The 144,179-nt window shown below is 40.9% G+C and overlaps 2 protein-coding genes across 4 annotated transcripts; both read left to right on the forward strand.

The window, feature by feature from the left end:
* The first annotated feature begins 25,048 nt into the window (after window positions 1-25,048).
* Window positions 25,049-82,486, forward strand: HBS1L (HBS1 like translational GTPase). 3 transcript variants are annotated; one of them, XM_089530328.1, is made up of 18 exons: window positions 25,059-25,247; window positions 31,111-31,176; window positions 31,861-31,995; window positions 40,697-40,888; window positions 62,183-62,291; window positions 68,357-68,613; window positions 68,729-68,894; window positions 69,848-69,965; window positions 70,606-70,752; window positions 71,655-71,729; window positions 72,758-72,875; window positions 72,992-73,060; window positions 74,122-74,226; window positions 75,100-75,190; window positions 77,208-77,316; window positions 77,892-77,992; window positions 79,847-79,991; window positions 81,843-82,486. In XM_089530328.1, the coding sequence occupies exons 1-18, from the start codon at window positions 25,205-25,207 to the stop codon at window positions 81,852-81,854; spliced, it is 2,058 nt and encodes a 685-aa protein (XP_089386454.1). In that variant the 5' UTR covers window positions 25,059-25,204; the 3' UTR covers window positions 81,855-82,486. The 3 variants fall into 3 exon arrangements, with proteins under 3 accessions (XP_089386455.1, XP_089386454.1, XP_089386456.1); XM_089530330.1 differs by lacking the exons at window positions 25,059-25,247; window positions 31,111-31,176 and having other exon boundaries at window positions 31,906-31,995; window positions 40,702-40,888; window positions 81,843-82,485; XM_089530329.1 differs by lacking the exons at window positions 62,183-62,291; window positions 68,357-68,613; window positions 68,729-68,894; ... (9 more) ...; window positions 79,847-79,991; window positions 81,843-82,486 and adding an exon at window positions 41,529-43,252 and having other exon boundaries at window positions 25,049-25,247.
* A 2,501-nt stretch (window positions 82,487-84,987) lies between these two features.
* ALDH8A1 (aldehyde dehydrogenase 8 family member A1) lies at window positions 84,988-118,662 on the forward strand. The gene is made up of 7 exons (XM_089528466.1): window positions 84,988-85,125; window positions 95,452-95,599; window positions 97,469-97,624; window positions 107,284-107,433; window positions 108,605-108,861; window positions 112,051-112,212; window positions 117,542-118,662. The coding sequence occupies exons 1-7, from the start codon at window positions 84,988-84,990 to the stop codon at window positions 117,995-117,997; spliced, it is 1,467 nt and encodes a 488-aa protein (XP_089384592.1). The 3' UTR covers window positions 117,998-118,662.
* The last annotated feature ends 25,517 nt before the right edge of the window (window positions 118,663-144,179 follow it).

Below are 144,179 nucleotides of genomic sequence, written 5' to 3' on the forward strand. Positions count from 1 at the left end.
TTTTAACTGCCCTGCCTCAGTGCTAGGGAATCCTGGGAATTGTAGTTTTGTGGGACATTTAGCCTTTTCTGTTAAAGAGCTCTGGTGCCACAATAAACTACAATTCCTATGATTCCCTAGCACTGAGCCAGGGCAGTTAAAACATTCTCAAACTGACTATTTCTCCAGTGTGTTTTGGACCTCTCTTTTCAGTTCCACTTTAGATCTCTCTTTGCTCTTGGTTGCAGCATTGCTGCTCATGCATACATCTATTACCTTATTATAAGCTTCACACTTACCCTGAGTTCTGCTGACAGTGGGTCTTTGTGTTCTCGTATCATGTTTTTTAAGTTCACATCAACTAAATTCTACACTAGACTGTTCTTTTGGAATGATACTTTGCTTAAATGTAACTTTCCAATTTCTGGTTTCCCTGCACCTAGTGACATTTGAGTATTCAAAATATGTATTGGGAGGAGTGCAGCAAAATTAAATATTTTAAATTGCATTTTATTCTTTTATGTTTAAAAATGTTTTTAACTGCATTACTTTTTAAAACTATCTACCATCTTGAATCCCAATTTTGGGAAGAAAATGGAAAAGAAAGAAATATACTACTATTACTCCCCTATCCAAAATGCTTGGAACCAGAAGTGTTTTAGATTTTGGATTTTTTTGGGTTTTGAAATGTTTGCCTATTACATAATGAGATATCCTGGAGATGGGGCCCAGTCTAAACATGAAATTAATTTATGTTTCATATACACCTTATAATGATGCAGTGATAATAATAATAATAATATAATATAATTAATTATGATTATAATGATGAAGTGGCTCAAGTGATTAAGATGCTAACTCTGTTGATTGGAAAATCTGCAGGTTGGCAGTTTGAGGCCCGGGTGCTGCATAATGGGATGAGCTCTTGTCACTAGTCCCAGCTTCTGCCAACCTAGCAATTTGAAAGCATGCAATTGCAAGTAGATAGATAGGTACCATTTCTCAGTGGGAAGGTAACAGTGTTCAGTACAGTCATGCTGGCCACATGACCACCAGAGCAGTCTTCGGACAACGCTGGCTCTTTGGCTTAGAAACAGAGATGAGCACTGCCCCCTACAGTCAATTATGACTAGGCATTCATACGACTAGACCTTTACCTTTATACACCTTATAAAGAAAGCCTTACAATAATTTTATATATAATATTTAAAATACTTTTGTGCATGAAACAAAGTTTGTGTATACCGAATCATCAGAAAGCAAAGGTGTCACTATCTTAGCTACCCATGTGGATGATTTTGGAGTATTTCAGATTTTGAAATCCCAGATAAGGCATACTCAACCTGGACTAATGTTTATTGTATATTACTCAAAAATCTGGATAGCACTCCTAGTGTTTTTCTACATCTCTATAAGTAAAATGGCCATAAGCCTCTTAAAAGCCTGCCTCCTACGTCTGTAGCCTCTAACCATCTGACAGAAGCTTAAATATAGTATAACCTAACTCAAAGTGGGTGTATGCATACTTGAGTTTCTCTGGAATGCATGACATCAAAACAATGCAACCATAGAACCATCCAGATTGATCTTTATAATCTCATATTAAAAAAAACAGGGAACAACTTGACAATCTTTAAAGGTGTGGCGTACATTTTTTCCTTGCCATATCTGCTTTATACAGTGGGGGGAAGGGGAGAAAGTACCTTGCTTACCATCTGTTCAAGATTTTTAATCTGAGAATTTAATGATGTCTTAAAAGCCATCCCCTAGAAAGGAAATTAATGTAATTCTTTAAATTGGGCTTTAATTATTATTTTTACTCATAATCAACCAGTGAATTATTAACTATGGCATGCCAAAAGGAACAACTAGAACATGCCTCAAGCAGTGAACAGAATTCTAATGTCTTGTATTTTAATTTCTTTCTGTCAATGTCTGACAGTGATGTACAATGTAATAGGGAAAACTCTCGTAGTAATATGATAATAAAGCAGTCAGTCATGGCGAAATGACTTCAATGAGAATTTTCAAAGAGTGAATTTATATGCCTCTGTAGTACTGTAGGCACAGCAACAACAAAGTACTTTGTAGCATATGTACAGATATCCTTTTGAATGTTTCTGTGCATCATTAATGTAATACCCTTATAGGAACAGGAGAGTACCCTGTTTAATATTCTGCTTTTCATGGTGACCATCTGTCTCTGAAGTAAAACAACATAAATACAAATGATTATCTATAATTATTATTAATCATATATACTAAAGTTCCATATAGTTTTCATGACCAATTGCTACTTGATATATGTCCTCTATGAATTTGTGTAATTCCCCTTTAGTGACCTCAGAGTAAGCAGGCATGAGCAAATCTTATGACAGCAAATGTCATAAATTAACTGTGCTCTGTCAAAAATACTTTCTTTTGGCTCTCCTGAATCTCAAGTCAATCAATTTAATTGGATGACCCCAAGATCTTGTATTAGATGAGAGTGGGATAAATTATAAAAGATGCCAGGGAGAAACAGCAGTTTTAATGTTGAAAGTGTTTCTGTTTTTAATTACCAGTGTATCATATTGAGGATCCTGTCATTTTGTTAAGATGAGTGACAACATTTTATTGACTGAAGTCAATCTAGAGCATTGGAAGTAGCTTGGTGACAAATCAGTGCTTAATTTCTAAAATAATAGGAGCTGTGTCTCAGTTGCCCATGTCCTGATAATCTATGTCCCAAATGTCTTAGTTTTGATCCCAGACATAATGTGGCTCATTGTTGTAGTGCAGAGAAAAAGATGAGTACTGGCAAATGCCTAAAGGAATTTTCTGTCACTACTACACATGTTCTTCTCAGAGTCCTGGGAAGTTTTGGCAGCAAAGAAAGGAATATGATATATTTTTCTGTAGTAGTTCCCCTCACCTCCAGAGTCAAAGTGTATTTCTGAATGGCAATATTAAATGGCCAAATAAGTTAATATAGGATACAACCCAGTCAAAGCTAAGCCCATCTATGTTCTATTTGTTTCAGTGGGACAAATTTAAATACTGTATATGTTTAACTCTGATGTGAAACATCAATAGGATTTTAAGCACTCGACTTTGACAGGATTGTGCTCTTGTCTGTAGACAGAACATTATAGATATATTCTGAAAACGTCACTTTCCTCCTTTTTCTCTTTTATCTGCTAAAAGGGCACTTGCTTCTGATGGAACAATGATCATAATCTCATCACCATTCATTTCAACTCCCACAGCTTTTGAAACTGTATCTCTGCAAGTGAGTTCCACTGTAGAAAGTTTATATTTAAGTATTCTTGCTTCCTGTCAACTAAATTAGGCCCTAGGTATGAGATCCAGCATTTTTGAATGGTATACTACTATATGGATATTAATTTCATTGCTGAGTAGTAGAAGATTTGCTTTGCAGAGGAAAAAAGTCTGAAATTTACTTACTGGAACTCCAAAGGTTATTAGTGGATCATAGAGGTGGGAAAACCACTGCCAGAAAACCCAGGGACCAGTTTCATATATGTAAGGTGTATGTGTTCTTCCCCTCTTTCTTCAGAAATATGTATGTTGGCAGTTTCTGCAAGAAAGTATGGAAAAGAAAATGAAACCAAACAAAAAACAAAACAAAACATTTTTATCTGTTTACATAGAATCTTTTTGTTTACTGAAAAATCTATGAATTTGAATGCACATTATATGTTACTGGTTTTATATTCCACAGTAAATTGTACAGGGATATATTTGATTACAGTCAGACAATATTATCAAATAATAGTAGAAAAAAAGATACCCCAAAGATTTTATGTTCTTTCCAGCATTGCCTATATTGTCAGTTTTCCAAGCAAGTGAGTTTGATTGGAATTGTCCTTTCTTTTTTGTATTGTGTTGTCAGTGACCACATGAAAATCATTTATTCAAGTCATTTTTGACTTATGGCACCCCTAAGGTGAACCTATCATGGGTTTTTCTTGGTAAAAATTTGTTCAGAGTGAGTTTGCCATTGCCTTTTTTGTGGCTGAGAGAGTATGACCTGCCCAAAGTCACCCAATGGGTTTTCATGGCTGAGCAGGGATTTGAACCCTGGTCTCCCAGAGTCTTTCCCCAACGCTCAAATCACAAAGTTACTCTAGATCTTTTTAAAGATGGACAGACTATGGTGACCCTAAGGCAATCCTATCTCAGGGTTTTCTGAGGCTAAATGTGTGTGTGAACCCATGGCCAAGGAGGGATTCAACCCTGGTCTCCCCGAGTCGTTATCCAATGCTCACACCATTACACTATGCTGGCTCTCATACACAAAAACTACAGCAATATTATTAACAAACAACACCATCTTGTGTAACAGGCAAGCCACAATCATCTATTGCAGACATATGTCCACAGACAGCTGCCTAGTGTCGCTATAGAGTGCAAAAGAATTGGGGGAACTCTGGGGTAGCTCTGGGGCTAAAATACTCTGAGGGCAGTCTGGAGTATTCTGGCCAGTGTAGATGAGCCCTTCATTACATACAGGATTGTATGGCAGAAATACAAAAAACCTACATACAGTAGTTCTTTACAACACCAGACAAATGTTTAAAAAGTTCTGAAGTACCCTTTTCTTGCACCTCCAGCAGCAGTTGCAGTAAAATAATTGCATCATCTGAAAGATTAAACACTCTGCTGTCCAATCCAGGTAAAGAAGGATGTGGAATTTGATATTATTGACAAACTAGATAAATATTAAGAATTCAGGCAGCCCATAGCAGTTTTTACTCTAGGTAGGCCTATCAATTTCTAACAGCACATAAAAGATCAATTACATTGTCCACCACATATATTACCACATAACATTATGGTCTGGTTCTCCAGTAGAAATGTGGAATAAATTCTGCTGGCTCCCATGTGCTTGAGAGCCAAAACACAGCATGCAAAGCTCTTTCTTTCCTCCCCTGCAAAGCTAGAGGGAAGAAGTGTGGTAGAAACCATCATGATTTATTTTGCTGGGATTCAAATTTCTTCTGAAGTACTTTACCTAAAAAGCCTGCAAAATTGGCATTTTTAAAATTTCATTTTTTTAAAAAAGAAAAAGAAAGAGTAATTTAATTATTTGCACAGTAACAAAGAAGGTGGGAAGGAGAGGAAGTGGGCAGCCAGCTTTCCAAGTTTGTACATGTGGGACATCAGGATGGATAGATATGATCCGTGTTAAACCTCTTTTCTAGCTTGGGGTAACAAAGAGCAGAAGGATTTTGTATATACCAATGGCCTAAAGGTTTAAAAAAAACAACCCAAAAGAACAGGTTATTTTCTGGAATCATCCTTTTGTTACTAAAAATTAAAAATTCATCAGGAAATCTCCCATTTTGAATGGTCAGTAATGATTTTAGTTGAAGATGCTTGACAAAGGAAAATATAATCTTTTTGCTCAAATATAGGAGATGTCTCATCCACTGGGCTGCCATGAGTGGAGGCCAAAGCAAGGGCAGTTAACAACAACAACTATCATATGTTTTGTACTATAAGACTATGTAGCAAAGGCCATTGTGTGATACATGTGATCCATCTTTGTCAAAAAAAATTGGGGGAAAGGGAAAAAATGGTTGAAAGGAGGAGTAGTATGGTGGTTCACAGTAAAATGTTCAAACTGTCAAATTCTTTCTGAACAAATTACCTGATTATAATCTTGTTGACATTTGGACACCATCCAGGATTTCTTTTATCCCCACTCCCCATAAAGAATGACATTTTCTTGGAGCAAACACAACTATATTTCCTAAGATCAGTGATATATTCCTGCCCTGCAGGGGTATTTATTAGATACGAAAGCCCAGTGCAAAACCCCATTCTGAGTCATGCCTTGTGCACCCAACGTGTCAAAAGTCTTATTTTTCTTGCATTTCCATATAAACATTATCCCCCATGCACCCCAAGTGTAACCTTTCTGTTCTTCCTACTGGATAGATGTCATTTTATTAAAGGTTACTCCACATCAGGAAACATCTTGACTATCTCATTAACATATGAAAACTGTGAGGACAAACCTATGGGAGGACAGGAAGAGAGCAGAGAACCATCATCTTCTGAGCCAATATTGGCAGATCCCAAAAGCAGTTTTCTGTCCCTTCTGACCTTTCTCTTCATTGATGTTCCTTTACATTTCCCCCTCCTATTGGTTTCAATGGGAGAGGAAATCAATACTTTTTCTATAGGACTGGCATATAGGACTTTCTAATCTTTTAGAGGTCATGTTGGCGGAATAAGAAAGCATTGGACCTGGTGGATCAAAGCTATCTCTGCTGTGCTCCTTTCTTCCTCATCCTCCATCATGGAGTAATGATGGAATTGGAATGATCTCTTATTTTCACAAGAAGGCCTCTGTAGAAATGAGAGAAGTCTACTCCTTCACTTGACAACAGGAATGACCAGTGACAAATAAAGAGATCTGCATTGCCCAGCTACCCTTCATCTGGCCTCTCTCTGGGCAGTCATCATTGCTTCATAGTGGACATTGCTCAGCAGGCATAAAGAAGAATTATCCAGGAAAAAAAAGATACATTCGTGGTTGCTGTGTACCTCAAAGTTGTTTCTGACTCATAGTAACACTAAGGCAAAGCTATCACAGAGTATTCTTGTCAGGATTTGTTCAAAGGGGAAAGTGTACTTTCCCAAGATCACTCAGTGTTTTTTCATGGAGAAGCAGGGATTTGAACCCTGGTGTCCAGGGTCATAATCCAACACTCAATCCACTACACAATACTGCCTCTAAATGATGTAGGAGCTTTATTGTTGTTGTGTGCCCTCAGGTTGTTTCTGAGTTATTTTATGGTGATCCTAAAGAGAACTTATCATGGGATTTTCATAGTAAGATTTGTTGAGAAGGATTTTTGCCTTTGCCTTCCTCTGAGACTGACAGAGTACGACTTGGCCAAAGTCACCTAGTGGGTTTCCATGGCCAAGCTGGATATGAACCCTGGTCTCCAGAGTCATAGTCCAACACTCAAACCACTACACTATGCTGGTTCTACCAATCAAAAGATGATTGTGTTCATGTGTATGTTTATATATATAGCTTGATCACAAAATGTCACAGCTGAGCCTAAAGGTAAATTATTTTTGTTCTGGTAATTTATGACCTACAGAATGGAAGCTCAGACCTACGTCTAACTACAAGTCCCAATTAGTATAGGCCCATTAAATCAATAGGATTTACATAAATGCTGATTGATCATCAAATGATATATTTATGATCTTCTAGTTAACCATTTGTCTGCTCTAGCAAAGATTATTTGGGTGCAAACCAGAGTAACTGGCCTGGATTCACCCCATTAGTACCATATGTACTGGTAATAAAGTGATCTAAACCTAAACTGATGTCCACACATGTCTCTGGTGTAAATGCAGATTGTCACTGCTTTGTTCTTCCCTTGTCCTCAGGGCTGCTGCCACCTTCCCACACAAGCACCTCCCTGGCAGAACCCTGATGGAAATATCACTTAGTCTGAGGTCATAAGGAGGTGTCCATCAATGTGTTCAGCAGTGAGGGGAGGGGGTATCCCAATCATTCCCTCATTATTGATCATATGGCTGGGCACATCTTTATGACCTCAAAACAAGCAATATCACCAGCGGGGTTCTGCTGGGGAAGTGTTTGCTCAAGAAGGTGGTGTCGGCATCCCCAATGAGAAAGCAACATTTTTCCTACTTTGCAAGTGACTGGGCTCAGTGGAACAGGGGATGGCAAGTAGCGTGGAATTTTTGGACAAAATGGTGAAGCTTTCCACCCACTGATCAGTCCCATCCCACCTCTCCCCAAATCCAGCCTGATACAGATGTCCACACATCAAAAACTCTAGATTTCCTAGGAAACTCTGGAGCAACCTGCGACTTCTTTGTAATGTGGAAGTGCTTTCCAGATTCAATAGAGATCAAGTGTGGAAAAGAGAAATACTAGCAATTAAAGAAATTACCCTAATGCTTAACTAGTATAATATTGCTAAAATGATTAAGCACTTTTGACTATAACTCTTTCATAATAATTAGAAAGGGCTCAGTAGAAATTGGTGACAGCCAATTTCTGAAACATTTCCTATCTCTAGATGTGGCTGACATCTAATCAGCGGAAAAGGGAGGAAGAAGAACACAAGGGAGGAGATGTGAGATACTGGGATACAGTATCTCAAGCAAGAGTTTGATGCAAAACCATGAATACTGAGGTAAAAAAACCATCAAAACAAAAAGAATTGGAAAATCTTGATACTTCCAGGGACATTTTTCTTTTCTGGATAGGCCCTAATATGCATTAATTGGAGTTATTTTTTCATTACATATGAAAACTTTCCCTCACAAAAATGTCTTGAATAGGGACCAATGCCCGAAGCCTTTTTTAGCCCCACAATTTTTGTTTCTGCCTCCTCAGTGAAAATTGTTCCATTACACCCCTGCATACTGATCACAGAAGGAATGGTTTACAATGATGCAAAGATCGCATTTATACAAAAATCAAGCTGGAAGAATAAGAAAATAGTGGAAAATAAAATCTTAAACTTTACAATGTAACATTATTAATTGTCTGGGTACCCTGAGAAATTTTATTTCCCTATGAGAACTTAATTTGTTCTTGGCAAACGGTAAAATGCTTAATTAAACTTAACAAAAATATTTGGGGGGGGGGTGAAAAGAGAGAGCAAGACAGACAGAGGGAGGAACAAGAATGACAGAATCTTGGCAGATAAACAAAAGGAAATAACACAAAAAGAAAAGGATTAGTGAAAATAAAGATCAAGAGAGGATCAAAAACTTATATTGGCTAAATTCCAGAAAGCATTTCCTACATTTTATAAGCAACTCTATTCTTAACTGTTTAGAACAGAGGAACTAGTTGATCTTCACCTAAAGGAATACTGACCACCCTCCGTGTTGACGAACAGAGGCCCTTATAGATACCGAGGGAATACAAAATGTAGTTCTAATGTCAACTGACTAAATGTCATGTCCTGATGTATTATATATGGAACAAAAGTCCCATACAGAATATGTTGGTTTGTTTGATGAACATGGTGGTTACAGTGGCTTTCAAGATTTGTACCCTTCATGAACTTCCTCTTCATCAATTTGTCTACTGAGAAAGCAACAGAGGATTCTAAGGCCTGATCTGTGATAACACTATCACTTTACTCTAGTAATTCCCTCCCACTGGGCTTTGTCGTTGCATATATAGCCAGAGAACAAAACAAATGCATGGAATATATGTTGAGTCTCTCTTATCTGAAATGCTTGGGACCATAAATATTTTGGGTTTTGATGTTTTCCAGACTTTGGAATATTTGCATATACATAATGAGATATCTTGGAGATGTGACCCAAGTCTAAATATGAAATTAATACATGTAGCCTTATTTTATACATCATAATTTTAATAATTTTGTGCATGAAACAAAGTTTGTGTATACTGAATCAGTGACACTTTTGCTTTGTCATGACACCCATGTGGATAATGTTGGTTCTGGAATATTTTGGGATTCTGGATAAGGGATACTCAACCTGTACTGCATAGTAAAAATTTGTAATGGTGAGCAAAACCCTTAGACATCATGGATTCTTGGATGTATAGGGTTTCATATATACAATGAAGCTCTGCATTACTAAAGGTTCAACTGTACCATAGATAATTCTTTAATAATCTGTTTTAAATAGTCATTGCCATCTCACAGTACAATCCTGTACAATGCATACCCCAGTCAGAGAACTGTAGGATATCATGTCTGATCCAAGTCTTTTTGGGCAAGTAAATCATTAATATGTTCTAGGTTCAGTGATAGAAACCATCATAGGATTAAATTGGTAAATGCAATTTCACCAGAGCATGGATTAAAAATGGGGAGCGTATGAGCCATAGCAGGAGAGGATTAAGACTTAGTTGGCATTCTATATACTTTGGCTCCTACCACCTGCTTGATATAACATAAGAAGATGGTACAAGACAACACAATTTAATTTAATAGAAAGTTAAACATAATGTCCTTCATTGTTTTAAAATAGGCATAGGCAACTGCTATAGGTCCAGGGGCTAATTTTCTGTTCCTGAGGCCCTCTGGGTGCTACACATATTGCTAAAATAGAACCTTGTACCAAAAAGGGGGGCAGGGAGGAAGAAAACAATCTGAGAATGGCGAGAAATACACTTTTAAAATCTTAAACAGGACAGACCTGTGACCTATTTCAAAGGCTTGCAGAAGTGGCTGTTCAATTTTTTTTTAATTTTAATTAATTGTTTTGGCCAGACTGTAGGGGCCAAGGGCCTTAAGTGCAGAATTTTATCTACCCTGCTTTAAAATATGTTCAACAGTCAATAGCTACTGGAAAGTTCTCCCACTCAGTTTAACTGAAATAGTCAAAATGCTTTCCCCCTAGCTGCTTCTTCCAACAAATTAATGTTTTACTGTTCCTGATTCTTTTCTTAGTAGTTGTCACAACTTTCATAATGATTCATTTTATTCTGAAGTTAGGCTGAATCATATGTACTTTGGGTACATATCATCTGTTCACAGTAGCATGGAGGACTATACTTGTCCTAAAGTCTCACAATTATAGTTTTGACTATAGTTTAATCTGTATGCTGTGGTTCAGTAGTCTTCTAGTTATGACTTAGGTGACTTCAATGACTTCATCACTGAAACTGTAGAAATCATTAAGCTGCAATTTATCATGGTAAATGCCACCATTTCCAATGCTCAAATAGGTACAGAGATGGCCACTTCAGGATGTAGGTCCCAGCTGAAAACAGCAGAGGTTGGGAAACTGTCCTTAGCTCATATGTCAGGCATTAGCCGAATAAATGTGGCTTGGAGTGTTTCTAGTTTTTTAAAGACCTTGAGTCTCTGCTAACTCATAAGAAAAGCATTGGTAGGGACAATGAGATGGTGCAGGATAAGCTCGTGCACAAGATATGATAGCAATAAAAACAAAACAGAAATGTGTGGGGCTAAAATTCTTCTGTAGGTTTTTTTAAAATAGACTTTCTTCCTTATCAGAAAAATTATGCAAAAAACATGTTGCTTTTAATGTAAATGTTGGGCAGGCACTCAAACATTACTATATTCCTAGGTGGGAGTGGTGGGGACAAACTTCTTTCAAATTTTCAAAGAGTCAAACACCTTAATTTTCTTGATTGTAGACACGTATGGTAGATATTTAAAGCACAATAGTTAAAACGTCTCCAAAATAATTTCATTGGATTCTGTAGGTGAGCTTCCATCAAAGATCATAATAACCTGTTATTATTGTTGTTGATGTTGTTGTGTGCCTCCAAGTCGAACCCATCACAAAGTTTTCTTGGCAAGATTTCTTTGGGGGGTTTTTTGTAGCATTTCTAAAACTTAGAAGAGATAAGGTTGTCAAGTCGTGCCCGACCATAGGAGGCGGTGCTCATCTCCGTTACTAAACCAAAGAGCTAACATTGTCAGAGACTACTCTGTGATCATGTGGCCAGCATGATTGCACAGAATGCTGTTTACCTTGCCACTAAAGTGGTATCTATTTGTCTACTTGCATTTGTATGTTTTCGAACTGCCAGGTTGGCAGAGGCTGGGACTAATGATGGGAGCTCACCCCATCATATGGCACTCGGGCCTCAAACTGCCAACGTGCTGATCTTGCAATCAACAGAGTCAGCGTCTTAACTACTTGAGCCACCGCATCCCTTATATATATGTATATAAAACCTTCATACAGGGAATATTAACAGTGTCTTCAGAAAGCCAAATTGCTGGGCCTAAAAAATTAATATATGCAAACAAAATAGCAGAACTGTCACATTAATGTCACCAACACAGTGTTCCAGAAAATCTTCCAAATTCTCCCCCCCCCCCAAGATTTTTAAGAGGGTGAGATATGGAATAAGGCTAACTACTGTATATATTCGTCTATAAGTCTAAAAATTTATGCCCAAAAATTCATGCCCAAATCCCAGATCAACTTATTTACAGGTCACCATGGAAATGTGATAGTAGCTCTTTCAGATTTCCCCATGTGATGTGGTGAGGAGTTTATTTTTTCTGAAGCCAAGTAGAAAGAGCCCTGGGTGATTGATAGATATTGCTGTTTGTTTAAGAGCCCCTCTCCCGCCTGCGCGACTGGCTGAAATGATGAAGCAAAAAGCCTCAGTGAGAGTCTCTCTTGCCATACGCACCCATACACACACTGAAGGAGCTTTCAAGTTTTACCCTCGACCTATCCATGAGTCATGGCAAAATCCATAATTTTGGCCCCTAAACCTGACCTTGACTTATACATGAGGTCGGCTTATAGTTGAGTCTATATGGTAAACAGGCAGTCAATTCTTTCTCACTACTGTTATTATTATAAATAATAATTTTTAACTTTCATATCAATTAAAGAAACTTACAAATGCAAAGTACTTGAGATTTTAACACTAGTGCTTTTGTGTTTTTAGTGTCTATTCTCTCATGGAAGAAGCATTCATCTATTTATTTGGTACCATCTATTGTACATGGTGGTCTACATAGTAACAGCATCAAAAAAATTCTCTGTCCCAGAAACTTTATACACTCTAAATTTAAATGAGAAAGAAGCTTATCAGAATTGAGAAGCTTAACCAGTAATGGCAACAGGAAATCCCTAAGCTGAGCAAGCCACTGATCAGAGTTCTGTTTTTAAAATCAAAGCAACCAGTAACCAATTCATATAATGATTCTCAAACATTTTGCTAAGGAAATACAATTCAACATGGAGTCACCAATTCTGCTTTCATTCCGAATCATGATATATAATCAAAAGCCACAAACTACAGCATTATCTCATTGCTCCTAAAATCCACATTCTGTCTACATGGCATCTCACCTGTTCAGAATTGGATTAATATGTTCAGCTATGAATGCAAGCATGAACTAATTTACTATTTTGCAGACCCTGCTATAAAATATGGAAACCATCACAAAAGAATCAAGGATTTGCTGTAAAATACATACACACAACCAGACAATAACTATAGGCCTTCATTTTTAGTAGGTCACAAGCTTTTGCTCTTTATTCCTCTCAGCAGGTACTACCTGCCATGTGACAACACTTACATACTTTTCTAACCCAGGAAAACTATTTGTTCACAGAATTAAGTGTGTGAGAGCTGCATTCAGTGACAGACTAAAAATAATCACATATGCATATCCCCTGCGTCCTCATGTGTAGAAAATGTGTTACTCTGAAGTAACACTTCCATCCATTCACTACTCCACACAGTGTAATTTTTCTCCCTGTGTTGCTGATTTAAAGAGCTCGTATGTAAATAGCATTTACAAGTGCTTAACCTTGTCAACCTCTGTCAGTCTGTCGAGACTTAATGAGCAAAAAAGTTCACATTGAGAAACACAGAAGTTAAGTAGCTAACAGCACAGTCCTGAACATATCAATGCAGGAGTCTCATGCAGGTCACTTGGAATATGCCTCACAATTTCACTGTTGCAAGAGGATTCATTTACTTATATTTAAATTATTTCTGCTCTGATTTTTAACAAAGAAATTAACATGTCTTACATACAATTTAAAAAGCTATAAAATACAAAGAACAAGAATATAAAGTTGTACCGAATTAAATGAACCATATTACTGTAATGAAGTGTGACACCAGAGTACTACCATCAGGTCTTGGGAATAACAATAAAATGCACACCAGCATGAAGTTTAAAAGATTAGGCAAATAAAATAGTTTTGAGCTGGCACTAGGTACACATGTTTGGAGAAGGTATTCCAAAATGGGCATCATCACAGAAGAATGGTGATGCAGAGGTAATGACAAAAAAGACCCCGAAGGAGGTCTTAATGAGGAGAATCGTATACATAGGACTTTAGATATCTGGTCTCAACCTGTATCAAAGGCCATGGGTTTTCAGAGTTCTGTTCCTGTTATCAGTGCTATAGCCCAATTTAGACTTAATCTGGTGACCGTAATTATTAATTACTATTGGCAGCTGCTCTGTATGTTTTAGGCTGCCAAGGCTATATATGGTGTGATTTTAAGCTATCCTGTAAGCTAAAAATGGCAGAAGGGAAATTATAAAGATTTAAAATAAAAATATGTAAGATTTTAAATAAATATATGACTTACCAAGACAAATGGCAGTGCATGCCTTTTTGATGAGATACAAGTATATACTCATGGGGGAGGTAGAAAGGACAAACATTAGCTGTAGCCATTGTTTTTTATGTGACAAGTTACCAGATATTTTTGGTTATAAGTCATTGTTAATAGTAGGTATGCAAAATATGTGTGGATTGAGCTACTGTACTTGGGATTCTGCAGTTTAGAGCCTTGTCATACAAGATTGGTAAATTGCAGCTGGAGCACAATAATAGCACCTTCAGTGGGGCTTACTGCATGACACAGTTCCTCTCCTGTTGTTCTCCATTTTGAAAGCAAATCTTTTAATGACCTAGTTTCCCACTACTGGTCTGCTAGGATTTTTGGTGTGAATGTTAAACTCCACTTTAATGCTGATTTTGGGTGGCCAGTGGGCAAGCTATAGATGTGGCTTCTTGTTGGGAAGAATGATCAAGAAGCATGAATTTACATTTGTATTAGTGTTTTTAGCTTTTATTTTGTAATATCCCACATTTTTCTTGAATGTCCTACATTTTGTGGAGCCTTGTCATCCTTTGTGGTTATGACAGATGGACACCCTGGCCAAAGCACATCTGGAGGGCAGTATGATTCCTAGTCCTGCACTAAAGAAAAACACCTGGGACTAAGGTTTTATGTAATTCTGCAGGTCTTGATCTGTAATCCAAGGGAGTAAGTTCCACTGAACTCCTATGGACATATTTCTGACACAACATGCAATAAATTGATTAAAAGTCATTCAGTCAACAAGCTTCTTCCATTTCCTTCCTTTGTATTATACACTTAGGGGCTAAACAGACCAGCATAAAACGCTGGCATCAAGTTGGGGTGAAGGTATGGTGACTGCATGCCACATGCCCTGATTCATTGTAATTTTATTTACAGTCGTTGACCAAAATATCTCAAAGTTTAATGCCCTGACTCCTCTCCGATGCTAGGGTCACGCTGCCCGCCTGACCACATGGTGGGCAGTGCCACACCATTTCTTTGGCACAGTGTTTAGATGTGCTGTGCCAAAGATACTCAGAAACTCAGCAGTGGCAAGAGCAACTTTTTGCTGCTCTAAAAAGGACTGGCATTTTGCTGGTCTTTTTAGAGCTGGTAAAGAGCTGGATCAGGTCCATGGCATGTGGTTGCTGCGGGCCCGATCCAGTGCTAAAAGGGCAGCATCAAGCTTCCGCTTCACAGGGACGTAGCCAGGGGGGGGGGGGTTCTTGGGGTCCGGACCCCCCCTTCCATTAGAAAAATGAATGGTGTGTGCTGCTGCGCCACTGCGCCCAAGCCCCATCATAATGGTGGCACTTAGTCTGGACCCCCCCCCCCCCCCGATTCCTAAAATCCTGGCTACGTCTCTGTGCTTCAGGACTATCTGTTTTGCCCCCTAGTTTGTGATATCTCTTTTCATTATCACGATAAAAACATTGGAGGAAAAGCCTGCTTAATTGTATTAATTATTATTTAATTTTGAATAGTAGTGGAGACATTGGAAAAGGCAACAAATATTATCCTGTCTTGGCAGAAAGGCAGGAATTAAATAAAAAATATAAGTAAAAATAAAATTATGTTTTAGACCACAATGCAATTGTGTTGTAGCTATATACCTCATCAATGAGCAAAGAACCAAATAATTCATGAGTATTATCTGCTGTATTAGATCTCACCTTAACTGCAATTGACCAGCTGAAGCATTACTTTGCCCAGTATATATATCCTTTGTGAAAAATCACTGAAACTACTCCCAATATTAATTGTTCTTGTATTACGTTTATCTATAGTTGACAACTTAATGCTAGATATTTCCTTTTTAAAGTTATGTCCCAGGTGCATCAATTATATATTTAAACAAAGGTGCTCTATTGTCTATTTACTTTCCAGTTGCCAGCTTAAGACATGGTGGGTTATGTGTGACTGATTAAATACAATACTTCCAACTTTTGAGTTTAGTATATAGCAATAAAAATGAAAAGAGATTAAACAGGTACTTGCCTAGGCAATTGTTTGTAGCGGGAAGGTTAATTTAATATTTGTTGTATCCTTGAATTGTCCCAAATTATTTGACACTTGTTACAATGTACAGTGCTCCTGCTTCATATGTGGGCACAACATACACAGCTTTCAGCATACGCTGAAAGCTGTGCTGGAACAAGTGGTGCCACACGCCAGAAAGAGTAATGGCGTGCACACCCATGCCTCGCGCTACTGCGGTCATGAGCCCCATTAGTTTTAATGGGGCTTGAGCATACGCGTAATTTCCCTTATGTGGGGAGGAGGGCAGAACAGATCCCCCACATAAGGGAAGGGACCACTGTACTTTAATGCAAAATAATGTTTGAATATTATGCTGGGTGACATAAAGAAAACATAATTGGATTTTTCATTTTTTCAAAAGTAAAATATGCTATTACTTAACCAACCATCAATTTATACTAGTTGTTCTTCCCTGTCTCTTCAGGTAAAAGTGTTTCAAAAGTTGTATATAAAGTTTGGAAAGAAGCTTAAAAAGACACATCAGAAAAAGAAAGGAAATTGGGATGGAAGAGGAAGACTGCAAATTCATGCACTATTAATATCTACTTATTATTATGTGCTATCAATTTGCTACAGATATTTTAGCATTCAAAGTGCTTCACCAGCTCACAGATTTGCGGTTTGGGCCCTTTTATTTCTATATAGAGAGCCGACGTTGTGTAGTGGATTGAGCATTGGACTACAATTCTGGAGATCAGGGCTCAGTTCTCTGCTCAGCCATGGAAACCCACTGGGTGACTTTTGGCAAGTCACATACTCTCAGTCTCAGAAAACTCCATAATAGGGCAGCCTTAGGTCAGAAATGACTTGAAGGTGCACAACATTTCTGAGCTGGCAATTAAAGAGAATGCATATAACTAAATTCTTCTTCATAGTAGTGCACAAGGGAAGATGCACAGAGAAAGGATGCCTTAAAAGTGGGCTGGGCCACTGTCAAGAGAGTAGCAGGCCACATTAGACCCCCAGGAATTCTTGGATGGCAGCCCCACTGGCCCCATAAAAACAATGACCCCCCCCCCCCCAATACTCCCAAAGACCCTGTAGGAAGCATGGGAGTAATTTTCACCAGGAGGTGCCTTTTTTCGAAACAGAACATCACAGGGAAGTTACTGTCACTTCCTTTTTTCTTTAGAAAAATAAATAAATAAAGTCCTCTCCTGGGCTTAAAATGGCTCAGGGGGGCAAAAAATGGGCAAAATACCCCTCAAAGGCTGTTGCAGAGGGACCTGGGGGAAAATACTGTGGAGGAAAAATGTCCCCAGGTGGCCATAACTCACATAACCCTGCTTTAGAGTGTATAGATGTGGAGTGTTTAGCATCTCCTTGACTGCAGCAGTTGTAAAAGGGGCAGCATGGTTTAACAAGCTCTTTTCAGAATAACTTGTAGCTATGGATGTTTACATTTGCAGCATGAATGAATGGTCTTCTAATGATCTCCAATGTAACTTTATATCAGGCTATTGTAACATAAAGTAACTAAATAAAACATAGTACTTTCATATACCTGATTTTTTTATTTTTTTTTTGCCAAAACCTTTCCATGTACTAAGTTGCTAGGAAATGGTTGAAACTGTAGTGGGGACAACAAACGATCCCCAGTGAAGAAGCACAAGAGGAAGGGTGGGAAAACGACATGAGAGAACATGCACAGAGGGAAAGATGGAATGACAACTAAACAGAATTACAGAACATTGTGGGAGCCGTGTGGCTGCATCTTATCTGGAACACCGAACCCATTACCATCCTCTTCACTACTGTTAGATCATTATATTTCTAATTCCTGCAGATAGAGAAATGAAGGTGGGACATAATAACTTCTACAAGGCTACACCGAATGATCTACTTCATAATGACATTACATGAAATTAAAGCATTTAAATAAAATATATGTATGCTGTCACTTGTATTATGCAGATGGTGATTAGATATCCTCCTTTTCCAGGACATGTCCTCCATTTCAATCTTCTCTCCAGAAGGAACTCCAAAATGTCCTCCATTTTGGGCATGACTAAGAAGCATGAATTTACATTTATATGAGTGTTTTAGCTTTTATTTTTGAATGTCCTCCATATTTCTTGAATGCCCTACATTTTGTGGTGCCTTGTCTTCTTTTGCAGCTAAGACATCTAGTGACCCTGATTAGGCAACACTGTAAGTTTTCATTTTATCACAGTTATAGATACTAAAACCTTTAGGCACCCTGCTAGAAAGTATAAAACTACAATAACACAATTGTCTCAAGTCTCTTTTTTTCTGGAAAATGTTTGTCTTAAAACATGTGGGTAAGTGTCATTATCAAGACCTTGCATATTTTCAATATCCACCCAACTCTGTGGTATTAGTGTTGTTTTTTTAAAGTTCAGAGTGACAAGCACATTGATATAAAGGAATCATCGTACTGCAGACATTAACTTTTATCAGATAGGTTTTCAAGTAGATTTATAAAATGGAGACTACATCTGCCATACAAGATTAGCCTGTAAAAGATAGTGTATTTGTTCTCGCATGTGAACTTTACACATCAGATTTGTGAAAAAAGTCAAACATACTAATACAAGTAGGCTTATAATTTCCCTTGTGTTTCAGCTTCACAAACTGAAATGGAGCATAATTATTAAAAATTATTGACACTATGGTTCTAATATTTTAACATTTGTTTCATATGAAAACTTGTATTTTCCTTTCAACCAATGATAAAGTACTTTTAAGCTCATTTAGCAGACAGGGAACTTATGCAAAGTAACACATCTACTTTATTTACGCACTTTACTTATGTAAAGTGATATAACCAGTGCCACACAATGGGATAGTTACTAAACTGAGAGTTGACACCATAGGAAAAATACTACCACCATCTATTCTTTTAATTTTAGGAAGTTAGAAAAACAGGCCTCCCAGCAAGGGTAGGAATGAGATAGCCACCAGAATTTGCTGGATTGAAACTCTCTTCATCCTTCACCAGTGACCATGCATCTTGGGCTGATGGGAATTGCAGCCCAACATATTCTAAAGGTTACTTCTCATCCATCTCTGACCCGTCTCATCTCCCAGCTGTCGCAGTAGAGTTATGGACAAACTCAGCTGCAAACAGCTGGTCTTTTAAGACTGGATTAAGGACGTTTTGGGCTAGGATCAGAATAGATTCAATGGCTCTGTGGAGTTTATCACACTGGGGCTAATTTTGGCATTAAAGAGAGATTAAAGCGTGTTTAAAGCATCCCACAAATAAAGCATAAATGGCACAAATGATTATCACATGCAATTGCACAAATAAAGTGATATTTATTTCATTGTCACTAAAATCCCAAAAGTGAAAAGATGCTCATTAATGCTTCTTTGTGAATGCTTTTGTGTGACATCATGTGAAATCATTTTGCATAATTATGTGCTTTTTCTGGGATATTCACAGGATAAACTCCCAGGCTCCTTCGTGTGATAAACTCCTGTGTCCAGCCTGCCTGATCCCAGCCCAGGGTAAATGGCCTGCATTGTCCAGACATAACAGTGTGAGGCTGTGGGAAGCATGGGACTTTTAGCTCATGGGTACAGGCCCTTTGACTAGCTTACACATTGTAAACTGGTTAGGGAGTGCTTAAGTGCACTGATAAGAGGCAAAGAAATGTACTTGCTATTGCTATTGCTATTAGACTAAAGGGTGAAAGGGGATTGATGGTGATTTTTGTTGCAGGCCTTGGTCCTTCTATCGTCCCATTCAGACTACACTTTACCCCGGATCAGGAATCGATTCTTCCACGTGAAGTTCATATTCGCTCCGAATCTGTCACAATCCATTTCAAGGCATGCACCAGAGCTCCACAGCAAATGTCCCTTAGGCCAGGACATTCAGAATCGGGTTAAAAGCTATTCTTTTTGGGGAAAAACCCAGGTTCTGCTGAATATGAACTTGCCCCCGATCATGATCGGGTCAAGTTCAGGGGAGGGATTTAGGTCAGAGGGCGGGCAGAGGGCAGAGCATTCCCTCCCCTTCATTGGAGAAGGAGGAGGAGGAGGAAAGAGCCTGGATGCAAAAAGGGGAATCTGACAGGAGGCAGGGTGACAGGAGGCAAAAAGGGGAAATCAGGGTGACAGGAGCTGCAGAGGGCAGTAAGAGGGAGGGCGGGGGGGACTGGAGAAAGTGACAGAGGAGGAGGAAGAGGAGGATGAAGGAGCCACGGGAAGAAGGGAGCCATGGAGGCCATTCTATAACGGAGCAGGAGGAGGAGGATGAAGGAGCCAGGGCAGGTCAGAGGGAGGGGAGGGTCGGAAGGAAGGAGGAGGAGGAGGATTGCCAAGGGAAATTGGGCTGCGGAGCCAAGCCGGAGGAGGGATGTCGGGAAATCAGGCTGAGGAAAGAGCACCTCTCTCTTTTGATTTTTGATAGTCTATGCGCATGATTTTTTGGGTGACATGGAATGTGTGTGTGCTTGCTTGTGCTACTTTCATTTCCTCTTGCTCCTGGAACTTAAGAGCCATTATTATTATTATTATTATTATTATTATTAGTGTTATATGTGGATGCTACAGTCAGAATGCCTGCACTGCATTTCCCTTTCATTTCCAATTGATTCAATGGGTCTACTTTACTTGGAACTGACAGGTCACTCTCTCTCAGCCTCAGTGGAAGGCAATGGCAAACCTCCTCTGAAGAGAATGTAAGCAGGAGGAAAAGGGGCAGTTCAGTTCAGGTCAGAGGCAGGGCATAAACGGAGCTCGCACCAGGCACTCCCCCCCCCCTTTTTTATATTGGCAAAAAATGTGCATGTTTTTCGCTTGAGGTAGATATATAGATAGATAGAATGTGGATAACTGCTTGTTCACTTTCCCTTTCATTTCCTCGCTTCCAGCAAAGAGGAAATGTTGCAAAGAGTACTTTGCAAAAAAATTTTTTTCCTTTGTGAATGAATGCTACAATTTGAATGTTACAATGTTTCTCCTTCCAGTTTGGCAAATTGGTAAATTGATACATGCTTTTGCTACTTCTCTAAGCAATTCAGGGGTAGCCAAAAGAATGCATGGCGTCGCATCCTTTTCTGACATTCCGAGGTGAGGAATATTATTATTATTATTATTATTATTAGTGTATGAGGCATTCTGGGGTGGCAAGAAGGGGGAATACAGGATGCAGAGATGGCATGAGCTTGCATTTTGGGGTTGAAAATGGGGCCAAGGGCAGATCATAACCTGCACTGACCCAAATGCCCACAACACACACACACACACACACACACACACACACACACACAGAGGAGGTTTTTAATTTGACAGAATCTGTGCATTCTGGCACCTGGCTCTTTAAAATAAAGGAGGGGGGAAGCACATTTCCGATGCCCCAATGAGTGCTGCAAACTTCACCTATGATGATCGCGGAACTAAATTTGATTGACAGCCAGGCACCTTCATGTTAAAACCAATTTCTGCAAGAGGGAATTCGGGTTAAAATGCCCCTGATTTGTAGTGGTCACTTGCTTACGGAGAGATTTGAGAGCCCCCCCCCCCCCCCGAATATGCCCAGTTCTCTCAAGGGCAAAAGTCCCAGTGGGAATGGGGTAGGACTAGAAATCCAGCTCCAACATTCCAGCATGCAATACACCTTTAATTATTCATTCCTGGTATAAAATCCTTCCATTCCTGTGCTGTCTTGCTCAAAATGTTGTGCAAAATGAAACAGTTCTGGCTGAAGGAAGACCTAAAACTGTGCAGCTTTTGCCCAGAAAGTTATACCAGTGGTTCTCAAAGGGTGGGCCACAACACCTGGGGAGCATGAGAGCTGTATTATTATTATTATTATTATTATATTATATCATGCCTTTCTCCCAATATAGGGATTCAAGGTGGCAAACAAAGTATAAAACAATACAATTTAAAAACAATCTTTCCAAAAATTTTATGTGTAAAATTTACATGTATGTTGAGTTAAATATTGAATTTACTTAAATAAAACTGCTATAATTTGAGCAATATTTCCTTATAAAACATTAAAATATGATTGTATGTGACTGTGCAAATGAAAATATGCACACTAAATAAACAAAATAGTTTTATTAATATAATATGTTGAGTGGGGGTAGGCAAAACATCCACATGTAGATGTAAAGGGTGCTCTCAAGGGTAAAAAGTCTGAGTACCACTGTTATGCCATTCCAAGTAAAACAGCATTTCCTGAAATTGCATTTTTTAAATGTAGTGGTGAATTTTCCATCCTTTGTGAGTAAAAAAGAATCCCAAATATTTTGACACAACAGAACGAAATACTGATGCCTTTTCCTTGGCATCTGTCCTGAAGTGGGAGAAATCAAGAATTTCCATCCCTACATGGCAGTGACTATTGTAACTATAGCAGGGAAGCCAGGTTGCATTTGTTATGCATAATACAATTCTGTACAGATGATTTAGATAGAAGCCTGCTTAAATGAGATTTCCAGGTAATCTTCACATTACCACATTCAGTATACAGTCTTGGGACCTTAGCCTGAGCTACCTCAGAATTGTTGCCTCACACTTTTGGGAGTAATTGTAAAATAAAAACATGAAGGAAGAACAGTATTATCTACTCCAAGCACTTAGATAAGAGAAGCACTTTTTTGTTTTGACATACTGCTTGGCCACAGAACTTAAAACGGCCAAGTCTACTGGCCACATATTAAGTATGGGGAAAAAACTCACACACAATAACTGGTACAGAATGAAATGAGAGTGACTGTGACTATAGTAGATAACTTCTTTTTTTCTAAAAACGAAATACATAAGCATTCCTGAAGCCTAGAGCATGGTGCAATTTATGGTGCAACCCTAGACATGGCTACTCGCAAATAAGCCCCACTGGAGGTGCATCTACACTGTAGAAATACAGTGGACCCTTGTTATACACTGGGGTTTGGTTCCAAGATCTCCCGTGTATAACAAAATCCATGGATGCTCAAGTCCCAATAAATATAATGGCATAGCAAAATGGTGTCCCTTATAAAAATGGAAAATCAAGGCCTGATATTTGAAAATTATACTTTTTTTTGAATGTTTTCAAACTGTGGATGCTTGAATCCATGTATTAAAAATCCATGTATAAGAAGGGCTGACTGTAATGTAATGTAATGTAGTTTAAAGAAAACTCGGCCACAGAACTTAAAATGGCTAAGTCCATTATATCACATATTAAGTCTGGGGAAAAAATGCCACCTAATAGCTGGTGCAGAATGAAATGTGTGTGTCTAGGCCTATACTTGGCCCCATACATACAGGTCAAAATAAAGCTGCTTTGGGTCACTTTTGAGTTATGTTGTTTAAATGACACACACGTCCTAAGAGTCCAGAAGCTGCGCTAAAGCTGTGGTTTAGTCCTTAGGACTGGAGCGTGGCTTTGGCATGGCTTCTGGACTCTTAGGACGCATGCATCATTTAAACAGCCTACCTCCAAAGTGACCCGAAGCAGCTTTATTTTGGTCTGTCTGTATGATAACTTTTAACTGCCATGGCTCCATCCTACAGAATCCTGGGAGCAGTACACTTTGGAAGTGGTGGCTCAAGACCTTGCAAAACTACAGATCCCAAGATTTCAGAGGGTGGCGCGACGAGAGCACTTAAAGCGGCGTCAAACTGCATTATTTCTAAAGTGCAGAGGTGCTCTTGGTTGAGTGAGAATTTCTCTCAGGGCAAAGGTGTGTAGGTCTGCAGAAACACTTAACAATATTAAAGACGTAGCAGGTGCCTCTCTCCTTTCCCCTGTGACTCTGAGGTGTTGAGAAAATGTCTCTGGGTCATATTGAAAACTGGATACAGTCACACTTTTCGTGGCTGTATACAAGAGGGAATTTCAGCAGTTGCTGCTTCCCTGACCAGCGACACCTGAGGAGATTCACAACCGATAATGGTAGAGCAGGGTGACCGGAGGTCCTCCTTTTGCAGGACACATCCTCCATTCCAACCTTCTGAAGAATGCCAAAATGTCCTCCATTTGAAGCAAGACGACAGAACATGAATTTTTAAATGAGCGGTTTTAGCTCAGGGCGACCAGAGGTCCTCTTTTTTCCAAGACACGTCCTCCATTTCAGCCTTTGGCCCAGGAGGAATCCTAGAAGGTGCATTTGAGCATGAGTAAGAAGCACGAATTCATGTTTTTAGGTTTTATTTGGTCACGTCCCACATTTTGAGGTGCCTTGTCCTCCTTTGCGGTTATGACAGCCGGTCACCCTGTGGCAGAGGTAACAATGGTAATGTGGGGGTCAGTGTGATGAGTGGACTAAGACATTGGGAGACCTGGCTCAGCCATGAAAAGCCACTGGGTGGCCCTGGGCAAGTCACACTCTCTCAGCCTCAGGGGAAGGCAATGGCAAAAAAACCAAACTCCCTTGAAAAAACCTTGCCCAGAAAACCCTAGGATAGCTTCGCCTCAGGGTCGCCATGAGTCGTTAATGACTTGAAGGCACACAAAAACGGCTGAGAAGCCACCTCCATTTTCCACTATGGCGACCCTAGGCACCTATTTGGACACTGCAGACTGCAGAAATAATCCAGTTTGGAACCATTCTAACTGCCCTGGCTGAGTGTCAGGGAATTCTGGGAACTGTAGTTTGTTGTGGCACCAGAGCTCTCTAACAGAAGGCTCAATGCCTCACAAAACTACAGTTCCCACAATTCCCTAGCATTGAGACAGAGCAGTTTAAGTGGTCTCAAGCTGAATTGTCTCTGCAGTGTGTTCTTTGGCCCTGAGAAGACGAACCAAAGAAGAAGGGCCTTTTGAGCACAAGGCGGCCGTCCTGGATGCTGATTGGTCGCCAATCCGTGACGTCACCCAGGGCCAGCACCAACAAACGAAGACCACGCCGGATTGGACCGGGGCGACACGCGCCGCGGCTCCGAGCTGCCGTTAAAAACACACTGAAAGGGGGAAGGGGAGGAGTCGCGCATGCGCGCTCGCGGCCGAACGAGGAAGAGCCGAACGGCGCATGCGCGCTTTGCCTCGCAGTGGGAGGAGAATGAGGTGTCACTAGGTAGGCCGAAAAACATGGCGTCTCGGGGACGCTCTGAGAGGCAACTCTTCGGGGCGTAAGAAGGCCCGGCCTCGTGCATCGACCTCGGATCGTCATCATGGCCCGGCATAGGAACGTGCGTGGCTATAACTACGACGAAGGTATATATATAGAGAGAGGGGAGAGAGAGAGAAGGGCTGCGTCCCTCTGCCCAGGCCCCTCTCCTCTCCCCTTCTGAGGGAGGAGGTCTCGGCAACAGCCTGGCAGCAGGGCCTCTTGGTGGGAGGGGAGGGTCAGTGACGTCACTGGCACGCCTGGTGACGCCAGCAGTGCGGGGGAAGAACGAGATTGGGTTGAGGGGAGGTGGGCGGGGCTCTCGAGGAAGTGAGCCCCCTCAGAGCCCCTCCCCCCGGCCTTTGAGTGGCTCTCCTCAGAGGAGAGGAGAGGAGAGGAGAGGAGGGCCAGGCCAAGGGCATCCCAGGCCCTCCTTTCCCCAGGGCTCTCCTCCCTTTCAGCCTTCTGCCCAGGAGGAAGCCCCCAAAGTCCTCCATTTTGAACCAGGGCTAAGGAGCCTGGATTGATTTTTCTCTGAGGGGGTGACCAGAGGTCCTCCTTTTATTAGGACCTGTCCTCCATTTCAGGCTTCTGTCCAGGAGGAATAACAAAATGTCCTCCATTTGGAGCATGGCTGTGTGTGGTGTATCTTCAAGTTTCAGACTTAGAGCAACCCTACAGTGACCCTATCATGGAGTTTTCTTGGCAAGATTTGTTGAGAGGAGGTTTGCCATCTCCGTTTCCCCTGAGGCTGAGAGTGTGTGACTCACCCAAGGATATCCAGTGGGTTTTCATGGCTGAGCAGGGAACCGAAGCCTAGTCTCCAGAGTCCTAGTCCAACACTCAACACACTACACCATGCTGGCTCTCTTGAGCATGACTAGGAAGCATGAATGTCTAGCTTTTATTTGGTCATGTTCTCCATTTTTGCTTGAATGCCCTACGTTTTGTGTGCCTTGTCCTTTGCAGGTTAAGACATCTGGTCACCCTGGTCCAGGTGGCTTTGGGATTTTGAACCCTACAGCTGGCTCTTGGCAGGGGTTGCAGCCCTTTTGAAACTGAAGTGTTCTGGCAGATCAGGGGTACATCCACCCACACTTTGGTCTTCCAGAGGTTTCTGACCTCAGCTCCCAGAATTCCTGACCATTGGCCAAGCTGGCTAGGGCTTCTGGAAGCTGAAGTTTAAAATGTCTGGAAGACCAACATTTGAGAACTACTGAACTACGCTGTAGAAATAATGCAGGCAGCATTGTGGAGTGGTTTGAGTGTTGGACTATAGCTCTGGAGACCAGGCCCAGCCTTAGAGGAAGGCTATGGCAAACCCGCTTTGAAGAAAACCCCATGAACTTAGGGTTGCCATAAGTCAGAAATGACTTGAAGGCACACAACAACTATACTAAAAAAATGCCGTTTGATACTTTAAATACCATGGCTTTATCCTACAGAATCCTGGGATTTGTAGTTTGCTGAGGCACCTGCACTCTTTGGCCGATAAAGCCAAAGACCTTGTGAAACTACAAATTCCAGGATTCCATAGGATGGAGCTACACTACTCAAAGGGCATTATGTCTATAGTGTAGATGCCATATGAAGATTGCAAAGGTGACCTTAGGCAAGGCATAGTCTCTCAGCCTCAGAGGATGGCATTCCCCCCCCCCCCCCGCCGAAGAAACTTGCCAGGAAAACCCAATACTGTAATAGGTTCACATTAGGGATGTCATAAGTTTAAAAAGACTTGAAGACCCACAACAACAGCAGAGATGCACCTTGGGGTGCTGAACTGTCTGATGATGGCTACTAAGACAAATAAAAACAACAACAACACAGCTCTGCTGTTGCTGCCACAAGGCAAAACTCTGGAAAAGAGGACAAGCAGAGGCTCTTAGCCAAACTAATGTGCCTCCATGACTAGAGAATGGCATGCCTTTTTGTTGTTAGTGCTAGAATCAAAAAGGGTGTGGATGTTACGTCAAGCCTGGCATCCTTGTAAACAGAGGCAGCTGGCTGAGTCATGTTGAAAGGAAGAGGAGGTATTAAAAGCCTGTCTGTGACTGGAGTGTATAAACCTAACAGCTCCAGATAATGTTTTAGGATTGCACATCAAGAGGTGATGTAAAAGCTTATTTTATTGGTGAGTGATGATTTGGTTCAAAGCTTATGAATTAAATGTTTCTGATAAAAGATATGTTTTTTAATAATGCTTACAAATATAGTTATGTTGCGCTTCCAGATCTGCGTTTAAAATATGGTATTCACATATCAGCTGGCCCGCCCCTTCCACGGGCTTGCCTTCCGTGGACCTGAGCTCACGTGGAAGGCAAGCCCCAATCGAAACAATGGGGTGCCACGGGAGCACACCTTATTGTACTGAATGGGATTTGAGCATATGCGAAATTCCCCTTAAATGGGCGACTCCAGAATGAATCCCCTGTGTAAAGGGCGGGATGACTGTAGTTAGTTATCTGTTGTGCCTGCAGATGTTCTGCTTTAAAATACTGGAAGTAATTATTAAAAGTACTGTACTATAATTTCTCATTAACATGCTACTATATAAAAAGGTAGCATCATCTGATTGCAATGAGCAATGTTATCATTGGAAAACACTAAAAGCCAACAAGGATTTCTCAGAAAGAAGTCATGCCAGATTAATCCCTCTTTTGGGGGGGTGGGGGGATAATTACAAGCTTGGTAGATGAAGGGAAAGCTGTGAACGTAGCATATCTTGATTTCAGTAAGGCCTTTGACAAGGTCCGTCATGATATCTTTGCAAAAAAGATAGTAAAATGTGAGTTAGACAATGTAACTCTTAGATGGATTTGTAATTGGTTGACCAGCTGAACTCAAAGGGTGCTTAGCAATGGCTTCTCTTCATCTTGGACAGAAGTGACCAGTGGGATATTACAGAGCTCTGTCCTGGGCCCAGCGCTATTCAACATCTTTATCAATGACTTGGATGATGGAATAGAGGGCATGCTTATCGAATTTGCCGGTGATACCAAATTAGGAGGGTTTGCTAATAGGGTTAGGCATTGATACCTAAATCATATTTTTCAAGCTACCATATAAGTAATAGTGAATGGAAGTTGCTAGTTATTCTTAGGCCTGAAACACTTTGAGAGAATGGCGTGCAAATGACGCAAGCCCCCGGAGTGGCCAGGAGCCTCTCTGAGACTGCCGAAGGCGATCTGCATCCACCGGCAAAAGGAGCAGGTAAAAACTGCTGCTACCAGCAGCTCATTCGCTATTGCAGCAGTTGCCAACTTTGAGAGTGGGCCATCGCTGTGGTCCTGGGCCCGATCGTGGCTGGCGTGGCCAGAGGTTGCTCCTAGCCGCAGGTCTGCTTCACTCCTTAGACTCCAATTCTATACTTACTTAGAAATGTTCCCTTGACTTAGGATTCCTGTAGAGAATTGCACTTAGATTATATGAAACAAGTTATGACATCACAATCATTCCAAAAACTACTATAATGAAAGTTTATTTGATCCCTTGCATTTATAACTATTATTTTAAAAATGTATGATTTTAAACAGAAGCACAACTTGGTGAAGATGGCATGAAAGACTTGAGTAATAGCAAGTAAATAAATAAGCAAGTCGTCCCCCCTTATCTGTAGGGGGGTATGTTCTAAGTCCCCCAGTGGATGCCTGAAACTATGGATAGTACTCAAATATCAATAATATTTTCAGACCACAGTTGAAACCATGGGGAGCACAACTGCAGATGATGGTAGACTGCTGTATCTCCCCTAAAGAAAAAGAGTCATGTGAGGACTGGCTTCTTAAAGAGTTGAAATTAGCAAATTGATATCCTTAAAACTCTCTATGGTTCTATTTCAAAAAATTCTACAGCCAGTAAAAGAAGTAAAGTTGAGAGTAAGGCTGCAGAACTGTGAATCCTCAGAGAATGTCCCAGGAGAAGTAGGATTCTTCACAGTTGTCCCTTAGAAGGCAGAGACATAGATACGTTGGTCCATGGAAAGGGAGATCTTGCCTATAATTCTTCTCTCCATGCCAAAACTTACATAGCAGTTCCTTTCTGGCAGGCTAAAAGGAGGCATGCTGGGAGAAGTTGTGTATTTGCAGGAGCTACCACTCTCCTGGTGGTGAGGTATGTCTTCAGATTGGCTGATGAGTCCTGGAGGTAAATCAGTTCCTCCCAATTGGTTTCAGTGGCCCCTTTCTTGCTTCTCTCCTCATACAGGTAGGACTTTGCATTTGTCAAAAGCTCCAGTGTTGGTACACTGCAGAGGCAGATAGAATTGCCTTATTCATTATTTAAATATGAGCATCATTTTAATACTGGAGCTTTAGCTCAGATTGTCTTCTTGAATTAGAATATGGTCTACTGTAAAGAATGGCCAGTACAGCATTATGAAGACAAAAATCTACACAAAATCAAATTTATATAGGAAGATTTTTCCAAGCCATGATCAAATAGTATACTTTGGTATCTAATGCTAGATAAATGGAAATACAGTACTTCTTCCTGTCCTCCTCATGCAGCCTTCTATGGTATAGCTCTCTTGAGTAACTATCTTAAGGTGCAGGTGGGGTATGATGAATTTGGCCCCATACAGACTGCCAAAATAAAGCTGCTTCAGGACACTTTCGAGGTATGCTGTTTAAATGTTGCATGCGTTCTAAGAATCCAGAAGGCACACGAAAGCCACGATCTAGTCCTAAGGACTGGAACGTGGCTTTGGTGCAGCTTCCAGACTCTTAGGACGCATGCAACATTTAAACAGCATACCTCCAAAGTGTCCCGAAGCAGCTTTATTTTGGCAGTCTGTATGGGGCCTTGTGATTTTGCAGCCCTAACCTCCATGAATGTGCAGGGCCAAGTGTATTCCTTTAATCCTCTAAACCTAATGCTTACCACTCACACATAGATTTCCTTGCAAAAACACATTACTTCCAAATGTGTAGAAGCCATAGGATCCAGCAGTTGTGCATCATCAATATCTGGCCTTATTTTGTAGAAACATTTGACCTTTGCTTGCCTTTGTCTAAAGTTGTGTTGAATTTTTGTATAATTTGGAAGTAATGTGTTTTTGCAAGGAAATCTGTGTGTGAGTGGTGAGCATTAGGTTTAGAGGATTAAAGGAATACACTTGGCCCTGCACATTCACGGAAGTTAGGGGTGCAAAATCACGAATAACTCCCCTTTCCCCACCCCCCTGGAAGCCAGTTAAAGGGAAGGGTGGGAGGGAGAAGAGAAACAGGTGTGCATGCTCCTCTTCTTCCCCCACCCTTCCACCCTTTTAAGTGGCTCCCCACCCCTTTCCTGGAACGATGTCTGCCTGCCTTCCCAGGCACCCAGCTGCCCAGGAAAAGGGCTGGGAAAGGGGATGGATTCATCCCTCCAAGTTCCTTTCCTGGGCAGATGGCTGCCTGCCTTGCCGAGGTACCCATCCGTCCAGGAAAGGGGAGGGGGTGGATGCATTCCCTCACCTTTCCCGAGCAGTTCAGTACCTGGGGAAATCAGCGATCTGATCAGGAAAGGTGCAGGGGTGGTGCATGCACCCTTCCCAGCTTCTCCCTCCTGGGCTTTTTCCCCCATGGGGAAAAACCCGGGAGGGAGGAGGAGGAGTGTGCGTGCATGGCGGCCTTGACCTCACAAATAATCAAAATTGTAAGTATCAAAGCTGCAAATGTGGAGGGCCAAGTGTAGTTGGAAGACACCTGATGTAGTTTCATCCTTGAGGAGGATGGAAGGCTGTGAAGTGGTGGGCCCTAAAGAAGTGTTGAGTGAAAGAGTTCGTTGTTTTTAATGTTTCTTAAAGCATATTGTTTTAAACCAAAATATATCTAAGTACCCAGCTAGAAGAGCTTTTTAACCTTAGTGTATCTTATGGCTGGCTATAACAGTATTTTAAATAACACTGTTGTATTACTTAATACCATAAGAGTGTGTTAAATAATTTAAAATTCCAGTTGTAAAAAGTTTAATTATGTTTTCCTTGTTTAGATTTTGAAGAAGATGATCTCTATGGACAGTCTGTAGAGGATGATTATTGCATTTCACCCTCAACAGGTTTGTCATATTTGACCATTATTGTTGTTTAGTATCCTATTTAACTCTGAGATGATGAATCTGGAAGCCTTCTACTTTGGTGCTATATAGATGTCTAGTGTAATAAACTGGCCTGTGTTAAAAAAAAGTGTCAATGCAGTGTGGCATAGCAATGAGCAGGAGGAAGAATGGGGGCATGGTATAAAACCTTTTTCATGATGTGTTCTAATTCAGGCATAAATTCTAAAAGTAATTTGTTTAAGATTACTTTTGGAATTCATGTCAAATTCCATCTTACTGCCTGAAGATCACTACTATGCAGTTCATCAGCTTCTTTTTCCTAAGGAATCATCTATTGAAAGTCTTTTTCTACAACTGTGGCCAGCTGTCTGTGCTTCATTTAAAAAAAAAAATCAAATTACATTTAATCCAGGTGAAAAACTCTAGAATTGGATCAGTTGTTTGCCCCTTGTATAATACCTAATTGTAATATGGATGGCAAAGTATAAGAAAAGCCAGATATGGGAATCAAACTTTCAGAACTGTCTTTTGTGAGTTGTTAGAATAACCTGCTGTGCTTCAGACTTTTAAAAATAATTATTTAGAACATTTTTGAATATGATTTATGTTTAAGAATATGAAGAGCATTTGGGAGTTGTAGGATAACTGAATACAAATGAATGTTGTACTGTTGGTTTGTCATAGCTGCTCAGTTTATATATTCGAGACGGGATAATCCAGGAGGATATGCTGAGACGTTAGAAGAAGAAGAATATGGCTATGAAGATACAGAACATAGCAATTGTATTTCTAATCGCCCATTAACTGGAGTTGAAAAAGGTAACTACAGAAGCAGGATTAATTTAAAAATGTGTATGGAATGTATGTCTTATGTAATTTATTTTTTTAAATTAATATTTTATTAAGAGATTATACAAAAAACAGAACAATAAAAGATGGCTAAAACCCTACAGAATTTTACAATTATAAAATAAACTTTCAAAGGTTTTAAAAGCATCACATATATATAGTCCTATGCAATTTAAGTTGTTTGAAATAGATCGGACCATAGTGACCACTGGCAAGTTGGAGGGTGGACAATTATAAAATTTGTATTAACAAAATCAATAAAAGGAAGCCATTTTTCATAGAAGGGTTCTTCGTTTGGTTGTTTTAAATTACATTTCATTTTATCTAATAACTTCTCCATTAGCCATTGGCCCCAGACTCTTTTCCACCAGTTATCTAGGGACACAAGTCTTGTCATCCAGGATTTGGCCACTTCAAGTCAAGCCTCCATCAAAAGAAAAGTAATCAGCGTTTTGTGTCATAAAAATTTATTACCCTTGATGCAAATTGAAAGTAACAAAAGAGCTGGGCAGAAGTTGATTTTTTGTTTTGTAATTAAAACAACCTGTTTGAACACTTCATGCCAAAAGAAATTAATTTTGAGGCAGTTGATTCACATATGGTTATATGTCTATGGAACTGGGCATCCTCTCCAACATAAAGGGGACTTGGACTTTATCATCCGTGATAGTCTGATAGGAGTTATGTACCATTTGTGGACCAGCTTTAAAAAATTCTCTCTGGTCAGGGCTGATCTTGATTTCAACAAAGGAGATGACCAGATAGCAGCCTGTTCAGATTCAGATATTAATACAGTGAGCCTGTGCCATAGGCGGGCTTGCTATAAGCAACCTCCAGCTTACGCGGAAGCTGCCAGGAGAATCAGCATATGGTGCGTGCGCATGGCCATGCAACATGCACAAGCCCCATTATATCTAATGGGGCTCAAGCATACACGCTTTTTGCCTTATGCGGGGCGGGGGGGTGTCCAGAACAGATTCTCCGCATAAGGCAAGGGCAGACTGTATATTCAATTCACTTTCCCAGCTTATTTTGGTACTACTGGTGCCTTGATGTGTGTCAGTCAAGATATATTGGTATATACAAGAAACTGAACCCTTACCATTTCCAGAAGGATCACTGCATAGCATTTCGAAGGGGGTCATAGTTCTCAACATTTCCCCCTTTTGAAGTAAGCTAGAGGAGAATGTTATAATTTGATTGATACAATGAAATTAACAGTGGGTTTAGAATTGATATCAAATCCTCAGTCGACCTGGGTTTACTATTTGTAAAAAGATCTTTAATTTGGTAAATTCCTCTTTCTTCCCAACCTTTATATTGCCAGATTTTATCTGGGTGGGAAAAGTTTGAATGGTGTAAGAACGGACATACAAATAAATAAATATAGATGACAAGTCTGGAGAAACAATATATTTCCATTTATGCCAAACCTTAATGATGGTTTTGAACCATGGATTGCTTAAATCTCTAAACTCCTTTCCAGAAAGTTTCATTTGTAGAAATATGGCTTTGACTTGTAACCGATGCGGGTAACTTGCTATTAGAACAGTAGCATTAGAGGAATGGACACAGCTCAAATAAAAATCTGTGTTAATGTTATCACATGAATAATTGGGGACTAGTCACAGCAGAGGTGAACAGATGGAGAGAGAGACTTGCTATTTTATTTATTTAAAGTATTTCTTTATTGCCTCCCAGCCTGCAAGAACTCCTGAGACAATGAACAAATAAAAACAAATTAAAACAATTCACAGGTAAAAACATTAAAAAAAAGTTAAAAGATTTTTTAAAAACTAAAAGTACTACTCCAAAAACAATCCTAGAATCCAGTATTAAAACAGCAGTTTCAAACACTGAATGCCTTGCAGAACAGTACTAATTGGGCTGCCTGCCAGAAACTTGAAAATGTCAGCCTAGCTTCTTTGTGTAGGGAGTTCCACAGCTGAGGTGGAGCTACAGAGAAATTTGTTACACCTACCAAATTAACTTCATGAGGTGTTGGGACACACAACTTGGCCTCCCCTGAAGATTTCAGATTTCTGGTAGGTTCATATGGGAAGAGACAGTCTTTCAGATATTCTGGCCCCAAGTCATTTAGGGCTTTGTAGGTCAACACCAGCACCTTGAATTGAGCTCAGAAGCAAATTGGAAGCCAGTTCAGTTTTGCAAAACCAATGGTACATCGTCTCTAAAATGCACAGCTGACACCAGTCTGTCTTTTGTCTTTTGCACTTGCTGCAGCAGCTTCCGAACACTTTTCAAGGGCAGTCCCATGTAGAGTCCATTACATTAATCTAATGAGGAGGTAAATAAGGCATGAATCCTTGTGTTCAGGATTTAGTTACTGTCTTCCCCAAGAAAGAGTGCAGCTCGCACACCAGCCAAAACTGGGCAGAGGCACTCCTGTTCTCAACAGTAATCTTGCTTTCCAGGAGAAGAGCTGAGTCCAAAGCACCCCAGCCTACAAACTTGATGTTTCAGATGGAGCGCCATCCCATCCCGAACAGACTGCCATCCTAATCCCAGATTGGTTTTCCTACTGACCAACAACACTTTTGTCTTGCCTGAATTAAACCTCAGTCTATTCACATTCAGTCCTTTACTGCTTCCAGACAACAACAACAATTTATTTATTATTAATTACTTTAGCCCGCCTCTCCCTACGGATCGAGGCGGGTTACAATAGAAATAGTAAAAATATAAATACAGTAAATCATAAAATATTCCCAGTCCCCAACCCATCACCAACATAAAAAATCTCTGAAGATGCTAGCCACAGATGCTGGCGAAACGTCAGGAAGAAACTTTTCTGGAACATGGCCATATAGCCCGAAAAAACCCACAAAAAACTATAAAAAATAACACTTATTTAGAAATTCGAGAAAAAAACAATTAGATTACAAGTTCAAGTTAAAATTAATTTAAACAGTTAAAAGATAGGCAGATAGTAAAAACTATGGGCAGACGGGGTTATCTTTTATTTTGGGGGGGCGGGGTCGGTCGGTCAGGGAAGGCCTACCAGAAGAGATCTGTCTTGATGGTAGTCTGACGGATCTCCTCCGGCAGGACATTGCACAGTTTTGGAGTGTCTGATGAAAAGGTCCCCTGGGAATCACCCTGGTTTTCTATGGCTGCAGTAGGTTCTGCCCAGAGGACCTGAGAGTGTGGGGGTTGATTTTATGGATGGAGGCACTTCTGCAAGTAAGCTGGACCCAAACCATGTAGGGCTTTAAAGGTAATAACCAACATCTTGCACTGCACCTGGAAGCTAATTGGCAGCCAGTGGAGAGATTTTAGGATAGGTCTTATATGATCCGATCTGGATTTACCAGCGACCAACATGGATGCTGTATTTTGCACTAGTTGCAGCTTCTGAACTTGCCACAAGGGTAGCCCCATATAGAGCGCGTCACAGACAATGATGCAGTATTATTACAGCCTGCTTGATATCATTTGTAAAGAAGAGACAGATCTGGGTATCGTCATCATACTGATGACACCCAACCACAACCTCTAGATGGCCTCTTCCAGGGGCTTCATGTAGATATTAAAAATGATATGGGACAGTATTGACCCCTTGGCCCCCACAGGCTCTTGACCAAAAAGCTGAACAGGAGTCCCTCAGCATAATCCTCTAGAGATGTTCAACCAATAAAGAATGGAACCACTGCAAGGCAATATCCCCAAGCCCCATATCAGTCAAATGACCCAGAAGGATACCATGGTCGGTCGTAGCAATACCACTGAAAGATCCAGGACGACCAACAGGGATGCGCTCTGCTGTTCAACTCCCAGTGTAGGTCATCCACTAAGATGACCAAAGTGATTTCTGTCCAGGCTGAACACTGATTGGAATGGATCCAGGTAATCCATTTCATCCAGGAAAGCCTAGATTTGTGTTGCCACCACTTGCTCTAGAACAGTGGTCCCCAAACTTTTTCCAGCCACTACCCCATTTCCTCCTTGGCAACAAACCTAGCACCCCACCCCACCCCCACCTCCTATGTGTATTTCTTGATGTTAGGTTTACTGTTCTGCAAATTCACAACAGCCAATTTAGGTTGCTGATCTCTTCACACCCAATCATCTTGGGAGCAGCAACTGAGCAGCTGGCTGAGCAATGACTCAGAATCCTCTCACCTGTGCCAGGCTTGTGGCAAAGGGCACCCTGGGCAAGAGGCTTTTTGGTTGCTCCTTGACTGGGTGATCTGTCGCTGTTCCCTTTGCACCCGATCACCCTGGGAACAGCATATGAACAACTGGCAGACCAGCAACTGAGAAACCTCTCACCCATGCTGCCCTTCCAGTAAAGGCCAGCTCATGCAAGAGGTTTCTCGGTCACTGCTCAGCCAGGTGTTTGGTTGCTGCTCCCAAGGTAAACAGGTTCAAAGGGAGAAGCTTCTCTCTAGTAAGGAAGGATTCTCAAGCCTTCTTCAATGGTGTGAAGAGAGGCCTAGCTCGTGTGTGTGTGTGTGTGGGGGGGTTCACAGAGGCCACATGCTCTGGACTGGCATGAAAGGAAAGGGAGAGATTTTAACTACAGGATATTCTTCCCCATCCTTCCCCAGAGACATATCCTCCCCACAGAGCTTCAAGTGTCTCGCTTCCCTCACCAACATTTCTTCTTCTATCTCCTCTCTCAGTTTGCCTGATGAAAGAAAGCAGGAGCAGCAGTGCAGCTCCAGTCTGCCAACCAAGACCCAGCAAAGCTTAAGTAGGGTACCAAATTTGAAAGCTCCTTTTTTGCTGCCACTTCTTCTCTCCTGCCACATCCTCTAACTTGTTGGTTCAGTCAACTAGTCTGTCCAAAAATGATGCCATTCTGGATTATAGAAGCAATGCCTTGTGCCCAGCCTTGCAAATTTCCCAACCGCCACCACCACTACTAGTGAAAGTTGTGGCTAAGGAAGTGAGCTTGCATGTCAGGTGAAGGGTGGGAGACATCAGGCCACGTAGTGCTCAGTGAGGCTATGTGCTGGTTTTAAGGGACTCTGAGAAGAGGTTTCATGCAACCCCCATCCCCACCACGGTACTAAAAGCTGCTAATTTCTCTTTCATACCAATACTCTGGCTGAAGGCCCCCTTGCCTCTCCCTTTCCCCTTCGCTGCGACCCTGGATCTTTCCACCACCACTCCTTTATGAATCACTGCTCTCGAATCTTACTTAGAAAGGTGAGATTAGTGACTGGCTAATAATTACTGGGGGAAGTGGCATCCAGGGAAGATTTTATCAACAATGGTTTTACAATTACTTCTATTTGAGAGGTTGGAATATACTGTATATATTCGACTGTAAGTCGACCTCATGTATAAGTCAAGGGTGAGTTTTGGGGCCAAAATTATGAATTTTGATATGATCCATGGATAAGTCGAGGATAAAATTTAGGGTATACAACAAAGCATCTAAAGGATGAAGCAAAACAATGTCAAAGAAGCTACATAATTTCAGCAGACATTACTCTTTGTGCTCACTCTTAAGGCTGGCTGGATGAGAGAGTTGGGTGTGTGTGTCAGTGCTTCCAGGACAGATTATTTATTTATTTAGGTATTTATATCCCGCCCTTCAGCCCTAATGGCTCTCAGGGCGGCTTACAATTATTATTTTTAATCAGACAGTTCCCTGCCCTCAGGCTTACAATCCAAAAGACACAAAACAAAAGGAGAAGGGAATGGTGGAGGGAAAGGGGATGAGGTCCAGTGGTTCTTCTCTCCCTCTGAGGCCTGGACCAAGGCAGATGGATTGGAGGGAGGGCTCTTCCTTCTTCCTTTTATATATACCTCTTTCACCAGGGGATGGCTCTTTCTTTTAAAAAGAGTTAAGATACAGCACTTAAATTGATCCATAGATACATCGACTCAGGTTTTTGGGTCAATTCTTTTACCTAAATTTCTAGATTTATACATGAGTATATGCAGTCATTCTCATGCTAAGAAGCCTTTACAACCACCATCACCACCCACTTTGCCAGTCTTCCTTTGGCAGCTTTCATTAGCTAGACTGTACGTGCATCTAACAAGTGCTTGTCCTCACCTCTCCAAGAAACTTGTCCATATCATCATGTTGAACAAACTAGAATGCATCCATCAAAACTGGACAAGTATATACTTTAATTCCCTTCCCAGACCTATTCAACAGATCAGCAAGGGCATCAATAGAATCACAAGCTCTAGGAGCTGGAAAATCCCCCAGAATACTCAGGAGTCCTTCTGGATCCATTAGTCTGTGGGGGTGGACTATTTTAATGGGTCCACTGTACCTGCAGAGGTTAGGAATCCCAGGCGGGATACAAACCGCCATATAGTACGTATAGGATACGTACTAGGGTTAGGAATGGGCGGTGCTTCCGCACCCCCCTAACCCTAGTACGTATCCTATACGTACAAGATGGCGGCGCCCCTTCCACATGGGCACCGCCATCTTTACGTACTGGACGCATAGCGTCCAGACATGTTGCGGCGCCTATGACGTCGCGAATGCGCCAGCGGCGCTTCGCGACGTCATCAGTGCACCGCAAGAAGAAGCTCCAAAATGGAGCTTCTTTTTTGCTCCGTGCGGGAGCCGCGTGGTCTGGCTGCTGCAGCTCCCGTGCGGAGCAAACGGCGGCGGCGGGGAAGCGCCGCAAAGCGGTGGTTTGTATCCCGCCCCAGCAAATCTAATCCCTATCATGTACAGTGAACCCTTGTTATATGCTGGGGTTTGGTTCCAAGATCCCTCGTGTATAACAAAATCCGTGTATGCTCAAGTCCCATTAAATATAATGACATAGCAAAATGGTGTCCCTTATAAAAAATGGAAAATCAAGGTTTGATATTTGAAATTTATACTTTTTTTGAACATTTTCAAACCGTGTATGCTTGAATCCATGTATAAAAAATCCGTGTATAAGAAGAGCCAACTGTACTGTCTGTCTATGACAACAGGGTTCATCATTCAGGTCTGGAAGCTAATTGTATTGAGATAGAGGTCACAGAGATCAAGGGACTGATAAGTCCCTTTTTAGTTAGCCACATTAATATGGTTGCTAAAGGAGTTGTGATTTCAGTGGAATAAAAACACTAAAGCTGGTAAGTTTTTAGAAATACAAGTATAGGATGCCAGAGTCCCTAAAAGTGGGGGAAGCAGGCAAGCTTCTGCTTATGCACTAGGGCTTTCTCTCTTTTCTCATATGCAGTCCCCATGCTCCCTAAAAATCTGCTTTGGAGTTCTGCACAGTAAATTTTGATGAGGGTAGAGGAAATTGTCTGTTTCCTGAGTCTGCTGTTGGAAACAGTTTTGTTTAGATTTCACTCACAGTCCTAGTCCTCAAGAAGCTGTATACACAAGGCCCATACACAAATTCAGTTACTTTAACATTTGAGTGAGGAACAGGTGTGTGGTGCAGCTGCACCTTCCACAGCAGCATGTGTGTTATGTAGCTTACTTCCAGCCATTTAGATACAGATACCTGGAACATAGGCTTATGCATGTACAGTTGTACACATGTTTTCTCCATGTAAGTTGGAGTCCTCATCTGGATCATATGGAGGCCTATGTGCATACAGAATGAAATAGGCTTCCATTCTACAGGTGTTTGTGCTACCCACACAGACACCTGGAGATGGGGCTGCCTCATGTGTATAACAGTCGAAGCAGGGCTACATGGTGTCATATTAGTGTAACTGGGTTTATAGATGTGAAAACAGTGCTAGAGTTAACATGCTGTTTCCAGATGTTTGTTCCTCCAGTAATGGCATGCCAGACAGATGTGAGCATGTTTGTGGGAAGGGAAATATCAAAGGGAAGTGATGCCTCTGGGAAGCAATACTTGCTCAGGATCCCAATCACTCACAAAGGCCATATGGTAGAAGAATCAGAGCAGAATAAATCTGTAATAATTGGTTCTGTAGTGTGTGCATTTGAAAATGAATATGTAAGTTAAGCAAGAGTTAAAGAATGCCCTTTTTTGCATTTGTGTACAATCCCTCTGCATAGAATAGAATGTATAAATAAAAAGACCCCGCCATAGCCTTGCCCAGTACCATGTTCAGTGTCTTCATTTGAAACAATGCATCATGCCTCTTTCTCAGAGGTGACTCTGAACTGATCCTGTTTTTAAATTTTTTCTCTTCAGATCTGCTCATATTTCACAGTGCTTTTGTACCATAGTTTCTTGGAGATGGTGATCTTTATATAAAAGCATTACATTTTAAGTTCCAGTAAACTATTTGCAATATTTAGAAAATCAAAGTCTTGTAGTGAGCACACTTCTATTAACAATTCACTTAATGCTTGTAGTTGTAGTAATCATCTGCTAGGACTGGAGATCTGAAAAGATGCTGTTTATTGTACATATTCACTTTAGTATCTGTAAATGTTTTAAATGTACGATTAAGTGGTTCCATACTGACTTACCAAATTATGTTGAACTAATGCTGAATAAATGTGAAACTTTTTTGTTTTGACAGAATGCTGTTCATATTGATAATAGCTATACTGGTAAATTTAAAAGCTGATATCATTATGGTATTGCTTGGCAAAATAATAGTATAAATAGGCAGTGAAGAGGTAATATTCTTTCCTGGAAGAGAAATTAGAGCATCTCTTTTTAAATACTTAGAATACTTGCATGAATGTCCTTTCTCCAGTATAGTTACAGCTGGGTTTGTTTGTTTGTTTGTTTGTTTGAAGCTCAGCTTGAGTCATGCCTTGACCATATGAGAGAAGTGCTTGGAGTGTCTGTGGCAGAGAAGGTGATGGTGGATGCAGTGCTACAGAGTAAATTTGATGTACAGCAAGCTTTGGATTTTGTGCTTTCACAAGACAAACAGAATATGAAGACAAAAAATGAGGATACTGTGCTTACAGGAAAAGCAACAAAAGGTATATTTACATTTAATTTCCTTTGGTTTACTGTATGCATATTTTCTTGTGGAGGTGGGGTGTATATAAACAATGGAGCATTTTTTTAAAAAATCACCCTTTCTATCCATGAATCTGTTGAATAGATAAACAACTGCTCAATATATCTATCAAGCTATATATCCTCAGCTGATTGTATAGGATGCATGAGCTGCAGTTAAACTATCAACTTCCAGATACAACTGCTGCTTTCCACAATTATAATTGGCAGCAAATGATAGTCACCTTAGGGTTGTCATGTTAGAAATGACTTGAAGGCACATAAGAAAAACAACAAAATTATGTTAACTATGGTGAGCTAGATAAATGTAATTAAGGTAATCACAAGTGGGGGTTGAGTTATAAATTGGTCATTTCCAGTGTAGCTGAATTGATGAGGAAGCATGTACTGCAGAGTTATGGTAATTTAGCATAGTTATGAAACTGAACTAATGAGCCTATGATTTACTTCTATAAAATAGTTTTAATAGTTTGTTAATTAAATGCCTTTTCATGTTTTTTCTCTTGATTTTGCTGTTGCCTTTCCTGCCTTGACAAAATTGGAACTGCTTTTGCTATGGCCTTCCATTTATCTCGAAACTGCTGGCTTTTGTAAGGTAAGGCTTACTTTGCTCAGAAATATTTTCTGATGTTAACAACTTGACTAACATGGGGGAACACAATTCAGATTGTGCCAGCTCCTGCTTTGGTCCTGATGACCCCATAGTCGGTTCTGAATCTTTTTGTAACCCACGAGATCCAAGTGACAAAATTATCTTCAGACATAAATGTGTCAAAACACCTTCAGTCAAAAAGAAATTGTTAATGTCTTCTTGTAAGTCCTTGGGACAGCTTCCTCACCCATTGAGTGACAATAACACATATGATGAATCATTCAAGAAACAGGCATCATTCCCACTATCTGACAGTGGAACAGATTGGAAATCTTACAATGAATGTAGCTCATGCTTTAGTTCAGGGGTGAAACTACTGAAAGAAAATCCACCAGAAAAGGATTCATGTAATCATTTGAAATGTGGAGGAGTTCATGACTTGAAGACCTTGCTGAGATTTAATGAAACAGGTGACTCACCAGATGCCCAAAACATTGATTTAATTGTTTTCCAGAAAAAATCTGATTATGATAGCAAAATCTGTTTTGATAATCCTCCTGGTTTAATAAGTGGTTTAGGGAATATGATGCTAGATAATAATATAAGTAACCTCACTGAAGAAACTGAATGTCTGGACATTATTCCTTCATTCCTTCAAAATAAGAGCTTTTTCCAGGGGCAGAAAATCAGCTCTGTGCAGCCTGATAGCTTAAAATTTTCATTGTCTGAAAGTCCATCACTGGCTGATCTCTTGCAGGAACACCAAGACAGTAATCCCAACAAAACCTTTCCTTTGTCTGATCTTTGTAACCCATCATCCACAAACATGGAATTAGGATATTCACCATTGTCCCAACTAGTCAGTCAATCTCAAGCTTCATCTGGAATGACAGAATTGTCAGGGTCTTTATCTTCCCTGACATTTTCCAGATCTTCTCCTGTTAAAGAGCTTGAGAGCCTATCACTTTCAGATTTAATTGCAAAGTCCATTGAAGTGGTTAAGCCTGAAACAAGCAACTCTTCTGAGCTTCATAGATCTAAAATAGTGCAACCAACAGTAGTGAATTCAGATATTGATCTAAGTGTTCTTATTAGAAAATCAGCATTAACTTCAGAACCTACAGAAGTAAAATCAGGCACTCCGCTTCCAGAAACAGAAGCTTTATGTTCAACACATGGACAGCAAATTCATAGTGTTAAAGGTGGCAAGAAAAGCAAAAAGAGAATGAGATCACTTATGTTAGAAGGCACTGTTCCCAGGACAAAGGCCCTCTCTGCAAGACCTTCAGCCTTTGCTATAACTTTATGTCTTCATTATCCCTCAAAGAGATGTAAACGCCAAACTGTTACCCTCCATAAGGCTTTCTTATATAGCAGACAAATGCAAGAAGAAAAAATGAATGATGTTGGACCCTTATTAGCAATAACTCCATTTGACTTCAAATCACCATCTCCTGATGACATTGTGAAATCAGGCCAAAAGAAAGCCTTCACTAGATAACAGTGCAATGCACTAATAACCAATTTTGATCATTTTTTAACATTCAAAAATATTTTCTACATTGTGACTGTGGATTGCAGCTTGGAACAGATTTGTTACAAACAAAGATAATTATCAGTTTATATTAGTTAACTAATGTTGTAGTAAAGTTTTAAAGAGGTGCACTGAATTCCAGTTCTTTTATTGTTTTAGTCCCTAATTTGTAGATGTAAATACTGAATAATTCTAATGTCTTTGATGGTGGATCTTTTCTAAATGATTGACATGGAGAATATTTTTCCAGGAAGAGTGTGCTGGTTCTGCTGTAAAGATCAGTATTAATTTTTGGTTTCAAGCTTTAAAAATTACATTGAGGAACAAATTTTTAATTAATATTGCTGTGAATTACTTGTCCATAATGTAATATTTATATTTTAATTACTAATATATTTGTTTATTACGGTTGTCATAGCTGCCTTCTAATGTGAGAAAGATTTTGTGTTCGTTTTAGCTGACATTTTCTTGGAAAATTTTCTTCATCAATATGTTTTTCAGTGCATGTTAACACCCCACCCCAACAACAACAAAAAAAAAAAAATTGAATCCGAACATGGTATACTATGCCATTTGTAAACCTGTGGTGGGACCATTAATACATATCCAGAAGCACAAGCTGTGAACCACTTCAAAATGATAGTTTCCCCCAAACATGTTGCTTATTCATGTTGGGTTATATTCAGTGTTGCAAGAGTGGAAGGCAATCTTATGAAATAGATGCTTCCTTTCTCCCCTGTGGCCCTTGTATCTCTGTAGAATCCTCTCCAGAGGTTTAGGTGAGCATTCCAGATGTTATGGGCCATATCTCATAAAACTACAGCAGAATAGGGAAGTTGCTTTCAAAAAAGCATAGGGATCTTCCATGCCTCATTTAAGATACCCAAATTCAGCACTTTCTACCTTTCATGGTAGGCCCAGAGACATAACTCACATTGTATGGTACATCTCCATGACCCTTTGGAGAGACTTCTAAGGGGGTGTAAAGGGAAGATAATATTTTATATAAGCCTGTTTTCTCAATACTGGATCCATTGTTTAGAATTACTTTTTATTCAGTCATGGTCACTTCAGGTTAAGCAGATCATGTATGCCTGTTCCATATTTGTGTATGGCAGAGACCCACAGTCAATTCTGCCTTTCTTATATATATGTGTGTGTGTATTTTACATGTAATCAGAGCCATGTCTTTGTTGTGTGCACACATTTTAAAAAGTTAAAGTTAAACACAGTATTTTAAAAGTATTTGTAACATGTATAATATGTGAACAGGTTAAAAAGAGTTCAGAGTAATATAAATACTGTTTCAATATTGTTTTAAACGGATCTTAGTTCTCTATAGAATTGTGGAGAAATGCAGTTAGGGAAAACAGTGCCTGATTTGGATTCCTCTCTAGTTTGACCATGTTTGAAAACGTTCTGCCTCACTTTACCAAGCACAACCTTGCTTGCTGCTCAGCCACTTTCCATCTTCTAATAAACAAACAAACAAACCCAGTATCCTCAAACCATAGTTTCCCATTTTGTCCATAAAAAAATCAGATTTTGTTTGTTTTCCCAATTGATAAAGGAGTGGATGGCTGCATGTATAAACAAAAGGCATGTTCATAACTTATTAAGCATGTACTGTATATAATCCTCTAAAACTCATTATGTTGTAGAAAACTCCTTTTGAGCGCCAGTGTGTTAAATCAAAATGTTGATAATATTTTTACATTTTCTTGATAGTTTCCACTTTCTGGTAATTTGTCATACATTTTTTACAAAGAATTATGTGGCCATTTGTGAATTGTTACATTATCTATTCTCTTTTTAATATTGTCAGTGGGACTTATCCAGATCTGTCCATCTACCAGTAGAACAGACACCACTGGTGGAATGGATTTTCCCTTCAGCCTCACCCATTCCCTGTGGAATACTGCAAGGCAAATTTGGGGATTTGAAAGGAAGGAGACACACGGCAGATTCCATTTCATGGGCAGAAAACCATGAGTGGTGTTAACAATTCAGTCCTCATCTGATAAAATGCATTGCTTAGTTTTCTGTGAACATAAGCTTTATGCTAATTAAACAGGCAGCTATGGTTGATGATATATATGTACAGTGTATGTTCAGAAGAGATGTTGTAATACAGTTTTTTAAAGCAGAAGAAAAAGAGATACCATGCTAAAATATTACTTATAGGGGGGTTTATTGTAAAAAAAACAAACAACAAAACACAAAAACATTCCATTACATTTGGGAGCAAATTATTTTCATTGTGATTTGACACTGATTGTCACAATTCAGGGAGCCTATTAAATATATATTTCTAAATAGTTTCTACATTTTTTCTGATTATAACAAATCAATTTTACCATTTTCTCCTGTTCAGGGGATTATTTTCCCCTGTTAGTTTATAATTTCCTTGTAATAATCTCATGTAAGTATAGTTCCCCTACCCTCTCAAGGTTATAGCCTCATAGAAAACCTCTATGAATAAAGGAAAATATGAGGGATGGTCTTGTTCTTAAATAGATTGCCTAATGCAGTGATGTGTGACAGACATGGTTTGGGCAGCTCTCCAGAGATAATTGTGATTAAGTATGTAGTAGACTACACCGGATCTTTAATCTATGGAATATCTACTTAAATGGCCATTAAGTAATCTAAACACATTGTAAATAAAAATGGTGGTATGATGTAATTTTTAAAACATGGTGTAAGTGTATATATTTAGAATGCGAACAAAGTTTGACCAAAATTGAAAATATATTTTCTTAATTTTATGACTATTTTTGCTTGCTATAATTTTGGTAGTTGTTCAGATTTCAAAGATTTCTGATTGCTGTTAAATATTCTTCAGATACAAGGGACACAATCCATCTTCCAAGCACTGCTGCTTCCCTGGGAGGGGATTGACCTATGACAAAGGTGGGAAACATAAGACTCTCCAGATATCCTTGGCTTACAGTTCCCTCCCAGCCCTAGCCAGGATGAACAGTAAGGAGAGATGATGGGAATAGCAGCCACACAATTTCTGCAGGGCAACACATTTGCAGTATATGACAAAAGCTTAATGAATCCTTACTCTTCCTCCTGGTTGACTCGGGCATGTACAGATTCACTGTAGTACGTTGACCATTAGTTAGCTGTGTAAAGTTGTCCCATCCCTACCTCATACTGACTCACTTGTCACCCTTTTCCCTAGCTGTACCTATAAATGAGTTTCAGCCCAGAAAGGTGGTAACTTGCAGGTCAGAGCACTGTAGATGGAAAAAAATAGTTGGTGTTTCTCTATGGATGGTGTGCACTGGTCTCTTACTGCAGATAATGACAAGCATGCTGCGGTTTATGCACACCAGAGTTGGGAGGGTGAGTTGCATCCTTGCAGAAATGGATTGTGTCTTTATATTTTCTTGATACCTGACTGATTTGAAGCCAGCCTGTTCTTTGCATGGCACAAACTGATGTGATAGGGTATACTTAAAAACTTCTCTAAACCATATTTGGGTGTCAGCTTTGGGTATGTTATATGTGCTGGTGAAAATACTGAAAATACTCAGAATATTTTAAAATCTGGTTTGTACTAATATTTTCCATGATATATATTCATAATAAAATTGAAGATTTTTACACATGGCCCACACGGTCCTTTTTTGTGTCTTGCTCTGAAACTACATTTAGCTGCCTGATAGGACTTCCACTGATATATTGGTGATTCCAAAAACAGAATCATATACATTTAGTCCTAAAAAAATCTTCAAAATGAATTTTACTTTATCCTGAGCTTTTAATGGCGGATGTGTAGTTTTGTAATTTCAGCCTTAGTCATTCAGGTTTAGTCTGTTGGCAGACATAACTTTAAAAGAGATTATTGTCTGTCCCAGTTGGAAGTAGACCAATTTGTCAAGTTAAATTAAATATATTGGATTCTAATAACTGAAACCAAGTAACTTTCCATTTTGTCAGAAGTATGTTTAAAATGTTGTATATTTTGATAAATAGGTTTTGTAGATCATTTTGAAGGGTGTGTTGGAACTGTATAATAGTTTGTATAGAAGAAGTAATGCCTTTTTCTATCCATACATAAAGTGATATATTTTAAAAAAGAAAAAGTTGTTTAGAACTACTAAGGATTGATTCATCCATCACAAATTTCCTCATCTTCCTACAGCTTTATGGCACTGCCCTGCTCTGTTAGGATAAAATACAGGTAAAATAATTTATTGGGAGAAATTCTATTTCAGGGATGAAATCAATATTTCACTTCTAGTCTTATGGCTAAACTGAACATTGCACTAGTGGTTGCAGTGGGACTTTCCTTCCACTTCCACACTGCAGCTCTCTGTAACTGCTAAAAAAAAAAAAAAACCAACACAATAAAAACAGCCCAGGGATTTTACTAGCTCTCCTGAGCCAGTATTGGTGGTGCGTGTAGTGATTTCAGTAGCAGTGAGTATATATAGGGGGAGAATACACCTTTTGGTTCCTCCTTATTCTGCCGATACACCAAAAGATATACACAGTTGGATCCTTCCCTTTGACACCCTTCTCACATTTCAAAGACGTTTCTAAAATGCTGTGTTTTGCTACTAAAGCTGCAGTGGAATTGTCTTTTAAAAAATAGAATTCCATACCACATTAAAACAACTTCTCACTATTCTGTTCATGTTAAAAGCAGTTTAGGCATGTTAAATCTGTGAAATATTCTGTTGCTTGGACAGTACTATGTGGTCAGCATATGTGTTAATTTGCTGGTGCAAGGTGATCTTTTAAGTGATTTAATATTACAAATGCAGAGAAAAGAAGAGGAAATGGTGGAAGTATCCATGTGACTCTACACTTGTATGTCAATATTGAGCTTTTCCTTCCTTTCTGTAGGACAGTGATATCTTCACTTCATTTTTCCTTTGGCCTGTCAACTTTTCCAACTTTCTTGATCATTTGCTTAGCACTGTTATAATCAACTTCGCTTTTCATCAGTGCTTATTTGGGTTGCTACTGGTAAACTATATTGTTAACAGCATTTTTGAGCATTCATTTCAGACATTGGTCCTCATTAGAATACTTGATTGCCATACACTTAACATTGTTGAATGTTAAACTGCTGCATTAAATCTTAGGGAAAACTCAAAGGCAGTACAGTGGGCCCTTGGTATCTGCTGAGGTTTGGTCCCAAGACTCTTCATGGACACCAGAATCCATGGATACTCAAACCCCATTAGATAGAGTGGTGTAAAATTGTGTCCCTTATATAAAATGTCAACGGGTTACCTTTTGGATTAAAAATATATATATTTTCAAGCTGCGAATGGTTGAATCCGTGAATAAAACATCTGAATTCATATGCTCCTAAGCCATTTTGTCTTAAAGCACCTACTATTAGCCCTCCTGATATGAATAATAGAGAGACAAGTTATGTTCTTGACACTGGTGCCAGGTGCCCTGTCTGACTCCATTTACCACTTTGTTTGCATTAACATGAATATCTACAGGGGAGAAACTTGTACATGCATCTCCTCCTATTTCAGCTTCCTTGCTCAACTAGTAATGGCTGTACAAAGGTGTCCCCCCTCCCTGCCCTGCTCAAATGCGTATATCTGTAAGCCAAGCCTAACACGAGTGTTGCTGCTAAGAATGTTTCTCCTCTCCCCATTATGTGTGTACATGCCCTTTCATGCAAGTGATGTGTGAATGGTGCTACTGTCTCATAATAGCCCTAACATGGTTTATGGTATCATTGAGTCTACTGTATTTCTCCATCTGCTAAGTTCTGCATATTTTGATCTTGGAACTGGACCACACTGAAATGATTGCAAAGTTGTATCTAGGAAAGGCATCCACAAAATCATAGAGCTAGAAGGGACCACAAGGTGATCCAGTCCAATTTCTAGCCAGTGTAGTAATCCAAAGTACTCCTGACAGATGGCTATCCAGTCACTGTTCAAAAGCCTCAAATGAAGGAGAGTCCACTGCTTTTCAAGCTAGTCTTCCACTGCTGAGCAGCTCTTACCATTAGGAAATTCTTTCTAATGTTTACGTGGAATCTGCTTTGTTGGGGCAGATTCTAATCCCCAGTTGTAATCTAAACGATTGAGTGAATGGACTCTGTCATGTAGGACCTACTCAGTGAACTTGGCAGCTGTGTATAGCGACAGTGGACTTGCTGCATGATGATGACCATACTTGTCCCGCAGCTTTTCAAGGATGGGATTTTCATGTTCTTGAAAAGCTACAGGATAAGCCCAGGTTGCATATGGGCTGTCTATAGCCAGACTACAGGAGAGTGCAGTAAGAGCCGCCATTGAGGGTTAAATGCGCATCTGTCCTGTCAGGGATAGTCAAGTCCAAGTCCTGTGTAATAATCTAAATATATCACAGTGCTGTTCATGTTAATATACATTATAAGTGGCTTATTGTAGACTGCAGCAATACAGAAAATGACATTGGGAGTAGAATTGTTTCTTGAGAATCTTTCTTTTCCTTTTTAAAAAGGCAATTTCTAGCACTTATGGTCAGATAAATACACTTGAAAGTTTGTTTACAATAACTGACAAAATCTTAGAAGCCAGAAGTGTGACTGAAATAGATTTCCAATAAGTGGCAGTTCTATGCCCTGTGTAGTTCATTGTCCTGTATGACTAACAAAACTGTAATAAATTATGTAAATTATGTAAAATAATAAACATTGCAGATAATGAAAAATAAGAGTAATCATTTTGAATAACTGAAATAGGATGGAGAACTTGATATGCCAAGGTGTGGATTATTTGGTATTATTAGGTACATACAGCTCTAGTTAGCATGCCCAGTGGGTGGAATGGGTTTTAGACTTATAACAGAGTTGTTTTATTATAAGTGTGTTTCTGTTTACAGCACACTGCCTCACTGAGGGAATCATATAAATGAAAAATGATCCTTATTTTAAAAAGCTATAAATTCTAATGGTGGCTAAGAGAACTTCAGTAATTTCGGGTAGAGCAATAATAATATGCAGTGGTGAGCAGTACCTCTGGGTAAGGGTCTCTTGAGGAAAATTCGGTAGGAGTCACAGAATCTGTCATGATATAGCTATGTGTGGGCTTTAGAAAGGAAGTGGCTTATGTCAGAAGTAATGAGAAAATTTAAAAGTTTTGAGATTGGCTTTGTGTACACCTACACTGGAAAAAATGACACTCCCAATACTTCCCCCCTAAGATGTGTTGTCTTAACAATCTTAAAGCGAGAACAGCGTACTTTTAAATAATGCCACTTTTGTAAAAAAAGGCAGGGCAGATTGCTTTGATATGCATATTCACAGAAAATCAACAGTTGTGCTGCTGCAGTGTGTGGCTTAGTAATGGAATTATGCTTTATGTTTTCTTCTGCAGCTTCAGATTTTTCAAAAATTATTTTAAAAAACAAAATACCATTTTAAATTATCAGGATGATGACGTTTTCTACGGGACAGTAGCAGATGTTCCTTTGCATTTTTGTCCCATCTCAGTGTGAGTAGGTCATAATATTCTGAAGCTGCAAAACAGAATAGCCTCCATTTTTTGATATAGGATTTTGTTATATGATTCTTGTAGAAGTTTGGAAGTGGTTGCAGTGGGTTTGCCATACGTGGACTCAAGGTCACGTGGATGGCAAGCCCCCATAGAATGAATGGGGTGCATACCCATGGCGCATACAAACAGGACTTAGGGTTCCACTTTTTGCCTTACACAGAGGGGGGTGGAGGGGGTGGAACAGATTTCCTGCATATGGCAAGGGCGGATTGCATTATTTTTTCTTCCCTCATGTTGGTAGGTTTTATGAGATTACTTTGTGTTAACCTCAGAGTTAACTGTGGGTGAGTAAGACATTGAGAGTGATCTCTGTAAGTCTAGTAAGTGGCTTTCCTTACTCAGCATGGAGCTCAACCTGACACCTTCAAATCCATTATTATTGAAACTACTGAATTTCATGCCTTGTACAGGGAGCAGAACCACAGTTCTTGGCATGAACTTTGTTGCTGATTAGCACTTAGTAGGCATATTGTTAATTGTTACTGTATGTGCTTGCTTTTTTATTTGCTGCAGTCTTGTGAGTTGTAATACATACAGTGGGCTTTTGCTTTATAGTGTCCGGACCCCCCTGCGTAAAGCAAAATCTGCATATGCTCGAGCCCCATTATATCCAGTGGGGTTGCGCGCGCTGCGCAGCCACACACACCATTCACGAGCCCCATTGGATATAATGGGGCTTGTGCTCGCTGTGTGGCCCTGCGCGCACACTGCGCATGCTCTGGTTTCCGAGGCAGCTTCAGTGTATGCTGAAAGCCACCTATAAGGAGCCCACAAATGGCGCAGGCTCACTGTACTTCATATCATTTGACAAAAGTCCTGGATTATCACTTTACTAATCTCTGAGAATACTTGATAGACTGTTACATTTCTGTTCTTAAATCCAGAAGGAAGATTAACTTTGAAAACTATCATATCTAACTTTTTTGGTAGAATTTTCTAAATTAAATATTCAATGGACCCTTGTTATACGCTGGGGTTTGGTTCCAAGATCCCCCGTGGATAACAAAATCCGTGAATGCTCAAGTCCCATTAAATACAATGACATAACATAATGGTGTCCCTTATAAAAATGGAAAATCAAGGTTTGATATTTGAAATTTATACTTTTTTTACCATTTTCAAACCGTGGATGCTTGAATCCATGTATAAAAATCTGTGTATAAGAAGGGAGGACTGTAATATCAACATTGGATATGAGAAAGTATTAAATTTCCTTTTATTTTTCAACGTAGAATTGGCCCTCAGTATCCGCGGGTTTGACATCCATGGATCCAAGCACCCGCTGATGGCAAACCTGCATTATCCCCAATGGCGGCAAGTACACGAGTCCATTCACCATTAGGGACTGTCCCATTGTCTTGTGGTGGCACGTGCACATGGTCATTCCACCATGAAGCTCCATTGTCCCCAATGGCTGCGTGGCCACATGCATGCGCTGCCACAGGACAATGGTGGCTGTCCCTAATTGTGGTGCAGATGCGTATATGCGCTGCCATTGGGGACAATGTGGGCTTGAGCATCCACGGATTTTGGTATCGGGTGGGTGTCCTGGAATGGATCCCCTGTGGATACAGAGGGCTGACTATAATTATATTTCTGCAAATAGCTTTTTCTAGAGATTTTTGCAATACTTCCTATATTGAAAGATGTTTTACTGTATTGAGCTTGTCTTAGAGCTTTCCCTAGAGCTCAGAGTACCTTTGATCTTCTTGTTTACTATTAATCTGCTATATCATCAATTTTACTATCAGGGAAGGCAGCTTTCCAGCCAGTTTAAAACTGGCTGTGGTTAAACCTATTCGTAAAAAGCCTTCCCTTGATCCCCTGGAGAAATCTAACTATCGGCCGGTATCTCTTCTTCCGTTTTTGGGCAAGGTGATCGAGAGGGCAGTTGCCAACCAACTTCAAGCAGTCTTGGATGACACCGATTATCTTGATCCATTTCAAACTGGCTTCAGGTCGGGATACGGAGTCGAGACTCCCATGGTCGCCTTGGCCGATGATCTCCGTCTGTGTATCGACAGGGGAAGTGTGGCCCTGTTGGTGCTCTTGGGCCTCTTGGTGGCCTTCGATACCATCAAACATGGTATCCTTCTGGAACGCCTGAGAGGGTTAAGAATCGGGGGCACTGCTTTGCAGTGGTTCTGGTCCTAATTCTCAGGTAGGTTCCAGAGGGTGTCGCTTGGGGACAGTTGTTTGGCCAAGAGGGAGCTCAAATCGGGCGTCCCTCAAGGTGCGATACTGTCTCCAATGCTGTTCAACATTTACATGAAGCTGCTGGGTGAGATCATCCGGAGACGTGGGGCGGGGTGTTATCAGTACGCTGATGACACCCAAATTTGCTTCTCCATGTCTCAGACTGTTTTGGTGACCAAGGATGGCATCTCCCCTCTGAATGATTTCTGCAATTCACTCTACATGGGGCAACCCTCATGCTTCGTTTGGAAGCTGCAACTGGTCCAAAATATGGCAGCCAGATTGCTTACAGGGAGTTTGAAATTTGAACCTATTACACCTATCTTAAAATTCCTACACTGGCTGCCTATTAGCTTCCGGGCACAGTATAAGGTGTTGGTCATTACCTATAAAGTCCTACATGGCTTGGGTCCAGCTTACCTGAGGGAATGCCTCCTCCCATACAATCCTTCCCACACTGTCACGTCCTCTGGGAAGAATCTCTTGCAGTCCAAGAAAACCAGACTGGTATTGACTTCCCAGAGGACGTTTTCTGTTGCCGCTCCAAAAGTCTGGAATGACCTGCCAGAAGAGATCCGCCATATAACATCTTTGGAGGCCTTTAAGAAGGCAATAAAAACGAATCTCTTCCAGCAGGCATTCCCAAATTGACTTCCTCGGAATGTTCACTCTCCAGTTGGGAATTATTGTTTTTAATGCTATTTTAAGGTGGGAGGGAGATAGGGAATTAGATTTTATATATTTTGCTATGTTTTTACTTGTGGTTTGTTGTGTTCTATTTTTATTGTTCTTATGTTTGTTGTTACCTGCCTCGATCAAATACAGGGAGAGGCGGGATACAAATAATAATAATAATAATAATAATTATTATTATTATTATTATTATTATTATTTATACCTCAACATTTATTTCCTTATGAATATTGAAAATGTTATGATATAGAACTACAATTATTTTTGTATCAGATCAAATATATTCAGAATTTACACTAATTTTACTGATCAGCAATTTCAAAATTATTGCATGCATGTGTATTCTCTCAAGGTGGCTGCCATCTCTGTGCCCAGATCTAAGCAAAAACTGAAACACTGATAATGTTGGTTATTCTCAGTTGTATTTTTAAGTTCAAGCAGAAGTGTCCAGTGAATGAAACAGTTAATAGAGAAGAACCCTGTTATATTCAGATCTTGTCTTAAAACAGCAAAGGCCAAACTAAACTTCATTGTGAAAGAGGTTCAAAGAATATGTGTGTACAGAGGAGGGGGATGACCAAAGGCTGCTTCTTAATGTGTAGTTTCATCTGCATCCATGGATTCTGCATTCACAGATTTCACCAGCTACAGCTTGAAAATATCCAACTCCCTCCTCCACAAAAAGAATTATAAAAAACAAGGCTTGATTTTGCCATTTTAGATGAGGGACACAATTTAACTATACCATTGTAGACAATGGAACTTGAGAATACATGGAATTTTGTATCCACGGAAGGTCCTGGAACCAAACTGCAGAAGATAACAAGGGCCCACTGTATGAGAAAACATGCATTTAGTAATATGAAAAAGTACTTCATCCTGTGAGCAAAGCGTGAAGTTGAACACAAAAATTGCTGTTGGCATCCAGAAGTATATACTGTGCTTTATCAGACATTGTGCTTCAAGTATGAGGCACTTTTAATTAAAATCTCTTACGTGTGATGCTGATTTTGCTTAGTACAGGATGATCTTTTCTTTTCTGTGTAGCTTGTGTCTAGGCCCTGTTAAGTAGTGTACAAACTCCACTTGTTGACTCATGCTTCATATTACATCATTTGCTCCAAGAGGCCATACATTTTTCTCTAAAACAGGAATCGGAATCACAAAGCTCTTCAGTTATTGTTAGGTTGCAGATCTCAGTACCCTCGTTAGCATATCCAGTGGTGAAAGATGCTAGGAGCTGCAGTCAGAATCAAGAGGGTTGCATGATTCCCATCCCTGTTCTAAAGATTAGTGATATACCCAGATGTCTACGCAATTAAACAGCAACCAGCAAGTTCCACTGATTTTTGTAGGACTTACTTCTAAACAAGTTTATATAAATTTGTAGTCGCAATTCAGCACATTCAGTGTTTTAAACTAGTGGAGTTATATTTAATAGGATCCTTGGGGAAAAGTGGCAATTTATGTGCTAAACCTTGTAAACTTTGATTTATTTACTCTCTGTAGATCTGTTGAAGTTCTGTGACCTAGCTCAAATATTCATTGTGCTGCTATTGCTAGTACCATTGTGCTGGTATTGCTATGCAGTCAATTGCCTTTGTAGTTCTGTGTATGGATAATGTGCAAAATGTTGCCACGGTTGGCTTGCATTTAGTTGATAATATTTAATATCACAGGAACTATTGAGGATTGGTAAACACTGTGTATAATCAACCTTAGTATTTTTCCAAATGAGATTCAATGCAGGTTTAGCAGTTTCACACTTCAATTTCAGATGTCTCTTTCTGTAAATGTGTTACTGCTAACACATTTAGACTGGAAAGAATGTGAAAGCATCTATTCAGTATTTTTAATGTACTTTTTTCTTGGCTCTGCTGTTATTGACAGTTTTGCATAGTAATCAAGGTTAAAATTGGATAACTACACTACAGAAAGGTAAATTGTGATTGCCATGTTATCTCTCAAGTGCAGTAGAAAAAATAAAATTACAGTGCATTTCTGTGATAGCAGAGATTTTTTATCACTTATCACAACTACTTCCACATCCTGGGTTGTGCAAATTAGTTGCAGCCCAGACAAGAGAGGTTAGTGTAGGCCTCTCCCTTCCTGTAAGACCGTGGTTTCACTTGTAGGTTATTGGTTTTCACACTTATAGCATATAGGAAATGTTTTCTTGATTTACTTGGTAAGGAACCCCTTAGCTGTTCCAGTGGTTTGAAGTTTTGTTGAGAAGAAAACAATGTCAGATTTTTATGCCTATTTTTTGGTTTTTTGTATTTGCAGAAGAACTGGGATGGAATTGTATAACTAGTTTTGGGGATGATTTTCTCTTTATTTGTTTTTATCCTGTTGTTTGTACTTTTTTTCTGTGAGATTAATTATACCAGCTCAGGACTTTCTTTGGGGGAACATTGGAGGGAAAAGGCAGGATATGATCCTATGCAACCTTAATATCTCCCCAAACACTCCCATCTCCACCACCATCAGCAAAACATCTGTGACTTCAGAACTTCCCTTGGTGGTTTTTTGGCAGTTTAAGCACTATCTCATCTAGAAGTCTCACTGTCTCCTAGCAGAGCAGTTCTTTCCCAGTTATTTTTTTATTGGACAACTAAAAACAAACACACAAATACATACTAATTTTCTATATTTAAAAACATACAGAAAAATTTCACACCTAGATACAATTTCCCCAAAGCCCCTAAACTCTGGAAACTATCTACAACAACTCTAACCTTAAAATAAAAACAAAACAAAAAAAACCTAACACACACACAAATACACAAAATGGGGCAAAGGCTTCCAGCATGCCTAACTATGGTTCTAATAGCTGCAGGTCATCTTCTATCTAGTTTTGCACACCTAAAAGGTGTATATGCTCAGCAGATTTTATTTTGAACAAATTTCTGTGAAAACTTTAACTTCATTTACCTATACATAAGACAGTGTGTTTTCAAGTTTCCATGAGGTTTGTGTGTCTTCTTTTTTAGCAGTTTCAAATGTAGTAGCTTTATAGACTTTGATTTGCTGTTTAAAATTAGAACTTTTCGTAATGTAAAGCTTGAGTCTTTTCAAAGTTGTCTGAATTATTAATGCAGTGTGGGCCCTTGGTATCCACTGGGGTTTGGTTCCAGGATTCCCTGTAGATACCAACATGTGGATGATGAAATCTCATTATATACAGTGGTGTAGTAAAATAGTTGGGGATGTGGTGGCTTAGTGGTTAAGACACCAATTTGGATGATTGGAAGATTGGTATCTTGGCAGTTTGAGGCCTAAGTGCTGCATGATGGGGTGAGCTCCTGTCACTAGTCCCAGCTTCTGCCAACCTAACAGTTCGAAATCATGTAAATGCAAGTTGTTAAATAAACAGTAGTTATTGGAAAGGTAACAGTGCTCGGTGCAGTTATGCTGGCCACATGACCACCAGAGTAGTCCTCGGATAACACTGGCTCTTCCGTTTAGTAACAAAGATGAGCACTGCCCCCTACTGTTGGTTACAACCACACATTCATGTCAAGGGACTATCTTTACCTTTAGTAAAATGGTGTCCCTTATATAAAATGGCAAAATCAAGGTTTGCTTGTTGAAATTTTTTTGGGAGGGCAGGATATTTTCAAGCTGTGGATGGTTGAATCCATGGATATAGAATTGTGGGTACAGAGGGCCAACTATAGTAAACTGTCCATTCTTATTATCACAAGAACAGAAACCTTACTACTAAGAAGAAAAATGTGTACTGAGTTGCAGCACTGCAGTTCACCTGCCCACTGAATTTGTATATAATATAAAAAAGGAATATGAGTATAGTTTTCCTTAATGTTTTGGACTGAGTTAGATCTATATTAACTACATTTAAATGGCACATGCTGTTTGTATGCAAATTTCCTGTATTTGACAAGAGGCTTAGAGGGTGGAACTATAAATTCCCAATGATTGAGATGAATATAGCACTGGCTTCTTTCTACATCACTGTTTTAAGGTGCCTCTCATTTTTTTCCAACATGAAAGACAAAGGATGCTGGAGCCTGCAGAAATTCTCCAGGCACTTCAAAGAGACAGCTATTGAGGGAGTGAGCTCCTCACACCCGCCTTTGGTGTATTAGGTTGGGGCCTAGGCAGTTCTTGGTATTGTAGCTAGTAAATAAACAGTAGTGTTTTGTTATTTATGTTGCCCTGAGAACTTTTGGTATAAATCAGTTTGGGGAAGCAGTGTGTCCTTGATGATGGGATAAATCTACAGTGTGGATTAGTTATACAGATAACACCTGCATAGTGCTCACAGTTCAGGCATGTTACTGTACTAAGGCCTGTTACAGACTGCCAAAATAAAGCTGCTTCGGGTCTCTGGAGGTATGCTATTTTTAAATGATGCATGGGTCCTAAGAGTCCGGAGGTCACACCAAAGCCACACTCTATTCCTAAGCACCGGAGTGCAGCTTTTGGTGCAGTTTCCGGATTCTTAGGACCCATGCATCATTTAAATAGCATACCTCCAAAGAGACCCGAAGCAGCTTTATTTTGGCCGTCTGTAACAGGCCTTAGTATTGTTAAGTTAAATCAGTGACAGTTTGTTTTAAAGAGTGAAAAAATGTTTCCTCCTAGTAGAAAAAAAAGCTGTACCTAAGTTTTCAGTTCTTGAGTTAGTGTTATTCCTTTTGGTAAAAGAATGTCTGAAAAGTAGCTGGAGACACGTTGATTTAGGAGCAGGAAAACCTTATAGTTTTCAGGCTGCAGCTCACATCATCCCTAGCCAATGATGAGGCATGTTGGGAGTTACAGTCCAGTAAAATGGAGGGCCACAGTTGTCCATGTTTGATGTAGAATAGCAGGTTTACAAGTGCTACAATGAGTAAGTTTAGTTATGGATTTAGTTCACTGATAATAGACCACTCAATAGCACCATCCTCAGGTTACTAACATCCCATTTTGCTGCTTGATACAATTTCATTTCTGGAAACTTGACTAAGATGCAGTAAGAGTACCTGTTTGCTACATGTTGTACTTTCAGTTTTACATACTCATAATGAACCAGAACTCAACAGAAATTCTATTAATTGTGTTGAACGTTACCTTGGACTACATAATCTTTCAGTTTAGGTTAACTGGTTAGTGGAGAAATGTTGTTGGGATATCCCACATTTAGTGCTGACATTGCTTTTTGCATGCCTATTTATGGTCAGAAAGCTTTGCACATTTCTGCAGAACATCTTCCTTGATTGCTACTGAAACACACGTTGGAGTCATTTAGCAAAATACGTTGAATAAGAACATACCACAAATATAGTTGTGGTTATTGTAGAATGTGAGAATCAAGTGAACAGACTTTCTATGGAAGTATACTGAACAAAAAGTATTGTTTTCAAAATCTTTGATGGCATCCATTGGTGTGAGATGAAATTGAACCAGGACATTCCACCAGTCATGTGCAATCAAGATGCATTGGAATGAAGCCTACCATTGACCATCCTGGTTGGGAATTATGGGATGTGTATTGTGTAGCCCCTCACATTGGTTCAGCTGCATTTCATGCTACAGTGGGCCTTCCACATTTGCTCGGGTTAGGGGCACAGGACCCCCATGAAAGTGGAAAAACTGCAAATAAAAATAATACTTTTTTAACCAGAGAGAACACCTCTAGGTTTTCCAGCACAACTCTGTGGTGAATTTCCAGCAGAGTTGCACTGGAGGACCTAGATATTCCTAGAGAGAACATATTATTAATGAAATCCATGAATAATTAAATCCGCAAAAGTCAAAGCTACAAATGGGGAGGGATTAGTGTACTTTGATTCCTATTACTTTGGGTGTATTTGCCTGGGATCATCTGTTCCTTACTGTGTTCCTTTAATTACATGTTCCTCTCATTGAATCCTCTTTGTTATGTAAGATAGAGCTTGGCTTATTTAGTTAATATCCCATTTTTCTCCCAAGGGACCCTGCAGGCTCGCAACATAAATCCTTGGAATAGGACTTACTTTTCACCTCATTGAATTACCTTTTATTGTGGATGTTTCATTTTTCACAGAAGAATTTTATGCGCCTACTTGAAAGTTGCAATTGTACAAAGAAGCAAAAGAAATAAAATTCCATGTCCCAGGCAAAGCAAGGCTCGAGGAAACCTTATATTCCTGCTATGGACAATATTTCATTTTTTGTACCTTCTTTATTTCCCCTTAATAAGCCAGGCAACATTATGTTTTGTGGACTGAATGGGGCAGAAACATTTAAGTAGTGAGTTCAGAGAACAGCACACTTCAGTACTTTTGTATGAGTTTGCAGTTTACCTGGGGATGCGCCACAGAACCAAACCTAAGTTGCCCCCTCCTTTTCAGGTTACTTCAGGAAAAGTTAGAACCATTTTCTTGGGATCTAATCTAAGTTAATTGTGCTGTTATCTGTGTTAAATTCTGTTTTAAATTCTTTTACCAATTGAAGATTCACATAAAGCATTGATTACCCATATGAGATGCCTTCATGAGTGTGCAGTTTGCATGGTAATCACATAGTGTGACCCAGGTGGCTCTTGGTTGTTGTGGCTATTGAAATAATGAAAACTGCTACCAGTCTGAAACTGTGGTGGCCTCCTATTTGTAATGCATTCGTACATGTGGGTGCCTGCTTAAGGGTACTGAACAGCTCATTTTGACAAGAAATTGCAGTGTGAGAACAACCTCTTAACCTTTGTAAAGAAGTAGTAGCAGCTGAAAGCAATAGGGCTTTTACTTGGAAATTCCCTTCTGTAACTTCTATTTAGGAAATAACCTCTTTCTAAATAACTCATTGTTCTTGCTTGCTGATTTGTTGAAAAACAACTTGCAGGGAGCTGAACGTCTCTCTGTGGCTACTGTAATTTGAGTGAATCCATGTCTAGTAATGTACACATGAATGATGATCCCAGTTAATGGGGAGGATAGGTGCCTTACTCTTGTCCTTCCATGACTGGTCCATCGAGCTCACTGTGATCAAGTTAGCTTGTTTAATCTGTTGTACTTTTTAAAATGTATGATGAGTATCAGTGACATGACTCTGAAGTGGATAGCGAGAATGCTGTTTCCACCATTGAACGGGCTAAAGTGAGGACCTGGCAGTATGTTCACCCCTCCGGGTCTGGAAAGAGGACAAATACTTGTCAGTACTTGCTCTTCCCCCAGGGTGTCTATTACACCCCATATCAGAAGCTGACTGTATTACAGTGTGGCTTATGCTTAGTGTAGAGTGTCCCCTACCACAACAGTGGTTCCAGGGCACTGAGGTCACATGCTTCTCTTTGTTGGTGTGTATGAGAGGGACATCAAAGGGAGTTATTTGAATTTAGAAGGGCAAGCAACATAGATCATATTCTTCCTGGCTGAGCATGGTGACACAGCTTGGCCCGTTTTAGATTAAATTGGAAAAAACAAGTCATGTGGGTAAGAAGGAGAAATTTAAAATAATGTCAAGACTGTTGTTGGGTGAATTGTTCAAACTAAAAGAAAATCGGGAAAATATGAAATTTGGAGTAGTATGAAAGCTAGAGATAAATTCACTATGGGGTGAAATTCAAGAAATATAGGTACTGTCACGGGCTATGCTTCAAACTAAAGTACATTCCTTTCCCATTTGAAGGCATCGTTCCCTTTAGGAAGAGAGAGTTTGCTGGCTGTCTCCTGTCTGATTTCTGGATCACTGAATGGTATCTAGCCCTTTTTGACAGTTGTAGATATTAGGAAATACACACATCCTAATGTTATCATAGTTGATACAAAAACACTTGGGACACCACCACAAAAAATTCACAGACCCAGAAACTTGAAAAGGAAAGCAAATATCTGGAAAGCTGGTCCTTATTTCTTGACCTACATATAGTAAGAAGCAAGTATGATCTAATCAGACAACTTAAATATATTTAAGGCTGTTGTTGTGTGCGTTCAAGTCATTTTGACTTACAGTGACTCTAAAGTGAGCCTGTCACAGGGTTTTCTGAGAGCCGTGTGACTTGGTGGGATTCCATGACTGAGCAGGGATTTGTCATTACCATTACCATCAGTACATACTCAGGAGCACATAGGGAGGCTGCAGGATGAAAAGAGGAGAAAGTCCTATTGGGCAAGTGGAAATTTCTTTGTGCAAAGGTGCATTGCATTCATTATTAGAATATCATATCTCAACATAAAATGCTGTATGCTTTTGGCACATCCTGTCACAGAATGTATACGTGTACACAAAACCATTCTTATTGTTGTATTTCAAATGACAGTTCTTCTGCTCTTCAAAATATACAGGATGACTAAGATTTTATAGCAGCGGCTCAGGTAGATTTTTACATTGTTGCAGAAATTGTCCCCCCCCTCAGATTTATTACTTTTATTGTTGTACAAGTCATACAACTTTTAGGAACTAATAGTTTGTTTTAAGGGTTCAAATACAGTTGCCCCTCCAAGATCTGCAGACTTGAAAATCTGCGGAGGGACAACAGCCATTAACCTTAATGGGGTGCTTTCCATGGCACATGCCCTGCATGCACATGTCCCATTCAATACTATGGGACTTGAATATGCACAAGATTTGGAACCCGCGGAGAGGGGGTTCCGGAATGGATCCTCCATGAGTTCCAAGGGGGCAAGTGTATTGCCAGTCTGTTCAGGAATACTGTTAACTACCCTAGGAATTCAAGCTGTTTACTCTGTGCCTATGCTATAAATAATATTTTTCGTCCTGCCAGGAAAAGCCCGAGAATCCCAGGCAACAAGGATTGAATCAGACATTGTGCCAAAAGTAACCAAAATGACTGTATCGGGAAGAAAACAAACTACTGGTTTTGAAGTTCCAGGGTAAGCCTTCATCCCTTTTAATATATAAGTACATCATTTCTTCTTCAAAATGGTGCACCTGTGGCATGATTTTTCTTTCAATCCTTTTTTAACAGAGATTTTGTTTAAACTACACCACAAAACTATGCAATACAGCTTCTTGTCTGACTCATAATTAATATCAGAAGATGTCTTCCATTTGTGAGTTTAAGAAATTCTTTCACTCTGAGTAGCATACACAGAACATTTAAGCTGCTTCACTTTAAAACACCTGCTTCACATTGCTATCATTTTTGGAGGTTTGTTTAAAAATAGCTTTCAGAATGAATTGTTGCATTATATGCTGTTGGAAATGTAATCATTCAGGAGCGAAAAGCAGGGCAAGGTGAGGGGAACAGAATTTTTGACATCCAGCTGAAGGCCTGATTCTGCTGTTTCAGAACTGTTAATCCTCAGTTTGTTGTAGTTGAAATTATTACCTTGCTCCTTGCTTATATTGTAACAAAGTAAAAATGAAACCTAGAAAAAAATTAACTTCATACAGGGGGGTCTTGCTGTATGTCGTGTTACATTCCTGGACTCACAGTATATTTTAAGGCCGACAGAAATGGCGGGAGCTAGTGCCATATGGAATCATTGGAGGGATGTATTCCAACTGAGCTACAGTAGCCACAAAGTTAGCAATTTTACTTAATCTACTACCAGTTTTAAAGAGGGTTAAAGCATAAAACATCAGATCTCCCCTTTTCCAGACTAGAGAAATGTGCAGGTGTCCTCCAGAGTTACAAGAAGAGGCAGGGATTGCTGTTTCCAAGATGGCTTGATTGGGGTGAATTGGCTTGCCATTAGATTACAGTTCCTTTTCAGAGAATGACACAGCCAGAGAACAACTGGCAAGAACTTTCTTGTTTTGCTGTGCCTTCTCCAGCAGGCTTCCCAAGTGGAGAAAGCACATATGGAGAGAGAGAGAGAACAGTACATCTATGCCTTCTGTAGCAGGTTCAGAGGGCACAACAAGAGAAAGGGTGGTTGTATCCTGAAATGAGTTTGCCAAATGCAGAAAGCATACTCCAATTGGTCATCCCTCACCTGAGGAAACAGGAAACAGAGGAAATCCCTTGATCACCAAAAGTTCAAGTTGCAGGTTTCTTCCCCTGCCGGACTCATGCCCCTGCAAGCAGGCAATGGAAAATCCTCCAAACAGTTTGAGCCCTCCTACCAGTAGGAACTTTCTGACAGAGCTGTTCAACAGTGGAACACACTCCTTCAGAGAGTGGTGGAGTTTCCTTCTTTGGAGGTCTTTAAACAGAGGCTGGATGACCATCTGTTGGGGATGCTTTGATTGTGAATTCCTGCATGGCAAGGGGTTGAACTGGATGGCCATTGTGGTCTCTTCCAACTCTATGATTCTATGACCACTCTCCCTTCTAAGTAGGCAAAGGAAACTCCTTCCTTCCAGCAGTGCTGAGACTGTAGCTACTTTCTCCCACTCCCCCAACCTAGGCAAGTGAAAGAAAGGCAGTCCAGTCACCTTTTCTTAGTGCTCAAAACTCCATGTTAAAATTCCAAATGGCTTTGCTCTCTCACCTCACATTCCTAATTATCTCACCTTTCCCCTCCCCCCCCCCCATGCTTTCCTTCCTCACTCAACTATCCAGGTTGCAGGGAGAGCTGTATGTTGAGGGTGACACTTAGAGTTTGTTCGTTCTTTCTTTCTGGAGAAACATAAATTTGAAATGTTGTAAACTGAGACAGTGCAAATTAAGACTCATCCATGTGACTGGAAACGGAATATTCCTGACAGTCCCAGATATACATGAGTCATGGTGCCTTGGTTAGTGTGAAACACCTCCCCCCCCCCCCCAAATTTGACTGGTTAGAAATATTTAGGATCTCCAGAGAAAGGATATATTGAACAGGAAGTGAGAAATCCCACTCTCTCTCAGTTACAGATTCTATTTTATTTAACATCGTTGTTGAAACAGCAGTTTTAGAAAATCAAGAGGACATGGAAGGAGATGCAGCCCTTTTGAAACTGTTGGTTAACTTCGGATAAACTTTGGTGAGCCTCATTCACTGAGAGGCCACCAGTTACTAGATGTATAGTAAGGAAACAGTAAATGGTATGTAGAAGAGTATTAAATTTGGAAAGAGTGATAGTAAAGCAAATTTTTAAAAATATATTAATATATAATCTTGATTGATGTAACAGGGAGGTGATTTGACTGACATGACCTAGATATGTATGTTTTTAAGCCTTGTATTTATATGAACTGTGAGGTACTTTCCAACCCCAATAAGAATTTCAGAGTATAGCAGAGTAAGATTAGCATCAGGGCTGAGTCAAAATGCATACCTCTTGTATTTTCTGACCATAATTTGAATTCTAAAGTCCTTGCAATGGAAGAAATTTCAGGCTCCACTGAGTGGGACCAACCTATAGACAGTGGTCCAAAGCACACTGCAAAAGTAATCCAGTTTGAGACCGCCTTAACTGCCCTGGTTCAGTGCTAGGGAATTCTGGAAACTGTAGTTTTGTGAGTCATTTATTCTTTTCTATCAAAGAGCTCTGGTGTCACAATAAACTACAATTTTCAAGATTCCCTACCACTGAGCCAGGGCAGTTAGTGGTCTCAAACTGGATTAATCCTGAAGTGTGTTTGGACCAATGTGAGCTTGTCGTTGCTGCTTTACTGTATTGTGATTTGCAACACACACACACACACACACACACACCCAATATGGGACATTTTTATTATGTTGGCTAGGAGAAACAATTAAAAGATAAAAGTAAAGGTATTCCCTGTTGACAAGGTTGTCAAGTCGTGCCCAACCATAGGGGGCGGTGCTCATCTCCATTACTAAGCCAAAGGGCTAACATTGAGGTTTATCACACTATACTCTTAACGAGCTATGATTCCAGTGTGACTCCTCTAGCTGCCTCCTGCTGCATTCTGGGATTGGAAGTTTTAAGGAGGGGTATTTAGAATTCTCAGGCAGAGAAGTTCTGCCTGAGAATTCTAAATACCCCTCCTTAAAACTTCCAATCCCAGAATGCAGCAGGAGGCAGCTAGAGGAGTCACACTGGAATCATAGCTCGTTAAGAGTATAGTGTGATAAACATCATTGTCAGAGACTGCTCTGTGATGATGTGGCCAGCATAATTGCACAGAACGCTGTTTACTTTCCCACCGGAGTGGTACCCATTTGTCTACTTTCATTTGCATGCTTTCGAACTGCCAGGGTAGCAGAAGCTGGGACTAGTGATGGGAACTCGCCCCATCATGCAGCACCTGGGCCTTGAGTTGCCAACCGGCCAATCTTGCAATCAACAGTCAGCGTCTTAAACACTTCAGCCACACCATCCCCCTGGGAGAAACAATTACCGTAACAAAAAACAGTAGATTTTATTTGGTGGGTGGGGCTGTACATAGTACGTTCATTTTGAACTAAAATATTATTCTGGGGAACTAAAATAATAATAATAATAATAATAATAATAATAAAATTTATGTGTATTTTCCTGCCTCTCCCTGTGGATCGAGGTGGGATTACATCAATAAAGTAACACATTACAGATATAAAATACAATCATTAAAACACTGACTTTATTATTAGTTCAATAAAATAGCTAAAACTAGAAAATATACATCATAACCAGAAGTGAAGCATTTTATCTTAAAGATCTCCTATAAGAGGTCGGATGGATAAGCCCACCAGAAGAGATCCATCCTAAGTGCCTTCTTAAAGGCATCTAAGGTGGTGATAAGACTAGTCCATTCTAGTGCATAAATGAACACATTACAGTTTAATATGTTAAATTACCCTTGTTACAGTATTTTGAATCTTGCTCCAGATTTTTAAAAATTGAAGTTTTGAATAGCTGTTGTAGACACACTATTAAGCTTGACTTATCCTTGATATCTGGGGAGAGAGAAAAGAACTGGCAGTGTTTACAGTCTAATTTGATAGTATTTTTTCCGTTTACACACTTGTTAATTCATTTAGATTTCAAAATTGCTGCATATATTATCTTTTTACATCAAACTCAGCAGGCAGGATTATGAAGAATGATAAGACTGAAAGTCAGTCTATTTTAAGTTATATTAACAGATTAAATGCCAGTATTGATGTTCTAATACAGTATAATAGCCTTGTCATGAGTATATGTGGCCAGTATAGGGTAGACGTTGCTTAAAAAATATTAGCCCCAACAGCTAAAGTTGATCAGCTGAAGGACAAATAGTTTGAACTAATGATTTCCCAAGTGGGTGGTACACCCACCCCCGGGGTGATGGGAGGGCAGTTCTTCTGAGCAGTTGCCTGAGTAGCAACCAAGAGGCCTCTTGTTTGCACTGGCCTTTGCTGCAAGGCTTGCACAGGTGAGAGGCTTCTCAGTCACTCTTCAGTCAGCTGTTCAGTTGCTGCTACCAGGATGACAGGATGCAAGGGTAGCAGCAACTGAGCAGGCAATCAAACAGCAACCAAGAAGCTTCTCACCTGTGCTGGCCTTAGCTGCAAGGCTGGCACAAGCAATAAGCTTCTTGGTCACTGCTCAGCCAGCAGCTTGGTTGCTGCTCCCAAGGTGACCGAGTGCAAAGTGAGCAGCAACTGAGATTGGTTGTTTTGAATTTGCAATAGAAAAGATAAAGATCTTTCCTTGACAAGATTGTCTAGTCTTGTCTGTCTGTAAGGGATGGTGCTCATCTCCATTACTAAGCCGAGGAAGCCAGTATTGTCAGAGACCATTCTGTAGCCAGCATGTCTGCTTGGAGAACAGTATACTTAATATCAAAAATATGTGCGGGTGGAGGGGGAGTTGCTATGATTGCTGCCCAAAAGGAAAGGGGGTGGTAGCCCAAAAAAGTTTGGGGACTACTAGTCTGAACTTATCAAGGTTGTATATAGGTAACATTTTTTCCATTTAGGCATTTTTAAAAATTTAATGGTTGTCATAGTTTCAAGTACGTTTCATGTGAAAACACTATTCTTTTTCGTATAAGAGATTAAGTCACATCTTCCGTTTCTGGGGGGGGGGGGGGCTTGCAGATAAAATGTGTAGTAATCAACTGCATAATGAATTTGTAGAAGATCATGGAAGTTTTTCTTAACTTCATTTACTCCATCAGTTGCATTAATGGTGACATTTATTGGCTAAAAACCGAGAATGGACAAATGGAATATCAGAAAGTAGAATATATAAAGGCCAATCCACCACTTCCCAATCTTTCATCCTTCTAAAAAAACATCCAGGTTTTAAACCCCTTTCCAGCCCATAGATCTCCTCATCCCACTGCTGTTCTTCCAGTCCACCTTCTCTCAATCTCCCACCTTTCCAAAACAACCAGCAAGGAGGTCAGTGGGCTGGAAAGGGGTTTAAAGCCTGGTTGGCTGGACAAGAGATTGAGACACTGTGGATTGGGACAAACAGGAATGGGGTGAGGAGATATATGGGCTAGAAAGGGGGTTAAAACCTGGTCACCTCTTTTGGAAGGCGAGGAGATTGAGAGGAGGTGGACTGGGATGAACAGGTGTGGGTGAGGAAATTGATGGGCTGGAAACAAGGAGAGGAGGAGGAAGGGGAGAGGTCAAGCTAGCTAAGCAACAACTACAAACCCGTGAATAGTCAGAACCACAATGTCAAACCTGTGAATGTGGAGGGCCAACTGTATACTTTTTTGTCACAGTTAATATTACTTAATACCATCATCTCAGGCAAGCTGTTCAGTGAGTGTGTCTACTTGGCCATTTGTCAAGCGATAACTTAGGATAGTATGGAAGTAACTGTTTAATAAGCCACATGTATGGCCATGCTAAGTGGCTAATCTTACTACATTTTTGCATCTGTTCCAACATCTAGGACAGAGGAAAAGTACTATGATTCCTTTAGTTAGCAGGATAGTACAGATGACCACTTACAAAATAGATGCATTCACACTGTGTGTGAACCATTGTCTGAGGCCATCCAGTCATATATCATCTAATCTTTTATTTTGAAAGTTTAAGGGAAATGGAAGATTAAATTTCTTTGGGCCTATAATATTTGGGATTTTTGTTCTCTGAAATCCAATTTCTGCTTTCTCTAGCATGACTGTTGAAGAGAATGGTCATAACATTTTTCCGCCCCAAAAGGGACTCTCATCTGGAGATGCCAATGCCAATTTGGGAGCAGCTGAGATTCTATCTAAACCAGTTCTTCCACCCCAGACCATTCAGCCATTAGAAGAACCAATAGTGGCACCAACTCAAAAAAGATCTGGGAAAGCAAAACAGCAGATAGATGTGAAAGCTGAGTTGGAGAAGAGGCAAGGTGGAAAGCATTTGCTTAACCTTGTAATAATAGGTAATGCTTTTTTTTGAGTGAAAATGAAATAGCTATACATACATTTTCCACCTTTCCCCTCAATGTTTTGACCTGTAACAATGATAATATCAAATTTAATATTTCATATTCTTAGGACATGTTGATGCAGGGAAAAGTACTCTGATGGGCCATTTATTATATCTCCTGGGAAATGTGAACAAAAGAACTATGCACAAATATGAGCAGGAATCCAAGAAAGCTGGAAAAGCATCATTTGCTTACGCATGGGTCTTAGATGAAACAGGGGAAGAGAGAGAGAGGTAAGCAATGCTTCCTTCTTCATATGAATTAGTGATAGTAGTAATGTATTTTTGTAGCGTAAAATGAACTAAGAGGGAATTAGATATTATATAGGTGTATGGCCCGCCTTTCCAGTGGGCAAGCTACCCACAGTTTGGAGTATCTGCAATTAGCCCCTCCCCATATAATTAGATAGTGGCGTGTGCATGGAGCCACGCCAATGCAAACATGTGCTTGGGGCTGTTTATAGACTTCTATGGACTTGAGATTGCACAATATTTCATATTTGAGGGAGTGAGTGGGAACCAATTCCACACTGATATGGAGAACCGAATATAATGAAATGCTGTCAGTTTCAGAATCCTGAAATATCTTACTCTCGTGAGAACATGTTTTCAGTTGTTGTAGGTAAGTGCTTTTTCAAACCTAACTTGTATAGGAGATATTTCCTGCATTGACTTGCTAAGGAACCCTTGTGTGCTCCAGAAATGTGAAAAATATTTTTGCAAAGGTAAAAATGTCAGATTTTATGTCACTCTCTCTATATTTGTAGCAGAATTAGGATGGAATTGTTTTGCTAGTTTTATGAGATAAGGTAGACATGAGATGGTACTCCTTTTTGATGTAGTTACAACTCTTGGATGTGATCTGATATGTAGATAACAGTTCAGTGCATTCTTGTTCATCCTACCGTTCCACTGCTTTCTGTCAAATTGTATGCTTCTGTCTCAGCACATGCTGGATTTTTCTCAGTGTTACTGTCTACACCAACAGTGATAGCTTTGTTCTGTATGCATGGTGGAAAAAAATCATGGTGGGAATGCCTTTATCAAAAAAGCCACAACAGTCATATACTCTGTTTTAGTCAAAAATGTGTGGATGACTTTTAACCCCTGTTCATCAGTGAATATATGTGATTAAACTTTAAGAAAGTTTATAAATTACACATTGTATACTTTTGCTTTGTTTTTAGAGGAGTTACAATGGATGTAGGTATGACCAAATTTGAGACAAAAACAAAAGTTATTACATTAATGGACGCTCCTGGCCATAAAGACTTCATTCCAAATATGATCACAGGAGCTGCACAGGTAAATATTTTTTTATTAGTGAGTAGATAACCTACTGACCTGAATTTTGTAGTCCTTTTATTGAGTCAAAATTTCCATCTTCTCCTCTAGTAGACTTGGATATGTTTATTATGAACATTGATTGGAAGAGAATATTCTTCAGATATCTCTATTTTGTGAGGCATGGTGAACCTATAACATAATTTTTCATTCTCCCAATGTAATAGTTTATTTATTGGATTTATATCCTGCCTTTCTCCCAGTGTGGGATAGTTCTAACTAGGATGTCCAGAATTCAAAGATATAGCCATGATAGTCTGTGATACCAATATGTAGAGAGATCTTGTAGCACTTTTGAGACTAACTGAAAGAAAAGTTGGCAGCATGAGCTTTCATAGACTTACGTCTACTTCCTCAGATGCATTTGAGGAAGTAGACTGTAGTCTACGAAAGCTCATGCTGCCAACTTCTTTCAGTTAGTCTCAAAGGCCCTGCAAGATCTCTCTATATAGGATATTCAGAGTGACTCAGATATTTTGCATATTTTATATGGTAAGAGATAATAGATTTGTGGCCACATTCTTGATATGGTTGAGCTTTGTGCTATTTATGGTTTTACAATGCCTGTGAATACATTTTAACTACTATTCTTCTTCCTTAGGCTGATGTGGCAATATTAGTGGTAGATGCCAGCAGAGGGGAGTTTGAAGCAGGATTTGAGACTGGTGGACAAACACGAGAACATGGCCTGTTGGTTCGATCTCTTGGAGTAACACAATTGGCAGTTGCGGTTAATAAAATGGACCAGGTATTTTCCTTAATACAGTGAGCCCACGCCATACGTGGCTTCACTTCCACGGCTTTCAGCATATGCTGAAGCCACGGGAGAATCAAATTAATGGCGTGGCGCCATGTGCATGCGCCCCATTATTTTCGAGCATAAGCGGTTTTCTCCTTATGTGAGGGGGTCCAGAACCGATCTCCCACGTAAGGGAAGGGAGCACTGTATTCCTTGTGTTTTTTCTTACAAACACACACATAGAAAGAATTTGCAGGTTCAGGTTCTGCAAACTTTGTTTAAGAACTCCAACGTCCAAAACAAACTGCAGAAATAATCCAGTTTGAGATCCTTTTCAATGCCATAGTCAATGCTAGGGAATTCTGGGAACTGTAGTTTGTGAGATATTTAACTCCTCTGTCAGAGAGCTCTGGTGCCACAATAAATTACAATTCCCAGGATTCCCTAGCACTGAACCAGGGCAATTAAAGTGGTCTCAAACTGGATTATTTCTGCAGTGTGTTTTGTCTAACATCTTGTTGCATCTTTAATAATTCCAGGTCTAGCATCCATTTTAAAACTGGAGAAAGTTCATTTCTACTTGAATTAAGCCACTGTCTTCTGACACAAACTCTTATTAAGCACATCAGTTTACAGCCAGAGACATGCTAGATATGTAAAATCTATCCATAGGTTGCTAGAACTGAAGAAAATGTTGTCTTCTTTCCTAGTGAATATAAAAACTTCTGTTTTCAGTTTGTCCTTCTGTTCAGCTTTAGTTATCTTCTGGAATGTATCTGTGAACACCTCTGTTCTCAAATGTGGTGAAAATGCTCCCATACCTCCTAGAAGACATTTGTGGATATTGGTGAGTGTATGTGTGTTCAGGTGCCCTCTTACTTTCTCAGCCATGTCTTATGTTCCTATTATAGGTCAATTGGCAACAGGAAAGATTTCAGGAAATCATCAATAAACTTGGGCAGTTCCTTAAGCAAGCTGGCTTTAAGGTAAAGAAATCAATATAATACACAAATTTTTGAGTTAATAGGCTAAAGGAAGTGTTTAGTGACCATCTGCAATGCTTCCATCACTAAATGTTCCTCATCCAGCAGACTTTGTGGCTGCTCCATTCTAAATGTATGATTAAATCATTCTAAATTCATGGTAGTGCTTACTGTTTTCTCTGACCATCTGCCAAAACAGGAGTCCAATGAAATTCCAGGTGATTTTCTGACTAAGGCATAATTTTTTATTATTGGCACTTAAACAGTTGTGAAAATAGTTTTCTGCTCTACACAGTGATAATCTTTGCTACTAACTACTTAGAGCCAGCATGGTGTACGGATTTAATGTCTCCATAAGTTGGAAGCACCTTGGAGGCACACAAGTAGAACAAGAAGAACTTGTTCCCAGGAATTTGAAAACTGGACAACAAAACTGAAATTAGAGACAACTAAATACAAGCTTTTGAGACAAATGAGACAACTTTTGATAGGAGGATAGGATAGTGGTGTTGGTCAAATAGTAGGAGGTGCCCTTACCACTGGTAAATAGACATCTGGGCTTATTGGATCTTGCTTTTTATGAATTGTTATGGGGAGCCTTTGGCATTCTTCTTCACACCCCTCTGTGACAGAGTAAAGTCTGAATTACTCCTAGTGCTGAATTATTGAACAAAACAGCCTGTTGTTTATCTTCTTTGAATTTGTTGTTGTGGGCCTTCAAGTTGTTTCCAACTTGTGCCCAAGGTCACGCAAGACGTTTCCATGGCTGAGCAGGGATTCAAACTCTGATTTCCAGAGTTCTAGTCCAGTGTTCAGACCACTCCTAATCCAATGCTCAGACCATTGAGACCAGTGTGCCGTTTAGAAGTTTAGTAACTACTTAATCAGGTTTATGTTTTTTTGTTTTGTTTTTTTACAAATATTCCCTAAAGAAATCAGTAATTCTTAGTATGAGTTTCAAAAACTGAGAAATGGTACTAAAGAGTTGCTTACCATTTTGCCTTTGCAAACTAATTTTTCCCCTCAAACAGGAATCAGATGTAGCCTATATCCCTACAAGTGGCCTTGGGGGAGAAAATCTTGTCACAAGAAGTCAGTCGAGTGAGCTGACCAAATGGTATGAAGGGAAATGCTTGCTAGAACAAATTGGTAGGTATATAGTTCTAACATCTCAGAACCATGTAAAAACACAGCAGCAGAGGCAAATATGCTATATATCATAGTATAAGGAAGCTAATGATGCATTTGCATTGATGTATTTACAGATTCTTTCAAGTCGCCTCAAAGATCAGTGGATAAACCATTCAGATTATGTGTATCAGATGTTTTTAAAGGTTAGTAATAAAGCCTGCTCATTTTAAAATAATACTGGTTTCACATAGTATTTCATGAGCAATTTATTTTAAATATTTATTTAAAGCTCCTGTGACGTATTTTACTCAAATCTTCATTCTCAGCATTAATTGCCTTGAAATTACTATTATGATAGAGTTTCAGTAGCATAGCATTCAGTATCTGTCATAACTCCTACTCAGTACCAGTGCAGATCTTAGAATCATGGGACTGTAGAATAATAGAGTTGGAAGAGAACCCAAGGACCATCCAGTCCAACCCCCCCTGCCATGCAGGAACTCACAATCAAAGCACCCCCATGAGATGGCTATCCAGCCTCTGTTTAAAAACCTCCAAAGAAGAAGACTCCATCACACTTCAAGGGAGTGTGTTCCACTGTTGAACAGCTGTTACTGTCAGGATGTTCCTCCTAATGTTTAGGTGGAATCTCTTCCTGTATAGAGCTGTATTGCTTACAACCTGTGCTATACCAGCACAGGACAAAATTTTCACCTATAATCTTTTTAAATTGGTTCTTACAAGTTTAAAGAGCACATTGATCTGAAATCCAGACACCTACTTTTTGTATTTACAGGAGCATTTTTTAGATAATTTCACTGTCTGGCAAAGAGTAAAAAGTATACCATAATGCAATATGTCTACAGACATACCAGGCCAGTAACACCTATACACACGTGGAAATTTTCTTCCACATGTGCTTGTAAAAAAGTATAGCATGTAAAGATTCTGGTGCTGGATTGGCAACCGCATTGTCCAGCATAGTTACTTTGTTTTAACATGATAGAATAGGGATTGGTAGGGATAAGGGGAAGAAAAGAAAAGGGGGAAGGGCAAGAAGGAGAGAGGAGAGAAGAAATGAGTGTTTTAATGGCATCAAGCACAGACTTCTAGAATAAATGACCAGTTTTCATTATGATATAAGACTGATTGTGCAGGTATTCTCTTCTTATTGCAAATATATAGATTGGCTAGAGTAACTTCAAAACAAATACCTGTTATGGTCTCTGTGTTTCATTTTCACAAACCAACATATTTATTCTAGATCAGGGCTCAGGATTTTGTGTGACTGGTAAAATTGATGCAGGCTACATCCAAGTTGGAGATCGACTTCTGGCAATGCCTCCTAATGAAACTTGCACTGTGAAAGGTACAAAATGCAGATTGATGTGTTTTCTGATAATGAACACACTATAAACACATACAGAATTTGCTAAGCAAAACTAACAAATGTGAAAACTTTAATTGAAATTCTGTGATTCCTTTTACTGAACTATGAATTGTTTTCATAGGCAAGGTTTTTTTTAATCACTCTGATATGCTTGGATTAAAATATACTTAATGTAATGCAAAGAACAAGGGAGAGATTTGACAAGCCAATAATTATGCTAATTGCTAGTGTTCAGTTATTTTGCAAACATAATTAGTATTGCTAGTGTAAATGTAGCATTTGCAGAATGCTATCAACTGTTTTTCAGTTTTTATTCTCAACAAGTGAAATCTTCTACATTCTAATGTGTACATATAATTTTGTATCAATTTTTCATGTAATCTTTCAAATTATTTAGATGTTTTCTGATACAGAGTTTAATGTTATATCTACCTACAGTATGCATTTCTTTCATGATTACACTGAAAGCAAGCATTAACTCATTTATTGAAGAATGAAAGCAGGTACCATAAAAGCTTGTAAAAGGTTGCATACAGTAAGCAAAAGGAGTCTTGTCAAATTCTTAAGTAGTCATACTTTCCAAATGGTGACATCTATGCAGACAAGACATTCATATAGCTGGATGCTGTGACTTGGCAGAAAACTGAATAAGCAAAAAGTACTTTATATAATGGTGGTACCCAAACAGAAAATGTTTCTCTGAGGTTTTAGTCAACAGCTTTTACTATCACCTCATTCATACTGAAAACTGATGAGTAGTGGTTGATACAGCAGAATTGGCAAAGACAGAGCTGTTTGCAACTGTTAAACCAAGATAGTTCACTGTTTTGTTCTGGTTTTACTCATTTCCAGGAATTGCTCTACATGATGAACCAGTGGATTGGGCTGCAGCAGGAGATCACGTTAGTCTCACTTTGACTGGCATGGATATCATCAAAATCAAGTAAGTGCAGAGAAGAGTTTGTCTAAGCAACCGTTTATATTTAGCAAGAAGCATTTTAACTGTTGTGCTTGATAATCAGTGGTTTACCGGTTGAAGAGAAAAGGATGTAGCAGTTTAGCTACCTGGACCTTTAAAACCATAAAGTTACACATCACCTATCTTGTATTCAAAAGATTATATGAACTAATAATAATAATAATAATATGTTTTATTTTTATACCGCTTTTCCGAGGTGATCAAAGCGGTTCACAGAATCAATAAAAATTAACACATCATAAAAACAACCTCAAAAAACTGACAGTGCTTTTGATCCTGATCAGACAATTACTTGTTTAATAAGAGATATTGAATCCTAATGCTTAGGAAAGGATAAGGAGAATGTTCAGATGGGCATACAATCAGTATACAAGATTGGTGTTGTTTCTTGTCTGTGTAATAATACCACTAAACTCAACATAATGTCAGTAACAGAGCATCTGTCATTTAGATTTCTGTAATGCGCTCTACATGGAGCTACCTTTGTACCAAGTTTGGAAGCTTCAATTGGTGCAATAATGCACCAATTGAACGGCAGCCAGATTGGTCACTGGAACATCTAGGTCAGACCATATAACACCAGTATTAAAATCTCTTCACTGGCTACCAATTAGCTTCCAGGCACAGTACAAAGTGTTGGTTATTGCCTTTAAAGCCCAACATGGCTTGGGCCTGAGTTACTTGAGGGAACGCCTCTCCCTATACAATCCACCTCGCACTCTCAGAACAACTGGGAAGAATTAATTAGAGCATGTAAAGACCAGGTTAACAACAACTTCCTATAGAGCATTTACTGCCGTAGCTCCTAAATTATGGAATGGCTTGCTGGAGGAGATCCGTCTCGTTACCACCTTAGATGCCTTTAAGAAGGCACTTAAGACGGATTTCTTCTGGCAGGCCTATCCACCCAATCTGTTATAAGAAAGTTAGAAATACTCCACCTCCATTTGTGATGATATGTATTTTAGATGACAATTTTGGTTAATGTATTGTATTGGTAGTGGTCCTATTGTTTTATTGAGTGTATTTTATGTGATATTGTAGCCCTTAATCTTGTAATACTATTTTTATTTTTGTAATCCCGCCTCGATCCACAGGGAGAGGCAGGAAATATAAATAAAAATTATTATTATTATTATTATTATTATTATTATTATTATTATTATTACATTGCCACTGCCAGAGAGCATCGTCACACTACCAAAGCATCTAACTGAGATGGGAAGGCCAAAAATGTAGAACACAGCAGGACATAATAAAGAAATCCAAAAGGGAAGGTTAAGTTTAAACAGGAGAGGCTGTGTTGTTCTACAAATAGCTACTTTCTCTGTTTCTGTACATGTGTAGAAAAGTTACACAGAAGCCACAACTGGCACTCGCATTTAAGAACCCTGTCCCCACCCAAGACTCAACTCTTGCTTTTGCGGTTTATTCCTCAAGAGGTTTGGTGGAAATTACAACCAGCCTTGTGAAATTGTATTCCTCCTGATCTGTGGGATTAACCTCTAACCACACTTATTTTCAGAGTATTAACAGTAATTTTTAAACTATATTTGTACCACTGCAAGCTCAATTTCCTTGTAACCATAGTTTGTAATCCTCTAAGTATGAACTAGATTCATGATGGGAGTGATGCAATTTAATTAATTATTACATTAAAATTAAATTAAAATATTCATGTTCCATTAAGGATCACTCAAGATAGAAAACCATTAAAAATCTTAACTGCCACACAGACAAGCATATTTTAAGATTAAGCATAGGATTTTGCATGTATAGTTTTATTTTTCAAATAGACAGAATAATCTAAATCCACTTGTTAGTTCTAACTAAAGTAGATCTACTGCATCAGTGGAACTTACTAAGTGTACAGTTGTATATATTCTCTTTTCATTGTGCTGTATAATTCTGAGTTCTGTTTTAATTACATCAAAAAGTTATTGATACACGGTCTGATGCTATTCTACTGTGTTTCTTGCAGTGTTGGCTGTATATTTTGTTGTCCTAAGGAACCTATTAAAGCTTGCACACGATTCAGAGCCCGAGTCCTCATCTTTAATATTGAAATCCCTATCACCAAAGGATTCCCTGTGAGTGAGGCACTGTTTTTGTCTCGGAAAGGCCTTATGTGTTTACATTTTCTAGTTCGGGTCTTCACAATCATACTTCATTCAGCTGGATACTGTACATTTCCAACTATTCTGAATATGTCCTGAGGTAGGAAGGTAGAGATGATGAATGCTCTTAAAAAAGATAGCTGTACTTGTTACAGTGATCCTTGGGAGGTTCAGTTTAATGGATTAAGGTAGTAGCAAAAGCAGTACTTGAGGGCAGGAAAACAGGTAGACTGTGCCTCAGAAATAGATTCTGCTGCTAAACAATGCGATATTTGTATATGGTTTGTTTTTGTTTTTTATAAATTTTATTAATAAAACAAAAATATAGTAACAAAGACAAACAATACCAAGAAATATATACAACAAACAAAACAATCATACTTAATCACACGGAATATATAAGAGGAAACCATATTTGTATATGGTTTTAATGCAACATCTCATCTTATTTATGAAATGGATCAATAGCAGGATTTTTCCAGGACTTCTCCATTTTGTGACCTGTGCATGGTAGTTGCAAGAGTGTCAGTGTAAAACTATTGTTTCAGGTACTTCTTCATTTTCAAACTGTAAGTGAGCCTGCTACTATCCGAAAGTTATTGAGTGTTCTACACAAGAGTACAGGTGAAGTCACAAAAAAGAAGCCTAAGTAAGTATTCTTCGTTGTTTAATTTGTTCATTTTTGTTCTAAAAGTCTGCAAAAATAGAGATGCTATAGGTTCTGCTGTGATTTGTATCATAGAAATTGAGCAGAAATTGAGGAGAGATAATAGTGATGATACCTTGCAGACACTTGTTCTTCATCGTTAGGTATCAGAGTAATTGTGAAACTAGTTTAGGTGCCATTATCACATTGCAGAGGTTCTGAGCATATTTGAACTGTCTTTTCTGAGTCTTCAAGAGAGTTTCTTCCTGTGCTGCACAAGCATTCTCTCAGCTTCTGGGAAATTTTGTTTCAAACTTTGTGAGGCAGTACAGGGTTGGTTGGCCTTCTTCTTTAGATGATTCTAGTTCTTTCAGTCTGTGAATTAGATTCTCCCTTGTAGGAGTGCAAAAATAGGTTTGAAGGGTACTATGTCTGGAAGTGATTATAATTAGAATCATAGAATCATGTTTTTTCTTTAGTTGGAAACATGAAGAGTACTCTAGATGAGGTTACATTCCCCCTGAAAGACTGTATTTGTAGTTTTGAGGTGCTTCTGGATCCATTGTTCCAAATGACAGTCCAGGTAGATGCAATGGCCAAGAGTATCAGCTTCAGCAGTTATACCAACTGTATCCCTTTCTAGACTTGGAGGAACTAAAGATGATAGTACATTGCATTGATAACTTCAAGGCTGGATGTCTGCAATGTGCTGCATGTTGGGTCACCTCTGTATCAAGTTCAGAAACTTGGTTCAAAACATGGCAGCCAAATTGATTACTGCCATATCTAAGAATGATCGTATTACACCAATATTAAAATCAACTGGCTGCTAATGAGTTTCTGGGCAAATGTTGGCTGCTACCTTTAAAGCTCTGAAAGATTTGGCCCAAGTTACGTATCACTTTCTCTCATATAATCCACCCTGTATACTCATGTCCTCTAGGGGACATTTACTTCAGGACTAGGTTGTCATTTGTCACCCAGAGAACCTTTTCTTTGGCCACCCCCGGACTGTGTAATTAACTGCCAGAACAAATTCATCAGCTGGATGTCTGAATTTAAAACAGCGCTAAGACCAGTCTCTTCCAGGCCTGTCCAGATTATTTTTAAATTATAAATTTTCAAGTGTGAATTGATTGTTTTTAATATACATTGGTTTTATATGCTTTTTAAAGTGATGATATAAGTTTTTAATAGGTGTTACACATTTTTAGCTGTTTGTTATATGTCCAGTTTTAACTTCTTACATTTGATTTTTCTGTTTAGGAATTGGTACATTTATGCAAATTGCACAACAACTTTTACTTTGAAAGTGGTGCAGTTTGCCTAAACACGCAGATTATTGTACAGAAAAAGCCCTCCACATGTAATTTATCTGCACACATTTTCTGTACAAAACCCAGACTTTTTGCACAGGGATTAGTGTATTTTGCACAAATCACACATTTTTCTGCCCCTGAAATGTTTTTTGTGTGCAAGAAACTGCATGTATTTTTGCACAAATTAATTGGTCCGTGCAGAAAACTCAACATACCCATTGAGCGGGGGGAATTTTGCTGAAATTATTAATTCTTATGTGTGGGAATGAAATGAGCATTTACATCCCTATTCTGTAGGCATTGAAAGCTAAATTGCACTGAATTATAGCAAAATTGATATAAACAGACTTGTCAATATTATACTTTTTAGGAAATGAAGGCAGCAATCTTTGTACATGTTGTACAGGAGGCATACACTAAATATTCAGCTTAAGACCTCTGTCTCCTCTCTCACATACACATATGCACATGACTTAGTTGCCCTTTCACAGTAGCACAATTCTGTGTGTATTTTTGATTTGTTTTTTTCTCCTTGTAGGTGTCTAACTAAAGGACAGAATGCTTTAATAGAACTTCAAACGCAAAGACCTGTTGCTCTGGAACTTTATAAAGACTTTAAAGAACTTGGAAGGTTCATGTTGCGTTATGGTGGATCCACTATAGCAGCAGGAGTTGTTGCCGAGGTATGAAATGCTTCCATAAGTATTTTTATAAATCCCAGTTATGAAATGTTGTGTTTATGTTTCAACAGCTTGTTTGTTTGTTTGTTTGCTTGCTTGTTTTAAAAAAACTCCACAAGTACAGACTACTAATAATGAACTAGTTCACTAGGCTCTGGTTTTATCTTTTCTGATAATATTTTATCAAACATTTGAAATGAGCTATGGACACTTTTTTGGTCTTTCTTAAGGCAAGAATTTGTCAATGCCATTTTCTGTATAAAGGTTATCTCCTATATTGTCTTTCTGATTTGGCTTCAGGGTTTTACATTTTCCTGTTAAACTGATAATTTTCTGGTGGCCCTTATTTGTTTGGCATGGCTTCTGCTTTGATTGGGGCTTGAATCTGTAGAAGTAGCTTGATCAGTGCAACACTCAAATGATTCAGTATCATTTTCCCACACGATTGTTTGTCTTGAAAATGAAGTGTCAGGTCATCCACTTCATGTAATACAGAAAATTACAAAAAGTAATAACCATATTTCAATTTTCCTAATCCACAACAAGCCACTTGAATGGAGTGTGTCTGAATCTGTATTGTAGGCTTCTTTAACCATCTTAAAACATCAGTGTGGAGAAAGTTAAAGTGATGTTTGTACTTCAGAAGGAACTGTTGTGTAAAATAGATGTCGGTGAAAGGATATGGGTTTCGAGTGGCAGTTTTTCAAGTGGCAGGGTGACATGAGAGTTGTGTTCATGAATGAAGATAGTGTGGAACTGGTTTCAGACCTGCTGGGATCTTTGACTTCAGCAGCATTTTAGCTAGCTGGAGAAATAGCTGCATGAAGTAGTGTGTCAGTGCACCAAAGTGCTTTGCTTAGCTAAGTGTTTAGTCAGATCCCTGTGCTTAAAAATTAGTTAAGGGATGTGACCCTTTTATTCATTGTCCTGTTGCTCTTACATGATTCAGAACTGATATAAGAACATTAGAAGAGTCTTGCTGGGTGAGACTAAAGAGCCATTCAGTTCAGCATCATGCGTCTAAACACTGACTGGCCAGATGCTTGAAGATATTGTCAGTGCAACTGCTGGGGTCCAACAACCACTGTCAGCAACTCAAATGAGTTCTGGGGTTAAATCAGACCTTTGTAGCAGAGCTAGCAATTTAGAAGCTGAAGCGTGGCTCCAAAAGCCGTTGAGATAACAGCAACTGGATGTCTTCCAGGAACTGAATCAATGCAGGAACCTTCAGGGACACTCAGCAAAGCGATGCAAGACTTCTACTGATAAACCACCAGAGAAGACAAAGTCTCCCGAAGTGCTCTTTATTCACAGTGCTATAATACAAATACAGATCTCTAAAACTCCAAACCATACCAAACCAACTCCTACTACAAACCCACAAACTATCACTTGCAACCCCTGGGTTTATATAGACTCCAGACTTCCTTCCTTCCCTCCCTCCCTCCTTTTTATTCTTTTCTATTTCCTTTTTGTAGCTTTTTCCATTTCTTTTACTCCTTACCTTTCTCTTCTAAAAAATATTGTAACAAATAAATGTTATAGCTCTGTAGCGAGCAGAGAAGTCCCAGGTTGGGTGGCTTCGAAGGAGGTGACCACCCTTCCTTTCCTATCCAGAGTGACTTTGGGCCCTAATCCCAATGAAGGCTGACAGGGGGCCCTAGGTTGAGGTGGAGTGGGACTCTTGGTGCACTAGTACCTCCCAACCTGCTAAGCATTTTCGAGGTGTGGGTGCATGGGTAAATGCTCCCTTGGTTCTGATTCTGGGTTGCAGGCTAGTAAATGTTGAGAATTAAACAAACAAAATGTGTGTATGCAATATCTTTTCAAATGGTGTTTTGTGTTTTATTTTAGATTAAAGAATGATAACTGTGCCAGGACTTCTACAATCCAGCCAAATGGGATTTTTTTTTGTTCAAATGCTTATTTGATGAATACATATCAGCTGAAGGAACAGACAGTTACATTTTTAAGAAGAAAAAAACACAAGATGGGGTGTTCTGAAAACACTTTGAAGCCCTTGTTGCTGCGGAACTGTATGCCAATGCGGAAATACTCATTGCACTTTCTCATTGCACAAGATCCACTATACCCCCTTCTAAAACTTCACCCCATCAGTAGCTCTAGCAGACTTCTTCCGAAAAGTTAATCAGTATGATGTATTAAAACATGATGAATCATCATGGGGAAAAAGTGTGTTACTTCCAGCCTTAAACCTTGTTTACAGTTTTTCTGAGAGCTGATTCTTTGCTTTACATTATTACATAAAATACTTCAATTGGGTTAAAATTGTTCTCAGTTTTATACAAATACGTTTTGAAAGATCCCTGTTTCCTTCTGTTTCAGAAAACATTATGCAAAGCTGCATCTGGAAACTTAATTTCTTCCCTTCCCAATTTTATTTAAAAACTTGTTTGTGTAGACAGAATTTGTCTAATAACAGCTAATTTTATTTTTAAAATTGTAGAAGTATAATAAAATAGTGATCTGAGCATAACATTGGTTTCTGTTTATGGTGTCTTTCATAAAAAAGTTTTGACTTGAAGGGAACGGCTGGTTACAAGGGACTGAGAACTTGTCCTTCTCCCAGTATTGTGTGCGCTTCAGTGGGTACCACCTGTATCTCAAGGTTATAAACACTTAATATATACTGTATTATGAATATTAACAGCTATTTCTTAATACTTTCCATTATGTGTATCATCTTCAAAAGTAAATATATAAGTTAAGTTGAGAGAGTTGATCCTTTGTTTATATGGAATCATGTAAAGTTAAGACTCCAGAAATAGCTTGAGTTCACAAACCTCCCCTTTTTTTCAGGCACTGTTGCTCATTGGTATTTAAAAGCCTTGGCATTTAAAATGTAAGAAAAATGTTGTCCTAATTCTAGATACTATGGATGTAGTCCCAGTGAAGGTTAGACACTCCTTGGTTCAGTTTACTTGTTTGCTTTTGAGATGAAAATACCCTCATCTGGTCACTACTTAGATATGCTGAGTATGAAATTTCATTCACCATTGAGGAGATAGTGGTCAGAGGAAATAGCCATATTATGATCCATTTGAAGGATTACAAGTTATTTTCCTTTAAAGAGATAATAAATTAACTGCATCCAGAATTTGTCCTTTGAGAAGACATATGGGAGCATTACATAATGCATGAAGAAGCAAAAGGAATGATAGGTGTATGCATTTCTTAGTGTGTGCAACAAGAATATGTGTAGTTGGTAACTTGGTTCACTTTTTAACCAAACACATGTTAACCACACACAGCTTTCTTTTCTAAAATGTGTTGGTATTAGTGGACTGTACTAATGGACTGATACCCTACTTGTAAAAGAGGAGGCTTGGGATGTCCTAAGTGGCTTGTCACTTGCTAGCAGTCTGAAGAAGTGGTGCTTTACTGATGCATATACTGATTGATTACACAGCTGTTTCCTAACTAGAATATGACCAATACATTACACTATAAGCAATGTACATAGTAAACTTTAAAAAATACTTTTAAAAAAACCCAACAATCAAAAAACCTAGCAAGATTTGTTGTTTATTGTGGCACCAGAGCTCTCCAACAGAGAAGGCTAAATGTCTCACAAATCTACAGTTCCAGAATTCCCTAGCATTGAGTCAGGGCTGTTAAAGCGGTCTCAAGATGGATTATTTCTGCAGTGTGTTTTGGATCATAGTCTTCATTGCACTTCCTTTCTTAGACACCATCTGTTTTAAGAGATACTGGTTCATGTTCCATCCCTTTGAGGACTAACAGAATTGAACACTGCTGTTTCATGAGAAATGAAGTATGATGATGTTACATGGTGATTCTGCACTCAGGTGTGTCAGCTGATTAAAAAGAGTACAATAATTTACATACTCTTCTATTAGGCAAACTTACCAGTGTGTGACATGACAAATGAAGCAAGAGGAAATAAAAGTAACGGGTTTAAATTGTTTGTTTACACTACTTGGTTTTGAAACACTGAGCGATTAATGTAATGTACTGACAGAAAAAAAACGAAAGTCTAGTGCTAGGCATTGTAGCATTATGATTCCACTTGAACTGCCTTGGTTGCATCTCATGGAATTGTGAGGTTTGTAGTTTGGTGAAATACTAGCATTGTCTAGTAGAAAATTATAAACAACACTCCCTAAACTGCAAATGTGGGATTCCATAGGATGCCACCTTGAATATAAAGTGGAATACAGTGCTATCAACTGTGCAGTTTGAAAGGGCCCCAAATTGCTGGTGAGTCCAGAAACAAATTCTTCCAGGAATTATTGAAAGATGGAGCCCTTCAACACTGCACATTTATAGCAATATGATTCCATTTGAAGTACCCTGGCAACATTTTGTGGAATCATGTTGTTTTTAGTTTGGAATGACACTAGAGCTTTGAGAATTCTAAATGCCTAAAATAGCAATCATAGGATTTCATGAGATTTGACTTGAAAGTATCTTCCAAGGACTTGAGACTTGGAGTAAAAGCCCTTGTGCTTCCTTCTGCTAAGTCTTTTTGCTCATCTGTGGTGTCCTTTCTCTCTTTTAGGCCCCAGTCCTTCTCTTTCATGCAGCATGGACAGTCTGGCTTTATCTTTAATATTTTTAATAAAGAATTTTACATATTAATTATTTTATGTGAAATGCACTTATTTTACAGTGGCTGCAAAAAACAAAAGGCACACAGTGGTACTACCAAGAGAGACCAAAACATGCAATACAATCGGGTCTCCAGTCCCCTTCCAGACAACCAGGCCTCGGTAATTTCTATGGCCTTCCCCCATATCATCCTGGTCTTTGTGAAGTTAAAAATAATATGCTGAAAACTTTTATTCTAGGACTTCTGTTATCAGTTCGTTTGAACCAGGCTACAGCAATTTCCCACTCTTGAATCTGGTTAATGATATTTTTACAAGGAGGGGAGGAGTTCAAGCTCACACAGATAAGTCCGCGTTGTAAACTGGAAGCTTAAAGAGGACACTTAGGTGATGCAAACTGAGTGACAATGGCCACTTTGCAGGCTCACTTGGTTTTGGAGAACTACATTGGCGGCCAGTTTGTTCCTTCCTCCTCCTATTTAGATTCTTATGACCCATCCACAGGAGAAGTATATTGTAAGGTGGCAGACAGTGGCCAAGAAGAGGTGAGTTCTTCAATAGATTTAAATTCAACTTCTGACTCCACCCCCATGCCTACACAGTGACTATAAAGAAATATTAGTTATTGTTTGCAATCAGTTTTAAATTTAATGTTTTGTTTTTTTTAAAAGGGAAGGGAATTTTATCAGTCTATAAAATCACATGTTTTTTCTGCAGTGTAAGTAAGCAACTTTATCAGAAAGTCGGTGGCAATGGTTAATGTAATGGTCCTGGTGTGAAATTTTAAAATTTTGGATGCATGTTGTATTTTTCTACTAGATCTACAGTACTTTAGTGGAACACGTCTTCCTTCATCATCTCTCTTTACAAACAGCTCCCAAATGGCTTGGAAAAGTTACTTTAGGAGCTTCCAGATTCTGGAAATTTTAGTCCAGATTGTAGTTTTTCCAGACTCTGTGGACTTGGGTCCAATGGCAAAGCAAAATGTAAAACTGGCCAGTAATTTAACCCATAATGAGCTGAGTTGTGTGCCTAATTCCATAAACACATATTTAAAAGAAGTTTTTTAAAAAATCTCTGGTGTGTAGGTTTTGACTGCAGTTGCAAGTGTAATGTCACTGTCTAGATAGATTTTTGCAGTTCGAACTTTAAACTGTAGTATTGAACTTCAGTTGGTCAAATATTTGCTAAGTACAGAGATAATAGTGGTTGAAGTGTAACCACTGGCTTTGCTAAAGTTTAAACTTGCTCCTTGGAGACTTCCTGGGCTTAAAGTATGTTTCTGTATGTTAAAAAAAAGTTGGTTGTATACTGGATACAGAGAAAGCATGTTTATAGTGTGTGAGTGCACGTTTAAGTCAACCCTGTGGTCAGTGGAACAGGTGTGAAGGGAAACTTAGAGCTTCTTGGCTAAAACATGTAGAGAAAAACTGAATTTAGGTTATTTAACGTACTATTCCAATCATATACAGACATTCCTCAGCTAACAAAGGCTGCATTCAAACGGCAGAAATAATCCAGGTTGACAAACACTGGGCTCATTCCCACTTACATTTAAAACGATTTGGGGTTCACCTTTGCTTCATGTTGGTAAAGCGATTCCAAAAGGTCTGTCGTTCCCACTATGAAAGCAGATCTTTTCTGTGAGCAGATCTTTTCTGCTTTTTTTGGCACGATTGTCATCCCCACTAGTTCGTGCTGCTTCAAAATGTATGTCGATCATCAGTGATGTAAGCGGCAGCCTGGGTGGCTCGGCTTGGAAACTATAGAATTTTTTTTTAGGTTGATCGAAAAATCGATGCATTGGTATTGCAACTGCAAGTAGGACAGGCATGGCAGGGGGGATAAAGACCCCCATGGGTCTCTTCTGGACCCCTGCCGTGCCTGGAACACCTGATCTCAAGTCCATGGCAGGGGCCTGGAGGGGACCCACGGGGGTCTTTTCCCCCTGCCGTGCCTGGATCACCCGATCCAAGCATGGTAGGGGCCTGGAGGGGACCCGCGGGGGTCTTTCTCCCCTGCCATGCCTGGATCACCCGATCCAAGCATGGCAGGGGCCTGGAGGGGACCCGCGGGGGTCTTTCTCCCCTGCCATGCCTTGATCACACGATCCAAGCATGGCAGGGGCCTGGAGGGGACCCACGGGGGTCTTTCTTCTTCGTGGTCTCTGTGAATCATACAAATGGGTTGTACTGCGCCTGCGTAGTGCCTTTCGGAAACTTCTAGAATCACTAGGCAAAGTACACTTTGCAACATATAGAAACTTTTTGGCGGTAGCTCCGCCCATCCCTTATAAAGCCCCTGGTTTCCCACTCTTTCTCCAGTTCCCTTTTTCCACCGCGTGTGTTGCCTTAGGGAACTTCGCTCTTTAGATCTCAGAATCACTATAGTATTGACCATTGGACCGTTTTTGACCATTCTCCCGTTTGACCCTTGGCTTGGCTTTTCTCTTGATATGTAATACCGATCTCGGACCTCCTTTGACTACTCTCTCGCCTTATCCTCTTCGGCTTGGCAATCTCCGCAACGCGTTACTGACCTTGGACTCTTTGACCACGATTTGTAAGTCGCTATGCCCCCTGGTCCCCTTTAAGAAGTGCTCCGTTTGTGGGGGGAAAATTCCTGGCCAAGACCCGCATTCTGCCTGTCTTCTTTGCTTGGGAGAGACTCACATCCCAGCGGCCTGCGCCCTGTGCAAATCTCTCACCCCCCAAGCCAGAAAGAATCAGGAGACACGTTTGAAGGCCGCTATATATAACAAGGTCTTCACCGCAGGTGCGATGGCCTCCTCAGCCGCAAGAACCTCGTCTCCAGCGACTCCGGCGACCCTGCCGGCCACTGTCGACTTGTCGACCCTGTCCCTCCCGACCAAGCCTGCACCTCATTCCATCTCGCCGGAGCCTGTGCCGACTCCTCATGAGAAGGAGATTGGGGCTGACAAATCCTCGGAAAAGGCGCCTTGTGCGTCCAAGAGGGATAAAAAGAAGAAGGCATCTGGTGCCAAGGATGGTCCCTCGTCGCAAATGGACTCGAGCTCCCAGAAGGGTTCTGCCTCGAGATCCTCATCCACGAAGGTCTCGACCTCGACAGGCACTGCACCTTTGACTTCAAAGAGGACCCACACCCTCTGGCCTGAAGATCAGCATTCAGCTTCCAAAAGCCACTGAACCAACCACCAAGAACCTCACTAGGCTTCCAAGCGCAGGGACTCCTCTCGGGACCAGGACCAGGCAACTTCCGAGCAGGTGCATTCAGCCCCACGCCCCACGCCTAAGGGCCCTGTCGACAGGGAACCTGCTAAGGACTTCGCGGGCCGCACCGAGCCCCGTCGGTCCCTATCGACCTCGACGAGTCGTTCTCCAACCAAGAAGCAGCCTCTCCCGACGTTCCGTCATCTTGTGGAGGATACCATCGAACTTCTGCCCGACCCAGCCTCCCCAGCGAGTTTGCTCAACGACCGCCGGTCACCAACCCTGATGCCAAGAACGATTGTTCATCGAGCCCAAGTCCACCATGTTGCCTCCCCGTCTCCTCGACAAGAACCAGAGCCTGACTACTTTTATGATAGCGAGACTGACAGGTACTACATGGCTGTCTCCCACGAATCCATCAGGACACGTTTTGGCCTGCCTGTCGCTCCATGACCACAAATGTCCACCAAATCGTCCGCACCCTCCAAGCCCCGGACCACCATCCCGGCAGCTCCCCAGAATGTCGACGTCGGGGCGGATCTCGACATCTTGGATCTACTGGAGTCAGATGAGGAAGGGTCACATCGCGCCCGGCACCGTTCACGACGTGACTCTGAATCTTCCCTCGAGATGGACTATCAGCCCTTGCACCAGGACTTTGTCCAGCCCAGTGCAGTCTCTCCTTCGGACGACGTCCGGACCTTCACGGAGCATGTGATTAAAATGGGCAATGCTCTCGAGCTCCAAATCGCCCAGGCGGAGGATGAGGCCTCGGATCCCATAGAGAGACGAATCCATGGGAAGCTGCCTACTCCCCCAGCGATTCCCCTCCTCCCTTCCCTGGAGAAGTTAGCCAGATGCTCTTGGGAGGCCCTGGCTTCGAGTTCTGCTAACAACAGGAAGATCCAGTCCCTCTATAGGATCGCGCCAGCCAATCCTTCATGGCTGTTTGGGCACCCAAAGCAGAACTCAGCAATAGTGGAAGGCTCCCAACGCACCTCCATGCCTAAAGCCTCCTCAATCCCATCTGACAGGGAGGCTAAGAAGGTGGATGCCTTGGCTAAGAAGGCCTATTTTTCGTCGGCCCTTGGGATCAGAGTTGCCAACTACAACGCCTGTATGGGCGCTTACATCCAATGGCTGATGGAGAAGATCTCCCCTCTCATACCTGACCTACCAGACGAGTCACAGGGCACCCTCTCAGAAATTTGGGATGAGGCGCACTCCATTGGAAGTTGGCTCATCACGTCGGCCAGATGTTCAACCGACTGCGCCGCCAAATCCATGGCTGCATCAGTAGCTCTCCATAGACATGCTTGGCTGAGGTCCTTGGACTTGAACCAGAGCGCCCGTTCCACTATTGAGGAGATGTGCTTCGACGAGGACGGGCTCTTCCACCGTGAAACGGATGAGAAGCTAAATTTTAAGTACAGGATGAAGACTGCGGCGAAGAAACATGGTATGTCAACTTCCCCCCATGCTTCTTCCCGCAGGAGGTTCACTGGTCTCTGGCAGTGGTCCGGTCAGGGTCAGAGGTCTTTCCAGAAGGACCATCCCTTCCAGCGTCAGGACCAGCCGAGACAGAGGTACCCCTCGCAATCTTCCTCCTCCTCGGGCCATCGCTCTGTACCTTCTCGGTACCGAAAGAATTACCGCAGACAGAACACTGACTTGGCTAAGAAGAGACCCTGAAGGAATGCAGCGTGCTCCGTCACCCTCCCTCCCTCCAATTTCCTGGACAGACTGAGGCTCTTTTTCGACATCTGGGCCTCTATAACTTCCAATTCCTGGGCCCTTAACATTGTCTGTAGGGGTTACGCCCTCGAATTCAAAGAGCTCCCTCCAACTGGAGCTATTGTTTCCACCCCCCCGCTCAGACACCCTTCTTGACGAAGTACGCACCTTGCTCTCCAAGGGCGCCATCTCGCCCGTTGATGCTTCGGACATCCCTAGATGTTTCTTTTCCCGCTACTTCACAGTTCCCAAATCAGATGGGGGCATCAGGCCCATACTGGACTTAAGGGCCTTGAACTCATATTTAGCCTACCGTTGCTTCAGTATGGTAACTCTTGCCTCTATTTTACCCTTGTTACACCAGGGTCTGTGGTTCGTGACAATCGATTTGAAGGACGCTTACTTTCATGTCAGCATCCGGGAAGGCCATCACAGATTTCTCGCCTTTGCCGTCGGGCCCGACGTCTACCAATACAATGTTCTTCCCTTCGGCTTGTCCACAGCTCTGTGAGTGTTCACAAAATGCATGGCTCCAATTGTTGCATTCCTGCATCAAAGAGGCATCAGAATCTTTCCGTATCTGGACAACTGGCTGTTTGCCGCTCCGTCAAGGACCGAGCTGCAACAACACACCGCCTACATTCTGGAACTGCTCGCTGCCTTGGGGCTAGTAGTAAACTTGGAAAAGTCTCACCTAGTTCCCACCAGACAAATAAGGTTTATAGGCTCAATCCTCAACTCCAACAATTGCACAGCATTCCTGCCTCAGGATCGGTTTCGGGTGCTTTCCCTGGCCCTTCAACCCTGCCTCAGCTGCAGACGAGTCTCCGCCAGAGAGATTCAAGTCACCCTCAGTCATATGGCATCAACGACCTTCGTTACGCCGTGGGCAAGGCTCCGGTCCCGAACCCTGCAATCCTGGTTCCTGTCGGTCTTTGATGCCGAGACGGACCCTCCATCCAGGCGCCTCACTATTCCCAGACCGGTCACTCGCTCCCTCCGTTGGTGGCTCGACTCCCTGAACGTCTGTGCTGGCATGCCTTTTTCGCCACCCCAGCCGCAGGCCTTCCTCACCACAGATGCGTCGGAGGACGGAGATAGATAGATAGATAGATAGATAGATAGATAGATAGATAGATAGATATTTTAAAAAATAAATTCATAGATAATTTGATTCATTGGTTTTGAAACTACTTGCCTTTGCAAGTAGTTGCAACATTAATGAATCAAATTTTCTATGAATTTTATTTTATTTTTATTTTATTTTTTAAAAAAACATGCACCCATAGGTTGCATCACAAGCACAAAAGCAGTGCTGAGAGAGGAGGGAATGGTGGATCTATCAAAAACTGAGGAAGGATGTTAAACACCCCTGTGCCATTTGTCCCTCCTTCCAGAATGATACGATTCAGATCTGTTGTTCCCACTTGAACACACTTCACAATCTATTATTTTAAAAAGAACTGCTAAGAAACTAGTGTAGTGTCTGAAAAAAAAATCAGTCTTTTTCCCCATTTGCCTCGCTTTATCATGACAGGAATCGATCAAATTATGGCAGGAACGGGTTTCAAATGGGAACGATGTTCATTTAAACCGATCAGAAATTCTCTTTTTTTCATAGTGGGGACATACCCATTAACTGGCATAACTCAATGCTATGCAATTAAGGAAATTGTAGTTTGTTAAGACACCAGAGCTCTCTGACAGAGAAGACTAAATAGCCCCAAAAACTAATTACATACCATTGAGCCATACCAAAATGGTGTCAACCCTGATTGTTTCTACAGTGCAGTTGCAGCCAAATCCTCTAAGACGCAAGCTCCTTTTTACAGTCTTTTTATGCCTGCCCAGACCTTACATTTACTCCTTTGTCTAGCTGGAAGTTTGCTTGGTTGTTTTTCCCCCCTAAATCAAGGGGCTTGGGAAGTCTTGTTGCACAAGCAAAGGTGACTTTGCACATGACTTTGAATGTCACCCTTAGCAATTTCTCACAACATTCCACTACCTATCTAACAATATATGTGCATAAAGAATATTAACTCAGGCTGCATCCGTACTTCAGAAATAATGGCTCAATGCTATGGAACCCTGGGATTTGTAGTTTGTTATGATATAGGAATTCTTTGACAGAGAAGGCTAAATGTCTCACAAAACTACAGTTCCAAGAATTTCATACCATTCAACCATAGCAGTTAAAGTGATGTCAAACGGATTATTTTTGCAGTATGGATGCAGCCTAAGAGTGCACTTGTGATGTTTGGAAGCCTTTCTTCATTACAAAGTAAATGCATTAAACACTACTAAATACATACTTGGAGAGATGTTGCTAGCAATAAATATTATTGAAAGAGTTGTAAGTGCTTCCTGCCTCTTCCCCTTGCAATGATCCTAGTGCATGATATTTTACAATCTAAAATACAAATAGAGGGATAAAAAAGAAACCAAAATGCAAATTTAAGTTGGACCCACACAGCAATAGTGTTAAAATATGTGCAGATAAAGACCTTTGCTGATATTGTTGCTACTGGGAAATTGTGTCACTCTTATGATAGCTTGGGAAGTAACTCATTAAAAAATCTAATGATTTCTAGCAAATATAACACGAGATACTTTGTGTGGTCTATCATACATATGGATTCTGCACCTGTATAGAGCCTTGTTAGGACTGAGCGATTTTTAGTAGGATGCCCACTCCACCATAATTGTAAAGTGGGGTATTCAACATTTTTATCAATGACTTGGGCCCAATAGAGATGACCAAAAGCACCATCCTGGGGCCGATTTTAGGGCTCCGGAGGGTTGGGCACCCATATGCGCCCAGCCCTTCTAGTGGAGCCCATGCGCTATCTTGCTGGTGCCCCACCCACATGGGGCACACAACAATGATGTACGGGCGTCCATGCACCCAAACAGCACTTGCTGGAAGCAGTGGCATCAACGCGCACCATTAGGCAGCCTCTTTTTAGGGCGCAAGGCACTGCTGCGCTGTGGGTTGGCACAGCGCCAATGAGGGGCAAAATTGAACGCCATGGAGCTGCCCATCTGTATCATGCTTATCAAATTTGCAGATGACACCAAACTGAAAGATATTGACAATCTGAAACGCATCTAGAGAATGACACTTAAAATGGTGAAAGGTCTGGAAACCATGCTTTATAGGAGCTGGATATGTTTGGTCTGGAGCAGAGAAGGTTCAGAAGTGATATGATAGCGATGTGTAAATATTTGAAGGGGTGTCATATTGAAGATGGAGCAAACTTTTTTTCTGCTGCTCCAGAGATTGGGACATAGAGCAATGGATTCAAACTACAGGAAAAAAGATTCCACCTAGGAAGAACTTCCTGATTGTAAGAGCTGTTCAACAGTGAAATACACTGGGTTTGGTGGACTCTTCTTCTTTGCAGGTTTTTAAACATTCTAGATGGTCATCTGTTGGGAGAACTTTGTGTATTCCTGCATGACAGGGAGTTGACATGGTTGGACTGGATGGCCCTTGGGGTCTCTTCCAACTCTATGACTCTACTGATTTTTCTTCTCTGCTATTACCATAGCAACATAATTGGGAGCATCCTCCATTTCTTTAGGCAGCATGAAAATGGGACCTGAAGTCTCTCTGCTTGTTTTTCTTTATTTCCCATTCATTCTTTCTGTTAGGCATTGTTCATTTCCTTGCATTCATTTTTGCCTTTAGTTGTTATCCAGTTGCACTAGGCCTTCTCTGCAATTTCTCCCAAATTATGGAACGGCCTGCCGGGTGAGATCCATCAAATTGCCAGTTTAGACAGCTTTAAAAAAGCTGTCAAGACAGATCTCTTCCAGCAGGCCTTTCCTGAATAAAAGTGTCCGGCCACAGAATGACTTCCCCTCACATCATGTATTAGCCCACTGCTCTGTCCTCGTTATATTTTTTATTGTGTTTTTAATAGATATTTTAATCTCCAATTTTAATTGTAACATGTGTAATCCTGTTTTAAGGGGTGGGATTTGGGATATAATGTTGTAAATGTGGATATTTTAATGTGTTGTGAACCGCTTTGATTGTCTCATCACAGAAAAGCGGGATAAAAATAAACGTTTTATTTATTTATTTATTTATTTATTTATTTATTTCTAAAATGCTGTCTAATTTTGTTGCTTTGTTTGCTCAGGGTTCTCCCAGCTACTCCTTAGGAATTTAAAGCAGCCTCCTGAAATAAAGGATAGCAGGAGAATTTTTCTCATAATTGCTTATCAAGACCATAATGACCTCCTCCTGAGGCTCTCTTCCAGGTGTTCCTGCCAAATAGGGCAAAGTGAGTGGCCACAAGGGAGAAAACCTTTTCAATGATGGACAGAACCTTGTTTGTGGAATGCCTTCGACAAACAATCTCTCTTGGCACTTGGATTTTGGTGTTTTTATTGCCAGGTGAAAAACCTGTATATTTGCCTAAGAATCACAAAAACAATTTTAGTACATTTAGATGTTTGCCCCAGGTCATCAATTTATTTGAGATGTGGTGCTGGAGAAGAGTGCAGAGGATACTGTGGACAGCCAAAATGGCAAACAAATGGGTCCTTGAACAGATCATGACTGAAATCTCCTTGTAAACAAAGATGATGGAATTGAGGCTGTCATAATTTTGGCCACATCATGAGAAGGCATTAGAAAAGACAATAATGCTGGGAAATGAAGGAGGCAGTAGAAAGAGAGGAAGACCGCACACCAGATGGATAGATTCAGTCAGAGGCCAAGGGTCCGAATTTACAGGACCTAAGCAGAGCAGTGGAGGACCCATGGTCTTGGAGTTGTCTCATCTACAGGGTCTCTATGAACTGGGGTCGATTGGAGAACAGTCCCTCCTCCTGTTTTTCATCTGAATTTTATTTTGTGATGCTTTGTTGTAGTTATTTTCTTGACATCTGCATTTTAGGGACCTGGTTAACTACACACTACTCAGAAAAACTAAGGCATTTGAAAAAAAAGCAAACCTCTAAACAGATAAAATAAGTAAAAGAATAAATGTAAAATGTCTTCAGGAAGCTTAGACATGAAGGTGCCTGAACAGCAAAGTAAAAGAACAACAGCTCCGCAATGCCACCTAGAGGAACTAATTAGGAGTATTAAAAATCCAAAATCAAAACTCTATTTTAGGATAATATCTTTATTAAATTATTTTAAAAACACATTATAGTGTTCAAGTTTGAGAGGAGTCATCAGATCCTCCCCACAACAAGATGTGTAAAATACAGGGGAGTAAGGGTGGGAAAAGCAGGGGGGGAGGCAAAGGCAAATTTACTCTTAAAATTATTCTGACACCATTCGTCGCAGATTGTAATGGAAAAGAGTATTCAGATGGGGATGTGTCAGAGGAGACTTACGTTTGGACACAGCAAGAATGGCCACTACATTTGCTGAGAACAGATAAACAGAAGATTTGAGTCCTCTATCTTTACTGTGATTTTAAAGTCCAGCTGTGAACTACTGTATCTGGCTTGTCTGTATCCTGCTTGAAATTCATAGGCTCCTTGACAGGTGATCAGGGACTCCCTGAACCTTCTCTGTACAAACAAGTCTGGAGATGGTCTTAGATGTTGTACTAGGCAGAAAACATCAGTAAACTTGTAAAGTAATAAAATGGAAAAGAAGAGATCAAAGAATATATTATACAATGTTATCAGATTTGCTACAGTATTTCTTGGAATAGGTTACTGTGAAACACTCAGCCAGCCGTGCTTGATTTCTGGTTTTGAAAAAGATATGCCTGTCTGTGAAAAGATCATGCACTAATGCTGCAGATCATGCAACTGACTTTTAAATATGTCAGATATTGTTGTGGTTCATCAGGACAGTATAAATACATTCTACTTTTATAGAGATGTGTATTATTGTTATTGTTGTAACACATGCTCTAATTTACCTCTTGCAAATGAATCATGTAAAATGCATATGTTTATTTCTCCTCAAAGATAGAAGCTGCTGTCAAAGCTGCACAAAGTGCTTTCCCAGAATGGTCTTCCAAAAGTCCCCAGGAAAGATCAAAACTAATGAACAAGCTTGCAGATCTCATTGAAGAGGATCTGGAATCATTTGCACAAGCAGAATCCAAGGATCAAGGTAGATGCAAAACCCTATGTGGCATATATTCACAGACAGTGTAGGCTGAGATGCCTAAAGAGATGAAACTGAAGTTAACTGACTAAAGCATTGTATCTTTGGCATTGATACTGAGGTCTAGAATGAATAGTGTTTGTGTTTGTGGTGGTAGGCAATTCAACATTAGGTTTACATTCACATATGTTGATTGCAATGATGTTTACCTTTTATTTTCCAGTGAATGGCCATTCTTATCTCACTACTTGCTTTTGAGTTTGCATATTCAGTGCAAAATATTTACATGCTGTGATGGCTTGTGGCTTCCAGGTTGATGGGTGGTGTGCCCAGCGTTAGCTGAACTTGAAAGGAACTATCACAGGTGCTGAACATACTTAGGGTGTACAGTTCAGCACCTTGGAGAACTCCTTTCAGGACTGAATTAAAAGCCAGAATGAATCTGTCTCCTCACTGACATAGAGTCTCCAGCCACCATTGGCCACATACTTCATGAAGTGAAAAGAATCAAGGGGAAGGGGGAAGTAGTCACTTCTTATCAGTGTGACATTAGATGTCCTTCTACTTGATCCACCTTCTGTGAAGTCCCTCCTTCTGAACATTCCCATAAAAGTGAGGACACTTGTGTCATTTGATAAAAAGTGAAATTTACTCAGCCAAAAATGTTCTCAGCAGTAGTGGTGTGCTGAAGGGGGACTGAAATCATTCACACCACCACACAGAAGGCATGTGTTGCCAACCTTCCAAGTTGCCAGCTGGTGTGGGTACACACCAAACTCCATACTCATTTACAAAATGGCTCCTCAGAATTACTCAGTACATTGGGCGTGTGGGGAGCTTCCATTCCCATTTGTTAGGGGAAGTATACTACATGCATAAGAGCAGGCAGTTATGAACAATATTTAGAAGGGACTTCCAACAAAATTGCTATTAACCCCTATGTGGCCGCTTCAATTGGGATTACAAAATGGCTGCTCCAGACAAATGGGACAAAGGTCCAAAACACACTGCAGAAATAATCCCATTTGAGACCACTTTAACTGCCCTGTCTTAGTGCTAGGGAGTCCTAGGAATTGTAGTTTATTGTAGCATCAGAGCTCTCTGACAGAGAAGGCTCAATGTCTCACAAAACTACAGTTCCCAGAATTCCCTAGCATTAAACCAGGGCAGTTAAAGTGGTCTTAAACTAGATTATTTCTGCAGTGTGTTTTGGACTTCCATAATGTTATTACTTCAACAAAATAATTCAGGGAGAGTGGATTAATTTGCAAGAGATGGAAGTACAGGCACTAACCGGTCTATTTTAATTATTTTTTAAAAAATTAATCTTTATTATATTAAAAACCACATAAAGCACAAGCTACATATATACATAACATTACATTTAAATTATTTTGATTATGTAATCTTTGACATATATGAGATTTTTAAAAAGTGTACTCTAATCATATGCTTTTCTTTGGCAGGGATGGTGTGCTGCCAGATGTGACCTGCTTGTCTGTATCTATGCATGGGACTTTGGGGGGAGGGAGCAGGTACAGATTTCCAAATGTAACAAGAAGCTTGAAAGTTGAAGATACTACCCTTTTCTGCATTCACTTACAACTCTTTAATGCCTTCTCTTTTTGTATTGGCATTTCTTTTTGTTGAATTTTTTTTTTAACTTTATCTCCTTAATGAACATTTTAGGCTGTCTTCTCACCTCCTGCAAAAGCTGCCAAACATTTAGAATTTGCTTATTCATTCTTTGCCTCATGAAGTCAGTTCAGAAGTTTGTTTGTTTTTTTAAAAAAATAAAAACTTATATGTATTAAAAGGACACCAGTTACTAAGGCAAGTGTGTGACAATATGTGTTTAATATCTCTCTGTTTCAGGGAAAACTACAACATTTGCTAGAACAGTGGACATCCCCCGGGCAGTTTACAATTTTCGTTTCTTTTCATCATCCATCCTTCACCAAACAGCAGAATGTACACAGATGGACCATATGGGTTGCATGCATTATACTGAGAGAACACCGGTGGGAATTGGTAAGGTTTAAATTCCAAATAATAGAAATGTCAGTTTCTGACAAAAGCAGTATCTTCCGTTCCTATATCATGTTCTGTGTAATGTAGCTCTAGTATATACTACAGCATGCCTTGGTATAATGGAGAATAATGGAGTGAACATGTTCTCTTCATTGTTTTTTCAGCCAAATGTCAGGAGCCCTTTCACATTACCCAGTTATAGTGGTACGATTCTATTTCAGCTGCCATGGCAGCATCAAGTGGAATGCTGGGATCTGTAGTTTGGTGAGGCACTAGAACTCCCTGCTCTACTCCCCCTCCAAACTAGAAATCTCAGGTTTTCATAAGATGTTACCCTGAGAGTCAAAGTGGAATAGCTATAATTGTGTTGTGCCTGGAGAAAGGTGGTATAATAATAAATAGAGCATGAAAAATTGTAAAGTTAGAATGGAAAAGCCTGGGAATTGGCCTACTCTGAGGCCCCATTCTCACTCACGCATTTGCCCTGGATGGAACTGGGCAGTATGTCACTAACAGGATACTGGTCATTATTTTTTGTTTGTACTGTCTTCATATCATAGATTAAACTGAAAGGAAGGGAGGGAGGATGAATTCATAACACTGAAGTCATTAGGATTTCGAGTCACTTCACTTATTCGTTGTCCATTTGAAATATAGGTAAACCATTTACAAAGGTAATGTTTATTATACAGTACTCTGTAAAGTGTGCTGCATTCAACATACCACTAGGTGTCACCATTTCTTACAGAGTAAAGATGATGGTGGTGAGAATGACAATACAACTGGCATCATACACAATTAGTAATGTTTTCAAAGAGAGGTCATTTATTCCAGGAAAATAGTGCTTTAATCTCTCTGCTGTCTGCACTGCCAGCTCAGTTTCTGCCTGAATTCATACATATCTTTCTATAGGTATGTGCACATGTATGTACAGACACACACATTAATTCATTCATAAACCCATACACGCATGCGCACACACACACACACACACAGCGAGAGAAAGAGAGAGAGAGAGAGAGAGAGAGAGAGAGAGAGAGAGCCTAATCCTAGTCTCTTCATTCAGTGGTTTTATAAGGTTCTTATTTTAGTTGTGCTTCATTTATTCCATGTAGGATTATTTTTGTTATTTTCTTTACACATTTGCCCTCAGTTTATTACAACAGCAACCAGCAATAAAATGCTTCATTTCAGTATGTCTGCCCACTCTCCTACCAATTGAGCAGGAGTATATGGAACTGAAGAATAGCATTGCTGAAATTACTGTGAGTGTAAACTACTGCTATTTGAAAAGGAAGATGGCTTTGGAACACCATTATTTATTTATTTATTTATTTATTTATTTACTTACTTACTTACTTACTTACTTATACCCTGCTTTTCAGCCAAGGCTATCAGAGGAGCTTACAAATTGTTAATTAGACATTTCCCTGCCCTCAGGCTTACAATCTAAAGAGACAAGACACAAAAGGAGAAGGGAATGGCAGTGGGGAAGGGGGAAAGTCCAGCAGATCTTCTCTCCCTCTGATGCCTGGACCAGGGCAGATGGACTGGAGGGAGGGCCCTTCTTACTCTGATTAGGACCAGTTAGGGAAGGTATTGGCCTACCTTCTCTTCCCCTCAGAGGCCAGGATGGAGTCAGATGCCTTGTGGGGAGGCTCAGTTCCTTTAGGGAGGTCTGATAAACCTTGACTTGGTTTAAAGCTAATTAAGCAAACCTTCAGAACTGAGCAAACCTTCAGAATATACCATCAGAAGAGACCCAGTTTGAATGTCTGAATGATTATTTGGCTGGCTTTATTTTGATTAAGGATACAAATAATTGTGCTTCATGGCTAATGTTAATCTTTCAAGAGGTGAATGTCAGAATTAAAAGCTTAAGCCAGGACCTTACAGTGGCAAACTATTTGTGCAACAGTCCATTTTGGAGTGGTTTGGAACTTTCCACGCTTGGGCCAGCATGGCATAGTGGTTTGACTCTGGAGACAAGGATTTGATTCTCGTTTGTCCATGAAACCCACTGGGTGACCTTGAGCAAGTCACATGCTCTCAGCCTTAGGGGAAGGCAATGGCAAAGCTCCTCTGAACAAATCTTGCCAAGAAAGCTCTGTGATAGGGTCACCTTAGGGTCGTCATAAGTAGAAAACAAAGGCATACAACACACACATGCAAGTAGGCATCAGCAGCAGCTGAGGAGAAGGTCAGAGCCATGATAGAGGTGATTTTCCAAGATATTCCCCCAGAAGGGCCTTGCTTCTCTTCTCTTATTTATGTCTCACCTTTTTCCTGGCATGAGACCCATTCTTCACCACATTTACCTTCTTCATTTCCTGGCTGTCACTGCAAATTTTCCCTCCATGTTTGACATAAGCTTCTGCCACTCTGCAAAAGTTAAGCAGTATAACACCACTTTAACTTCCATGGCTCAATGCTGTGGAATTCTGAGATAGGTATCTTGGTGGGGCACCAGAGCTCTCTGGCAGGGAAGGCTAAATATCTCACAAAACTAAAAATCCCAGAATTCCATAGCATTGAACCATGGCAGTTAGTAGTGTCAAACTGCTTTGTTTCTGCAGTGTGGACACAGCCATAATTACCCTAGTGGAGATATAGTTTCTTCTTCGTGGTCTCTGCGAATCATACAAATGGGTTTCACTGCGCCTGCGCAGTGCTGCTCGGAACCTACTGGAATCACTGGGCAGAGTTTTACTCTGCAACATATTGAAACTTTTTGGCGGTAACTCCGCCCACCCGTTATAAGGCCCCTGCCTTCCCGCTCTTTTCCCCAGTTCCTTTTTTCCGCCGCGCTAGCTGCTTCAGAGGAACTTTCGCTTGCTTTGCTTGCTTGGAATCACTTTCGTTTTTGACCATTCTTTGTCTCCCGCCCCTGGTAACTTCGGACCTTCGGACTGCTGACTTCGTTTTTCGGATCTCCCATCGACTTGGCGACTTTGAAATGCCTGCGGCTTTCAAGAAGTGCGATATTTGCAAGGGCAAGATGCCCGTTCAGGACCCGCACTCCACCTGCTTGCTTTGCCTTGGTCCAAGCCACGATCCCAAGGCCTGCGCACTCTGCAGATCCCTCTCTTCCCAGGCCCGGAAAAACCGTGAGTCCCGGCTTACTTCGGCGATTGCCCTGGGGAAATTGCAAGAAAGGGGTCCGCGGTCTTCTTCTGTCCCGCCTCTGCCGCCCCCCGCTTCATCTTCTCGGGCAAGTGTCTCCAGCGTGGGATCGGGGAGAACCGCCGTCCCCAGCGTGGTGTGCGTCCCGGCCGGGACTCCTTCCACCACCTCCGATGTGGCCCGTGGCTCCAAATCGCCCAGTGCCACCGACAAACCCTCCAAGCGCCCCCATAAGCCATCGGGGACTGAGGGTACCGAACGGGCCTCCAAGCCAAAGGAGGGATCGGAGGGCCCCCGTTCCAAGGAGGCTCCCAAACCGGAGGTCCATCTCGCCTCGCCTTCGTCCTCCAAGGCATCCAAGGGATCACGGCATCCGATGCCTACCGAGCATACCGAACCGGTGCAAGGAACAAGGTCCCCGAGGCCTTCGTCATCGACACCGACTGCTGTCCTCCTGGACCTCCCGGACAACCCTTTCTTCCCATCGGAGGAGACTCCCAAGCCTGGGAAGAAGAGGCACCATGACAAGGCTGACCGTGATCCGGCCCCTAAAAAGGCCAAGCCCTCCAAGGATCGGCCCACCACCGACCCGCCGAGGGCAAAGGACAAGGAGCGCTCCCACTCCAGACAGGCCCGCGCCTCCGCCTTGCCAGCTCCATACCAGGAGCCGAAGCCGGTAGACCAGGGGACCCCTGTTACATCCCTGCCTCCCCCGGCCTTGGACTTCATCCACGGGACGGATGACGCCCCTCGCTCTCCTGATCATCGGTCTCCTTCCCATCCGGCGACCGATGATGAAGGTCACTCGGCTCACATACAGGGGATCCCGGACCTCTTCTACGACGTGCAGTCGCGCCGCTACTACATGTCGGTGCCGGAGGACAGAGCCCTGAGGGAGTTCACCAGACTGAACCCCCACCCCGTAGACCGAGCCGACCCGGCCAGATCGGTTCCCACCGTGTCGGTCTACGAGAGGACATCATCGCCGCCCCGTAGACGCGAGAGGTCGCCGTCTCCACTCCGTACTCGTGAGAGGTCGCCGTCCTCAACCCGCAGACGCTCCCGATCGTCACTGGACTTCGTCCGCCCGAGATCCCAGGTCAGGGTGACGGACCCCCTCTCCTCCGACCTGGATTCTGAGGACGAACCGCTGCCACCTTCGGAGGCACCCTCGGACGAGGATGTCCTCTCGGGTTCGGCCTCCCCTCAGAGGATGCACAACCCAGGGCCGTCTTCGCCGTCTGACGACGTCAGGGCCTTCACAGAGCACGTGGTCAGGATGTCACGGGCCCTCGACATCGAGCTCGCAGCCGCGGAGGACGACGCAGAGGACCCGGTCGAGCGTAGGGTGCATGGACGGGTCCCCACTCCGCCATGCCTTCCTCTCCTCCCCTCTCTCCAGACCATCGTAAAAAGGTCCTGGGATGCTCCGGCCGCCCTATCGGCACCCTCCCGCAAGGTCCAATCCCTCTACAGGGTCGCCCCGGCGAGTTGCTCCTGGTTGGCAGAACATCCCAGACCAAACTCGGCCATTGTGGAGGGGGCCCAGCACAGCTTCGTTCCGAAGCAGGCTACTTCCCCTGTCGACAAAGAGGCAAAGAAGATCGATGGACTGGCAAAAAAGGCTTATTCGGCTTCGGCTCTTGGGGTCAAGGCCGCCAACTACACCGCCTGCATGGGGGCCTACATTCAATCCCTCATGGAACGGATCTCTCCCATGGTTCCGGACGTCCCAGATGACATCCAGAGGCAGCTGGTGGAGATCAGAGACGAGGCGCACTCCATCGGAAGCTGGCTAATCACCACTTCCAGGAACATGGCGGACTGCTCCGGGAGGTCCATGTCAGCTGCCATGGCTCTTCGGCGCCACGCGTGGCTCAGGGCCTCTGACCTCAACCCGACGGTTAGAGCGGCCATTGAGGACATGCCGCTTGACGGGACCGGCCTCTTCCACGCCGAGACCGACGACCGCCTGAACCGCAAGTTCAGGATGAAGGCGGCGGCGAAGAAGCACGGCATGTCCTCAGCACCGGCTTCTCCGTTCCGGAAGCGACAGCGCCCGTGGCAGCCGCAAGGTCAGTCACAAGGGATCTTCTCCCGGGACCGACAGCCCCAGCACCAAGGCTCTCAGAGACAGCGCTTCCCTTCGCAGTCTTCCTCCTCCTCTGGCCGTCGCACCTTCCCGCCTCGGTACCGCAAGTCCCGCCGGCAGGATACTGACCAGGGGAAGAAGAGAGCCTGAAAGGATGCAGCGCGCTTCGTCTCCCCTTCACCCCTCTTCTTTTTGGACATCTTGAGGCCCTATTTTAACACCTGGGCCTCTATAACATTGGACTCGTGGGTTCTTAACATCGTCCGTAGGGGTTATGCCCTCGAGTTCCAAGAGCTCCCTCCAACTGGAGTCTTCATGTCCACTCCCCCCTCGGACACCCTTCTCGACGAAGTGCGCACCTTGCTTTGTAAGGGGGCAATCTCCCCTTTACCGCCCGACCAACATCCTCGGGCCTTTTTCTCCAGGTACTTCACCGTACCTAAAGCTGATGGGGGCGTTAGGCCCATCCTGGACTTGAGACAAGTGAACTTGTTTTTGAACTACCGTCGCTTCCGAATGGTAACCTTGGCCTCCATTCTGCCTCTCCTCCACCAGGGCCTGTGGTTCGCGACTGTCGACCTGAAGGACGCCTATTTCCACATCGGGATCCGAGAATCCCACCGGAGATTCCTCGCCTTCGCTGTCGGCTCCGACTCGTACCACTACAACGTGCTCCCGTTCGGCTTGGCCACGGCCCCACGAGTCTTCACGAAGTGCATGGCGCCGGTGGTGGCATACCTTCATCAGAAGGGCTTCATGGTTTTTCCCTACCTGGACGACTGGCTGTTTGCAGCCGAATCCCAGGAAGAGCTGCACGAGGCAGTCTCATTCGCCTTACACCTCTTCGACTCCCTTGGGCTGGTTGTCAACAGGGAAAAGTCCCACTTCACGCCGACCAGACAGGTCAAGTTCATCGGGGCCATCCTCGACTCCGAGAGCTGCCTAGCCTTCCTCCCTCCGGACCGGTTTCAGGCCCTGGCTACATCCCTCAGGCCGTGCATCTTACACAGAAGGATAAGAGCCAGAGACGTCCAAGTCGCCCTGGGCCACATGGCATCGACGACATTCGTCACCCCCTGGGCAAGACTGCGTCTTCGTCCTCTCCAATCCTGGTTCCTCTCCGTCTTCTCTCCGTTCACGGACCCACCTTCAAAGTGGCTCACGGTACCCAGACCTATAGCCGCTTCCCTCAGATGGTGGCTAGACGGCTCCAATGTCTGCACCGGGATGCCTTTCCATCAGCCTCAGTCACAGCTGACGCTGACAACCGATGCATCCCTGGAGGGATGGGGCGCCCACCTGCTCGACCTTGTCGTCAAGGACAGGTGGTCCGCACAAGACAAGCTCCTCCACATCAACGCTTTGGAGATGCTCGCAGTGGAGAAGGCTTTGAGGGCATTCGAGTTTGCTGTCTCAGGAAGAGTGGTCCTCCTGAGGACGGACAACACCACCGTAATGTACTACATCAACAAGCAAGGTGGTACCAAGTCCAGGACCCTGCTCGACCTCACGCTCCGCATCTGGAACTGGTGTATCCAAAGACGTGTCCTCCTCCAGGCGATTCACCTTCCCGGAGAGGACAACGAGCTGGCAGACCGCCTCAGCAGATCTCCATCGGTGTGCCACGAGTGGAGGCTCCATCCCGAGACGGTCAGCGACCTCTTCGATCGGTGGGGAACCCCCCGGATCGACCTCTTCGCGACCAGCTGGAACAGCCACTGTCCCCAGTTCTGCTCCAGGAAGCGATTCGACGGATACCTTGGAGACGCATTCGCTTTCCTCTGGACGGGGGAGCTCCTCTACGCCTTCCCGCCGTTCCCTCTCATCGTCAGGGTGGTGTCCAAAATGGCAACGGACCGCTCGCAGGCGATCCTGATCACCCCGTGGTGGCCGAGACAACCGTGGTTCGCATCCCTTCTCCACCTCTCCGGGAGATGCTTCCTCCGTCTCAACCCGCGTCCGGACCTGCTCTCGATCCAGGACGGACGAATTCTCCACCCGGACATCGAGAGCCTGCCGCTGGTGGCCTGGAAGATCCGGCCCTGACCGCCTTGCCGGAATCGGTTAGGACGGTGATCCTGGCTGCCAGAAAACCTTCCACCCAGCGTTCTTATGCCCTGAAATGGAGGAGATTTTGCCTCTTCCTTGACCAGAAGGGCTTGTCTCCTGCACAGGTTTCCACTCCAGTGGTGCTGGAGTTTTTGATGGCGCTTTTGGAGGGAGGGCTGTCCCTCACATCCATCAAAGGCTACCTTTCTGCCATTTGTGCAAAATATCAGTTCGGGGGGAGGGTGTCTTTCTTTAAGGATCCCTTGGTGAAGGGCTTTCTGAAGGGTTGTGCCAACCTATATCCTCCTGTGTCGGTACCAACACCGGCTTGGAGTTTGGAGTCGGTATTGTCCGCTCTCCAATCCAAGCCCTTTGAACCCATGGCCTCAGCGGACTTGAGACTGTTGACTTGGAAAACCGCTTTCCTTGTGGCCATCACCTCTGCCCGCCGTGCGGGCGAACTCTGTGCCTTAAGGAGGGACGAACCATTCCTGAGGTTCCACAAGGACAAGGTAGTCCTCCGTATGGACATCACCTTCTTGCCAAAGGTGGTGTCTGCTTTCCACATGTGCCAGGACATTGTGTTGCCCACTCTAGCATCCGATCCGACATCGGATGAGGAGCGACGCCTACACTCCCTTGATGTCAGGAGAGCGCTGGCGTTTTACCTGGACAGAACTGCTGCCTCCAGCCGGTCCGAGAGACTCTTTCAATGCTACTCGGAACCGAAGAAGGGGTTGCCCGTGTCTACGCAGAGGTTCTCCAAATGGGTGGCCAGTACCATCCACCTCTGCTATGAACTGCTGGGCAAACCTCTCCCTGGCAGGGTTCGGTCACATTCCACAAGAGCTGTGGCGGCATCCTCAGCATTCCTGTCTGGGATTCCTCTGGAGGATGTCTGTAAGGCTGCTGTCTGGTCCCAACCTCTCACTTTTATTAAACATTACAGGTTGGACACCAGGGCCATCCGAGACGCAGCTTTCGGGAGGGCTGTGTTGGTCTCAGGGTTGCATTGATTGCACTACTGATGTATTTGTGTTATACAGTTTACACTGTTTATACTGTTGAATGTTGATTTGCACAACTTCTATGGGATCGGTCTTGCATGACCTCTGCTCCCTTCTCAGGTTTAGCAAAGTTGTTGCTAATTTATCTGTGCATGAACAAAAGACTGACTCTTTATGGTTCAGGATGTTTATTTGTAATAAATATACCTTTGGTTTACCATAGCTTTGGTCTCAGGACACTCCCTCCGCCGCAGACCTTAGCTTGTCAGTCTAAACCCATTTGTATGATTCGCAGAGACCACGAAGAAGAAGGACAGGTTGCTTACCTGTAACAGTATTTCTTCGAGTGGTCATCTGCGAATACATACAAATCCCACCCGTCCGTCCCCTCAGTGTCCTGCTCTCATTGGCTCTCTCCATCGCCTGCTTGGCGGAAAAATTGCGGAACTGGGGAAAAGAGCGGGAAGGCAGGGGCCTTATAACGGGTGGGCGGAGTTACCGCCAAAAAGTTTCAATATGTTGCAGAGTAAAACTCTGCCCAGTGATTCCAGTAGGTTCCGAGCAGCACTGCGCAGGCGCAGTGAAACCCATTTGTATGTATTCGCAGATGACCACTCGAAGAAATACTGTTACAGGTAAGCAACCTGTCCATCTCTGCCTTAGAAGTTAAAAGTAGATATAAGCATGGAAACCTTAGCTTTTTGATGCATAACCTGAATTTGTGTTAACCCAAGGTTTTTAGATCTGGGAATTGTTTATTGGTTATATGAAAGAGATGCTATTTAAAGCACCCACTGTTTCCAGCAGAAGTCAAATGAAGAGATAATGAAGTACAGAAACATACGGTGGTGAGAACATCCCCACCAAATATGACTTGTGAAAAAGATTTTTCCACATAAATCTTTTAAAGAATGCTTTGAATTATAACACAAGTCATGCATTATAAACAGTTTTAGACCTAAATTGTTTCTGTCACAGAAAAGAATATTCACATGGACAAACATTTCTGATGTAGGATAGCAGCTGCAATGGGTCTTTGGCCTAGATCTATTCACTCCAGATGAGTGAAAAGCTCTCATTAGTCTCATTAGATAGGATCACTCACTGAAGAATTTGTGCAAGTGTTGTGACCACCATCCTCCAAATCCAACTTCTGCTTGTGCAGCAAGGTGATGGGTTCCTTATTAAATGAACACCAAGAATGTCAAGCTTTTCACATGATTTGACACAATAGGACCTTAGGTCTTGCCTGGAGATAGCTCTCTGGCTGCCAAGAGAGTGTCAGCTTTTTCATAAGTGCATTGCCTCTGTTGGAGCAATTGTATTTATTTATTTATTTATTTATTTATTTATTTATTTATTTAATCTTTATTTTTTGTCTTTTAAAGCTGGTTTAATTAGTCCGTGGAACTTACCCCTTTACTTGTTGACCTGGAAAATTGCTCCAGCCATTGCGTGTGGAAACACTATTATTGCTAAACCCAGTGAAATGACATCTGTCACTGCTTGGATGATGTGCAAACTTCTTAATAAAGCAGGTAATCCTGAAAAAGTGAGAAAATACATAGTGTAAAGATTTTCATGCTTGTGATTTTAAACCAATCTGTTAAATGTCATTATAATAATAAATAATAAAATTTTATTTGTAGCCCGCCTTTCCAGCGATCAAGGCGGGTAACAGCATATAAAAATTCTACAATATACAATCAATAAAATACACTATAAACATAAAACATCAACAACTACTATATACACTAACATCTCCAGCCAGCATAAAAGTGCAATAGAGAGGGGAGGGAGGGAGTATTTCGGGGTATTAGGGGTATGCCTGCTGGAACAGGTGTGTTTTAAGCCCCTTTTTAAATTGGTCCAGAGAGGTGGCCGAACGGAGGTTATAAGAAGTAACACAATAGAAGGGAAATATTTCAGTGTATTTCCCCCCTTAATTTTAGATCTGGATGGGAACTGTGACCCTCTAGATATTTATAGCCTATGACCCAGATATGTCCCCATCCATATGGAGAATGTGATAGAAATTATTGGAGCCTCAAGCTAAAAAATTACAGTTCTGCACCCCTTTTAGGTAGATACCCATTTTGATATCAGTCATAGCCCTTGCAGTGTATTATTGTTAGTAAAGGTTTATTCTTCATGTGTATACTGTATGTCAGAATTCAAAGACATAGACATGTTAGTCTGGAAAATCAGTACGCACAGGGATCCTGTAGTGCCTTTGAGACTAACCCAAAGAAAGACGTTGGTCGCATGAGCTTCCATAGACTTCAGCTTACTTCCTCACATGCTTCTGAGGAAGTAGGCTCAAGTCTACAAAAGCTCATGTTACCATCCTCTTTCTTTCAGTTAGTTTAAAAAGTGCCACAAGATCCCTTTCCATACATGTGTATATGTGGTTCATCATGACAACCAACATTAACAAGAATTATAACCTGCTCTTATATGAAAGAATTTTATTCTAATAATAGTAGTCAAGTGTAACCAGAAGTAAGGAAAGAACATCACACACAAGCAGTGTTCTCTCTACTTATATAACCACTGGTGTTAACTACTTCATGGGAACATGTTTCCAGGTTTACAAAGGGAAGTAATCCCAACTGCTTTCAATGGGCCTTAGCATCTCACTATGTGTGTACAGGACTCTGCATCCTGAGTGTACTATATGACTATGTTTTGTGTGTCTGTTCTTATGAGGGTTTCCACCGGGTGTTGTAAATATTGTATTTGGGAGCGGTCCCAAAGCTGGAGATGCTCTCGTTTCTCATCCTGCGGTATCACTGATTTCCTTCACTGGAAGCACACTCACTGGTCAGCGCATCATTGAAAGGAGTGCTCCATATTGTAAGAAGCTCTCCTTGGAGCTTGGAGGCAAGAATCCAGCAATCATCTTTGAAGATGCCAATTTGGATGAATGTGTTCCTGCCACTGTAAGATCCAGCTTTGCTAATCAGGTATGGACAAGTGGGTGGACAAATCCCCTTTCCTTTACTCAGGAAGTTTGTTTCTCTGCTTGTGAAACTCAGAAGCATGCATACCTTCATAACTTAATTAAACCTCATCAGTGGCTGAGGGAGTTGGTATGAACTGGATTCAAGACATCTATTCAAAATGGTGCTATTTCTGAATTAGTATTATGTCATTAATATTCCGTCTTACCACAATTAATGTAATGATAGTGAATGAGCAACCAACCTTATAGGTAAGCCACCATGTGATATCCTGATATATGGTGGGCCATAAATATTTTAATAAATTTAATTCAAACAATTAATATCTATATTGTTAGCTAGTTCTTTCTAAGATTTTTTTCAGAGCATGATGTGTTTGGTATAATTTTCCCCCCTAGTTTACAGTTGTGATATGATGGTGAGGTACAGTCATGCATCATGCTAGCCACACATCAAGATGAGTGCCAAAATTAAAGCAGCTTTGTTGATCCACATGAATGTATCAATTCTAGCAGTTTTCATTTCCATGTGTGCAGCTTTTGTACATGAAATAGATCTTAATTGTACATCCAGGTTTACCCCCCCCCACCACCACCACAAATACTACAGGAGTGTATCCACACTGCAGAAATAAAGCAGTTTGACTCCACTTTAACTGCCATGACTCTGTCCTGCAGAATCCTTGTATTTTTTGCTTGATGAGACACCAGCGCTCTCTGATAAACAAGGCTGAATATCCCACCAAACTGCAAATCCCAGGATTCCACAGGATAGAGCCATGACAGGTAAAGTGGTATCAGACTCCTTTATTTCTGCAGTGTCCAAGAGCTGTGGGATAGTTCACAATACTGTGTCATAAGTGGCAAACCCCAGAGCCAATGTGAGGATTGCAGCTAAGCTCCAAGGAAGTGGTGGCAAATGAGTTATCATCCCTGCCAGTCAAAATGGCTTGGTCCTGTACCTGGCTCCACTATGCTACTGCTAGTTGTTAAACCAAGCAAAGGCATCCAATATACCAAAGAGCTTGAGTAGGCTTTCTTTGGAATTATGCAACTGGGCAGCCCCCACACAGAAGACTCTAGAGGTGCTTAGGTGTGCTTGGTGGTCAGAAGACCTATGTTTCTCTCTATCTCCTACTCATCTTCTCTTTTTATCTTTCACACACAAACACATGGGGGTGGGGCACTAATTTTTTCCCCAGGGAACCTTAGTAATTATCAGCTACATGTACACACAGACACGTGCACACTATTCCCGAGTCTTTATAATTTCAAAACTTTTCAGCATCTCATGTCAGAGGTTTTGAAGCTTACAAAGGTGTAAGAACTGATATTGCCATTCTGTGAGAATGTTCTCTGTAGGCTGTGGATGTGTAGCATTCTTTTATTAAACAAAGGGTGATTAATTTATTTGTACACTCCTGTGATATTTTGAAAATTACATGTTGATTTTATGCAGCATGAGTGAATTTTAATAGCACCTTCAACAAGTACACTGGAATGACAATGAACACCTTCATGTTGTAATCAGCTGGTGTGCTAAATAGAAGACTCCCCACATGCAGATGCTGTTAGTCATCTGGGATGCTAGATAATTTGAATGACGGGGATGGCACAGTTTTTCAGCTGGCTGGACATTACAAGCTGATCAAGCATGTATTCAGAGCTGACTAACTGAGAACTTCATTGGCAGTGCTTTTGAGCAATTATTCAGGAAATGCAGTGTCTGCATGTCACCCACATGGCAGCAGCACAAGCCAAAAGAGTCCAAAACCTCCAAATGGCACTGAAAAAAATAGAATTTTGATGAAAAGATAAATTTGCATATAAAATGCCTGACACATTTTGGGAAGACTTTCTATGTTTGGGGCACAAACATAAAATTTTCCTCTTGAGACACACCTCTTCCAGATGGAAAAAATGTATCTTCAATATGGTTGTACCAAAATGCAATGAGGTTTTTAAAGAAAGGGGTTTTAAGAAGGTACTGCTTCTATCCACTTTTTATTATTTTTAATTGTATGTTTTAAATTGTTTTGGTAAATTGTATGTTTAACTGTGGTTTAATGGGTTTTGTTTTTTGCCGATACATGTGTTCTTTTTCATTTGTAAGCTACCTTGAGTCCTGATTTTGGGGGGAAAGCATGTTATAAATAAAAGTAATGTGATGAACACAATGACAATTCATATAGTTCTAGATTCCAGGATCATTGGAGAATTTTGCCTTTTGTTTTTGCTTCCTTGTGTCTGGAGCTGTCCTCCTCTTTCCTTTTCTTTAGCTGGTAAGGGGGCAGATGTTTACGATTTGTTCCAAATTTCTGTGTCACAAATGACAGAGCTCATCAGCAATCTGTCATATTCTTGGAACCTAAATTATTATAAGCCAAGGAACTGTGGGAGCACTGTCTTTTACGCAAGTGCTATGCTGCCTGGTACCTACTGTGCAATCGTTTCATTTTTTTGCAGGAAAAAAGGGCTAAACAAACCATGGAACTTTGTTCCATGATTTATTTAATGACCTGTCTTAATGTAGCCATTGCTGCTCTGTCTTTTCCCCACTGACAAGAAGCCAAAGAGAAAATGCAAAACTTATTCTGTGTTCCCACTCCCTGGCTTATGGTGCAGGGAAAGCCAGAAAAGTAATTGATACCATTTGAGACAACATGATAAACGAAACATGGAGGAGAAGAAGAAGAAGAATCTTTATTATGGTCAGAGAGCAACACAAACACGGAGAAGGGTTCCATGGTTTGTTTAGCAGCTGCTACTGCTGTAAAAGGGAACTATTGGGTAGCACAGCCCACTACACTGGTCATAATAAAGCAAGGTTACTACAGTTCTCTAACTTATCATTATGTCTGAACACAATATACCAATATGCACATCCACCAATACACTTCTGGTTCAACATGTTCACCAGCGTACCTGTTTCAGACAGAGATCTCTGGCTGACTCAAATGTATCATGTGAATTACCTTATATTTCATCAACATCAAATGCCTTGCAGTGAATGTGCCAAACATTTTTATTGTGATCTACTGTGTTTGAGTTGGTGTGAAATGAAAATCTACAGAGCTTGACATGTGATAACTGTTACAATGTCTAGATCTCTTTGATTTTTTAAAAAAATTACAGTAGTACTAACCTATGAATGATTTCCCTGTCCTTCTCATCTATTTCTTTGCCCCATCAGGGTGAGATATGCCTGTGCACCAGCAGAATCTTTGTTCAGAGGAGCATTTACAAAGAATTTTTGAGAAGATTTGTGGAAGCTGTCAAAAAGTGGAGAGTTGGAAGTCCCTCAGATTCCACAGTTGACATGGGAGCACTGATAAGTAAAGAACATTTAGCAAAGGTAAACAAAAAAGAAATGATTTGGGGTCAAATCTTGCACTTAGTACATTCACCAGGACATGTTTTTCTTGATGACTTGAGAAGCAAAATGATTAGAATCACCAAACTTTAAAACAGGACACTCAAGACAGCAGGAAGTTTATAGATAAAAGCTAGCATATATATAGTGGATAATGTCAATGAAAAATACAGAGATTTTGTACTCATTGAACATATAGACAAAATGCTTTTAAGCTTCATCAACCTAAATGATATGAAGATGTGTCATTTTAAAACAACAACAACAACAACAACAACAACAACAATTTGGACAAGTCCTTAGTTTCTTTTATCCCATTTGAGAAGAAAGTACTTCAGAACATGAGAGAGTGTTTTTCTTACATTGCTGTACTTCCAGCAGACTATGTGAAAGTCCAAGAAGAAATTAATCACACACCAAAACAGGGCTTCTTGCTAATCACAGGTGACTGGAATGCAAAAATAGGAATCAGAACAAAATCAAATATGATAGGAAAATTTGGCCTGGGTTAAAGAAATGAGGCAAAAACAGACTGATGGAATTATGCAAGGCCAGTACCATATATACTCAACTATAAGATGACCCCATGTATAAGTCAAGGGCAGGTTTGGGGGCTACAATTATGGATTTTGATATGACCTGAAGATAAGTCAAGGGTAAAACTTAGGGAAATGTAACAAAGGATCTAAAGAATGAAGCAAAGGAAAACAATGTCCAAAGAACTTGCAAAATTCCAGCAGGCATAACTGTTTGTACTCATACTAAAGGCTGGATGGATGAGAGAATAGACTGGATTCAGTGCTTCCATAACAGATTACGCTCTTGTCTTTCACCAGGGATGGTTCCTTTTTTAAAAAAAGAGTTAAAGTACAGTACTTACATTGACCCATGGATAAGTCGACCCTGATTTTTGGAGTCAATTTTTAGACTAAAATTTCTAGGCTTATACATGAGTATATACAGTTATTGTTCATTGCAAATGACCCATCCTTCAAGCAACCCATGAAGTGATAGCATACATGGACATTGCTAAATGGCCAATACAAAAATCAAATAGACTGCATAACTGAAAGCAAAAGATGTAGAAGCTCAATTCTCTCTGCAGAAATAATGTCAGGAGCATATTGTGGCATAGACCATGAACTACTAATAGCAAAAGTTAGACTAAAGCTAAAGGAAAACATGAAACCAACCATCATGCTGAAATACAACCTGAAGAAAATCACTATAGAATTTAACAATATGGTGAAAAACAAATTTGTACTATTAAGCACAATTAACTAGGAGCTAGAGGAACTCTGAACTGAAGCCAGGCACATTTATTGAGGAGAAAAGCAGAAAGACACTGTCCATAACCAAAAAGAAAGATCAGTCTCAATGGATGACAGATGAATCTCTACAAGCAGTTAAGGACAGAAGACAAGCAAAAAAGAAAGGTGACAGAACCAAAACACTGAATCAACTGTTCAACCCTTCATATGCAGGGATACGGAGAACTACTATAATAATCAATGCAGTGAAACAAAGAATACTGCTATTTTATAATCAGCAAGGGAAGACATTACACAACTGAGTAGAAATAAAAAAACAATGGAAACAATACACAGGAGAACTGTATAAAAGAGATGAAAGGATGACAGATTCATTTAAAGAAGAACCATATGAATATGAACCTTCCACTTTAAAAAGTGAAGTGAGAGCTGCATTCTGAGTACTTATTTCTTAGATTGTACACCATAGGCAGGTTTACTCTTTTATATTTATTGTTTTATGTACAGCGCTGTGCAAATCTACAGCGATATATATATATATATATATATATATATATGAAAGAAATAAGTCACAAGAAACTGATGGCATACTAATAGAGCTTATCCAAGCTATAGAGACAGAATCTATGCTAGTTCAAACTAAAACCTGTCAGCAAATATGGGAAACAAAACAATGGGCCACAGAGGGAAATGCTCAATATATATTTCATTCCCCAAGAAAGGGGACAAAAGGGATTGCAGTAATCATAGGACCATTTCATTAATTTCCCACACAAGTAAAGTGATGCTCAAAATTCTATAACAAAGGCTCTTACTGTATCTTAGCTGGATTCAGGAAAGAAAGAGGCACTGAGAATCATATTGCAAACATATACTGGATAATGGAGCTTATCAAAGAATTCTAAAAGAAAATCAGCTTGGGCTTTATTGACTATAGCAAAGCCTTTGATTGTATAGATTACAAAAAGCTATGGATCACTCTGAAAGAAGTAGGTGGGCTACAACATTTGATTGCCCTGATGCATAACCTGAACTCAGGACAAAAGGCTACCGTTGAGACAGAATATGGAATGGTTTCCAATTGGCAAGGGGGTCAGGCAAGCCTGCATTTTATCACTCTATTTATGTTGGGTGCAGAAAATATCATACATAAAACAGTATTAGATTCAGAAGAAAGAGGTGTGAAAATTGGAGGAAAAAACATCAACAATATGATATGACAATGACATCATACTACTAGCATAAGATAAGCAAAGATCTGGAAGGATTATTGAAGAAAGTCAAGGCAGAAATTGTAATAGCAAGTTTGCAGCTGAACATTAAGAAAACAAAAATAATGACCACAGACAATTTGCATAACTTTAAAGTAGACAATGAAGACACTGAAATAGTTCTACGGACACTGTGAACTGCTAAAAAGACCAATAAACAGGCCCTACTGCAAATCAGGCCTGAACGCTCCCTAGAAGCCAAGATGATTAAACTGAGGTTGTTGTACTTTAGCCGAATCATGAAAATAAATGACTTACTAGAAAATATGATAATCCTTGGGAATGTGGAGGGCAATAGGAAAGGAGATAAACTGCATGGCCCTGAGTCTGTAAGACCTAAGCAGGGAGGTTGAGGAGAATGTGTGACTTTAGATCTCATTCACAGGGTTGCCATGAGTTGAAGTCAGTATGAAAGTAGTTAACAAAAACTTCCACAGGCATCCTGAAGCAAGTGAAGTATAGGGCTTTGAACAGCTTCAGAACCCAGGGCTCCTGAAATGAAACTCCGCAACTGTCAGAACTGCATGCCATTTTCATCATTCAGCTGATAGTAGAGTTTTCTTAGAAATGTTGAGGCTGAGGTGGACTAGATATCTACTTCAATAAAATTGTAAGGAGGCTGAGAATTCAGATGTTCTTACTTTAACGCTTTAAAAAAGTCTTGCTGCTCTCCAGAATTCCATAGCTACTTCTGACTTTCTGTGCTGTCCTGTGTCCTTTTCATGCTACACAATTTTAGTCCTATGATTTAATTTTAACAGCCATGGCTGCATCCTATGGACTCCTGGGATTTCTAGTATGGTAAGGCACTAGAGCAGCTCTTGGGCTGAGAATTTTAAATATCCTACACTGCCTACCTCAGGATTTAGGATGTTGCTATGATAGTTAAAGAGGACTCAAAATGCAGTAATTGTATAGGATGAAAGGATCTTCTGGAAGAGGACTGAGGCTTGCAGAATGTGCTGTACTGTCTATTTGTGTTATGTTTGTTTTTAACAGTTATGTTTTCTAACTGGTTTTAATTTTTAGGATAATTTAATGATATTGTTGTGCTTGTAGTGTTTTTTCTTTATATCTTTTCTAACTGTTGTAAGCCCCATTGAGTTGCAGACTGGGAAAGCTGTGGGAAATACTAATACAACAACAACATCACATCTTCAAGTTCCCTCTCTATCTTAGGCTGGGGGAGAAGAATTGTCTCTGTAGTCCCTGAGAGCTGAACTTAAAAACAAAACAAAAACAGCCACCAAACCTAACAGAGCTTCCTTAAAAATCCCCCCTAGTGACAAGTTTAAATTAGAAATGTTGGGCCATATCCAATGTCACTTGAATAGATTTCCCCTTTCTCCTTGTCACTCCTCCACGCCCACCACCCATCTGCTCTTGGAGTCCTCCCAACCCTCTAAAGCAGATTTTGGGGATGAGGTGGAAAATACAATGAGCTACAAGGACTGGGGCATCCATTCTGCCAGCTTTGTCCATCCTGATAGCAGATGGACACAGTTGGAAGCAGCATGTTTCCTCTTGCAAGGTTGCATTTCGTACATGTTAGTAAAGAGAATACTGCAAACCACATCTGTAAGCATGAAACAAAAAGGAGACATGCTCTACACACTGAAAGATACTCATCTGTTTATTCCTTTCAAAAGCTCAATGTGTTTCAACTTGGATAAGAAAGGACCTTCTTCAGGGGCTAAAAGCAGAACACAAATATAAATCTATTTAAAATATTTAAAAAGACAGGACAAGACTAAATTAGCCATATCCTATTAAAAACATAAGAGCACATTACTTTTCATATCAAAAACATATATACCACATGGATTCTAAAACTGAAATTCCCAGTGCCATCAGGTCTGAATTAAGATTTAGATTTACAGTCTTCAATATAAACACACTATAGAATGGTTATAGCAGAATATCATTAGTAAACTGAGTAATTACTGGGATAGATTGCATCAGATATCCTGATGACAGATTTTAGCATATATTATTAGTTTTTCCTTTTTATCTGGAATATGTATAAATCTGTATGGAATATGTAAAAATACAATATCTGTAATATGCATAAATAACAAAAACTGCAGACTCTGTTCTTTTAATACTTTATGGTCTGGCTTTTGGAGAGTGTTGTTTCAACTCCTAGGATTTATTGTTTAATCAACTTGTGTTTTAGCTAAGGTCTTTTAAACTTATGTTTGTCTGTTAATTGTTGTTGTTTCCTGCCTCGGTCGGTGGGGAGAGGAAGGTGAGAAATAATAATAATAATAATAATAATAATAATAATAATAAATAATTTGATATAATAATTTGATATAATATGTTTTTGATATAAAAATAATGCAATCCTATGTATTTTAATGTGATATGATTAATTTAATGTTGTCCTGTCTTTTTTAATATTTAAAATAGATTTGTATTGGTCTTCTGCTTTTAGGCCCTTTCTTTAACAGGTTGAAATGTGTTGGGCCTTTTAAAGTAATAAACACTTGACTATCTTTCAGATGGAACTTGTCTCCTTTTTGTTTTTTGCCTTTCATATATAATGATAGCACTAATGTGGGGGGAAAATCCCAAATGACAGTATCAAATTTAGAGATGCCTAGGAATTTTCCACCACTGTGATACAGGAAATATCAACCATATCCTCATTATTTACAGAGTTGCTAGAAGTCCTGATTTAGTCCTGATTTCTTTGTAAACCACTTATGAATAATGAGAAATTGCAGCTTTTTAAATATGTATTTTTGTTGTTGGTCTTCCCCTTAGGTAAAGAGCTACATTAAAAAAGCACAGGTAGAAGGGGCTAAGATCCTGTGTGGTGAAGGAATCGATGTCTTGGTGCTTCCTACAAGAAATCAGAATGGTTATTTCTTGCTTCCAACTGTTATTACTGAAATTGGTGATGACTCGTGTTGCATGCAGGATGAGATCTTTGGTCCTGTAACGTGTGTCACACCATTTGACACAGAGGATGAAGTGATTAAAAGAGCCAATGGAGTCCAGTATGGCCTGGCTGCCACTGTTTGGTCAAGCAATGTGGGGCGGGCTCATCGTGTAGCTAAGAAACTTCAATCAGGGTTGGTATGGACCAATTGCTGGCTTATCAGAGACCTCAATTTGCCCTTTGGGGGTATGAAAGCCTCTGGGATAGGCAGAGAGGGAGCAAAGGATTCCTATGAGTTTTTCACAGAGGTGAAAACTATTACTATAAAACACACTTAAATGTATTGATAGAAATACTTGAGAAATACTTAAGTAATAAGAAATAAGACAAGTAGGTACTACACAAAGCCACGGTTTGTTAATAAGTGTATATTCAAAAATATTCTTGTCACATGGTAATTTTTGTGCAAAAAGGTTTGCACTTCCTATGAGTGAGTGCCTTCTTTGGGTGACATTGAAGCCAAGTACATTTTCATGTGTCTTGGCCATTAAATCAGCATTTTAGCTCTACTTCTATTACATTTGTATTAATATCTCCCACCCTCTCCGTTATATATTTGAAGGAGATAATAGGAAGAATAAAATGTGTGCAAATACACCCTCACATATGCATACAACAAGGCCACTAATTTCAAGTTCCATTCCCATCGCAAACGGTATGTGGGGAAAAAAACTTATTGTGACTCAGATGTTTTACACAGCTTGTAATGTTTGTCCATATGACTAGTAGAATATTGTTCTTGTAAGCAAGAAGATTTGACTTGACATTTTAACTCAGCAATGGCATTAATTTGTGACCTCTCAGTCTTTCTCTAACTAGTGTAATATTACTAAAGCACTTTTGCACTGTGACCATAATGCCAAAATAATAATAAAGAAGGGTCTTCTGTTGTTGAGTTTTAAATCCCTGCATGGGCTGGCCCCTCCTTATTTATCAAACCTTTTTTCTCACCTTCTCACTCGTCCCTCCATTTTGGTAGTCAAGGTATGCTGTCTCAGCCTAGGATTTTCACTGCCCTGTCCCGGATTCATCCCTTTTCACTTGCTGCCCCTCACTCCTGGAACCTCCTTCCCCTATGAGAAGCACAGCTCATCACTTCTTTAACTAGTTTCAAAACTGAGTTGAAGACTATACTGTTCAGGGAAGCGTTCTCAGGCATTGCATCATTGTTATCTGATGTTATTTCAAATTGTTGTCTACCCTATGTTATTGAATGTTAACATGAATTAATATGTATTTAATCATTTCTGTAGAATGTATGCCATAGGCAGATTTATTTTATCTGTTTTAATTGTATGTACAGCACTGTGTAAATTTACAGTGCTATATAAATAATAATAATAATGATAATGATAATGATAATAATAATAAGGCTCAGTGGAAACTGGTGAAAGTAAATTTTTGGAGTGTTGTGTGAGTCTAATGTCACACGTGATCAATGGGAGGGCGAGGTGGAAGAACACAAGAGAAGGGAAAGGATGGAAAATCTGGGGTATTGCAAGAGAGTTTGGATACAAACCTGGGAATATGGTGATAAAATCAAAACAAAAGTAACAGGGAACTCTCAATGACTGTAGAGACAGGATGAACAGCATTAGCAGAAAAGTTTCCCATGTGCCCCAGTCACCTGCTCCAGATGAGAACTGGAGGGGACCCTCTTGAGCAGATCATAGTCGGTGATGGTGAGGAATGGGGAAGGCAGTGGGGAAGAAAAGGAAAACAAATTCTTTTTAAAAATGTTTATTGAAGATTCATATAAAAAACACAAAAAGTAGAACAAATTTTGATATGTGAACAAATGTCAGCTCAGTCTATAGTGGACAGATATGGTTTCAGACAAAATCTCCCAGTTATGTCCATATGAGGGCAGCAGAGATCTTCATTGGTTCAGTCCTCCTACTATGTTTAGTAAACCTAGATTTTTTTTCAGACAGGTATTTCTTCTGTGGTTTTCTTTTCTTTTCTTTTTTGATCATTAAAAAATCCATCACCCAAAAATAGCTATTAAAAGGAGGGAATGAAGATTTAGGTGAAAACAACATTCTGTACTTGAGGCTCTAAAGCAGGGACAGATAATGTGTGGATGTTATTGGATTATAACTCCCATTCCCTTCACCATTGGCTATACCACGTAGTGTTGATTGGAGTTGCATTTCCGTATGGGAGGGGAGATGCTTTCTTCCCTCATCATCTACACATTCTCTACACAATCAACTTACTGATCATCATTCTGACCTCCTAGCTCCTGCAGATATCCTCTACAACATCCTTTGTTTGGTGTAGTCTGATAGTTAACATTTCTTATTGCAGTTAAATAAGGGCAGGGCATTCCGATAAATATTAATTACACATCCATTATGGTGGCTGAAAGTTCCTATCAAGATCTAGTTAACATGAACCGATTCTTTCCTAGATGTTATTTCAGTATCTATTGCAATAAAGATGTGTTACGTTCCTAGGGTTGCCATAAGTCAGGACCTCCAAACCGGGACAAATGTAGGACAATATTTTCAAATGTAGGACACATTTTTTAAAAAATGAAGGACACGTGAAAAAATTGATGATTTTTAAAAAATGTTAATATAAATGCATGTTTCTTAGGCATCATCAAAATGAGGACATTTTGGCATTATTCCTAGACAGATGACAGAAATGTAATTCCCTTTCTGGCCAACCCCCCCTCCCCCATTCCAAAACACACATGAAGCACATTTGGGCATTTGCAAACTGAGTCACACAGCTAGGTCTTTGCATGCTAATAATAATAATAATATTGATAATCATGGAAGGTCCCTTTGCAAACTGACTCAGACAGCTAGGTGTTTGCATAATAATAACCACAATAATAATAATAATGATGATGATAATAATGGAAGGTCCCTTTGCAAACTGACTCACACTGAGGGAAGCCGAAAACGTTCCCCCCCTCCCCCGGCCCCTTTGGTCCTCTCCTCTGCTGCCTCGGTCTGCCGCTGTTGCTGCTTCTGCTGCTGCTTTTGTTGTTGCTGCTTTTGCTGCTGCTGCTTCAGCAGCTGTTGCCTGCTGCCTCAGTCCCTCGCCAGCCCACATGGCCGCAGGAAGTAAACAGAAGAGAGCTCCTCCTCTTTCAGCTGGGTGGCCAATGGGGTCAGAGCTGGAACAGCCCCGCCCCCTCCCAGCAGTCACAGACTCTTGAAGCAGGGAAAGGACTGTTCCGCTATTGGCCAGCCTGCCAGCCAATAGGAGGAGCTCCAACCTCCGACAGAGCCCTAGGCAGCCAAGGCACGGTAACAAAGCCCGGGGGCGGGGGCAGACCCGCGACAAATGCCAAACCGTGGCATGACCGTGCAGAACGGTCCAAAAACGGGAAATTCACGCCCCCCACTGGGTTATGGCAACTCTATACGTTCCAGTGGCCAAGAGCCTTAAACTCTCCCCTGAACAATAAATCTGCAAATGGCCAAAGGTGCCCCTTGGGCTTTTTTCTGACACTAGTGTGGGGATTTTGGCCAAAACGCAGGTGGCCTTTTAAGGTGAAAAGGAGTGTACATAGCCATTTAAACTTTGTTTTTTCAATGTAAAGAAGCCCCCTTGTGGGTGCAAAAACGGGCAGGATTCCTAGTATTTTATAGTTTAAAAAGCTCTTATACTTCGTTTCTCAATGGTCATGGGAGAATCTTGCTTACAAGATTGTTGGGAGTCAAAGCAGGGTTTGGAAAATTACCCTTTGGAATACAGACACTTGAATTCTGCAGCCAGCATGACCCAGGGCTGGTTGGGGGAACCTGGGAGCTGTAGTCTTCAAAGCAACTTTTCCTAGCTTTGATTATAAGGGATTAATTACACCAGACCTGTGAAAAGCAACCTCACAACACCCAGGATACTAGTTTTCCATTCCTGGGGTGATGGTATGCTTTTTTAAAAACCCTCTTTACTGCCAGCTGTCTTGTCTGGTGAAAGAAACCATGCAGCCTTCACGAGGATTTTGTTTAATCATTTTTATGTAAGTCTAAAGAGTCAGTCCATCTGTTAATTCTTACAGATGGAAATCAACTCTGATCTGATTTATCCCACTACTGACAGTTGATTCCTCCCTGCCCCCAATCTAGAGAAACACATCATCATATGGAGATTTTAACTGGCTGTGTCCAGGCTGGGATTTGTGGTATTTCTTTCAAAATGATGCAAGCTTTTTCTCCAAACTTGTGAATAAGCTACACATTCGCCACTTTGGAGCTGATATAAAGATGAATTGAAAGATATAGATGAAGAATGGCTTTGTGGTAAGGCAAAGGAGGCATGAAAAATGGAACACTTATGTTATTGTAATAGATCTATATTTATGACAGATATGGATACAAAGGTACTGATGTCAGCAGTCAGCACATCTTCAACAAGAATGGTGATCAATGCAAGATGCTCAGGTAGTATTAGATACAGCAGCATCTCTCTTTAACCAAATATAAGTTCCGATGGATTCTTTTCGAGTGATAGCAAAATAAAGATTTGTGAATATTGACATCCTAATCTAGAGATATCAAACTATGTATGAGTACAGGTCTCATCACATAGATTTCATGTGGATGAACAGCAAGAGCCACCTGTGGAGGTGGACAAAATGCCTTCAGCAAATTAATGGCATACATTGCACAGGTAGTTGTTAGTGGTGATACGTATCTTCAAGGTGAATCTACTTAGGGGTTAAGATTTGTTAGGGGTCAAGATTTATTGGCAAGATTTATTCAGAAGAGTTCTGCCATCATCTTCATCTGAGGCTGAGAGAATGTGCACACACTCAAGATCAGGCAATAGGTTTCAATGGCTGAATGGGGATTAGTTGGTCTCTATGTGTTCTATAGTCCAACACTCAAACGATTATACCAACCTGACTCACACATTGCACAGGGGCAAGGTAGAACTGAACATTGGGGCAGCACCAAATGAGAAGGGATGGGCAGGAAGGATAGCATGCCTGCCCTAAGATCAGTTATCCTTCCTCCTGTCAAAGAATTACTGAGCTAGAAACGATCTCACTGGTCACCTAATTTATGTAACAGCCAATACAACATTCCTGATGTGTAGTCATTCAGTCTCAGAACCAAAGCCTCAAATCTTCAATCTTGGGAGGCAGCTGTGATGTTGAGGGCTGCCATTAAAGAAACCCACTCCTTGTGTTGATTGGTAGATTGGGGCATGACAGTGGGGGTCTTCCAATCCCATATTTGACTAGATCCACATGACTATCCCTGACTCCTACATTCCAAGCAGTTTTCATTTAGAGCTTTGAAAAGTTACTTTTGTGGATTATCACTCCCAGAACCTCCCAACCACAACTGTTTGTTAAGAATTCTGAGATTTGCAGTTCAACAATGCTAACTTTTCAAAGTATTGGTCTTCCAGAATTCCAAGTGAGTCAGGTGTGGTTGTGCAGTTTTCTGCTGCAGTCACAGCTCTGAGGATCCTGCTCCACATTACAGGTCTCAGGCTCAGTCCAACAGAATGAAATGCTAATACAAGCCCAAGCTTTTCATCTGAGAAATGCACCTGTAGCCATCTGGCATCCATTTAACATTGTTTGTGTTAGTGTGGCCATCTTTTAAGTTCTGCATCCCTCTGTTTCCACTTCTATCTGAACCCTTGTGATACAGAGGACATAGAAGATGAAAGTCATTATCTACCCTAAGCTAGCATTTAATTCAGGGTGCCAATACAACTACAAACTGTGTGTATTATGTAACAGCAAACATAGTGATAAAACTTCCTGGATTAATTTCAGTTTTTTTTTGAAGCCATACACAGGATAATGACACTCTTGACTGTGACTTCCCCACCCTCCCCTCTTGCTATAAAATTCTTTATCTGCATTGAAACATTTATTGGAATGTATGAGGCTAAAAATACACCATTTGGTCAATTGGCAGTTTTCAGTTTGATTTAATAGCTTTTCCCCACCTTACTTTGCAGACCTTGCCTTTAAACCTGGATTGGAGCTTTCGGAATACATTCTTAATCTTATATTTAGTTGCAAAAATATGCAATGGCCTTGTTCCCATTATGAAAAAGTCTTGGTCCTGATTCGAGGTAAATGCCTCTAGTTTCCAATGGAATTCGATCTCAATTCCCACTGAATTGATTTGAATGGGAAAACCCAAAGGCAAATGCCAAAAGCGCAGGGTTTCCTGACACCACATTCTTTGCACTACTTTCCTGAGGAATCAATTCTGAACCGAGGCAAATAAGTGGGAATGTCTGCTCAGAATCGATTCCTCCTGAGGGGAGGGGAAAATGGCAGAGAATTTTTGACATCTCCACCATTTCTCTTCCCCCCCTCATCAGTGCTGCCTTTTTGTATTTTTTAAAAAAATATTTTTGTAAAGATAGATTAAGTGATTGAGTGCTTTTGCAACTACTTGGCTTGGCAAGTAGTTGCAAAAGTGATATAGTACAGTGGATATAGTACAGTGGGCCCTTGATGTCCACTGGGGTTTGATATGTGAGGAATCCCCATGGATACCAAAATCTGTGGATGCTCAAATCTCATTGCATACAGTGGCATTGTAAAATGGTGTCCCCTATATAAAATGACATTAGCAAGGTTTTCCTTTTGGAATTTACATTTTTTGAATATTTTCAAGCTGTGGATGGTTGAATCTGTGGATAAAGAATCAGTGGATATGGAGGGCTGACTGTGTCATACTCTGCCAGGCTGGGGACTCAGAAGATGAGGAGAGTTTGAGCCCCAAGTGGAGGGGGAACTTGAAGCTGAACCAGGTTCTAGCTCTGCCCTGCCAGCTCAAGCAAAGCCTGTTCGGTGTCAGAAAACTCAGCAGCCCAGTCTTCCACCAGCAGAGATTCCAAACACAGAAGATATGGACAAGCAGGACAATGAGGTATCTATCTTCAGCAATGGTCTGAAAGGGCATGCCTCCACCAGTCCAGGAGGCTTTATGAGAAACACTCAGCAATCAGGAAACACCTGTGATTAGGAATTGGGTAATATAAACAGGTGCAGGTCGCTGAGCTCCTTTGCTGAGATTATCTGATTTTCCTGATGAAAGCATGTTTGTCTGATTCCCTTGGACTTTGTGGCCTGAAACCTTGCCTCTTGAACTACTGACTGACCTGGTCCCCCTGGACCTCAGAATTACCTTGCTAAACCTGCCTTTCTAGAACCCTGGATCCTTGGATTGTTTGACCTTTCTCTATTGAACATTACTTTATTTCTTGCATTTGTAAAGATCTCTAGTTTTGGTTATAAAGCTCTGCTATGCTGTTTTGAGCCATTATCAGCAGTCTTGTCAGCTTTCTCGGACAGATTGTATATATCTGCAAATGGGTCAGTGTTTGTTACATATAATTTTGATTTTTACCCCATGCCAAGTATGTGTGCAAACAAACCACACTGTGCAGGCTATTATATAAAATGAACTGAGCTTGGACAAGGATTTTTTTCCTTACTACAGCTCTCACAATTCTCCTAGCCAGCAAAAGCAGTGGCCATACTGGTTGGACGTTCTAGGAGATGTAGTTTGATTCTGGACATTGTAGCTCCAAAAGCAACCTTTCCAATCTCTGGATCTGAGATAACTGAGGCCCGTTACAGATGGGCATATAGTATGCACAGAGCGCGTACTAGGATTAGGAAGGGGCATGACTTAGGGCGCTCCTAACCCTAGTACAGTCGGCCCTTCTTATACACGGATTTCTTATACATGGATTCAAGCATACACGGTTTGAAAATGTTCAAAAAAAAGTATAAATTTCAAATATCAAACCTTGATTTTCCATTTTTTATAAGGGACACCATTTTGCTATGTCATTATATTTAATGGGACTTGAGTATACACGGATTTTGTTATACACGGGGGATCTTGAAACCAAACCCCAGCATATAACAAGGGTCCACTGTACACACACTGCGCGTACAAAATGGCAGCACCCGATACAGACGGGGGCCGCCATGTTGACATCGCAGATGCGTAGCATCCGGACGTTGTGCTGCGGAAATGACACAGCGAGTGTGCCATTTTGGCGCTTCTTCTTGGTGGTGGCGGGAAGCCTCGTGGTTTGGCCACTGGGGCTTCTCGCTGCCACTAATGATGGTGCAGGCAGATCGCCGCTTTCCGGCGGACTGTAACGCGCCTATGAGTACATTCCCAATCCTCATCAAGCCTTCCTTTCACATGATAGAAAATACTTTAAATAGATGACAACAGTTAACATCTCCAGTTTTATCTTAAAAAAAAATAACACGTGTGTGTGTTGATCAAGGCGAGGACAAGAGTACATGGGGAGAAAGAGTGTAAAGTTTTCATCACTACCACAAAAACCATCTCTTAAAATTGCTATTTTCCCTGAAAGGGAAACTGTTATGATTTGGGCAGATAGACTCTTTGGTGATTGGGACAGCAAATTTTCATTGGATTCCCTCTCCCCCAAATACTCTAAAGGCATCAGATCCTGTCTGATCTTGGAAGCTAAGCAGGGCCAGCCCTGGTTAGTATTTGTATGGGAGACAATCAATGAATACCTGCATATGAATATGCTGCAGACTATATTTCAGAGGGAGGAACTGCAAAACCACCTCTGAATATTCCTTGCCTAAGAAAATTCTATGAAATCCATGGGGCTTCCATAAGTCAACAGGTGACTTGAAATCCGCACACACCACACCATCCCTTTCAGTCTTGATTTGCCTTCTCCACAGATGTTATTTAAACAGGAGTGGGAGAGTCATGGATTTAACATATTATCTAGTATGGCCTTCGGTGAGGGCTTTTGGGAGCAGGATAGAGTGATGGTCATGGATATTTCACAGTCCTCTGAAATATTTAATATATCTTTTGCAGATGATTACTTTCATTTCAGTGAATTGGTGAACCTGCTCTTGTGTTTCCTGAATTTCAAAAAGCTATCCAAAGTGCTGAACTCTAACCCTAAAAGAGTTTAAGAACCTTGGGTAGTTCCTTTGAAGTCTGGATAATAATCATAACCATAGTCATTTCTTACTTGCCTCTCCCTGTAGATCAAGGCAGGGAATAACAATAAATAACATGAGAGATCACATATTATCAGTTTAAAAAGCATATAGAACCAATACATATTAAAATCCACAAATAAATACTTTAAAAACCACAATTTCAAAATAATCTGGATAGGCTTGCTAAAAGAGACTGGTCTTTACGTGTGACTTAAACTCAGATAGCAGCTTGAGCTGAGGAATCTCTCCTGGAAGGTCACTGTATCATTCCATCATTATTGCCAGACTGACATGGAAGCCACCAGCTGTCAATGGAGTTGGAGGTAGAGTGGGAAGTAGCCATTACAGTACTGTGTGTCACACACAATAGTAGATGTCTTCTTCCTGAACAAAGTAGGTAATTGCCCATGAGCACTAAAAATTCTTGCGTGTAACTGATTTTCAGTCAGGATTCAGGCCTGGATTTGTCACAAAAACTGCCTGGGTTAACCTGTAGAATGCCTTGTGTTGGATGAGAGAGAATAGGAATGTGACCCTCCTGGTTCTTCTTAACCACTGAGTGGCTTCTGATACCATTGACTGCTTGGGATAACGGTGGTGGTGGTGGTGGTGATGGTGTGTGTGTGCATGTGTGCACTGCTTTTTGTTTGTTTTCCTCCTGCTCTGATAGTCAGCTCCTGCAGGCGATGCGTGGCGAGTATTGCTTGGTCCTTACAATTCTAGGGCTTGAGGCTTGGCTTACACTGTCCATGCTATTAATGTCATTAACAATTAACATCTACATTAGTATGCCATTTAACAGTCTACATTAATGTTTTGGGGTGTGTTGTCATCAGGTTGCTGATCACACATAGCTCTCCTTTCATTTTCATCTCCAGCAGGTGTGAAGGCTGAATGTGTAGAGTCAGTAGCTGGCTGCAACCATGGGTGAATGAGAGTGAATAAACTGAGGTTCAATCAAGATAAAACTGAACTACTGTTACTGAGTGTTTCTTTCCAGATGAGTGAGTGCTATTCCATTTGTTCTTATGGAGTTGCACTCTTCTTGAAGGAGTAGGTTCATAGCTCGTGCCTTCTTCTAGATCTACTACTGGAGTGCCTTAGAAACATAAGAAGCTTCTTCAAACGGAGGCAGAACATTGGTCAGTTGAGGCTAGCACTGACTACAAGCAGATCTCCAGGGTTTCAGACAGAATTCTTTCTTATCTCTTCTTGGAGATCCATGCTGGTCCATTGTGGAATCCCATCCATGTACTGATGAGGTTCTGACCCTGCTTAGCTTATGAAACCAGACAAGATGAGATGTGTTCAGGATAGAAATAATGGGGTTTGTGTTAATAATTAGGGTTGAGATAAACGTTCCCATGGATTTCAACTCTTCTTGTGACTGAACTTTTATCCATTAATTCCAGTGATACCTGAGTGCAACTAACTTGCTCTGAATCCAAAATGCAATTTCCAATAGCACTTTGTTTTTGTGGTTTTATTAACAAGTGCTCAGAGGAAAGGTAGCATCTCTACTGTTACATTTCTGGTTCTCATGGAATAAAATTAGGTTGCTTCAGAACAGTTTTGCAATCCATAATTAAATTTCTTCAACTAATAATTTTCAGCACTGTTTTGTCTCCATGTGTGGCGTGGGAAGTGTCTGCCTCATTTCATATACAGTAAGTGGGTCCCAGGGATTCTCAAACATACTAAGTCATCTCTGAGCCACAGGAGTCAATTTTAGCTTTCCTGTTTATAGTAGACTATAAAAGATATTCATGTTCACATGGTCAAAGACAGGTGCAGGACATTAATTTGGAATGGTACATCACACACATATTTAAAAGAGGAGGTATTCAAAGACATCTTGAGAACTGAGAAGTTTGAAATCTTCTAAGACACAGTTTGTGGCAAGACCTAGGGAAGGCCTACTCCATATGACCTATCTTTCTACTGTCCTTTCGTGTGAAAGGATGTGCCAGGTACTGTACATGATGGTTGCTCTGTTTGACACATCCGGCTGTTCCTCCTCCTGAATCCAAGGGTCCTTTTGTTACAGGACACAGCTGTAGGTACCACACAGCTGTCCTGAACCCCAAAACTAACTGGCTCTCCATTGGTGTGCTAGCAGATATTATGTTTTGTATTGAACTAAGATTCAGCTGAGTGAGTCAGTGCCTGCCTCTGGAAGGGACACACCATCTTGTCCTTTACCTTAGGCAGGACAATGTCTTGAGTTGACCTGACATCTTGGTGGCATGTGACTGATTTATGATATGGATAGGGGAAGCCAAAGTAAGAGTTTAACACAATGCCTGCCAACGCCATTTCTCAGTTCTTTTATAGAAGTTTCCTCCTCCACTGTCACAATTGTGTCCCAGCAGAAAAATGGCTCCAAACTTTGAGTCCTCAGATGTTGTTCGACACCATCTCCCAGCCAGCATGCCCAAAGATTCTCAGAGTTAAGGGCAACAGCATCCATGAAGCCAAATATGGGGACCTTTAGAGTTTTATTTTATCATCACCATTCACTGACAGTTGAATGGCCAGGGAAATTTTGACCCCAGAACAGGCCCACCTGAGACTAATCTGGGGCAGAACCCCTTTCCCCCAGATGATTAGGCAAAATTGACCACCAGACTCCTATATAGCTGATCCTCCTAAGTAGTTATTAATCAGAGGTGTACTAAATGGTCAAGCACCCACAGTATACATACACCCCCACACCTATTGGACTAGGGCTGTTTCAATAATAACAAAGATACCTGTAATCTATCCCAGGCAGATTTATTTGGGAGTAAGCTACACTGAACACATGGAGGGGATTTCTAATTAAGGGCCTTCATATTTAAGGATGACTGAAGGACAATGAGTAGGAGCAGTAATTTCCCCTTCCCCTGACTGTGCCTGCACCTGATTCTGTACACCTCAAGCCTGCTAGATATACATTTCTGTTTTTCTCCTGTGAGTATTAAGTGTGAAATGCTTTATGTTATAAAATATCTCCAATGAACTAGTGAGTGGAGAGCGGGATGTAATGGGACACTTTATAGCCACTTCTGCATTTACGTAAGAGGTTCTTACATATTTCCCCTTTTGCTTCATATATTAACTGTATTTTAAAATTTACTCTATTTCATATTTCATATATTATTTTCTTGTTGCTTTCATGGTAGTCAGATTGTTTCCTGCTATAGTTGGCTGTTATTGCTGTTATTTTAATGCTACGTATTTTTCTCATTTGGAGTAGATGGCAATGGCTACACAGTGTAGCCGAATTGTAATATTATTTAAATAACTATATACTTTTACTAATTAGAAACCAGCCAGTAAGAAAAGGAATTTGTTCATGTTCTCCTATAAAACACAGGGAGGGGACTGAGAGCACACAGGGATACATATGTCAGGCATATGTAAAGTATTTGCTCTCCTATTTGCATGAATTATTGCATTTTATATTCATTATTTAAGACCATTAATCTATTTACCATTCTTAATGTTGCTTGTCTAGTAATTGCCTCTTGACATGTACTATATGGTAAGATCCTGGTTATGTTTCTGTTTCTGTACAGTTTCTCAACAAGCTATGTAATGCTCGAAAGAGAAAGCCTGGCTTGTTGCCCTAAAGACACGTAATCAGCTTATATTGCGAAACCATGCTTTCAGAGCACATTTTTTTGTGAGGCAGGCAGAACAGCTAATCCAGTATTTGTGTGGGATGTCTTCTCATATCACGAACTGTGAATATTATTTCTTCAATGAGGAAATATGCTCCATGTATCATTCATGCAGTTCTGAGACAGAAGGGGAGAAGATAATAGTATTCTCTTTATGTAAAATGCCAAATGATGGTCAGGAAATGACTTATTTTTCTATGCAATGTCCAAGTGTCTTGTAATCCATTGCACTACCTATGTAGGAGTAGAACCGAGGTAGTATGGTGTAATGGTATGAGGGCTGAGCAAGGACTCCAGGAGACCAGATTGGCCACGGAGACCTACCAGGTGACCTTGGGCAAGTCATACTCACTCAGCCTCAAAGAAAAGCAAAGGAAAACCTACTCTTAATATATCTTGCTAAGAAAACCACACAATAGGGTTGCCATAAGTCAGAAATGATTTGAAGGCACACAAAAACAATATTTGCATAAGAAGGTTCTGGTTATGTTAGTCAAAGCTGAGGAGATCTTAGGGCAGGGCTGGCCCAGAATATTTTGTTGACTGAGGCAAAGGGCAAGATGGTACCCTCATCTCCAGTCCATGAAATAAGGTTCACCTGCTGGACAAGCAGTTGAACCTTATTTCAACATGTGTAGTGGAATAAATTTCTCCATCACACTGAAGGGCAGGTTCACATAGTAGGTACAGGATATGTCATATAGAATATTCAGTTCCATCGTATAAGAGAAAGAGGTGTGTCTGGGAGAAGAGGTGGGAGCTCTGGGGTAAGTGTTGCTGCTCCCTTGTCTTGCTCTGGCTTTTGGTGAGGGTGCCCCTGCTTTAGGCTGCATGACAAATAAAAGCCACTGCCTGATTCTTCCCCTTCACTGAGTTTCACCTCTTTTTCATTCATAGAAAACAGATTTGCTATTCTGTTCCTACTGACAAAGAAGAAGTCTTGATTTCTTCAAAAATATACTTTGATTTCTTCAAAATATCCCTTTTATGGAAAGGTTGCATAGTAGAGGGCTGCATATGGCTAAACATGCCTTTATTACAGGGATGGAAAAAGTGGAACCCATCAGATTTTCTTGATCTGCAGGTTCCATCAGCCCTGAGTAGCACAGCCAATGATCATGTGAACTGCAATCTAACAGCATTTTGTGGGCCACAATTTGCTCTGCTCCTTACTGTGTTTCAGTATGGAACAGATCTTTACCAACATTCAATTAGTTGCCTTTGAATAGTCTGTGCATCACTGTTTAAATAGTCTCTCAGCCTCTAGGAAACACCAGTAGCCTATTTGATGGTTTATCCAGATCTCAGGGCTTGACCCAATGTTTCATGGTACAATGAAACATCCTTATTGAGAACTACAGATAAAGAACAGCCATTTGGTGTAGTGGTTTGAGTGTTGGACCAGGACTCTGGAGTCTAGGGTTCAAATCCTGACTAGGCCATGGAAACTTACTGGGCAAGTCACACTCTCTCAGCTTCAGAGGCAGGCAATGGTAAATCCCCTCTGAACAAATCTTCCCAAGAAAATTCTGTGACAGCTTTAACTTAAGGTTGCAAAAACTCAGAAATGACTTGAAGGAACATGACAACAAACAACATAAGACACAGAAATAAGGAGAGAGTGGCTGTCCACTATCCCATCACATACCCGTTGGTCTCTCTCATATTTTTCATATTGTCTTTGGTGGGAAGACTAATGATATAATTCCAACTTGCCTCTTTCCAACTAAGTTTTTATATGAGAAGTCAGCAGAAAAAGTCTAGTGATTCATAATTAAAAAGCTAGAAGGGGAGATAGCAAACTGGTAACAACATGTCACAAATGGTTTAATAACTAACTCTGGAATTAAAGGCTGAGAATATTAAAAATTATTCTACAAATACTTCAAAGAAGCTCTGAGTCAGGAACCCTACAGTTAACCCCAAGGAAGCTAGCAAATGGTTCCAAGGTAAAATGTGGTTCATTCAAACTTATTGGGTACAGACAGTGGTGCGTTACAGACTGCTGAGAAGCGGCGGTCTGCCACCGCCGCCGGATGCAGCGTCCGGGAACCGCAGCAGCCAAACGGCACGGTTCCCGGACGCTGCCAAGAAGGAGCGTGAAAATCGCGCTCCTTCTTGCAGTCCGGAAGAGACGCCACGAGGTGCTAGTCACGCACTCGCGGCATCACTTCTGCCACGTGATGTGTGGATGCACAGTGTCCACTACATCAAAATGGCGGTGGCCGCGTGGAACGGCTGCCACCATTTGTTACGGACTCTGTCCATAATAGGAGTAGGGGCGTCTAGAAGAGACACCCCTTTTTCAAACTGGGACATCCTGAGGACGTCTGAAATGGCGGTCTGTAACCCGCCAGTTATTGGTGACTGACATAAGTACAAATACACAAAGTGAAATCAAAGAACAGTATCATAACACACAGACACCACAAAAAGATAAGAAAATGGGAGTAGGAAAAGCATTCATCAGCAAAACCATCATATAATGCTAGCTAAGCAAGCACCTGCCACACAAGGTAAAAAGCCAAAGTCCTGCTGTCTGTGGGTTAAAGAAAAACCAGGATGATACATATCCAAACTTTACTTTGTGTGATAGAAAGGAAACTACTAGTAACAATAATTTCAGATACTGTCAAGAAGCAAAACCTCCCAGTATTGCCAGAGGGAGGGATAGATGTTCATGTGAATATGATCATACATCAAGGATTTAAAGAAAGAATAAAAATTAGAGTTGTCCTAACCAGAAAGCTCCACAGGCCTGAATTGTTAGATCTGGTAAGAGGGGCTATTGTAGTGATGAAAAGACATGTTTTGTTTGTAACTCTGCTTATTTTTGTTGCGCTATGATTGAGATCTTGTATGCATGGCCCATTTCTTCCCAATTCTGCATTGTCCTGTTCAGACGATGCACATCCCAAACCCTGATTCTGGTGTAAGCAGTCCAGGAAATGTCCAGCACCTTCTGCACCAGAACCAGGGTAGTACAGCCTTAAAATGCATTAAACTAAAATACCCCTTGTTCCAGATCTTCTGTTCCTGCAATGTGGCAGCTGTCTGCACAGGCATCCCGTTGGGCTCTCTGGTGGATCCATTGCCACCACAGGTTGCTCGTTCTAAAGTCAGAACGAGGGACCAGCCTTGTACTCTTTGCCCCATTCTGACCTCAGAAGCAAGTGATCTGTGGTGGAGATGGAATAGAGGCCAAGGCAACGGGGGCAGCTCGGGGCAGCTGTGAGGCCAGGATACTCCAGGCTGCTGTCTTTACAATTCACTGTTGAATTCGGGTTTACATTGCAAAATATTTTATAGTAAAAATATAATTAAGTTTGGTTTCAAGAATGATCCCAATTTAAACATAATTTATTGCATGTCCATATTCTGGTATAGAATGTTTTTGGGAGAGTCCAACCTGCTAAGTTAAACATACAGTTTAAGTCTGGCAAAGTAGAATGGAGAACCCACAATAAGAACCCATCTACACGACAGGTGTATAGCACTATGATTCCACTTTAATTGCCATGTTCTATCCTCTGGGATTCTAGATTTGGCAGTTTAGGGAGAAACATTTAGAATTCTTAGGGGTAGTGCTTCACTTTCTCACAAAGCAACAAGCCTCAGGATTCTGTAGAATGAAGCCATGGCAATTAACGTAGAAAAATTGCGCAAACATTGTGTACTGTGAATGGACCCTAAGACATACAAGTTTGGCTCACAAAGTACCATCTGCTGCCCCGTTACGTCTCTCTGGCCCATTACAAACGGGCCTTAGAGTACGCGACGAGCGCGTACTAGGTTTAGAAAGGGGCGTCCTTTCTGCACGCCCCTAATCCTAGTACGCGCTCTGCGTGTAGAAAATGACGGTGGCCATTCCACACGGCTGCCGCCATCACTACGTCACGACCGCGCCGCCTCCAAATGAGGCGGCGCGGTTGTGATGTATTGGGGCCGCCCCAGGGCACCTAGTGTGCCCTTTCCAAGGCCCCAGAAGGAGCTCCGTTTCGGAGCTCCTTCCTGGCTTTGCGTTGCTGGGCGCAGCCTTCAGATGGCTGCGCCCAGCGACACAGAGGAGAAAGGGGCCAAGCGGTCCTCCTCCCTGCCGTCGCGGGGGTCCTTGGGGCTTGGAGCCCCAAGGACACCCCTTTCCAGGTGGCAGGGAAGCGGCGTTTTGCCGCTTCCCCGCGGCCTGGAAAGGGCTGCTGCTCTGGCTGCTGAGGCCCCGATCCGGCGGGGAAACGGGCGGGTGCAGCCGCCGCTTTTCAGCGGTCTGTAACCCGCCTCTGTTAGAGCTTGGAAAAATTACTTTTGGGACTACAGCTCTCATAACCAGGCAGAGGCCATGCTGGCTGTGGGAGTCTGGGAATTTTAGTTCAAATAGTGACTTTTCTAAGTCCTGACATCTGTGCCCCACCAACGCTTTACTACATTGCATCTTATTTTTGCTTAGTTCTCCATTATATTTCTATACTATTGGTATATATTTTTCCTGATTCTTGGGTTTGCTATTTTTATTCTATTTGCAGTCCTCTGTGCAAAACATTTTATCTATTTGCTGTTAAAATTAGCCTTGTCATATTCCTTTAATTAAAATATAAAATCATATTGCCTTTTGTTCATAATATCAGGGCAAACAAGCATTCTTCCTTTCCATGTTCACCACCTCAGCTTCCCCAAAATATCTCTGGAAGGTTTACATAGTTTGGCTAACTTTGGGACTGATAAGGGAGCTGCACCTTTTCCTCAGAATGTATTCCTTCCCACTTACCACAGCATAACCCTCAGAAAGGACCTGCTCACGAACTGTTAGATTTTGGTGTCATGTGAAAAAGCAAAAGATCTCTGCTCCATACACACTCAATAAACACTCTTTCACCTTCTTTCAAATACAGCAGGAATGAAAAATGTGCAGGATTTTTTTTTTTTAAATCTGTCCCCTGACTGTGAACTCTGTCACTGTAGAATTCAGAGTCATAGCACTATGTTAGTCCGGAATAATAGTAAGCAAAGGGATCTTGTAGCACCTTTGAGACTAACCCAGTAAAATATGTTGTAACATAAGCTTCTGTAGTTTTGGTCTATGCTACAATGTCTTTTGTTCCGTTTCAAAGGTGCTACAAGATCCCTCTGTCACTCTAGTATGTGACAGAAATTATTCTGTGAATGGGGAAAAAAGTGGAAGATCCATAGTTTTGGCAGTTTCTTCCTTATACTTTGTGTGTGGTTTGCTGAATCAAGTCCTTCTATAGCTGAATGTTGGTGCTGGTGTTAAATATGATTGAATATGTATCTCTGCCCCACATACCCAATGGTATATAATTCAGTTGTGGAAGGAATTCAAATAGATTTGTCAGTCACCAAAATTTTGGTATAGAATGAATAGATCAAAGAGGAGTCCTTTTCCTCTGAAGAGCACTGAAGACACAATAATCTGGTAAAATAGGAAGAGGAATTGTCACTCTTAAATCTCCATCCTGATTGCTGTATTTTTAATTATTCCTTCTTGCCCGAGAGTAGCCCCAAATATAAGACTGTATCAAAAGTAACTTCATAACTGCTTTGAAAAGGATGAAAGCTACTGAATATTCAGGATGCTTCGCTTAGGTACTCAGAAATCCTAAAGTGACAGTGTTTTAATCAAAGGGAAAGTCTGATCTTCCATTGTGCTGTCCTTTGGATATCAGATACTTCCTTCCCGTCCGCCTCTTGCCCTACCTATTCTTGGAACAGTGAGAGTCATGGATATTTCCTGCTGGTCACGCTGAGGCTGGGAAGGGATCCTCCTGGATTCCTGGAGGGGAAGCCTGGCTGGGGCAGAATGGTTAGATAGAAACCTCCTCCCAAGGTTTGTCCCCAGTGGAAGGTGAACAAATGACACGAGTAAATTTGGGTGGCCTGTGCCAAACTACACACTTTTGACCACTGGATATGGAGTTTCACTGTGTCATTGTGAGAGTTGTTTGCATCTTTCTCTGGTTAGTGCATGTGCTTCCTAGAAAACTACCAGGTGTGGCAGTGGCTAGTTTTCAAAACTCTTTATGAGCTTCTAAATATAGGTTAGAGAGGGTGATTCAAATGGTACTGGTGACTGATCTGGCAGGAGCAACTGCAGCTTGTTCTTGTCCCTCCTTTGCTTTATTCTAAATATGAAGGTATGTAAATTTTTCACTGTGCAAAGTGTTTTTCAGTGCCTATGGGAGCCCTGCAAAACCCACAGCTGTAATTTTAGTTTTAAAACCAAAGAACAGTAATTGAAAGAGAATAGGTACAATGAAATGTTGCAGTGTGTGCAGACACACCAACATTTCACAGATGAAAATTGGGACACACGGCCAAGCAATTGGGACACATGGTCCAGATGGCAAAAGTTATTACAGAAGAATAACACACAAGCTAGGAGAGGAGAGTAGGAAAATGTGCAGAGGGCTAATGCCCATGGTAGTCTTGCTGTGTTGCTGAAAAAAAGCACTTTGCTTTTGTTTGAACCTACTAGTAAGGGTAAGATTGCCCCTTCTAGGTTAACTGAGCATGTTAAAATCCCTTTACATTTTACCCCAAATGCAGTGGCTACATGATTCCCATTGGTATCAATTTGATATTGACATGGAGGAGGGGTGCAGGGGGCTAGACCTTGGGATAACACTTTCCTTTAAAGATCATTTTCATGTGTCTTTGCTCAATGTGTGTATACATATATGCATTTCAGATTCTCATCTCCCACAGAAGACGGAGGGACAGTATCTGCAGAGTTAGATGTGGAAGAAGGACAAGTTAAGCCTGCAGTAACTTCTCACTGAGTTGCTGGGCGATGTGGGGAAAATCAGTGGGTGGTGTCAGCTAGATGATCTTTGGGTTCTCCTGTCCTACTCAAGAGCAGGAGCCAGGCCGTTATGCACAATATGAGAAATAGACATCTTTTGCCACTTCTGGAGACATGACTACACAAAAAACATTCAAGATATGAGATAGCACCTGAATAGGCATCAGTCAGGAATGGTGAGGATGAGTGAAATTTGCTCAAGCCTCAGCCAGTACAAAGAAAATGACATGTACAAGGTGGGAAGTTGAATCCACTTTGGTCCTCCTCCCTTCATTCCAGGAAGAAGCTTTTGGATCCACACTCAGTCAGTGCCAAGTAGAATTGGTCATCAAGACAGAGGATGTCCCTTTGTACTTTCCTCAGGACAAATATAGTTCCCACTTCTGATCTATAAGGAAGACTCGTCCGTCCGTCCGTCCGTCCGTCCGAAATGTCACTGGAAAAGTCTTAAGCAAACTCCATCCCTGTGCTGGGCATATTTCTTCCAAGTTTTCTGCCTCCTATATTATACTGAGTGTGGACCTTAATACCAGTTGGGGAGGAATGGGAATTGGTTTTGGACTACAACTCCCAGCACCTCCACCAGTGTTGCCACTGGCTATGTTGGCTGGGGGATTCTAGGAGCTATAGCAGCCCCCCAATTTTTTCCCCCAAGTTCTGCTCAAAATATCTGTTCTCAGGTGAAATCCCTGTAAGATGTCAAAGAATTACTATTAACTATAAGAAGGAAGTTACTATTAAAAGGCTTAGAAATAAAGAAAGTTGAAAGCTTGCACTGGTGAAACACAGAGATGCAACTCCCCACAGAAAATGAAGAGCTTTACAGGTTAATTAATACTTTCTCTTTGATAAGAGAATATATACAATGAACCCACCATACACCTGTAAAGGTCTCTACTTTCATTAGGTAATAAAGTTAGCTGCAGCTAAAAACACCTGGGAAACCTTCTACTCTTCTATTTGCCACATGATTCTGGAAGTTGCCACCATAAAGAAGCATCTGGCATTTCCTTGCCAGAGGGGATAGGAAACTGCAGTAGGTGCTGCATATATCTCTTGCCACCCCTTGGCTTTTTATAGCAGCTGTTCTTGTCTGCAAGTGACTGGAAGACAACAGGAAAGCTTGTACATGTGCACCCCAAGCATTTTTGCTGTATGTCACAAAATAGAGCACCTAGACCCAAAGACCTTATATGGACCTGCAAAATTCTAGTTTGTCTATCTTTAAAGAGATACATTGCAACATAGTGATTTGAGGCTCTGTTGGACAAACTCTGGGAGATCAGGGTTCAAATCCTTGCTCAGCTGTGGAAACCCAGTGGCTGACTTTGGGCAAGTCATGCTCTCTCAGCCTCAGAGGAAGGCAATGACAAATTTCCTCTGAATAAATCTTTGCAAGAAAATCTTTTGACAGAGTCATCATAAGTTAGAGTTGATTTGAAGGAATATAACAATAGCAATATCTTTATAATGTCCAGAATCACTGGGGCACTGATGTTGATGCTAATTTATTGCCAAGAATAGAGTGCCAAGGGTCACAGATTTGTCTTATCAGCATGGTTAGTAAATCTTTGTTTCAATGGGCTCTCCCTCAAGAAAACAACCTCTGTGCAAACATTCTATTCCTCTTGTCAGTTTTCTCTGAAGGCAATCTATAATACAACACATAGCATTTGAATTGGAGGCCATAAACATTTTACCCCAATGAGCAAAATTAATCTGTTCCTTTGTAGACTCACAAAATTGCTCTCATGAATATATTTGCTTCTAAGGTAATTTATTTCTGAGCAGTGGCATGATTTAGAAATTCCTGCAACAGTTTTGATTTTTTAAAAAGTTTTATAGAGCCATTAGACAAGCTAGAATAGATATGGCCCTACTTGGAACACTGAGTGCAACACAATTCTGACTGATGAAACCAATTTAGAGGGCCCATTGCTCTTAATCAAAGGTTTGCCCAGTGGAGCAGCTTGCAAGAGGCTGATACTCTTGTTGTTATTATGTTCCTTCAAGTTGTTCCTGACATTTGGCAACCATAAGTCAAGCCTATCGTGGGTTTTTCTTGGCAAAATTTGTTCAGAGTGCGTTTGCCTTTGCCATTCTCTGAAGCTGGGAAAGTGTGACTTTTCCAGGGTCATCCAGTGGGTTTCCATGGCTGAGCAGAATTTAAACCCAGGGTCATAGTCCAATGGTCAAACCAGTACATCATGCTGGCTCCCCATATTTTTCTTAGGGAAATGAAAATGGTTCCTTTGGCATCTAAATCAGCACATATCTGCTGGGATACAAGGCTAGGCCAAAACTCATAAATCTCTTTGCACTTCATGGAGGAGGTTCTCCTGAAGTAAGCCTCTCCATTGCCATGAGTCAAGCCATGAATGAGAAAAACCCTCACCAACCATTCAGTGAAACACAGGCCTGTTACAGACTGCCAAAATAAAGCTGCTTCGGGTCTCTTTGGAGGTATGCTGTTTAAATGATGCACGCATCCTAAGAATCCAGAAGCTGCACCAAAGCTGCACTCCAGTGCTTAGGAATGGAGTTTGGCTTTGGCGCGACCTCCGGACTCTTAGGCCCATGCATCATTTAAATAGCATACCTCCAAAGAGACCCGAAGCAGCTTTATTTTGGCAGTCTGTAACAGGCCACAGTCTTCTATAATACATTGTGAAGTCACTATTGTAGAATACTTCCATTTGACACTGATGTAGGGGATGGGAAACTGACTCATATTCAAGACTTTCAATAATATGTGTCCTATTTTTCTCAGCAGGGGATAGCTGGTATCTCTAGGTGTTTTGGAGCACAATTCCCGTTCCTTCATCATTGGCCATATTGGACAGGGCTTCTGGAAATTTAGTTCAAAACATCCGGAAAAATCAAAGTTTGCCTACTGCAGCATCTCCAGGATCAGGCTGGAATACATAAAAGCCTTCACTAAAATAAATTTGTTGTTCTTTAAAGGGACCAGAAAACTACTTTCCCCTTTCTTTTAAATACTGAAACAGACTACCATTTCTCAGAAGACTGCCATCCTCACAGAAGTCATTCTGCTACTGATACTTGAAAAAAAGGAGAGGCTCAGAACTCTTAGGCCATTTAAGCTCTCTTCTGACACCAAACTTCATCAAACTTTGCCCAGAGGTTTTTAAAGCATCTATTATTAAAAAAAGAGAATGTCTGTCTGAAATGTGCATACCTGAAACTTGAAGTGCATCTAAAGGGGATCCTGTGGGTTATTCCCCTCACCCCCAAGAATGGACTAATTCATTTTAATTAATTAAACCCTATTTGTAGCTCACAATAACAAATAGAATTACAAGTGATACTGACTTACATGACCAATAGGAGACAGACACCTTACTCCTCAGAACTGAAATATCTCCTTGGTATTAATGGCTTGTATCAAGAATAAGAAATCTCCTCATGAGCAGGAAACCTTATTTGCTTCAAATACATTCAGCTGGGTTAAGGTGAGATTCTGGAGGACCAAACTACAAAACTCTTCCTTTTGGATCTTGGCATTGGTAGAACAGCACTGTTACTACTAGTACTATTGGTCCTCCTTAACCACAGATTCAAGCATCTACAGCTTGATAATATTATATATATATAAAACCCAAAAGGCAAATGTTGATTTTGCCATTTTATATAAGAGGCACTATTTTACTATCTATTGTATTTAATGGGAGTTCAGCATCCACAGATTTTGGTATCCATGGGGAGTCTTAAAACCAAATCACAGCAGATACCAAAGACTAACTGTAAATAACTTGGATGTCTAGTGAGCTTTGACCTTTCCTGATTCCAAGTAAGTATTTATGCATATATGTAATTGTTTCTGTATGTATGTCAGAGAGATAGATCTAGCCTCCTTTCCCAGCTTCCTCGCCCCACTGTTAAATCTCCTCTTCCTTTCATCATGTGAAACTTGTTTAAGAAGCTCAGAAACTCTCAAGTGTTGCTGCTTAAGTGTTACTATCCAACTGTTGAAATTAGTCACTAGATGGCCCTGTAGTAACAGAATACAGTATGTGTCCATTCCTTGTCCATTAATTATGGGTTTGATAATGGAAGGCTAGGTCCCTTCTCTTTAGCAAGGATTTTAGTCTATCAAGAGATCATTACCTGCATTAGAGGGATGGTGTCTTCTGATCACCTTGCTTTGGTTTTGATTGCCCAGTGGAATCATCCCAAAATTATTTAATCACAATTCTCAGTCTTGGGAAGGAGGAAAATAATACAAAGGTGTTATCAAAGAAAATCTAAATCATGAAATATTTAGTCAGTTAATTAAGTGGCAAATTTATGCAGATGTAAAAATAATTCTTCAGGCAGGCAAGTACTGTATATACTCATGTATAAGTCTAGAAGATTTAGTCAAAAAATTGACCCAAAAAAACCTGAGTTGACTTATCCACGGGTCAATGTAAGTACTTATAAAAAGTGAACCATCCCTTGGTGAAAGGCAAAAGTGTAATCTGTCCTAAATGCACTGACCCCACCCCCCGGCTCTGTCATCCATCTAGCCTTTAGTGGGAGCACAAACTGTTAGGCCTGTTGGAATTTTGTTAAGTTCTTTGGCATCACTTTCTTTTGCTTCATCCTATAAACCCTTTGTCACATGTGCCTAAATTTTACCATCAACTTATACATAGGTCATATCAAAATCTATCATTTTACCCCAAAACCTGACCTCGACTTATACATGAGGTCGACTTTTGGTTGTGTATATATAGTAGTTTTTTTTTTTTTTTAAAGATACACACATTTTAGTAGACTTCATTTTTGGACTTTACTTCACTTCTCCTTTATAAGCAGCAATCTGCTCCAGCTGTTCACAGTAGAGATACTGAATTATACTTCATCTTGCTGCTTTTCTGTTTGCTTTGTTACTGTGGCATCATGATGGAAAGATGTCATGGTAGCATCTGGTGCTGGATGAGACCTTTCCTCATAAGATGTTGAACAGGAAAAGAAGGTGGCCACGCTGCCCCTACCACTTTTCCTCATCTTCTCTAGATAAAACTGCTGAATTTTGAACTTGTGTAGTGGAATGTATATTGGCATTTTAGCTATTTCCTTGTCACCATGGCATCATAGCATCTTTGCCCTGCGGTGCCAACCTGGTAGGGTGCTGTAGCTGAGAGCGATCTCATCCCATGCACTGGAAGTAGTCTGTGGAAGTAGTCTGCACAAATATCCTGGGGAATTCTGGGAGAGAAACTAGCTGGCCACATCCCCAACACCTCCACATCCCATCCTGTAATGGAATTGGTATGAAAGGAAGTGGGATTTGAGTTTCACAGCAAAAAAGCTACTGTTTGGTGGTACAAAAGGTGGTCATTAACAGATTATTCCCAGTGTACAAAAATTCACATTTGTGAAAGTGTAACAATGGGATGATGCCAGGACACAAACAATATCATGTGGTAGGCCATGATAACTGGTGTTGTTGCTGGATCACTACATTGCCATAGCTCCATGGTATGATAAAGCCCTTGGAAGAGACAGGGTCTGCTATGAGAAACAGAAATCAGAATACCTCTTCTAGACATTGGCTTAGAAAACGTATTCTCCCTTAGTGATCTTCTAAATCTTTTGGAACAGAATGCAAGAGAAACAGGAAGACTAATATGTCAAGTGAGGTATCATTTTCATGTGCTAAAGTTTGTATAGTCAGATGCATAAAGTGCTCTCCTAAGTATTCATTATGCACAGATATTAAGTACAGAGAGATATTTTAAACAATATAATTGGGCCCAAAGGTCAAATATGTGTGCCACTGTTTTATATATATAATAAATAGGCAGATGATCCACTCTCAAGTCATGTCCCCTGGTGTAGGACAGTCTGAAAAAGTTTCTTTATGGTCTACAGTTCCCAGAATCCTCTACCAGCATGGCCACTGGGGGATTCTGGGAATTGTACTTCATTTAGCAGGAAGAAGTGATTCAACAGTTTCTACCCAATTTTACAAAAGAGCTGACAGCCAGGCAAAGATAATATTAGCCACAAACAGTTAATAGAAATGTCTTCAGCCTTCAATCAATATGACCACAGTATTAACTAAGGTCATGTTTGGTTAAGAATTAATATTTTTTAGGTTGGAACCACCATTCCCTACTGAGATCATACTAGTTGGGTTCCTTAGTGAAGGGGTGGGTAAGAATCTATTGATTGATACCTGGCTGATTTGAGGTTGACTGGCAAAGGTTTACCAACTATACACTGTTTCACAAGAGCAACATGGATTTTTCTTCCTAAATTAGTCTGCTGAAATGTGGAAAATCTGGCAAAGATTGAACCAGTAAGAGACTTTAGCACCTAAAGGCAGTAAGTTCATTTCATTTCTAGTATTGAAAACAAATTCATCAGCTGAATATAGATGCTCAGACTGAAACATCTTGTTCCTTAATTCTACATATTTGGTCTTCTCCACTTGACTCTGGTTGGAATTCTAGTTTAAATTAAAATTACAAAGCATTCCTGAATCCATCTATGTGAATATATGATGGGAAAGGTGAGCTGAGGCTTTACCATGTAGTTCTGTCCCTGCCTGGCATATTGTCCCACAGTTGTCTACAGCTGTGTGTGATTAAGACTACATGAGCCTATACCCTCATAACATGGCATCTAGGCTTGGATGAGGCCTATGGACATATGTTTCTATATGCTTAGGCCTTTCCCTTGCAGATGGATGGACATGTTCTATGTGTGGACAGCTGTGTTTTTGTTGCCATATTGGGACTATTTAGCCCTTGAGATTTCAGGGCCAAAACCTGAGACTGAGGAATGATTTCTGGTGATGTAAAAAGGGGTAGCCCTTGGTGATGATGTTAAGCATAATACATTAAGCATGAGAGTATGCCTTTAAAATAAAAAGACACCAAGTTTTAAAAATGAGGAACACACACACACACACACACTTTTCAAGGAAGTGTTTTCACCCTGAGATTCTTCTCCCTCATTCAGAGGACTGGAGAATGGGGCCAGACCCTGAGATTTGGGAACTCTGCATG

This window comes from Sceloporus occidentalis, unplaced genomic scaffold (genome assembly GCF_023333645.1).
Source record: "Sceloporus occidentalis isolate IW3139 unplaced genomic scaffold, rSceOcc1.0.p SCAF_6, whole genome shotgun sequence".
NCBI classification, from domain to species: Eukaryota; Metazoa; Chordata; class Lepidosauria; order Squamata; family Phrynosomatidae; genus Sceloporus; species Sceloporus occidentalis.

Bases quoted from the DNA above. Each gene is read 5' to 3' on its own strand.
- HBS1L (XM_089530328.1), top strand. From the start codon at position 25,205: ATGGCCCGGCATAGGAACGTGCGTGGCTATAACTACGACGAAG. The intron at 40,889-62,182 runs GTATATTTACAT...TCGTCCTGCCAG, and splicing joins TACAGGAAAAGCAACAAAAG to GAAAAGCCCGAGAATCCCAG. The intron at 68,614-68,728 runs GTAATGCTTTTT...TCATATTCTTAG, and splicing joins GCTTAACCTTGTAATAATAG to GACATGTTGATGCAGGGAAA.
- ALDH8A1 (XM_089528466.1), top strand. From the start codon at position 84,988: ATGGCCACTTTGCAGGCTCACTTGGTTTTGGAGAACTACATTGGCGGC. The intron at 97,625-107,283 runs GTAAGGTTTAAA...TGTCTTTTAAAG, and splicing joins GAGAACACCGGTGGGAATTG to CTGGTTTAATTAGTCCGTGG. The intron at 112,213-117,541 runs GTAAACAAAAAA...TCTTCCCCTTAG, and splicing joins GTAAAGAACATTTAGCAAAG to GTAAAGAGCTACATTAAAAA.